General features: G+C 46.4%; 3 protein-coding genes and 1 pseudogene across 6 annotated transcripts; 2 read left to right on the top strand and 2 right to left on the bottom strand.

Moving 5' to 3' along the window:
- Positions 1-43,392: 43,392 nt before the first annotated feature.
- CAMK1G (calcium/calmodulin dependent protein kinase IG) lies at positions 43,393-72,070 on the top strand. 2 transcript variants are annotated; one of them, XM_036867131.1, is made up of 13 exons: positions 43,393-43,444; positions 52,158-52,278; positions 57,847-57,975; positions 61,642-61,716; positions 63,804-63,942; positions 64,578-64,701; positions 66,073-66,148; positions 67,219-67,331; positions 68,093-68,171; positions 69,628-69,715; positions 69,952-70,376; positions 70,953-71,080; positions 71,216-72,070. In XM_036867131.1, the coding sequence occupies exons 2-12, from the start codon at positions 52,187-52,189 to the stop codon at positions 71,041-71,043; spliced, it is 1,431 nt and encodes a 476-aa protein (XP_036723026.1). In that variant the 5' UTR covers positions 43,393-43,444; positions 52,158-52,186; the 3' UTR covers positions 71,044-71,080; positions 71,216-72,070. The 2 variants fall into 2 exon arrangements, with proteins under 2 accessions (XP_036723026.1, XP_036722938.1); XM_036867043.1 differs by lacking the exons at positions 43,393-43,444; positions 52,158-52,278 and having other exon boundaries at positions 57,487-57,975.
- On the bottom strand, positions 57,044-57,467 carry LOC118902641 (annotated as a pseudogene).
- Positions 72,071-73,039: 969 nt separating the features above from the next.
- LAMB3 (laminin subunit beta 3) lies at positions 73,040-140,777 on the bottom strand. Of its 3 annotated transcripts, XM_036871009.1 has the most exons (27): positions 140,691-140,777; positions 123,960-124,188; positions 119,717-119,905; positions 113,705-114,133; positions 112,722-112,761; positions 111,701-111,765; positions 110,738-110,892; positions 99,585-99,699; positions 98,987-99,060; positions 92,467-92,658; positions 91,345-91,408; positions 90,802-90,995; positions 88,828-88,948; positions 87,866-88,054; positions 86,758-86,913; positions 86,196-86,392; positions 85,777-85,888; positions 84,656-85,034; positions 83,303-83,463; positions 82,982-83,202; positions 82,503-82,700; positions 82,039-82,183; positions 78,183-78,390; positions 77,638-77,779; positions 77,051-77,227; positions 76,187-76,340; positions 73,040-73,580 (listed from the first exon to the last, which is right to left on the bottom strand). In XM_036871009.1, exons 6-27 carry the CDS (start codon positions 111,726-111,728, stop codon positions 73,444-73,446), a joined length of 3,519 nt encoding a protein of 1,172 aa, XP_036726904.1. In that variant the 5' UTR covers positions 111,729-111,765; positions 112,722-112,761; positions 113,705-114,133; positions 119,717-119,905; positions 123,960-124,188; positions 140,691-140,777; the 3' UTR covers positions 73,040-73,443. The 3 variants fall into 3 exon arrangements, with proteins under 3 accessions (XP_036726904.1, XP_036726913.1, XP_036726895.1); XM_036871000.1 differs by lacking the exon at positions 112,722-112,761 and having other exon boundaries at positions 73,071-73,580; XM_036871018.1 differs by lacking the exons at positions 112,722-112,761; positions 113,705-114,133.
- Positions 140,434-141,463, top strand: G0S2 (G0/G1 switch 2). The gene is made up of 2 exons (XM_036871029.1): positions 140,434-140,609; positions 140,784-141,463. Exon 2 carries the CDS (start codon positions 140,815-140,817, stop codon positions 141,124-141,126), a length of 312 nt encoding a protein of 103 aa, XP_036726924.1. The 5' UTR covers positions 140,434-140,609; positions 140,784-140,814; the 3' UTR covers positions 141,127-141,463.
- Positions 141,464-142,883: the final 1,420 nt, after the last annotated feature.

The raw sequence follows: 142,883 nt of genomic DNA, 5'->3' as shown, positions 1-142,883 counted from the left end.
GAGGCTGGCACATGGAAATATAGTGCCACTCATCAGTTCTAATTAATTAGCTTAGTAACTCAAGTCCCTGTAGGACCTGATCTAACCCTACTGCCTGGGGACCCTGCTGGTCTACATGCTTTTACTGGCTCTGTATCTTAAGACTGTTACCTGGCTCCATGACTCAGCCCACAGGCTGGTACCTTGCTCTTTTTAAAGAGGCTGCAGGTGAGGGCTATCCTCCTGCCTATCTCTGGAGTGTTCCAAACATCAGCCATTCCAGATTCCCTAGACCTTCCCATCTGTTGGGACCCTGTCACTCACTGGGTGCCAGTGGGCTCTGGAATCATGCTGAGAGTTCTGTGCCCCTTGGACATGGGCTCATCCGGACAGCTCCATTTGTTAGTGTGAGAGGAGGAACTGGACTCTGGAATCTGGCCTGTCCCTGTAGATGGACTCATTCTAGATCCCAAGACTTCTCTGATCCCCCCCCTCCTGCCAGAGCTCTGACTAGGGTGAGGCAAGGAAGGCACCTAGGAAGCACTCACTCCCAGGGTCAGGCAAGTGCAGGGTGGGCACCTGAGAGTAAGTGCCTTCTTACATTTTGCACCCTAGACTCCTCACTCACTCTGGTCCCAGCCCTGCCTCCCCCAGCTTGCCATGACTGTGCCAGGCAGGCTCCTATGGAAGACTAAAAGTAAAATACTATCAATCCCAAGGCCCCCAAGAAGACACTCAGCCAGTATTTATTATACACCCCTAGGTTACAAACACAAAGAAAGCAGAGTCCCTGCCTATAAGGAATTCACAGCATGGTGGGGAAGGAAAACATGTAAACAAGAAATGAGAACACAAAGTTGGCTGGCACAGGTGCTCAACAGAGGTATATGTGGAAGGGCAGAAGAGCCTGGGATGAATTACGATGAGAGACAGAAAAGAAGGCTTCAAGAAGAAGGCAATAGTTTTTTATGAGCTTGGAAAATGTACAGACTCATCTAAAGGGAGAAAGTGGGAAGCTGACAGCAGATAAAAACAGCATGAGTCAAGATGTGGTGTGTTCTGAGACTAGCAGGTGGTCAGCGTCATTAGAGGGTTAGAGACTTGGAAAGAATGATAGGAGATGAGGTGGGAGAGGAAGAGGGCCAGATTGTAGAGAGCCTTGAAGAGCCTGTTAAGGAGTGCTGAGCCTCCATCTATGGAACATGGGGCATCTTGGAAGATTTTGAGGAAGGGGAGGAAAGTAACTGGATTTCAGCATCACAAATAAAGACTCAGAGGCTGGGGGCAGTGAACAAGATCATCAATGGGGGAACCAGTTAGGAGAATGTTAATGACAACTGCCAAGTAGTCCATTACTGGATGATTTTCTACATCAAGGCATCAAATTCTTGAGGGTCTGTGGGCTGGAGACATGGGCAGCACCAGGGAGCCAGTCTTAATAGGCACCCATCAATTCCCAAGCATCTGCCAAAGCACTGACCTCTGCAGAAAGAGAACTTAGTGCCAGGCCCAGATGTTCTGGGGGACAGCAGCCTCCAGAGCCACCTGTTAGAGATGCAGGCAAGACTGGCTTAATGGATTTTGTAGCCTGTCCCCAGGAGGCACTCAAGCTGCTGCTGCTTTGACAAACCTCCCTGAGGAAGAAAATCTCCTCTCTCCAGCCCAGGAAGCAAAGAACCTACCTGTTGTAAAATTCTTCAGGTTTGGGATCAAACAGTTCATTCTATCAGAAGCTTTAAAGAAGAATGCCCAGATAACTTCCAAGCTACCTTCCTGCCCTCTCAGTCTGTGGTTTGAGGATTCTATGACTATCAGATGCAAAAGCTGAAGACTTTGGTTCTTGTAGCGTTCTCTGCTAAAATGATTCTGTGTCTGTAATAGATGTAATCATATCGATGGTTGCCTTCTCTCCATCCACCCTGGGAACACCCAAGCCCAGCCACTGGCTTCTCTCAACTGATCACTGTTAGAACCTTCTGTGTGGTCTTTCTGCTTTTAGTTTTGCCTCCACTTCTTATTCCATTTTCCATGAAGAAGCCAGAAGAGAATTTCTAAAGCACGTCAATCTGCTCAAGGCATGTTCCTGCATAAAATCCTTCCTGTTGCCTTCAGTGATGCTTTTTTTTTTTTTTTTTTTTTTTTTTTTGGCTGCACCTCGGGGCATTCAGGATCTTAGTTCCCCAACCAGGGACCAAACCCGTGCCCCCTGCAGTGGAAGCACAGGGTCTTAAACACTGGACTGCCAGGGAAGTGCCTTTCAGTGATGCTTTTAAGGGGCTCACTGGACCCTTCATGTTGCCACCCCACGACCTCTCCCGTTCTCACCAGCTGAGCAATGAGAAATCTCTTCCAGTTCTCCAAACCCCTTGAATCTCTGCACAGACCACAGAACCTCTGAGCCTCTGCACAGACCATTCTTGTTGCCTAGAGCAGCTGTGGCCAGTAGAAAAACGCCAGAAGAACTCAAGCCACTTATGCCATCTTAAATTTTCTAGTAGCCACATTGAAATAAAAGTAGAAAGAGACAGGTGATCTTATCATCAATGATATATTTTGTTTAATTCAGTCTATGCAAAATGTTATCATTTAACATGTAATTAGGATAATAAAATATTGAGATAATTTACATTCTTTTTCATACTAAGTCTTCAAAACCTGGTGTGTATTTTACACCTATAGCACATGCCAGTTTTAACTCGTCACGTTTTCAAGCGCTCAACAGCTACATATGGCTAGTGGCTACCATAAAATGGACAGCACCGCCCAGACCATTCTGCTTCTACTCCACCAGGACGCTGTGCCCACTCTTCAGGTCTCAGCAGGAAGGGCACTGCCTCTAGCTGCGTCCAGGTGCCCCTCTCTGTGCTCCCACAGTCCCTAACAACCCCTGTGGTAACTCACACAGAAGTGCTAAAGCCTGTGTTCTAATCTGAATCCAAAACCATAGGCTCCATGAGGACAAGGACCACGTTCTTCTGGTTTATCATTGAATTCCAACGCTGAGCCCAGCAGCAAACGTATACTGTATGTACAAATCATTATCTGTTGAAGGAAGTAGAATAATCTCATGTGTCCTCATTCATTACTGGGTGATACTAAGATGCTTTAAGATTTCTTTAAAGATTCCCTACCAGCCGCATAGCACAGGGAGATCAGCTCGGTGCTTTGTGACCACCTAGAGGGGTGGGATAGGGAGGGTGGGAGGGAGACGTAAGAGGGAGAGGATATGGGGATATATGTATACATATAGCTGATTCACTTTGTTATACAGCAGAAACTAACACAACATTGTAAAGCAATTATACTCCAATAAAGATGTTTAAATAAATAAATAAATATTCCCTTTTGCCTCACCCTCCCTTTCTACACCATCTGCATGTACACAAACACACACTCATCACACATTCTCACAAACCTTCACACTTACAAACACCCTTGCACTGAAATACACATACCCTCACATACTCCCATACACACACACAAACACACGCACGCATGCCATATGTTCTCAAACTCTCTCACACAAACTCACACTCACACACACATCCACACACTCACACTCATACACTCACCTACATTGCATACTTACACTCACACATACTTACACCCACACATATTGCAGAGGTTGGTGGGAGGTCCAGAGAGGTGTTTTACTTGCTCCAGGTCACACAGCACAACTGGGACAGGCATGGAACCATATCCCAAGGTGACCATCCCCATTCGGGCAACCATGCTGCTTCTCGCTGGACAAGTGTATCTGGGTGCATCAAAAATGATTCCTGTTTGCTGCCTGCCAGCGACTAATGCCAGAACCCATCATCAATTAGGTACATTCTTGGACTTTTATTCTGTTAGGACAGATCTCCCTGGATGCACTGCCTCTGAGAGAAACGCTACTGATTCCCAGGGCAAGCAGGGCTTTGCTGACACAACACTGAGCAGTCAGGGAATTAGGGTAGACTTGCCAAGACCTGGCATCTTATCATCCTAGCAGAGCAAGGGGCTGGACATCTCAACAGAAAATCAGATCACTCCCATTCTCCTAGAAGGAAAGCAGGACTCGTAGCCGGGGTGAGGGGAGTTATAGGTGATGTCTTAGAAAAGCAGTCTTAAAATTGGGGCACACAGTTGTGCTGTGTGACCTAAAGCAAATAAAAGACCTCTCTGGGCCTAGTACCAATCTCTGTAATGTGTGTGAGTGTAGGTGTGTGCAGATGTGTGTGGGTATGTAAGGCAGTGAGTGAGTGACCATGAGTGTGTATGGATGTTTCCGTGTGTGTGAGTCTGTGAGTCTATATGTGTACAAGTGCAAGAGTGTATAAGTGTGAAGGTGTGTGAAAGTGTGTTTGGGAGTATACAGTGGATGTAAGCTTGTAAGGGTGTGTGTGTGTGTTTGTGGTTGGTGGAGAAGAACATTCCATACATGAGGACTTTCCAAGGGGTCTGCAGATGTGGCTAATTCTATCAATTTCAGGTACTCAAATTCTACATACACTACTCCCTGGTGTCACGTGGGTTCCCTTTTTTCACTCCCCCCCCTTTTTAATCACACTTCTCCAAATTTACAGAAGACAGGTGTTTCCTTCACCCATTCCCAGGCCTATTATGGTGTACTCTCCAGGATGTAAAATCCTTCAGGGCACCAAACAAAAAGGAAAATTAAAAATATTATTTTGGGGTGGGTCTCCTTATTGATGAATTAAGGCACAATAACCCCTTCTTAAAACTTCCATTCCTTCCCTGTTTCATCCATTCTTTAGGTAAGAGAAAGCCACATCCTAGGTAATGGACCCTTGTAGAAGTGGCCTTTAATCAGATGTATTATAGAGTATGGGCGGTGGGTGTGTTGGCATTTTGGGGTAAGGACAGCAGCTTTGCACTCCTCAAGTCTTGTCAAAGAATGCATTGCTTTTGACAGGGTCTGGGGAGAATGAAGAAAAGACAACATTGTAAGGAATAATGAAAACTAAAAATGGCTTTCCTTCTCCCTCCATATCAAAGAAGAACAATTCTTTTCAACTATTCTCAATATTCAATCCTAGGATAAGCCAAAACCCAAACAGCAAAAAACAACAAAACCTTTGAACAGCCGCACAAGCAGAGGTTTGTAACACTGATTCTTTTAAACACAACTGAGACGTTCTCAGGGGCTACTAAAGTTGCTAAGTTGTACTGGATATAACCCACAGATAAAGTTTTATGTGATTTCTTTTGAATGCAGTGTGCATTATTCAGTAGGTTGTTAAAATCTATTTTATCAAGTAATATAGTGAGATATGTATTCCAATTACAATCAATCCTGAGACTACTTCATCTTATAAAATGTTTAAATATTTTCCCTCCTACACCTCCTATTAATCAAGAAAGAAAATTCAATGCTAGCTGCTGGACAAACTCATTTTAAGCAATGTATACCTTTCTCCCTCATTAAAGTGTTAGAGAATTTATCTCAATGTCTAAAGAAATTAAAGGAGTTACTTCTGTGTTTTCATAAAAGATTCTTATTTAATTTTTCCCAAAAGCTAATTCCAAAGTTCAGTACATACACATTTACTCAAAAAATGCCACACCTTTTATCATGCTTTTTGTTTCATAAATAACTTCACTTTGAGCACATAACATTGAATTATGACAAACTGATGAAAAACAGCATATAGATTTATTCCTGTTTCCACAACTTTTCATGAAATAGATTAATTATATTATATTCTTCATGATCTTCATCTTGCTTTTAGTAACCTTTTTTTACAAGATTAGAAGTAATCCTTCACACGGTGGGTTTCATAATATTCTCCAAAATGTATTGTAATGTTGATTTGAATTAAAAATTTGTCACACTTTTTCATAGAGAAAATCTGTTTTGCAGACTGGCTTGACAAGAAAAACAGGCTTTGCTAAATAGATTATGCATTTTCCATAAAATGAAAGGACTAAATCAGAACTCTAAGGTTTTAACCAAAAGGTACTTAAGCATGTAATAAAATAAAAGCATTTTATTTCTTAAAATTGCATTGGGAAAAGTGGATTAAAATTAACAATGTTTTAATTTTCCAATCTTTTTTAAATAAATTGAAAGAGACAAGGTGAAAAAAATAACAGATGTACTTAATAGTCATTGAATAAATTTTAGAAAATCTTGGATATTCCCAGAAATTGAGAAAGTGAATGGTTCTAATTATGGATAACAAATCCCTTACAAAGCTTTTTCTCTTTCAACAAAATTGAAGGAGAAAATAATTTTTGACGATGGGTCACTGTGTGATTTAGGGCGTTTAACCCCAAAAGATCTCAAATAATTAATGAAGTTAACAAAATAAAACATCTCCTGTTCCTATCAACTTATTCATGTTAGCAAGATTTGCCAGTGTTCACATCTATAAAAAAAAAAAAAATCATTTTCAAAAAAGAATAGATTGGACGAAGAACTCTTTGCCACTCTAAAAATAAGTAATATTTGTTATCCAATTGGGAAAATCCCATTAACCTCATTAAGAAATGTATTCACAATAAATTTTTACTCTTTAATTTAGTATTGACAAAATTTATGTTATATTTATTTTGTTTTGATTATTTGTACACTGATAATAATTATAATGATCACACATTCAAGAAGTAATTTTAACATTTAGAACTTTATGAAATATTTTAATATTAAAAACTCTTATGTATAACAATCTGTGTACACTTAACACTACTTAAAAAAGGTTAAGATGATAAATTTTATGGGGTTTTTTTGAATTTTTGAATTCTATTTTATTTTTTTATACAGCAGGTTCTTATTAGCCATCCATTTTATACATATTACTGTATACATGTCTATCCCAATCGCCCAATTCATCCAACCACCACCCCACCCCCACGCTTTCCCCCCTTGGTGTCCATACTTTTGTTCTCTACATCTGTGTCTAAGTTTCTGCCCTGCAAACCGGTTCACCTGTACCATTTTTCTAGGTTCCACATATATGCGTTAGTATACGATATTTGTTTTTCTCTTTCTGACTTACTTCACTCTGTATGACAGTCTCTGGATTCATCCATGTCTCAACAAATGACCCAATTTCGTTCCTTTTTATGGCTGAGTAATATTCCATTGTATATATGTACCACATCTTTTTTATCTATTCGTCTGTTGATGGGCATTTAGGTTGCTTCCATGACCTGCCTATTGTAAATAGTGCTGCAATGAACATTGGGGTGCATGTGTCTTTTTGAATCATGGTTTTCTCAGGGTATATGCCCAGTAGTGGGATTGCTGGGTCATATGGTAATTCTATTTTTAGTTTTCTAAGGAACCTCCATACTGTTCTCCATAGTGGCTGTATCAATTTACATTCCCACCAACAGTGCAAGAGGGTTCCCTCTTCTCCACACCCTCTCCAGCATTTGTTGTTTGTAGATTTTCTGAAGATGTCCATTCTAACTGGTGTGAGGTGATACCTCATTGTAGTTTTGATTTGCATTTCTCTAATAATTAGAGATGTTGAGCAGCTTTTCATGTGCTTCTTGCCCATCTGTATGTATTCTTTGGAGAAATGTCTATTTAGGTCTTCTGCACATTTTTGGATTGGGTTGTTTTTTTTTTAATATTGAGCTGCATGAGCTGTTTATATATTTTGGAGATTAATCCTTTGTCCATCGATTCATTTGCAAATATTTTCTCCCATTCTGAGGGTTGTCTGTTCGTCGTGTTTGTAGTTTCCTTTGCTTTGCAAAAGCTTTTAAGTTTCATTAGCTCCCATTTGTTTATTTTTGCTTTTATTTTCATTACTCTAGGAGGTGGATCAAAAGAGATACTACTGTGATTTATGTCAAAGAGTGTTCTGCTTATGTTTTCCTCTAAGAGTTTTATAGTGTCCGGTCTTACATTTAGGTCTCGAATCCATTTTGAGTTTATTTCTGTGTATGGTGTTAGGGAGTGTTCTAATTTCATTCTTTTACATGTAGCTGTCCAGTTTTCCCAGCACCACTTATTGAAGAGACTGTCTTTTCTGCATTGTATATCCTTGTCTTCTTTGTCATAGATTAGTTGACCATAGGTGCGTGGGTTTATCTCTGGGCTTTCTTTCCTGTTCCATTGATCTATATTTCTGTATTTGTGCCAGTACCATATTGTCTTGATTACTGTAGCTTTGTAGTATAGTCCAAAGTCCAGGAGCCTGATTCCTCCAGCTCCGTTTTAGTCTCTTAAGACCGCTTTGGTTATTTGGGGTCTTTTGTGTCTCCATACAACTTTTAAGATTTTTTATTCTAGTTCTGTAAAAAGTGCCATTGGTAATTTGATAGGGATTGCATTGAATCTGTAGATTGCTTTGGGTAGTATAGTCATTTTCACAACATTGATTCTTCCAATCCAAGAACATGGTATATCTCTCCATCTGTTTGTGTCATCTTTAATTTCTTTCATCAGTGTCTTATAGTTTTCTGCATACAGGTGTTTTGTCACCCTAGGTATGTTTATTCCTAGGTGTTTTATTCTTTTTTTTGTAATGGTAAATGGGAGTGTTTCCTTAATTTCTCTTTCAGATATTTCATCATTAGTGTATAGGAATGCAAGAGATTTCTGTGCATTAATTTTGTATCCTGCAACTTTACCAAATTCATTGATTAGCTCTAGTAGTTTTCTGGTGGCATCTTGAGGATTCTCTGCGTATAGTATCATGTCATCCACAAACAGTGACAGTTTTACCTCTTCTTTTCTAATTTGTATTCCTTTTATTTCTTTTTCTTCTCTGATTGCCGTGGCTAGGACTTCCAAAACTATGTTGAATAATAGTGGTGAGAGTGGACATCCTTGCCTTGTTCCTGATCTGAGAGAAAAGGCTTTCAGTTTTTCACCACTGAGAATGATGTTTGCTGTGGGTTTGTCATATATTGCCTTTATTATGTTGAGGTAGTTTCCCTCTATGTCCACTTTCTGGAGAGTTTTTATCATAAATGGGTGTTGAATTTTGTCAAAAGCTTTTTCTGCATCTATTGAGATGATCATATGGTTTTTATTCTTCAATTTGTTAATATGGTGTACCACATTGATTGATTTGCATATACTGAAGAATCCTTGCATCCCTGGGATAAATCCCACTTGATCATGGTGTATGTTCCTTTTAATGTGTTGTTGGATTCTGTTTGCTAGTATTTTATTGAGGATTTTTGCATCTATATTCATCAGTGATATTGGTCTGTAATTTTCTTTTTTTGTAGTGTCTTTGTCTGGTTTTGGTATCAGGGTGATGGTGGCCTCATAGAATGAGTTTGGCAGTGTTCCTTCCTCTGCAATTTTTTGGAAGAGTCTGAGAAGGATGGGTGTTAGCTCGTCTCTAAATGTTTGATAGAATTCACCTGTGAAGCCATCTGGTCCTGGACTTTTGTTTGTTGGAAGATATTTAAGCACAGTTTCAATTTCATTACTTGTGATTGGTCTGTTCATATTTTCTATTTCTTCCTGGTTCAGGCTTGGAAGATTATACCTTTCTAAGAATTTGTCCATGTCTTCCAGGTTGTCCATTTTATTGGCATAGAGTTGCTCATAGTAGTCTCTTAGGATGTTTTGTATTTCTGCGGTGTCTGTTGTAACTTCTCCTTTTTCATTTCTAATTTTATTGATTTGAGTCCTCTGTCTCTTTTTCTTGATGAGTCTGGCTAATGGTTTATCAATTTTGTTTATCTTCTTAAAGAACCAGCTTTTAGTTTTATTAATCTTTGCTATTGTTTTCTTTGTTTCTATTTCATTTATTTCTTCTCACATCTTTATGATTTCTTTCCTTCTGCTAACTTTGTGTTTTGTTTGTTCTTCTTTCTCTTGTTCCTTTAGTTGTAAGGTTAGATTGTTTATTTGAGATTTTTCTTGTTTCTTGAGGTAGGCTTGTATAGCTATAAACTTCCCTCTTAGAACTGCTTTTGCTGCATCCCATAGGTTTTGGATCATCATGTTTTCATTGTCATTTGTCTCTAGGTATTTTTTGATTTCCTCTTTGATTTCTTTTTTTTTTTTTATTTTTCAATTTATTATTTATTTATTATTTTTTTTTTATTTTTGGCTGTGTTGGGTCTTCGTTTCTGTGTGAGGGCTCTCTCCAGTTGCGGCGAGTGGGGGCCACTCTTCATCGCGGTGCGTGGGCCTCTCACCATTGCGGCCTCTCTTGTTGCGGAGCAGAGGCTCCAGACACTCAGGCTCAGCAGTTGTGGCTCACAGGCCCAGTTGCTCCGCGGCACGTGGGATCCTCCTAGACCAGGGCTCGAACCCGTGTCCCCCGCATTGGCAGGCAGACGCCCAACCACTGCGCCACCAGGGAAGCCCCCTCTTTGATTTCTGTAGTGATCTCTTGGTTATTTAGTAACGTATTGTTTAGCCTCCATGTATTTGTGTTTTTTATGTTTTTTTCCCTGTAATTGATTTTTAATCTCATAGTGTTGCGGTCAGAAAAGATGCTTGATATGATTTCAATTTTCTTAAATTTACTGAGGCTTGATATGGACCCAAGATGTGATCTATCCTGGAGAATGTTCCATGCACACTTGAGAAGAAAGTGTAATTTGCTGTTTTTGGATGGAATGTCCTATAAATATCAATTAAATCTGTCTGGTCTATTGTGTTCTTTAAGCTTGTGTTTCCTTATTAATTTTCATTTTGGATTATCTGTCCATTAGTGTAAGTGAGGTGTTAAAGTCTCCCACTATTATTGTGTTACTGTCAATTTCCTCTTTTATTTGCCTTATGTATTGAGGTGCTCCTATGTTGGGTGCATATATATTCATGATAGTTATTTCTTCCTCTTGGATTGACCCCTTGATCATTATGTAGTGTCCTTCCTTGTCTCTTGTAACATTCTTTATTTTAAAGTCTATTTTGTCTGATATGGGTATTGCTGCTCCAGCTTTCTTTTGATTTCCATTGGCATGGAATACCTTTTTCCATCCCCTCACTTTCAGTCTTTATCTGTCCCTAGGTCTGAAGTGGGTCTCTTGTAGACAGCATATATATGGGTCCTGTTTTTGTATCCATTCAGCAAGCCTGTGTCTTTTGGTTGGAGCATTTAATCCAGTCACGTTTAAGGTAATTATCGATATGTATGTTCCTATGACCATTTTCTTAATTGTTTTGGGTTTGTTTTTGTAGATCCTTTTCTTCTCTTGTGTTTCTCACTTAGAGAAGTTCCTTTAGCATTTGTTGTAGAGCTGGTTTGGTGGTGCTGAATTCTCTTAGCTTTTGCTTGTCTGTAAAGCTTTTGATTTCTCCATCGAATCTGAATGAGATCCTTGCCAGGTAGAGTAATCTTGATTGTAGGTTCTTCCCTTTCATCACTTTAAGTATATCATGCCACTCCCTTCTTGCCTGTAGAGTTTCTGCTGAGAAATCAACTGTTAACCTTATGGGAGTTCCCTTGTATGTTATTTGTCATTTTTCCCTTGCTGCTTTCAGTAATTTTTCTTTGTCTTTACTTTTTGCCAATTTGATTACTATGTGTCTCAGCGTGTTTCTCCTTGGGTTTATCCTGTATGGGACTCTCTGCACTTTCTGGACTTGGGTGTCTCTTTCCTTTCCCATGTTAGGGAAGTTTTCGACTATAATCTCTTCAAATATTTTCTCTTGTCCTTTCTCTCTCTCTTCTCTTCCTGCGACCCCTATAATGCGAATGTTGTTGCGTTTAATGTTGTCCCAGAGGTCTCTTAGGCTGTCTTCATTTCTTTTCATTCTTTTTTCTTTATTCTGTTCCACAGCCGTGAATTCCACCATTCTGTCTTCCAGGTCACTTATCCATTCTTCTGCCTCAGTTATTCTGCTATTGATTACTTCTAGTGTATTTTTCATTTCAGTTATTGTATTGTTCATCTCTGTTTGTTCTTTAATTCTCCTAGGTCTTTGTTAAACACTTCTTGCATCTTCTTGATCTTTGCTTCCATTCTTTCTCTGAGGTCCTGGATCATCTTCACTATCATTATTCTGAATTCTTTTTCTGGAAAGTTGCCTATCTCTACTTCATTTAGTTGTTTTTCTGGGGTTTTATCTTGTTCCTTCATCTGGTACATAGCCCTCTGCCTTTTCATCTTGTCTATCTTTCTGTGAATGTGGTTTTTGTTCCACAGGCTGCAGGATTGTAGTTCTTCTTGCTTCTGCTGTCTGCCCTGTGGTGGATGTGGCTATCTAAGAGGCTTGTGCAAGTGTCCTTATGGGAGGGACTGGTGGCGGGTAGAGCTGGCTGTTGCTTTGGTGGGCAGAGCTCAGTAAAACTTTAATCCCCTTGTCTGCTGATGTGGGGTTGTGGTTTCCCTCCCTGTTGGTTGTTTGGCCTGAGGCGACCCAACACTGGAGCCTACCCGGACTCTTTGGTGGGGCTAGTGCTGACTCTGAGATGGCTCACGTTAGGAGTACTTCCCAGAACTTCTGCTGCCAGTGTCCTTGTCCTCATGGTGAGACACAGCCACTCCCCACTTCTGCAGGAGGCCCTCCAACACTAGCAGATAGGTTTGGTTCAGTCTCCTATGGTGTCACTGCTCCTTCCCCTGGGTCCCGATGTGCATACTACTTTGTGTGTGCCCTCCAAGAGTGGAGTTTCTGTTCTCCAAGTCCTGTCAAAGTCCTGCAATCAAAACCCGCTAAGCTTCTAAGTCTGATTCTCTAGGAATTCCTCCTCCCATTGCCGGACCCCCAAGTTGGGAAGTCTGATGTGGGGCTCAGAACCTTCACTCCAGTGGGTGGATTTCTGTGGCATAAGTGTTCTCCAGTTTTTGAGTCACCCACCCAGCAGTTAGGGGATTTGATATTATTGTGATTGTGCCCCTCCTTCCATCTCATTGTGCTTCTCCTTTGTCTTTGGATGTGGGGTATCTTTTTTGGTGAGTTCCAGTGTCTTCCTGTCAATGATTGTTCAGCAGTTAGCTGTGATTCTGGTGTTCTCCCAGAGGGAGGGAGTGAGAGCATGTCCTTCTCTTGTTTTCTCTTTCTGAATGAAGCAGATTGGTCTAAAACATCATATTTTCATGTCACTGGAAGTTGCCAGGTAACATTGGGTTTGCAGTAGAGATAACACCCAGCTGAGTTGCTAGATTCCTACAAACTGCATTTCAAGAAAGTTTAGTTCTTGATGAAGGTGCTTCCAGGTTCCAGAGCAGAGCAAGTATGATCTTATTTGTTTTTTAACCAGAATTTAAAATAATTTTTTAAAATTTCTGATACATACATTTTACATAATACATACATAATATTATTTCAGAAATGCATATTCAGTGGTCAATAAAGGATTATCAAACATAAAAATATACTACATTAGAATAAATTTCTGTGAGAAACAAAATAGAAAGCCAAGTTTAAGAAAAAGAATGAAATAAAAGTTTTCAGTGTTAAAGAAACAGTTTGCTCACAGGCTTTTCAAATGGACGATGATGGATATCAAATCACTATGGTATTTAGATTCCACTGAATACATTTAATGAGTGATGATAGTTTCTTTTTAAAGAGTTTCATAGTTTCATATCCTCTGGAATGATTTCAACGTATGTAGAAAATTGTAAATAATTACTTAAGGATGTTTGAGGTGCTACATAGATTTTAGGATACATTGGAAGGCACATGAGCAAAATGGAAGGGCACTGTCTTTGAGCCTGGAAGTGAGGAGGGGTTCTGGCAGCAGAGACCAGTTCCGGGCTTCCTGTAGAGTCGTGATTTCCTAACTTTTCCTTCTACCTGATCCCTTAAGGGCCATTCTTTCTCCTAGAGAAAGCAGTGACCCTGTGGACCAGAGCTATCAAAGGCTTGGGACCCTCTCCATCTCTGTCCACTCAATGTTACAACAGCCTTTCTGTTCAACAGGAAACCCAGTTGGGCCAGGTTTTTAATGCATAGTCTGGTTCATTCGTTTAGGAAGGAGAGAATGTGGGGAACATTTATTTATTGAACATCTGCCATGTGCCAGATACTGTGCAGGATGCTTTACATACATAATCTCATTTATTAATAAAAACAAGGTTATGATATATAATTATTTTTACTATGCTGAATACTTACTATGTACTAGATACTAAGCTATAACTTTATATGAATGATGGTAATCAGTCCTTACAATAATCCTATGAGGTAAGAATTATGATCATTCCCATTTTACAGATGAGAAAAATAAGGCTCAAAGAAATCTTTCAAAGTTAAACAACTAGTAAGTGAGAAAGCCTAATTATGATGCCAAAGTCCACACTTTTTATCTCAAGTGTTGTTATGCCCGCTTAAAATGAAGCTCTGAGATGTTAAACAACTTGGGAAGATTGAAATTGGTAAGTCCCAGGTAAGTCTGATTGATTGATTCCTTATTTTGTTCCAGAAGAGCATCCAAGCACTTCCTGATAACTATAGATATTCATATTTTCCTAGAATTCTCCAAATACATTATTCACCATGCTTCTTTGTCAATTTCATAAAGCAGACAGAATTGATTTTATTATAATAATTCTTTTATTATAATTGATTTTTTAAATTATCATAATTATATAATTACTATCCTTCACTTTTTTTATTTTAAATGAGAAAACTAAAATGTCCAGAATCTTTCCTGAGACTTGCCCCTCCCCATCAGCATTTTACAGACTCCTGATCAGAGCATGTCTGACAGCTGTGAAAACTAAGCCAAGGCAGCTGATGCAACACCGGGGCCCCCAAAACACGCAGGGCTCGCACAGCTGAGCCTGGGTAGGAAGCCTTTCACGCTCTTCATGCTCTTGGATATCAATGCAGGCGAGGGCTCCAAACTGACACGTCCCATCAGGAGGGACCTGTCTGTCCACAGTCTCACTCTCAGTTTTAATCGGGAAGTCTTTGGGCCCAGGGCCAGGAGTAGACACGAAGGGCGGGCCTACAGGTCTTCGGAAAAGAGAGGTGTGTGGAGTTCACTCCTCACTGCAACTCCCTGAATAGGGGTACTTGGTTTATTGCTTCAGAAAGGAAGGGTATTCACTGGACTTTGCAAAAGGGCCTTTTTCCACTAATTATGCCCAAGGCAATGGCTGGGGGGGGTGGGGGGTGAGAGGGGCATTTAAACCTAATATAACACATGCAAAAATCCAAACAGTGATTTGATCCTGAGGGAGCCTGAGCCATGGAGCAGCATGCTAACATCGACAGAAAGGAAGCAAGACTAGACTCCTCTGTGGTTTGCCTGCTGTTACTCCCAGAATCCTCCTGCCTACCCCATTCCACTGCTCCCAGGAATGGTGCATCACAGGGAGAAATAAATGGTCTCATACTGGTGCTTTTTTTTTTTTTTTTTTTAAGGATTAGAAGAGAAGAAATAGCTTTTGTTTTCTTTTTCCCCAGTTGGCTAACCATGACATTCGACCTACAGGCTTAGAAAACAACTTGACTAGCAGTGTGAGTGATTAGATAAGACAACAGCCTGGGGTATTCTCTTATGGAAGGTGGGAAGCCCAGGCTGTCTTTTCTTCTAAAATGTGTGGCAATCATCAGAAAAGAGCAGCTGTCAAACTCGCCTCCTGCCCCAGTGGGGCTGCCAGGCTGCTGCAGTCTTTATTTAATTGGTTTATTAATCTTATAAGGCAATACAAGCCTCTGTCTCTCTGTTTCCCTAGTTGGCCAAGCCTGGATTTTGTAAATATGTTTAATTAAGCTCCAAAAGCCACAAGCCTTCTCTCCTCTTGGTTACACTCTCCCACCAGGCCAGACCCCATCCAGAACTGAAATAAATAAATGGCTCTGCCTCCCAGTCCATCTGCTTCCTCTGGGGGGTGGTGATGCGCGGGCAGGACATTCAGAGGAAAGAAATGTCCTTCACCTCAGCACAGGTTTGCTGCACTCTTTGATGGGAGGGCTGCTGTTCTGTGCAGAAACATAAATTAAGAACTCTAGAGGGAAAGGAGAGAAAAGGAAACCATTCAAACTTTTATGTATAAATCGCTCCTTCTTCCAGACACACATACTTGTTGGGAAGGAGAGCTAGCTAACAAAGGAGCAGCCCTTCTCTAGGACTCTGTGAATTCCTGAAGACAATTTCCCACTATAGAGAGGAGGGGAAGTGTGAGGCCAGGGGGAGAAGGTGGGCTTGTCCAGAGATGGATCTGGGGGAAAAGGTGCATGCTTTACCACTGTGTGTTAACAGCTGTGTGCACATCTGTCTCACCCAGTACATTGTGAGTCCTAGCAGGTAAGGACTAGTACCAAGCACAGTGCAAGGCACATAGTTTTGAAGGAGGAAAATAAGGAAGGAAGGCAGGAAGGAGGAAGGGAGGGAGGAAAGAAAAGCAGGTTGGGTAGGTGAGGAAGTGGGTGGCTGGATGGATGGACAGATGGATGGCTAGATGGATGAAAGGAAGGATGAATGGGTAGATGAGTAGATGGGTGGATGGACGGATGATGTGATAAGGATTTGGATGAGGGACTCCACTCATTATTACACAGTCCCCTTGGCTCCAGAAAACTGAGCCATGGTGTTTCTTCCTCAGACTGTTCTTCTACTGGAAGAATCTCTTTTCTAGAAAGGTCCCCAGAGAGCATGGTCAGAGACAGCTTATGTGACGTCTGCACAGCACACCACCCAAACAATGCCAGCAGAAAGAAAAAATCCCCATCTGTCTACCAGTGATTTTGAAAACAAGATGCTAAACAACTCACTGCTTGGGTTATAGAGGTTATCTTTATTTATTCATCTATTTCTTTTTACTGAATTGTGTCCACAGGGCTCCAAGCACCCAGAATAAGCAAAACTGTAAAAATTAAATCTACCATCTGGACATTTCTAAACATTTGGATATTTGGCATCTCGTTGACCCCAACTGATTGTCTTATGGCCATGGAGTTATAGCCCAGAGCAGCAGTAGAGCAAAGGAGAAAGTATAAATAAGGGTGGTTAGAGTGATCATACATTCTAGAATGCTCATAAATGTCCAGATTTCAAATACTCTGAACCATTGTCAGACTATATTTTGGCTTTCAATTTGAAAAATATGGTTGTGCTAGACACAGGGGTAAAAGACAGAGTTTGAGGGAGAAGGGAGAGAAAGAGGAAAGAAAGGACAGCGAAGGAAAGACAGCAAATAAGGAAAGGAGCTTGTTGGGGGCACATCTCTGAGCAGTGAGACAGGGCAGCTGGAGACAGCACACTGTACCACGTGGTGTTCCTGAGCGGGTGCTTTTTAGATTGAGACTAGCTTAGGCTGTTGTTCCCCCCCTCATAGGAGCAACAAGATCCAGATGGAAATAGCCAGAGCACCAGATACTCCTGGAGTTTATCTTACACCAGTTTTAGTCACAACCCTGCTCCCTTCCTCTGTCCAGCAATGTGGGCCTCCCCATTCTACAGGGAAGAAAACTGAGGCTCAGGAGGAAACAGAATCTATCCAGTGATGAGCTTAAAGACAGAGATAAGGGGAAGCTCCTTGCCTCCATGGTACCTTTAGCAGAGACAGGAGTACAGAGAAGACTTCCCTGAAGTTATCTTTTCCCACTGCCCACATATGCATCAAAAAAGAGGCTGGACAAGGGGTAAGCTGGAGACTGCTTAGAAGTCTGGAAAAGATTGACACCACTTTAGACATGGCCCCCCAAACACACACACACACACACACACACACACACATATGCACACACGCATGCACACACATATGCCAAATGCCCTTAAGATTCATTTTATTTAAAACCCATCAAGAGAAAAATATCCTCTCCATAGGGACCCCTCCCTGCCTGCCAGCCTTGCATCTCTTCTTAGCCATTCCCGGCTTGCTGTGGTGTGTTTTTGATTTCTGTCCAAGGTGATTGATTACAGAAGAGCAAATTAGCTCACACCGCTTTTAGCTTACTTTCTTTTTTAAAATTTTATTTAATTTATTTTTTTATACAGCAGGTTCTTATTAGTCATCCATTTTATACACATCAGTATATACATGTCAATCCCAATCGCCCAATTCATACCACCACCACCACCCCCAACTTTCCCCCCCTTGGTGTCCATACGTTTGTTCTCTACATCTGTGTCTCAGTTTCTGCCCTGCAAACCGGTTCACCTGTACCATTTTTCTAGGTTCCACATATATGCGTTAATATACGATATTTGTTTTTCTCTTTCTGACTTACTTCACTCTGTATGACAGTCTCTAGATCCATCCACGTCTCAACAAATGACCCAATTTCGTTCCTTTTTATGACTGAGCAATATTCCATTGTATATATGTACCACATCCTCTTTAACCATTCGGCTGTTGATAGACACTTAGGTTGCTTCCATGACCTGCCTATTGTAAATAGTGCTGCAATGAACATTGGGGTGCATGTGTCTTTTTGAATTACGGTTTTCTCTGGGTATATGCCCAGTAGTGGGATTGCTGGGTCATATGGTAATTCTATTTTTAGTTTTTTAAGGAACCTCCATATTGTTCTCCATAGTGGCTGTATCAATTTACATTCCCACCAACAGTGCAAGAGGGTTCCCCTTTCTCCACACCCTCTCCAGCATTTGTTGTTTGTAGATTTTCTGATGACGCCCTTCTAAATGGTGTGAGGTGGTACCTCATTGTAGTTTTGATTTGCATTTCTCTAATAATTAGTGATGTTGAGCAGCTTTTCCTGTGCTTCTTGGCCATCTGTATGTCTTCTTTGAAGAAACGTCTATTTAGGTCTTCTGCCCATTTTTGGATTGGGTTGTTTGTTTTTTTAATATGGAGCTGCATGTGGTGGGAATGTAAATTGATACAGCCACTATGGAGAACAGTATGGAGGTTCCTTAAAAAACTGAAAATAGAACTACCATATGACACAGCAATCCCACTACTGGGCATATACCCTGAGAAAACCATGATTCAAATAGAGTCATGTACCAAAATGTTCACTGCAGCTCTATTCACAATAGCCAGGTCATGGAAGCAACCTAAGTGTCCATCAACAGACGAATAGATAAAGAAGATGTGGTACATATATCCAATGGAATATTACTCAGCCATAAAAAGGAACGAAATTGGGTCATTTTTTGAGATGTGGATGGATCTAGAGACTGTCATACAGAGTGAAGTAAGCCAGAAAGAGAAAAACAAATATTGTATATTAACGCATATATGTGGAACCTAGAAAAATGGTACAGATGAACCGGTTTGCAGGGCAGAAATTGAGACACAGATGTAGAGAACAAACGTATGGACATCAAGGGGGGAAAGCAGCGGTGGGTGGGGGTGGTGAGGTGATGAATTGGGAGATTGGGATTAACATGTATATACTGATGTGTATAAAATGGATGACTAATAAGAACCTGCTGTATAAAAAAATAAATAAAATAAAATTCAAAAAGAAATGTAAACTAAAAGCAGTGGGAGCTAATTTGCTCTTCTGTAATCAATCACCCTGGATGGAAATCAAAAACACCACAGCAAGCCAGGAATGACTATTCCATATATAATGGTTTCCATATATATGGAATCTAAAAAAGAAAAAAAAAATGGTCATGAAGAACCTAGGGGTAAGACGGGAATAAAGACACAGACCTACTAGAGAATGGACTTGAGGATACGGGGAGGGAGGAAGGGTAAGCTTGGACAAAGTGAGAGAGTGGCCTGGACATATATACACTACCAAATGTAAAAAAGATAGCTAGTGAGAAGCAGCCGCATAGCACAGAGAGATCAGCTCGGTGCTTTGTGACCACCTAGAGGGGTGGGATAGGGAGGGTGGGAGGGAGGGAGATGCAAGAGGGAAGAGATATTGGGGACATATGTATATGTATAACTGATTCACTTTGTTGTAAAGCAGAAACTAACACACCATTATAAAGCAATTATACTCCAATAAAGATGTTTAAAAACAAACAAACAAACAAAACATATATTGAGCTGCATGAGCTGTTTATATATTTTGGAGCTTAATCCTTTGTCCGTTGATTCATTTACAAATATTTTCTCCCATTCTGAGGGTTGTCTGTTCGTCGTGTTTGTTGTTTCCTTTGCTTTGCAAAAGCTTTTAAGTTTCATTAGCTCCCATTTGTTTATTTTTCTTTTTATTTCCATTACTCTAGGAGGTGGATCATAAAAGATCTTGCTGTGATTTATGTCAAAGAGTGTTCTTCCTATGTTTTCCTCTCAGAGTTTTATAGTGTCCGGTCTTACATTTAGGTCTCGAATCCATTTTGAGTTTATTTTTGTGTATGGTGTTAGGGAGTGTTCTAATTTCATTCTTTTACATGTAGCTGTCCAGTTTTCCCAGCACCACTTATTGAAGAGACTGTCTTTTCTCCATTGTATATCTTTGCCTCCTTTGTCATAGATTAGTTGACCATAGGTGCGTAGGTTAATCTCTGGGCTTTCTATCTTGTTCCATTGATCTATGTTTCTATATTTGTGCCAGTACCATATTGTCTTGATTACTGTGGCTTTGTAGTATAGTCTGAAGTCAGGGAGTCTGATTCCTCCAGCTCCGTTTTTTTCCCTCAAGACTGCTTTGGCTATTCGGGGTCTTTTGTGTCTCCATACAAATTTTAAGATTTTTTGTTCTAGTTCTGTAAAAAATGCCATTGGTAATTTGATAGAGATTGCATTGAATCTGTAGATTGCTTTGGGTAGTATAGTCATTTTCACAATATTGATTCTTCCAATCCAAGAGCATGGTTTATCTCTCCATCTGTCTGTTTCATCTTTGATTTCTTTCACCAGTGTCTTATAGTTTTCTGCATACAGGTCTTTTGTCTCCCTAGGTATGTTTATTCCTAGGTATTTTATTCTTTTTGTTGCAATGGTAAATGGGAGTGTTTCCTTAATTTCTTTCAGATATTTCATCATTAGTGTATAGGAATGCAAGAGATTTCTGTGCATTAATTTTGTATCCTGCAACTTTACCAAATTCTTTGATTAGCTCTAGTAGTTTTCTGGTGGCATTTTTAGGATTCTCTGCATATAATATCATGTCATCCACAAACACTGACAGTTTTACTTCTTCTTTTCCAATTTGTATTCCTTTTATTTCTTTTTTTTCTCTGATTGCCGTGGCTAGGACTTCCAAAACTATGTTGAATAATAGTGGTGAGAGTGGACATCCTTGTTTGTTCCTGATCTTAGAGGAAAGGCTTTCAGTTTTTCAGCATTGAGAATGATGTTTGCTGTGGGTTTGTCATATATCGCCTTTATTATGTTGAGGTAGTTTCCCTCTATGTCCACTTTCTGGAGAGTTTTTATCATAAATGGGTGTTGAATTTTGTCAAAAGCTTTTTCTGCATCTATTGAGATGATCTTATGGTTTTTATTCTTTAATTTGTTAATATGGTGTATCACATTGATTGATTTGCGTATACTGAAGAATCCTTGCATCACCAGGATAAATCCCACTTGATCATGGTGTATGGTTCTTTTAATGTGTTATTGGATTCTGTTTGCTAGTATTTTGTTGAGGAGTTTTGCATTGATATTCATCAGTGATATTGGTCTGTAATTTTCTTTTTTTGTAGTATCTTTGTCTGGTTTTGGTATCACAGTGATGGTGGCCTCATAGAATGAGTTTGGGAGTGTTACTTCCTCTGCAATTTTTTGGAAGAGTATGAGAAGGATAGGTGTTAGCTCTTCTCTAAATGTTTGGTAGAATTCATCTATGAAGCTATCTGGTACTGGACTTTTGTTTGTTGGAAGATTTTTTTTTTTTTAGCACCTTTAATTGTTATTTATTTATTTATTTATTTATTTGGCTGTGTTGGGTCTTCATTTCTGTGCAAGGGCTTCCTCTAGCTGCGGCAAGCGGGGGCCGCTCTTCATCACGGTGCGCAGGCCTCTCACTATTGAGGCCTCTCTTGTTGCGGAGCACAGGCTCCAGACGTGCAGGCTCAGTAGTTGTGGCTCACGGGCCTAGTTGCTCCACGGCATGTGGGATCTTCCCAGACCAGGGCTCGAACCCATGTCCCCTGCATTAGCAGGCAGATTCTCAACCACGGCGCCACCACGGAAGCCCTGTTGGAAGATTTTTAATCACAGGTTCAATTTCATTACTTGTGATTGGTGTTCATATTTTCTATTTCTTTCTGGTTCAGTCTCGGAAGGTTATACCTTTCTAAGAATTTGTCCATTTCTTCCAGGTTGTCCATTTTATTGGCATAGTGTTGTTTGTAGTAGTCTCTTAGGATGCTTTGTATTTCTGTGGTGTCTTCTGTAACTTCTCCTTTTTCATTTCTAATTTTATTGATTTGAGTCCCCTCCCTCTTTTTCTTGATGAGTCTGGCTAATGGCTTATCAACTATGTTTATCTTCTCAAAGAACAAACATTTAGTTTTATTGATGTTTGCTATTGTTTTCTTTGTTTCTATTTCATTATTTCTACTCTGATCTTGATGAATTCTTTCCTTCTGCTAACTTTGGGTTTTGTTTGTTCTTCTTGCTCTAGTTCCTTTAGGTGTAAGGTTAGATTGTTTGAGATTTTTCTTGTTTCTTGAGGTAGGCTTGTAGAGCTATAAAATTCCCTCTTAGAACTGCTTTTGCTGCATCCCATAGGTTTTGGATCGTCATGTGTTCATTGTCATTTGTAACTAGGTATTTTTTTATTTCCTCTTTGATTTCTTCAGTGATCTCTTGGTTATTTAGTAACGTATTGTTTAACCTCCATGTGTTTGTGTTTTTTACGTGTTTTTCTCTGTAATTCATTTCTAATCTCATAGCGTTGTGGTCAGAAAAGATGCTTGATATGATTTCAATTTTCTTAAATTTACTGAGGCTTGATTTGTGACCCAAGATGTGACCTATCCTGGAGAATGTTCCGTGCCCACTTGAGAAGTGTAATCTGCTGTTTTTGGATGGAATGTCCTATAAATATCAATTAAATCTATCGGATCTATTGTGTCATTTAAAGCTTCTGTTTCCTTATTTATTTTCATTTTGGATGATCTGTCCATTGGTGTGAGGTGTTAAAGTCCCCCACTATTTTTGTGTTACTGTCGATTTCCTCTTTTATAGCTGTTAGCAGTTGCCTTATGTATTGAGGTGCTCCTATGTTGGGTACATATATATTTATATTTGTTATATCTTCTTCTTAGATTGATCCTTTGATCATTATGTAGTGTCCTTCCTTGTCTCTTGTAACATTCTTTATTTTAAAGTCTATTTTGTCTGATATGAGTATTGCTACTCCAGCTTTCTTTTGATTTCCATTTGCATGGAATATCTTTTTCCATCCTCTCACTTTCAGTCTGTATGTGTCCCTAGATCTGAAGTGGGTCTCTTGTAGACAGCATATATATGGGTCTTGTTTTTGTATCCATTCAGCAAGCCTGTCTTTTGGTTGCAACACTTAATCCATTCACGTTTAAGGTAATTATCAATATGTATGTTCCTATGACCATTTTCTTAATTGTTTTGGGTTTGTTTTTGTAGGTCCTTTTCTTCTCTGTGTTTCCCACTTAGAGAAGTTCCTTTAGCATTTGTTGTAGAGCTGGTTTGGTGGTGCTGAATTCTCTTCGCTTTTGCTTGTCTGTAAAGCTTTTGATTTCTCCATCGAATCTGAATGAGATCCTTGCCAGGTAGAGTAATCTTGATTGTAGGTTCTTCCCTTTCATCACTTTAAGTATATCCTGCCACTCCCTTCTGGCTTGTAGAGTTTCTGCTGAGAAATCAACTGTTAACCTTATGGGAGTTCCCTTGTATGTTATTTGTCATTTTTCCCTTGCTGCTTTCAATAATTTGTCTTTAATTTTTGCCAATTTGATTACTATGTGTCTCGGCGTGTTTCTCCTTGGGTTTATCCTGTATGGGACTCTCTGCGCTTCCTGGACTTGGGTAGCTATTTCCTTTCCCATGTTAGGGAAGTTTTCGACTATAATCTCTTCAAATATTTTCTCTTGTCCTTTCTCTCTCTCTTCTCTTCCTGCAACCCCTATAATGCGAATGTTGTTGCGTTTAATGTTGTCCCAGAGGTCTCTTAAGCTGTCTTCATTTCTTTTCATTCTTTTTTCTTTATTTTATTCCTCAGAAGTGAATTCCACCATTCTGTCTTCCAGGACACTTATCCATTCTTCTGCCTCAGTTATTCTGCTATTGATTCCTTCGAGTGTAGTTTTCATTTCAGTTATTGTACTGTTCATCTCTGTTTGTTTGTTCTTTAATTCTTCTAGGTCTTTGTTAAATAATTCTTGCATCTTCTTGATCTTTGCTTCCATTCTTTCTCTGAAGTCCTGGATCATCTTCACTATCATTATTCTGAATTCTTTTTCTGGAAGCTTGCCTATCTCTACTTCATTTAGTTGTTTCCTGGGGTTTTATCTTGTTCCTTCATCTGGTACTTAGCCCTCTGCCTTTTCATCTTGTCTATCTTCCTGTGAATGTGGTTTTTGTTCCACAGGCTGCAGGATTGTAGTTCTTCTTGCTTCTGCTGTCTGCCCTCTGGTGGATGCGGCTAAGAGGCTTGTCCAGTTTTCCTGATAGGAAGGACTGGTGGTGGGTAGTGCTGACTGTTGCTCTGGTGGGCAGAGCTCAGTAAAACTTTAATCTGCTTGACTGCTGATGGGTGGGGCTGGATTCCCTCCCTGTTGGTTGTTTGGCCTGAGACAACCCAACACTGGAGCCTACCTGGGCTCTTTGGAGGAGCTAATGTCGGACTCTGGGAGGGCTCACACCAAGGAGTACTTCCCAGAACTTCTGCTGCCAGTGTCCTTGTCCCCATGGTGAGCCACAGCCATCCCCTGCCTCTGCTGGAGACCCTCCAACACTAGCAGGTAGGTCTGGTTCAGTGTCCCCTGGGGTCACTGCTCCTTCCCCTGTGTCCCGATGCACACACTACTCTGTGTGTGCCCTCCGAGAGTGGAGTCTCTTGTTTCTCCCAGTCCTGTTGAAGTCCTGCAATCAAATCCCACTAGCCTTCAAAGTCTGATTCTCTATGAATTCCTCCTCCTGTTGCCGGACCCCCAGGTTGGGAAGCCTGAAGTGGGGCTCATAACCTTCACTCCAGTGGGTGGACTTCTGTGGTATAAGTTTTCTCCAGTCTGTGAGTCACCCACCCAGCAGATATGGGGTTTGATATTACTGTGATTGCGCCCCTCCTACCATCTCATTGTGGCTTCTCCTTTGTCTTTGGATGTGGGGTATCTTTTTTGGTGAGTTCCAGTGTCCTCCTGTCGATGATTGTCCAGCAGCTAGCTGTGATTCTGGTGTTCTCGCAAGAGGGAGTGAGAGCACGTCCTTCTACTCCACCATCTTGGTTCAGGGCCCCCACTCCCACTGCTTTTAAGATGCATTTTCTCTCTTAAAGAGAAGATCATGTAAGCATCACTTCTCTCTCCCCTCTGCCTGCCTGACTGTTGGCTGCAGTCAGTGCAACTTTAGGAAGGCATTCTCGGAAGGGAGGATGGGCACAGGCTCTTGTAGAGTCAACAGCCCACCCTGGTGTGACCCAGTCTCCTCCTCTTAGCCCCAGGGCATCATGCTGGTTACTCCAGGGTACTTTTACTCCCCTCTGTGCCTATATGTGAATCCAGCTGCCTAGCACAGAGTGGACACTGTTGAGTCAACAAATAAATGATGAATGAAGTATAAACACTAAGATCTCAACTTAATAAGTGTTCTCTCTCCCCCTCCCTTGCTATAGGCCTTGCTACTCAAAGGGCCGTCCCTGCATCAGAAGCATCGGCAGTCACCTGGGAGCAATTTTTCCGGGATCCCAGGTGATCTAGACCCAGATTCGACTCTGAAAAGTTCTGCTATGTGGTCCTAAGTGGCGGCGGAATAGTAGACAAGATGACCTCTTAAAGACCCTCATAGCTTTACTTGTGTCTCAAATCAACATGGCCTATATTAGATTGCTATGATCATGGAAGGCTTAGCTCAGGGTCATTACAGCTAGAGCACTAGCCTAAGAGGGGGAAGGTGGAATTTCATCTCTTCCTTTCTGTCTAGCCCTTCCTGCTGTTCTGCTTCTTTGAGGGTCCCAGCTGACAGATCCGAAGCACAGCATGGCTTTGCACTAACTAATTGCCAACAGTTGGATCTAGCTACATTGGTTATTCAAAGAGGCTCATTAATCTCCTAATGCTAGTGCAGCCGCGGCTGCTAATGGTGCCTCTCACCTCCCAGCACCCAGTTCCCAGGGGGCATCCTGGTTCCTTCTGGCAGCAGAGCAGTATGAAACAGCGTCCTTCTCAGAAGTCTCAGCTAGTGCCTGGGGACGGGGAGCTAGGCTGATTTGGAACCTGGCTAAGCCCTGCCTCTGGCTAGAGTGGTCCTAGGAGGCCTGACCTAATTCTAGGTCACACATGGGTCACAGAGCCTTGGAATGATACAGGTGGGCCTAAGAATGGATTATAGCAATACTAGGGGGAGGGGTATCTGCAACCTCTTGGATGAGTTCAGATGCCCTCTCATAGCCATATTAAGGAATCTGTCCCTTTTTCCTTTGGATATAGGGATGAGCTCTACCTTGGAAGACCTTGCAGGATGTGTGGAGATATAGAAGAGGTGCATTCTCGAAAGCTCATGATGAAGAAGTCCTGAAGAAGTTCAGAGCCTCTTTCCAAGGTCTGAGTCCAAGGCTCAAACTTGTGTTTTTCCTGTGGCTCAGAGAACATAATTTAAATGTTCTCCTGCCTTTCTCCTCGAAGTTCTGCTTCTGTGGGTTTGTCTTGCCAAGACTGTAAATTCTTAAGGGAAGGGATCTGTTGTGTCTTTCACATCTACCCCCTTGGTCCCAGTACCTGGCCTTGTTAACTCATCAGCCATCCACCTAGACTCACACCAGGGGTAAAGGAGAGAGTGTGAGGGAGAAAGGAGAGAAAGAGGAAGAAAAGACAGGGAAAGAAAGAGAGCAAGGGAGCTCTTGGGGGCAGGTCTCTGAGCAGCGAGAATATGATGAATATTAAGAATAAGATGCTTAATAAATATTGATACCAACGCACACATCCAGTGGCTGTGGAACTGGTCCAGATGGGTGAGCTACTCACTAGCCCTAGGACTGAGGTGGCACAGCTTAGAGCTTTATCCTCTTTCTTCTTCTAACATTTTAATATGAAAATTTTCAGAGAGAAAATTTGAATTATATAGGAAATGCTAATCGTCTAATAATATGGTAGGTATATAGGTGTCCTTTTTTTTTTTTGGCTGTTTTTGTTCTTTAAGTGGACCAGACCCTCTGGCCTCTGTCAATTCCATCAGTATTGCCAGCCAAAGCATCCTGCTCCCCACAAAGTGGTTGTTAAAACAATACTGCCCTCTGCTGACCACAGGCTCTCACTTCTCTGGAACAGCTCTTCTGCAAAGGGCTCAGAAAGGGCTGGATCAGATTGTCCCTCTTGTGTCTGCCCTTTGCCAAGATGCCTCCTTAGTGCTGTTGGGACCCACCCAGGCACAGGGGTGAGTACCAGGACTGAGATGCAGCTGAGCTCAGACAATTAAGCAATGTATTAGGCCAGCTAATGTCCTTATATCTTCATTATTCTACAGTCGTTTGCTGAGTACCTGCTTGCGTGAGGCCAAGCACCAGGGCTGTAGTGCAAAGCTATGGCTCTGTGCCATGGATAAATGACCACTCAGAGCCTCATTTTCCTCCTAGGTGAAATGGGGACCATCAGACTGTCTTCCCTGGGAAAAAGAGGAGTTATAGAGCAGAGAGTGAGAAAGAGAGCAATAAACCCTTGTGGTTTCAGACACACCTAAAAGAACTAGAAAGCATTAGCCTTCTTAAAGCAACCATGAATCCATTTCCAAGTGATTTTTTGACTTCAAGTAAAAACACTGGGCCTTGATCTGTTTGATGTTAACTATTCTAAGACAGCTGATGCTTAAATATCTCAACCAACGGGAAGGGGTAAAGCAGGATGGATCATCCCAAACTGTGGCCACCTATGGGGTCAAAGTCCCTGGGTAACTGGGAGCTGAGAGAATAAGATCTCTCCCTGGCCTTTGTCACCTGTTTTATTCAAGATAATGTCACCTGTTTTATTCAAGATAAGTTAGAGCAGTGGTTCTCAAACTTGACCTGTGTCATATTCACCTGAGGCAGTTGTTAAAACCCAGATTGCTGGTCCCACCCTCAGTCTCTGATTCAGTATGTGTGGGGTGGAACCTGAGAATTTGCATTTCTAACATGATCCCAGATAAGCAGACGGGACAGAACTCCTGGGCCAGGCTGTGCTGCAGTAATAACTCCTGAATCTCAGTGGCTTCACACCATAAGAGGTTACTTCTTGTTCATGCTGCATATGGAATAAGAGTAGTGCATCTCTGTTACATGCGGTCACTGGAGGACCCAGGTCAACAGATGACCCATCATCTTACAGCTGCAATTTCTAGAACATCTGACCTTCTTAAGCTGCTGTGACAAAGGAAAAGATAGTGAAGAATCACGTTTGGGCTTTTAACTGTCTCAGCCCAGAAGTGATGGCACTAATCATATCCATTCACATTTCACCTACCACAACTACTCGCACGGCCCTGCCCACATTCCAGGTAGAAGCCTTCCATGTCCCTAGGAGAGAGAGGTGAACTAGATGTTGGAGCACTTGTACTGTAACCCTGCCACCCAAGCATATCTCTTCTCACTCACAGGAACAAGTGCAACCAAGTCAAAATGGAATGGTGGTTATGGGAGACACACGTTCAGCCTCTTACATATTGGTCATAGAGCAATGATGATGGTGGTGATGATGGTGATGATGATGATGATAGGCAATAACCACTGAGTGCTTACTATGTGCCAGGAACTGTTCTAAGTGCTTTCTGTGTATTAACTCATTTATCTCTCATGATAACCCTAATGGTAAGTACCATTTACATTCCCATTTTACAAATGAGGAAACTGAAGCAATGTGTGGTTATGCAGTTTTCCCAGGTCACACAGGTAGTGAGAGACACAGCTGGGATTATAATCTAGCCAGTCCAACACTAGAGTCCATGTTCTCAACCACTGTTCTGCTCAATCATTGTGCAATTAATTTTATTTTTGAAGAGAGAGTAGAGGAGACTGTAGTGGGAAGGCCTGGTTTCTGGATAAGCTGGTAGTTCAGACCTAGTTATTCTAAATATAAACAGTTCTACAGAGAGCAACCCTACACCAATAACTCTACTGATTTATGAAGGAATCAGTTCAAGCCAGATATTTAAAATGGGATCCAGTTCCAGCAGAGGGTCTCTAAGGCCCCTCACTGATGCCCCGCAATGACCAGAAGGTCATGCAGGTAGTGTCCATGCCTCTAAGAAAGAACACAATCTTCGTAGTAGTTGATCAGCAATCGGGAGGATGGGACAAGACATTTCTCGACTTTTCTTATAGAATTGCTTCCCAGATCTTACGGGTCCTCCTTAAATGGGGACCCAGGAATCTCCTTAAGCTCACTCCCTCCATCTTCCCCCCCCAACCCCTCCCCTTGACCCTACTGCATCTGGAGGAACATGTCCAGCTGCAGTGCCTCCACCTGATATCTCGGCACCTCCTCTCACTACTGGTGAGCTACTGCCAGGTTCTTATCTGACAATGTCATAGGAACAGGTTTTAAGTCTTAGCATGACTGAGGGGCCGCCCAGTGCGTAGTGACTAAAACACCTCTTGAGGTTAGGGCACCTACATGAAAAATAAGCCTTTCTCCCACTGATAGTAATAGACTCTCAAAATGTCCATGGGTGATGCTAATGAAAACTGTTCCTTTACTGTGTCTTATCAAAGACCCACACTCTACAAGAAATTAGGAAAGGAGGAGCTAGAAAAAAATACAGTTGGGAGACGGAAATCCAACGAGTTTGTTTTTTCCGTCATCAGCGGGAATGGGCAGGACTTAGCTACGGAAAGGGCCTCTGGCTGATCCAAAATGGCCAGCAGAGGGCGCTAGTCTAGTGCCTTAGAGAGCTTCAAATTATGAGCTTTGGTGTGTTATCTCTCTGGTCATTCCGTGATATTTCTGGAGGAATGTTACATCATCAAGAGGGATTTGTTTAACCAGAAACACAGGATATTCAATGATCCTTGTTAGTGCATCAAAGGGAGTCAGTCTTTGGTCTCAAAATTTCAGATTTCTTCCCTGGGGTTTACAATTCTCTCTTTTCCTGTTTTTCTTGATAAAAGTTCAAAATCTCCCTGGCAATGATTTTGAAACAGTACAGTTTTCAAGGCAATCTAAAAATACTGGTTATTTTGTTTAGACAGCTATCAAAGATCCAAGGTCAGTTATTCCATCCATTTGTCTCTCTTTCTCTCTCTCTCTCTGTCTCTCTCTCTCTCTCACACACACACACACACACACAGAGAGAGAGAGAGAGAGAGAGAGAGAGACAGAAGAGAGAGAGAGAGAGATACACACCCACATATTCACTCAACAGTCACAATTTCTGCTGACAATTCAAACCTTTGTCTGCAACCTGGGGTCTGACTGAGAAGACAAATGACTGGGAATTAACTAAGTGCTCAGATTTGTTATTCTGTATTGAAGGTCTGTATTGTGAAGGGTCTCAGCTTGCCCAGGGGTGTAGTTGGCATTCACAAGGCACAGTGCTGTCGAGCAGTGACTAAAGCAATTCTTTCTGACCAAGTCTACAGGTGGTCATAGACATGGAAACATGTCTTTCCTTTCTTGCAGGAGTCAGATGGACCAGCAGTGGGAATTGTGCTGTGAAAAACAAGCAATAACCACTCACTTGTCAGCTAATTTTGACATGGGATCTTCCATAGCTCTCATTCCAGCCTGTGTGTGAGAGGCAAGCTGATCCCAGCACTTCCTTACTGCAGCACTGCCCAGCTGCACAAGGTTCCTATCCCCAGTTCAGTCCTATCCATCTCTGTGAAGGTGTATTAGTTTGCTAGGGCTGCTGTAACAAACTACCACAAACTGGGGGGCGTAAACAACAGGAGTGTACTGTCTCACAGTTCTGGAGGCTATATGTTCAAAATCATGGTGTCAGAAGTGTTGATCCCTTCTGGGAACCATGAGGGAGAGTCCATTCCATGACTTTCTCCTACTTTCCACTGGTTTGCCAACAATCTTTAGTGTTCCTTGTCTTATAAAGGCATCCTCCCAATCTCTGCCTTCATCTTCACTTTCTGTGTACATATCTGTATCCAAATTTCCCCTTTTTATAAAGGCACCAGTCATATTGGATTAGTGCCCACCCTAATGACTTCATCTTGACTAATTACATTGGCAATGACTCTATTTCTGAATAAGATCACATTCTGAGTTACTGGGGGGTTAGGACTTCACCACATGAATTTGAGGGAAATGCAATTCAACCTATAACAGGAGGGTATACCCTCTCACAACCACCAACCCATCTGCCAGGCCAGATGGGGATGCCAATGTCCAGGGTATAAAGAGAAAAAGAAATAATTCATTAACTAGATTCTAGAGTTAATTTCTTCAGCTTTCTAGCCTATCAGTATAGATTGAAAATCTCAATGAGTAATAACCCAAATGTCCCTATCTCTTCCACCCCACCCCTTGAATTCACATCAAACCTAGAGCCTTCTGCAAAGTTGCCCCAAGTATTATTGTAAATCCTCAGGGGCTGTTTCATGTCTGCCCTTGAGCAAGTCTCTCTGCTGCTACCCTGAGATCCCTCGGGATTCTCCACCTGCCACTCTGATCTCACCTGCTTTTCTCTGGAGCCGTGCAGTTCTTCCCTGATGACCGTCACTGATCCATCATGCGCTACCACCAATGTCCTGACCTTCTCACTACCTATACTGTTGCGCGTGGCCAGTTTGAGAATGAAGTAGAGACAGGTGGAAATGTCTTTTTCCCCTTCATGGAACACTGTTAAGAGGCTATTTGTGCCCTAATGCTTTACAGGGTTTCCTGAAGCAACACTTTCTTGTTTTAGTTAGAATCACTTTTTCTCCTGGAGAGAACGTATTAGCACTGAGCCAAAGGTGATTTCAAGTAACTGCCACCAAGCTCTACCCCTCCCATCTAACAGGTAGTGTCTTCCCCAGGAACAGGTTCATCTTGCCTCAGAATGACTTCTCCCACAGTGTTCCTTGGATCCCCTGCACACTGGTTTCTATAGAACACTCCTGGTTTCCTAAGACTTGGCCTCTTGTATCTAAACCCCATCAGCAGACATATATTGAGGTTCTTTCCCAGAGTCTACTCAACATCCATGCAAATAGACTTCTGGCAGGTCCACCTCCTCAGTTTCCTAGATGAGCCCAGAAGAATCTTTCTCACACTCAGCATTTCTTAAGAATCTACTAAGTTCTAATCATGAACTGAGTAAGAATTAAGGCTACAAAGATGAATATGACACAGTTTCTGTTCTCAAAGGATTTGCAGTCTAGCTGAGGAGACAGTCGTTAAGAAAATATTTTCAACACAAAATTATGTACTGAGTGATAAAAGTACATAAATAGAGTGATAGGGTGTCACAGGACTTTTTTTGCTCAACCCAAAGAAGGCTTCTCAAGCAGTTGAAGTCTTAGATGGCTTTTAAAGGTGAAGAAATACAAGATGGTATTCCTAAGCAAAAGGAGAGCACCAGCATGAAAAAGCCCATGAAGCATGAAACGAGGTGTATGCAGGGAGTTTAGCCAGATCTATACTGTGCCATATAGCTTGGATTTGATCCTGCAAGCAAGGGAGGCCCTGGGCAGATTTTAAATGAGTGATATGTTCAGATTTGCATTACAGATCAATCATTTTAGCCAGGCTAGTGAAGAATGGGGATGGGAGAGAGACAAAACTAGAGGAAATAAGACCAATTTAGAGCTCTTATTATAATCCAGGCAAGAGATGATGAAGTCAAACCATGAAGGAATGAAGAAGAAGGGGCAAGTTCAAGAAATATTTAGGAAATTAAATCAGTAAGACTACGAGATTTGCTGGATGTGGAAGGGTGAAGGAGGTTGAGGGGTCACGAGTGACTCAGGCTTCCAGGTTGGATGACACAGGATACAGATGGAGGATCCAGTATGGGGAGAACATGTCATGTTCAGTTTTCTGGCTCCACCTCACCCCTGACCCTTCCTACTCCCAACTTCACATTAGATATGCTGAACTTGAGGGGACTCTAGGATCCCTGGAGGAGGTCTTCATTCCTGTCCTCAAAGAATTCACATTCTAATAGAGAAAATAGACATGCATGATCTAAATATGCCTAGACTCGACTACCTACAATTCCACAACCCTTTATCTACAATTCCAAAATCCAAAAAGCCCAGAAAATCCAAAAGAAAAAAATGTTTTAATAAATTTGAAGTAAGTTCATTTGACAACAAAACTAAACAGAGCTCACCTTTGACCCATCAACTGTGGCCAAGGGTAGGTTCTACATAGACATGATGGTTCCCATTGGAGCCATGTGACAAGAAAATGAGTATTTCCCGGCAGAAAAGGGGTGGAAGCATGTACCCAGAAAGGGGAAAGAGGGCTGTGTAGACCCCACAGGAGTTATCCACTATGCTTATAAGAACCCAAATGCAGTCAAGATTACTTACTTACAAATACTTACTTACAAGATTACTTACAATAATTGCAAGATTATTCCTCCATCATAGAGTTGAAAAAACTGAGGCTCAGATTTATCTGAAGTCACCCCAGAAGGACTCAAATCTAGAATGAAAACCTCTTCTATGAGATGAGAATTTGCAAAGGGCTGCTAGGACCTGAACTGTCATTATTCTAAGACCTAAGATTACTTGACTTTTGCACTTCACTTTCTGGTTGTTTTCATGATGATTGAACACCCCCCATAGACATGTTTATCATACCTAAGCTGTAACCCACCCTTCTCCAATCCATGGGTTAGAAAAAGGTTCTCTCCCAGGAGGCTTTCCTGGAGTGAGAAGCCGTGTGATGCTCCCCATGGGAAGAGAAAAGCCACAGAACTGTTCTTGAATTTTAAAACTAGAAGTAGGCTCTGTGGAAGACATGGACAGGTAGTACGTGCATGGATGGTGCATCTGCATCTCTGCAAGTTTCGTTTCCACATTTTGCACAGAGCGTGTCTAATATCTAATGGTGGCATGAGGCTGATTCTCTGGAGATCCCATCAGGTGTGCTAGGGCTGCCTGCTCTGCCCTTTGTGGAGAAGAGAGGACAAAGCAATGGTCCAGGTCTCTGGCTTCTTGCCTTGTTGATGCATGGCATCATCAGTCCTCCAACTACAACAGAGACCCCTTCAACCCTGTGCCCCCAGCTGCAGACTCAGCCCCATTCCAGCATGGACATCAGGACTGCCTTCCATTAAGGAGCCTAGAAGACCCTTTTGCTCAATGTTCCTGAGACTTGGTCAGCATCTAGCCTTTCTCAGGGTGAATATTCAACTCTGTGACTGAGTCTACACCTTATTCCTGAAATGAATTGTCCTCGCTGAATCCCATTTCCAACCTGGATTCCTCTGCTGGGATCCCTTCATTAAAACTCCACCCAGTCCCCAATTCCTCTGGGACAAGGACACTTCCTTGCCTTTGTTTCTACACTAACTTTGAGTTTGGGGTTTCACCCTGATATACCCCCCACCAAATCTCACCCCCATGCTACCCACCAGCCTGCCTCCCTGAATCCTAATTTATATTTCTTGAATTAATAAATTACTAGCTGCTATATGCGAGGCACTTAAAGACCAAGTATCTACTCTAAGGGCTCAGTATTTCGCAAAATACATTAATTTAATAATTTAAAATTTTGAAAATGATGGCAAAATGAATAAGATATTGCCAGACACTGTGGAGGGAGTGAATCACCTTGTCACGGAGGATTTCGTAGAGGGGTAAGATGTGAGCTATTTTTAAAGCACAGTGAGTAATCTTATAAGAAAAGGAGAGGACACTCCGGGCAGGGGAGGCGGCCCACGCGAAGGCATATGGCAGGACAGTCTCAGAATACTGCCTTCTCCAGGACCCCCCACTGCGGTTTCCTGCACGGTTGTTGCGATGACCCCATTACTTCTTGCGGAATATGATGTACCAGCTATTACCCATCAGCCCTCTCTCCAGATACTGAGCTCCGTCTGGCCCTTAATCTTTCCATTCTCAGCCAGTTACAGGCTCCCATAAAGTCAACCTTACCTTACAGAGAAATGTCCAGAATGACTGACCTGATACTTCCAAAGCTTCCTAAGGTTGGAAAAGGAACAGGGTCTGCCTTTGGTGCTGCTCTTTCCTTCTGTCCCTGGTATCTGCTATGCCCTCGTCCAGGAGGAGAATAGAAGAAATACCTCCTCCCCCTTGCTCTCCCTTAAACACACCATCTTGCAGGTCTGAGCTCCAAACATGACCCTTTCAGTAGTCTCATCTAGGACCTCTGCACCCCAAGGTCAGTCAATGATTTTCTAGTGCTACCGAGTACACTGGCCTTGCCAGCACTGCAAGAAGATAATCTCTGGTTCTCTTGATAATCTTTTAGCTTGGTTGCTTTCCCCAGGGTTCTGAAAAGCCTCGACAGACCATTTTCTCTCTGCTTCCTCCCACCTTTTGGGGGAGGTAGCAATGCTGAAAGCTGAGATCAAAACAATGCATAACCTGAAGTGTCAATGCCAGCTTGCTTCCCATCCCGGTGCTGCAGACTCGCCTCCAATACAAGGTACAGGAACTAGCCTTGGACGTGGAGTGTATTGTGTCTGTTCCCAGTGCAGGCCATTGTTCTCAGCCCACAGACCTGGCCCTGGAGGCCTCGTGCCTGCATTCTCTCCCTCCACAAGGTTCTTTCAATGCATCTCCCAAGGTCAAATTTGGACCACAGCACTGCGAACTGTCAGACAGGAGATCTGGTAACTAAATCAAGCAGTTGTTTTCTTCCTCAGGAGTAAATGATTTCTGCTGATTTCTACTTATCATCAGTTCTATTATTTAAATGTTCTATCTCAGGAACAATTGGACATGAGACCATTTTGGTGGTGATGCTACCAGCAGCCTCAGGAGCCCTCCTCGTCCTGGAAACTTGGATGGCAGGGGAGGGGTTCACCTGCCCTCAGCAGGGGTGGAGGGAGGGCCACTGGAAGGAGGGGTGGTGGGAGGGTCACTGTGGCTACTTTCCCCAGGGGCACCAGAGGTGGATGTGTCCCCAGAATACTGTCTAGCTCTTAGTTCCTAACATTTCTGTTGCTCAGGAGTCCTGGTTTTCACTCTCCCTAACCCATTATTAAGGAAAGGTTGAGTCCTTTCACTGCCCTCCCCCTACTTGTGACTAAGTCCATAACCAGGGCGTGCACTTGACTTGCCTGGGTACTAGAGTGCTCTGGAGCTCCGCACTGCTCCTCTTCCTGGAAAAGAGAGTTATCCCAAGAGAGGAGAGGACCTGTCACTGCTACACCTTAGGATCTTAAGCTGAGACCTCACTGTACATGGAAATCCTCTATCCCAGACATCACTTGCAGGCATGCACACACGTACCCACACTCCCCATCCATGTGGACACTGCCCCTTCCCCGGCCCCATCTGCTGCCTCCACCCCTCCATCTAGCTCTCTGGAGCTGCCTTACTCTCTGTATTGTTCCCTGCCGTGTCTCAAACTGAGTCACACCCCCAAAGGGTCCACTTCCTGAGTGCAGATCGTTTCTCAAGCACTTCACGTACATCATCTCATTTAATTCTTAGGACCCTCTTGTTGAGGAAGATGTTCCCTTAGGCCCATTTTACGTATGAGAAACAGACTCAGAAATGTTAAGAAACTTGCCTAGGATCACACCGCTAGTAATAGAACACCCCAAATTCAATCCTAAGTCTGCTCTCCTGTCTGATTCCTAAACTCTTCACTATGACTCTCAAAGAGATGTATACATATTACAGAATTTCAGCATCTATCAGGGGAGGCACTTCTGAAGGTCAAGTATGCATTCAGTAGACAAATTCTTCAATAGGTGGATCCTTCCAGAATGTCTTTCTGCGCTGGGCACCGTGGGAACAGAGATAATTAGCAGGCTGTCTCTGTGGTCCTGTCGGGTCCTTTCAGTGTTGGGGGGTGAGGGGACAGGGTGGGAGGCTCAGTTATCATCGCTGGAAAGTTTCCAGAAGGTTGACATCCTGCGGATGACTGGTGTGAGATCTTCTCCTCCTGAGACAGATGAGTCAGCGGGGGCGGGGAGGAGGGTCCCCTCCATGCCTGGCACACTTCCCACCCACCATAGTAGACCCCTGACAAATATTTGTTAGTTCTTAGCATAGTATAAAAAACAGCAGCACTCACCACCTATAGCACGAATATGGAGAATTTCGAGGCCAGGCTTTTTTGAGGAAGGGTTGGTCAGAAACAGTCCTGCCAGAAAGAAGGTCTGTTCTCCCCATCAGCCAGAGGGGTGGACGCAGGCACCAGGTCTGGGCAGAAGGCTGTCACTAGAGGGCAGTGGCAGCTCCCTCTTGGGACTGAGGAATCCCTGCTAGCCTATTTTCTATCCGGAGAAACTAAGAACAGTCCTGAGCATTGTAACTCTGCCTGAGGCGGGGGCAGGACCGGGTGCCAGACACATGATTTCAACCGGGAATAAATGCAACATTACTGTTTATGTTTCATACACATCCTTTCATGTCATTTGGCCCCAGTAGACTTGTGGGGTAGACTGACATTGTTAGCCCAATTTGACAGAGCAGAACAGGAAGATCCTTGAGGTTTCGACTCATCCCAGTTTGTTTAGATAGAAAAAATGTTATGGGGACAAACGCTAGGGCACCTAAACCCCTGTCTGGGGAGAATATGTTTGTAAACATGGTGATGTGGGCTAAATTCTTTAGTGAAATTCTCACCATCATAATTTTTCCTTTATAGGCCAGTCTCTTTATTTGTTCATTCCCTGGAGGGTTAGGAAGAAACAGAAAAAGGAGATTAAAATCAAATTGGACAATCAGGTACTTTGTAAGTAGCCTTAACAAAAGTTTGGATCAGGCAAGTGATACTCATGAGCACCCACCCAACACCTTTGCCCCCCCCACTGTCTTTCAAGGTCATACTGGTGACCTTGGAGAGTCATGACTGATTCCGCCAGCTATGGATACAGAAATACATGCAGATAATGATGGACACGGAGGAGAAAGGTACAGCAATCTCTGCCGAGGACCAGAAGCAGGTTCCCACATAGAAACTGACTACGTCATCAGCCAAAAATCCAAAGCCCAGGGTGATAGGCTTATTCTGCCCCCTGTTTCTTCCTGGAACATGGCATATACCAAGACTGGGCTCATTTGGGAATGTGACTCAAGGCAACAAAGGTGACATATTCTCCTAGCCATAGAAACACAGCAAACAAACACAAGAGGAGGGGATCAGGTGAAATTCTACTCACCTTGTAGGGCATCCAACCTGCAGGATCCAATGCCACTCCCGGTCCCACCCAGAGTAGAGCTGGATATAGCTGAATGCTTGCTGAACCTTGGCAGAGACTGAGTAGGATAGGAAGATGTGCAGGAAGGGTATATAGGATGAATCATGGGAAAGAAGAGAAGAAAGAGAAAGTTCAGGTGTCATGGGCTGATACCTTCCTCCCTAGGTGGAGGGGCCATGGGGAAGCAGCCAGAGAAGCTGACTGAATGGCCCACCCAACACGCAACTCTGCAGACTCTAAAGAAGTTGGAAGATGCAACGCAAACCAGAAGAAGTGAACTCTTTTATATATTCTTCTTGATTCTCTGGGGGGAGGGGTAGCCCATGGTAGCCTGTTACTAATGGACTGAATTCCTGCTCCTACCGTTAATGGTGTCAAACTCAGGACACACCAGAAAACTCTCCTTTTAGGTTTTATTCAGGACTTTGATTTTGCAAACCTTTGTGGAACATGCTCTCTGCCAGGCAATATGGTGGTTATAGAGGTAATTGAGGTATGGTTTGTACCCTTAGAGAACTTGTCACTTATGGGCAACCTTGACATGCATCAGACCAATTTCCATCTGAGTGGAGCAGGGTGGACGCCATTGTAGAGACGGGCTTTGGGAGAAGAGAGGGTGGTCCGTTTTGCCTGTGGACCCAGGGAAGGGTGCTTAGGAGAGGAGACTCTTTACAGGTTCACTTCAAATAAAAAGATGAGTACATCACAGGCTGCAGGAACAATGCAGACCATGCTTATTCCTGGAAGCACTAGAAATCTGGTGCCTTATTTTTAAAACAAATACTAAAGTAGCAAGTATCACATTGTGCCGGCCTGTCTCTGCTATCTTGTCATTTTCATTCTCTCCCTCCATCCTCACTCCCTGTGCCCATTCCATTCTCTATTAACCAACTTCAGTGGGAAACGTGTTATGACAACAGTGGGATTTGTTCCTTGGTGGCCCCTCCCCCTCTCATTATCTTTCCCATGATACTTTGAAGGCCTTGCATGATTTTCTCCTTTTCCTGCTTCACCAGCAGCAATTGGGGTTCCTCTCTCTCCTGCTCCCACTGCCCAGCCACAATGCACTTCTCTGTCTTTCCAATAGGTATGGCTCCTTTCCACCCCAGGGCCTTTACAGTTGCTGTTCTTTGGTGTCTCCAACTGTTCTTGTAGCTAATTCTCCTTTCTTCTGATTCCAGTTTGAAAGTCACTTCCTTGGGGCTAGTAAGATCTCCCTATCATATACTTTCTTAATGCCCTAAACTGTACATAGTATTTATCACAATTGTAATGATCTGTATTTGTTTAAAATCTGACAATACTGCTAGAACACAACACTCACCAGGACAGAGACAGTGCCTATTGTGTTTACTACTGTGTGCTCAGAGCCCAGCTTACTGCCCAGCACACAGTAGGTGCTCACAAATATTTGTTGCATGAATGAACTAATGGATATTGTTTTCCCTTCCCTTTTCCACCCTGGCACCTCATTATGTCTTGTCATTTCCTATCCAGAAAGCTCAATTTGAGATCTAATTAAATGTAAAAGACAGCACAGACCAAGGGGAGGTAAGAATGTGCTCTTTGACAGACAAAGGATTGCTCTGTCCTCATAAGCGCACCTCCCTTTTCTCCTCCTTACCCCAACCACAGGAAGACCCCTTATTTTGTTTATTTGGGGGATAAGTATGACCACACGGGAGCAGCAGAGGGGAGGACCTGGTGAATACACTTAGCCACTTCTCCTTTTGCCAGCATCACCTGTGAACTAAATAATAGCTTGATAAGCTCAGACCCACACCAATCATTTTGGGGTGAAAGGAGGAAGCTGATGGGCAATGGCACCCCCTTCAGGCCACTCCCTTCTTCTCTCCACTCCTGCTCCCTCTTAGTTCCAGCCAGCCCTCACCCCCTCAGGTCTCGGTGACTGCAAGGTTGTCTGCTGATTTTCCAGTCTCCAACTTTCCCAGCGTCAGGCACATCACCACTGGGTTCCCATCAACATCCTTGCTTAAGAACCTGCAATGACACTCTACTGTCTTTGCAGGCAAGTCCAAAGCCCTTCGCTGCTTCAACACTAGACACTCTAATCTCTCACTGCATTGCAGGTCGTCGTATCCAGCACACATCTTGTATGTTCCAAGCTCTGTGTTTTTCCTAATCCCATCACACCCACCACACCTCCCAAATCTGGTCCTACTCATCCTTAAGGCTCAGGCTGACTCCCATGAAACTTTTCCATGAAACCTTTCCTGACATCTCCAGCCCACAGCCGGCTCCACATGGCCTCATCTCTGATGACAACATGAGTTAATAGCATCCTATTTAGCTATTGATTGATCTCCGATTGTTCTCTGTGTTTTAGTTTATGTGTAATAAATATTTGGTTGAATTGTTGATTGGGGAAAACATAGCGATACGGCCATTACAAGAATCTGAACCAAGCCAAAATGCAAGCACAGGGGTGCATGTGAGCACGCATGTGTGTGCATGAGTGTGCATGTGTTATCAAGCCAAAAGCTCTCTTCCAGCTCCTTGGGAAACATTTTCTAGTCACCTGTATCAATACCGGAGCAGTGGCTGCTCCCCGCTCCGGCCTCTGATGTCTGGCGTATGACCCAGTCAGTACCTGCAAAAACATCCGCCTTCTGAATTCAGCATAAAGAGGCAACACTTTCTCCCATGCCACCCAACATCTGCTGAACCTACTTCTGTTTCCACAGCTGAGAATTCATTCTCTGCACTGTGGCTCGCCAGGACCAGCAGTGTGCCGGTGGATGGGAGGGAAGGGGAAGGAGGGAAGAGGATGCTGGTGGGTTGGTGCTCACAGACAGTTCCTTGCCCAATTCAAACTTGTAACAGAATACAAAGTACTCTGCATCACAAAGTAACACATTCTGAGTTACAGAGTACAGAACTGACTTATTCCTTGCACTTGGACAGTAGAAGTTCTATGAGTGTTGAGTCTGAGCCTGGCTTCTATCCTCAACCCCTAGTACATAGTCAGTGCTTGATAAATATTTAAGGAATGAGTGTACATACACATGTGTTGGGGGCGACTTCAGAGAGGTGGAATTCAGCTCCCTATGGAGATAAACTCTCTAACATTTGTTGACGTCCATGAGCCATGCACCAGAATGGAGGACAGCTGCTCGTCAGGTCAGGGATGCTATACCCAGAGAATCTAAGCAATAAACAAGATGTTAGACCCATAACAATAATATGTTATTATTCTTGTTATCAATACTAATGAGTTAGCATTTATTGAGTAGTTACTATGTATACCAACCATGAGCAAATCATTTCTTATTTATTGGACTCTCAGAGGCCCTTCCACTTCTGGTGGAACCTATCTGGTTCATCACTAAACATTGGCTGAGTGCCTACCCTGTGCTGGACACAGGAGGAAGATTAGGGAAAGGAAGACAAGAGGGCAGGAAGAGAGGCGAAAATCACTGCCTTAAGAACTCTCAATTCAAGAAGGGAGACAGCAGTGGAAACACAAACTAGAATTCAAGGCAGAAAAAGATTAAGAACTGAGGAGAGTTGTAGACAGAGAGTTTTGAGAACAGCACAGAGGAAGGAGTGATTATTTCTAATGGGGCAAAGAAATCATGGAAGGCTTCATGGATGAGATGGTATTTGATGTGAACTTTTAAAACCTATAGTATTTCCATAGGCAGAGAATGAGGAAAAGGTATTCTACACTGATAGATCAGCATAAGCAAAGGTCAGGAGCTTTGGAAATAAGTGGCATGTTGGAAATCAGTGCCTCCTGTGATATGGCTGGAATGTCAGCTGGGTGGATGGAGGGACTCAGGGGAGGGAGGATACTTTTGTACCAGATCCTGTAATGCCTTCAATGATGGGATGAAGTGTTTGGATTTTATTCTGTAGGGAATGGATATTTTTGAGGTGGAGGCAATTTTCTTATTGCGATAATTCTAGCAAAAATGAAAGTTGGAGAGAGAATAATAGTAGCTCACATTTACTGACTACCTACCAAGTGCCAGTCATTGTTCTAAGCAATTTGCCTTCTGTCTCACTCCACCCCACTAGTGTGTGAAATAAATTCAGTGATTATCCCATTGGACAGATTGAGAAAACTGAGGCACAAAGAGGTTAAGCCACTTGTCCAAGGCCACACACCCAGTTAAAAGACAGCCCAGGAGTCCAGCCTAGAAGTCTTCTCCAAAGCCTCACTTAACTATCCCAGAGGACTACCTCACCCAGGAACCAATTAGAGTCTAGTCTAGTCTATTACAATAGTACCCAAGAGAAGAGAAGAGGGGCCTGAATTAAGATTGTAGAGATGAAAATATAAACGAGGCAGCATTTACTTACTGTCTTTTGTGTAAGAAAGGGGGCCAGGGAATATATATATTATTTTGTTTGTTTCTGTGTGAAATACTGGAGAGGTACACAAGAAACTAATAAAAGTGGCCACCTGTAGAGGGCAGGGTAGGGGGAAGGGGTGGGTGCGGAGTGGATGGAGTGAGACACCTCTATGTATGGCTTTCAATAGAGTTCTGATTTCTGACCCACATGAATGTGTTGTTTATTCAAAAAAACACAAACGATAAAAAATGGAAAGGCACAATTTAAAAGCTAAGAGTTTCCAGAAGGAGGGGAATGGTCTCCTGGGGTCCAATGGGTTAGAACTGAGAAAAGGATGGTAGATTTGGGGATCAGAATGCTTTGCTTCTAGAAACAGGTTAGAGGGGTGAAACCATGTAGCATTGGGCCCCCCGAGGGACATCCAAGTGCTTCTCCCATTTTATAAGACACTGAGGGTTTTGTAGTCTCTACTTTCAGCCAGTATAGATATCCTATTGCTCAGGAAGGTATTTTAAACAACATACACCAGCATCTGAGTGGTTAAGAGGGAAACGGAGGCAGGCAGTCTCTGATTTTCTATCATCACCCCATTCAGGCCAATGGAAACCTTTAATTTGATGTTTTGTTTTTGCCCTTTATGTTTTCCCTCTCTCCATCACACACCTCCATGCAAATACAATCACACACACACGCACACACACACAAACACACACACACAGCATAAAAAGGCCCCTTTGCAAAAGGATTTTTCTGGATCTGCTCAGAGGGAAGGAAAGGCAGAGGAAAGGAAGGAGAGATGCAAGCCGCCCTAGCTACTTTTCCTCCCCTTTAAGGCTGCCTGGTTACAGTCCTAGGAAAGAAAACCCCTGCATTCCTCCCCTTTAATTCAGCTTATTGTTGAAGTGCTGGAGCAGCTAATCCTCACAGACCTGTAGGAGCTGGAGTGGCAGGACCACGAGCACCGTTCTCTCGGATTCCCTGGGTAAGACGAACCTGCTTCTTTATTTGGTTTGGGGAGGTTTCTTTGTTTAGCGGGAGGCTCCTGGCACCAAGAGAGTGGGTTTGAAGAGCCACTCTTGCAAGCAACTTGGGTGTTTATTTCAGCCCCAGTTCCTGTCTTGCCTGACTCTCGAGGTATCAAGGGGAAGTTGCAGCTGCCTTGGAAGATAAGTCTGAATGGGTGTCCGGGTGGGACTTCTGCGGGGATTATCTGGCCATCCCTTCAGGGTTGGCTTGAGTGGGAACCTTTCACACTCCTGGGCAAAGAAAAGGGAGCAAAATATCTGTATGTGCCCCTCCTGCCATGCCTGCTTGCATTTAGGGACAGCCCTCTGGGCTCTGTACCTGGGAGGGGCTGTCCATCTGCAGGGTGTCAGGACCTCCAGCGCCCTTGCACCCCTCCCTCCTGCTCAGCCTTCATCTCTTAACCTCTCAGACCCCATCTGTCAAATGGGGCAATGCTCTGTTTTGGTTCTGCCTACCTGTCTAGGTTGTTGTGAAGATTAGGAGAGTCAGTGGGCAAAAAGGAGGTTTGTAAGCAGTCAGTGGCTCTGCAGACCCAAGGCAGGCAGACCAGCCTCAGTCCTTCCTGGCAGGGTCCATGGCCCAGCTCCCGCTCCTGTCCCCCACCGCGTTAGGATGCAGAACTCAGCAGGGACACCGCTGTCAGTCACGAGGCCCCCTCCTTCACCTTCCCCAGGGGCAGGTCTCTCTCCCTTCTGTCTTTAAACTTCCCTAGTTCAGTTCTCAGGTAAAAATGGTAAAAGGAGGTCTGAACTCATCACCACCCCCATCCGCACTGTGGCCCCTTCTTTCCACGTAACTTTGACGCACAAACATTAACCCTGAGGCTCCCGGGGACGGCTGCCAGGGCTCTCGCTGCTGTTCTGGCAGCAGTGCGTGGCTGGCCAGCGGCTTGTTCTGGAACCAGATCAATTGATGAGGAGGAAAATCTCTGAGAAGGGTCAAGAAAGTCAAGCAGGTTCCATCTTGGGTGAGGAGATGATCTTTCCCAGATCAGAGGCTGGAGGCAGCCTGACCCCTGGCAGTCCTACTGACTTAAGCTTAACTAGGGCCAAAGACAAGACCCAATAGGCCATAACACAAAGTGCTTAGTAATACCTGATATGGGAACCACACTCTACAGTGAGTAATGTGCTTTTAATTAATCATCTTTAAGACAAGCCCATTGGGCTGGTGGGGCAAATAGTGGTTCCACTGAGACTCCACAAGGCAAAGCTGGATACTGGCGAAATCCATTTGATGACAATAGCATTTGAACCCAGATCTTCTGACATAATCGGTGACCTTTCCATGATACTACAGATAGCTATGGTGCAGGTGTGAGTGTGGGTGTTTTTATGTGTATTAAGAGCACTCTTTAGAAAGATAGGGCAAAACTTTGGGAAAGAAGCTCAAGGTTAGAGTGAGAAAAGGTTTGAGCTGGAGCCAGGAGCCACTTAGGCAAGAGACAGATGGCCAGCCCCAGACTCAATGTTGAGAAATCTGAGTGTTCCCGGGATCCAGCCTTTCCCAGATCATCCGAGCCAGCCACGCGTTCCAGGGGGAATCAGTTTGTTGGTGGGATTACAGGAGAGCATCCTAAGGATGAGGGCGGAGGTAAGTGAAATCCCAAAAACCACCCCCAGGAAAGAGGCAACAGGTTACATGGTGGGGGTCAGGGAGACTGCTGTTGGGGTCTGATGGGCTGGGGCTCATGTCCGGCTCTGTCACTTACTATCTGTTTGATTTGGGGCATTTTTCTTAATCTTTCTACCCATCAGTACTTCAACTATAAAATGGGGTTAACAATACCTGATACTTACCTTCAAAGACATTAAACGAGATAATGGCAGGTAAAGCGCCCAGCACAGGGATCACCCAGGTGATCAGTCTGAGGCAGCGAATACCTTAGGGTCTGGGAGCAATTCTGCAATTCTGGCTGCGACTACAAAGAATCCCCTTCCAAGAGACCAGCACCTCCCTGACTCCCTGTGCCCCACTCACGCATGCACACGCGGCCAGAACTAAGCTGCCATCCCTGAGTGACAGGGCCCAGCCGCAGCCTGTCAGAGGCAGCGGAGTGAATGGGCTGCAGCATGAATTGGGGGGGGGGCAGTGGGCAGCTGTCTGCAAACGGGCTGCGAGCCAGCCCTACAAGTGCTGGTGCATGGCCATGGTCAAGGGCGAGGGGACTGGGGGTGAGCAGCTACCCCCGTGGAAAGCAAGCTGGTGATGGTGCCGGGGAGCTGCACGGGTTGTGGATGACTGTCACACCGGTGTCCTGGAGCAGGGGGAGGAGGAGGGCTGGGCACTCAGAGCTTCTTGCCACAGCCATTCTGAGCTCAGCCTGTCCTTCCTCCTGCTCCCTCTCCCCAGGTGGAGGTCCCTCCTCTCACCTTCCAAGGGGCGCAGTACAGTGAGCCTCTTGCGTGGGAGTGGGTCTTAAAGGCAGCGTGTGGCGGACACACAGTTAAACCTATGACTCTTGAACCCTGCTTAGAAAGGTACCCCAGTGGAGACCAGCCCATGGAGAAACCCAACCCAGGCAGTGTTAACTCTGTGCTCCAACAGATCTCTGCCTTCTTGGTTGAATAGCACATAAAGTAGTTGGTTTGCATTTCAGGGCTACATGTATGAAAAATTATACGTCTTCAAACACTTTAGAATCAGAGTGAGATGCGGGTCACACTTGAGAGGCATGTGGCACACACTTGAGAGCCGAGACCAGCTGAGGAAACAGCAGATTCACATCTCCTGCTGTGTGCTCACCCCTATTTAAACTGTTTGTTTCCCCTCTCTCTGCCCAGTGTTTAATCCATGTGCCTATGAAGTGGGCTCACTGCACAGCACTTTAGAGGTTACAGAATGCTTTCATGCCTGTTGATGTATTGGAAGCCCACAGGAATCCTGGGAAATAGACAGAGCAGGGATCATTAGTCCCATTCAGCAGATGAGGAAAATGAGCGCATTAAGAATAATTAACACACCCAGCTCTCTCCAGTGACTCTTATGTGTCGACCCCTCAGCCACCAAACAAAGCAGCACAGAATTCTGGCTTGTCACTGCAGCAGGGTTTGATTAAACTTAAATGTGGGTTTGAGCCTGAAATAAACTGCAGGAGGCAATTGAAAAACGACCTTCCTCAGTGATTTTGGGAACAGAAACTGGCATGCAGAGTTGGCCTTGGAGATGCCAGACTAGGGGGGAGGGCCGGGGATGGAGCCGGTATTCCTGGGAGGGTCTGTCCAGCCAGAAGTCTCCAGGAACCTTTCAGGTCCAGGGCCCGAGCTCTGGCAAGCTGACCAGCCACTTCAGCTGCAGCCTATGAATTGGAAATAGGTTCTGATGGCACACACAGACCCAGCCACGTGCCTGTGCACCAGGAGGAGAGCAGGGCTGTGAGTGATGACAGCAGGCTGCTGGAAATTTCATCTATTGCTCATTTATACAATCACACAACATCAGAGCTGGCCTAGTCCCCACTTTCCCCAGTAGGCTCTGAGCAACCATAGATCCTCTGGATGCTAGTAGGTGTCGCAAAAGGAAAGAATTTACAGTTACAGTCTAGTAAAGTTGAGGGACACTAGGTTAAAGAGCATTAAGCAGGTGTCTTTAGCAGCCCCCAGAGCCTTTAATACGCTAACACGGAACATGAATCTCCAAGAAGGGGCAGTTAGCAAATCTGCTTTGCTTACAGAGAGTCTCCTAAGACTAATATTCTAAAAAACAAATGTCAAGGAACCCTAATCTAGTCCATTTTCCTCTTTTCACTAAGGAGAAAGGTGGAAGCCCAGAGATGTACGGTGATCTGCCTGGGGCTGCACACTTCTTGGTGCCGAGCCAAGACTGGAGCCAGAATTTGACCTCTTTCAAGTGTGCCTCTCAATCCAGAGGATGATGAGAAGTCCAGTACAGGCCAGAGTCCAGGAAACTGTGGGACCCAGGAAAGAAAATGTCCCAGCTTTAGTCTTTAGGCCCCTTTATAACCAAACAATTTATATATTGCCATGATTCTGTGTGTCCCAACCTGGAGACAGGGAGCACGTTCTTATGTGCTTATAAGACAACTGATAACCTCCCTCCCAAGACCCACAGCCCTTTCTGAGTCATGCTCTCAAGGAATGGAGAACCCCAGATGTGGTCTTAGGGTGGGCTAATTCCTCTGGGGTCAGTAAAGGAGCCACACCTGGTCCCGCAGGAAGGCTCTGAGGCTTGCCCACCATGCCTCCAAATCATTCATGCCTCCTTGCTCAGAAGCCTCAAGTGAGAGCACTGGAGAAGGCTCTTCCCATAGGCAGGGTTGAGAGCCGTTATCTGGAGTTGTAGGCTGCAGGGATGCTACTCGAAGATTCTCCCCTTCCATGTGTCCATCTCCTCTAGTTTACTCGTATCCAGCTTAGGAATCTACTGTGGGTTTGGGAAACATACATTGGATTGGACTGAATTGAACGCCTCTGGATTCAAACATGGTGCCCCTGAGATTCTGGGACGTCTCTTCAGGTGGGGTGACACTCTGAAGCAATTAGCCCTGCTGATTAATTTTTTAAAAGCACCTCAGAGCAGAGTCTTAAGTGGCTATGACTCAAGATAGTAAACTTTGGCTAAAGAGGCCATGTGGACCAGGGCAGGCAGGAGTGAGTGTCCAGAGAGAGGGTCCTGGGCAGGGTGTGGTCATAACATGACTTGGTACCTACGTAATATGGTGATGGCAATGAGGAGGGCCCTGAAGATACATGTCACGTGCCTTCGGGTTCTGCCTGGGGCTAATTGCTGCCCCTGTGACCAGTTGGAGCCTGGGAAGGAGAGAAGGACAGCAACGCTCCGTGAAAGAAGAATGTGAAGCGTGCCTGCCTCCTGGGCTCACAGCCTGAGCATCTCTCCCCAGCAAGTCATAAACAGGCAGGCTGGATGCCACCCGCCTATTTCCAGAAGCTCAGAAAGCGCCACACTCAGGGGTAGCGTCCACCTCAAGGCTGTGCAGCCTGCCCTTTAGGAATAACTTTTCCCGCTGTAGTCTCCTCCCCAGCTATGAAATTTTTTCCCAAGAGATCAGGCAGGCCATCTGTCATATGGAAGACCACACAACAGAGCAGGAACTAGGAGCCTGGTGTTGCCCTGTGGGGATTACTTTAGAACCAAGTGAGAGCAATACTGGAGTTTCAACCTTCTCGGAATTTTTCTTTTTCTCTGAAAGGGCCTCAGTTACAGAAGTCGAGAGAGGAGAGGGAGGATTTTCAGGGAAAGAAGCCAGGCTGCAGCAATAGAACACCCCCGCCCCCCACCTCAGAGCCCACAGTTAGACCTCTAGCACACAGGGCACCGGGGCCCTGAGGTTTCTCCAAGGTCAAGGAGGGGTGGGAATGAAGTGGAGTTTCAGATCAGGGTCCCTGAGCTTTCCATGCGGCTCTGAAGATGGAACTAAATTGTTAGGGCTGAGTGTATGGGAGGAGGGGTGGGCGGGAAAGATGTTTTCTTATAGCCGAGCTTGGGCTAAGAATACTATGTTTTTAAGCTATTTAAGAGCAATGGGAAAGAAGGAACAGTGAGTACAGATCTGCTAATGAGGTGGTGATGCTTCCTGGAAAGTGGACCCATCATTCCGCAGGGGCTTCAGAAGGGGGAGTGATGCATGCCCCACTGATGGGCCTGTGCTGGAAAGAAGGCCCTTGATTGGCTCTTTACTTGGAAAATGGGCATCTACAGCCCAGTTGTTCTGTGGAGGGGAGAGACAGAGAGGGCGTCACTCAAACTAATCCTGTTGATAGGCTCCTTTTAAGGTCCAGCCCCTGGCCCTCATCCCCTACATCCTTCAAGACTTCTCAGCTGTCCTGTGTCTATATAGTAAGAAGCAATTGGTCCAAGCACAGCTCTGATAAGTGGAAGCTGCTAGATTTGGGGCTAAGAATCTGCAGAATAGTATCTGGCTAAAGATAGCCCTCTGTTCTAATATTTCATCTTCCCCAAAGCAATCTCTGCCAGTCAGGGTTCATTTGTCTCCACCTTGTAGACTGTGCCCTCGAAGTTCAAGATCAGCCCACCATTGCATGCCTGGCGAGTCCTCCTCTGGCCGGTGCCTGGGCCCTGAACTGCTGTGGTCCCTCTGGGCTGCCATCCTGCCAAAAGGAACAAATCAACAAATGGGCCTGAAGATACAAGAGTACACCAGATCTACATTCAGCTGTATCGAATGCTGAAGAATGCTTAACATTTCCCACATGTGCTTTTCATAATAATAACCACCAATTATTATATAGCCAGGTTGCACATTTACACACTAGACTAAAATGTACAAAGAAGATGTAGCTTCTTTATTTCCTGTAAAATCTTCCCCATGAATTCCCACCCTACCAGGCAGCAAAAAGGGTACAAAGGGCAACTTTACATTTGAACTTGTCCATTATAGCATCTCAGGTTTAATAAAGAGTCTCATTTGGCTGATCCAGTATCTTTCAGGAAAACACAGCCTTGAGATGGTCTTTTCTCCTCCTGTTCCATTTTCAAGGTAGCCTTTTATGTTATAAGGTACTTACTTGACCTGTTTGTGGCAGAGGAGAAGGGGGCCCCCTACTATCAGGGACCTCAGATCCCAGTTCTCTGAGAACTCACAGAGGCTGACTAGCGACCTCTGAGGTGTGCCTGGTCCCATCTGGCCCCTGGGGCATCAGGCCGACATCCTCCACTAAAGGCCTGACCCCAGACATTTGCTTCCACGTGAGAAGCCCTGATCGTAGCCGTCTCTTCTTCTGGACCGTGGTTGACAGGAGCCCTAGCAACCCTATATCCCCTCACCAGGGCCGTGGGCAGAGGTGAGCTGGTAAACGTTTAACGTCTGGTTCTTGGGGGATGGGGTGAGGAGTGGAGGAGAAGCCCTGATGGTAGCATTTGCCTGTTCCCATGGTGTAAATACACCCACTGTTGTCAATTCCAAGCTAACAACATGAGGCCACTGAGCATGGAGTTTGGTCAGCCGTGGGTCCAGCCCCCACAGGCCCTGAGGAACTTCTGGACTCCCTGCAGGTCATGTGACACTGACTCATTCACCTCCCCCATCTGGGCCTGTCCCGTGATGACTGTTAAATGTGTTGAAGTCAGAGTTCCTCCAAGGCTTAGGGTCTCCCACCAGGAGAGTCCTGGGGAGCCCATCCATCCATGTCACCGATCTCCCCCATTCCTAGATGGATGTTTACTACAAGAGGGTGAAAGCAAGATGTGTGTTTCTGACAACTACACCATCTGTCTCCCCATCTCCTTCTCAGGATCCACTTGGGCCAAAATCGTCAGTCTTTCCACACCTCTTCCTCCTAGCAAGGACCATCCTTGTGTCACATTCTTCTTATTTCCAGGGTCTTAAGCCTCACAGTTGTCACTTAAAGGCAGAAAAGGTTTCCCCCTGTATCACAGAACCTATTTTATGATGTGAGTCCTCCCCTGACCTTCATCTAAATAAGACCCTTCCTGATTATCCCTCTAACAAGCTCGGGTTTTGTTCTTTTATGATCTACCCACACTTTGTCACTGTATACATGTTAGCTGACTTGTTCGCTTACTGACCCCTCCAGACTCCTGGACCTAGGAAGGCAGAGCCATCACCTGTGCTCTTCACCTGACCGCCGGGTTATACACTAAGTACCATAAGCAATTTTACCTTGCAATGAAATGTAACAGGAACTCATTTGTCTAAAAATGTATTGAAAAACATTAATTAAGACACTAGAACTAGGTGTCAGGAGGCTAGAATGCAGTGTGATACAGTGAGGGATGCATAGCTTCTGTTCCTAGTCTTGACTAAGAAATCTAGACTGTAAACAATTAGCTCTATAACCTTGGCTAGATTATCTGATCTTCAGATAATCATTCTGAATCATCCTTATAAAAGATTTGAGATCTGCTCTATCTACCTCACTAGAAGCTAAGACCACTTTTCTGGTTCCCCATTTCTCATTACATCAATCAGGGTCCCAACAGGAAGCAGATGACATACATCGATCAACAAGGAGAGTATACCGAAGGTATTATTTAGAGGGATACAGTCAGGGTACATACAGCCCCTGGCACATCATAGGTGTTGACTGTTGAATAAATATGGTATTGAGAGAACTCATACAAGCTCAGGACACAATTCAATTCAGATTTTAACGATTAACTGTTTTTCCAGCACTGTGCTAAATGTCATGGGAGTTGCAAAGGAAACACAATGCTCATTCATCTAATATTCATTCATTTAACCCGTAAGTTAAGAACAGTAATGACTGGAGGTGGCGTCAGAGCTGTGATAATAGAAAGAAGGGCGGCTGACCCAGTAGTCTGAATAAATACCTGGGCGATCACTTGGTATCTTAAGAAACAGCCCAGATGCCTTCAAGGTGGATAGTCCCATGTTAATCATTCGTGTATGTCTTATTGCCCTTACGTACGTTTGTACAAAGCGGATTTTCCACTACTAGACTCTAAACTCCATGAGCATGGGGCAAGCACAATGGACATGCAGTAGACGGTCAATAAAATTTGTCATGGTAGTTTCAAAAGCAAGTGGAGAGAATAAGTCTTATTTTTGCCAATTACCCAGGTTTTGCTCCCAGTCTTTCCTTCCAGTTGTTACATGCAGGATGTATTTTAGATTCTTTTTACAACTTGTTCTCATCCTATTGGAGGAATTATCTGATCAGACCCTTTCTTTCCTTCCTCAAACCAAGCATCCCCAGAAGCTTCAACTCTGGAGGCAATGGGTCGGAAGGAAGAAGATGACTGCAGTTCCTGGAAGAAACAGACCACCAACATCCGGAAAACGTTCATCTTCATGGAAGTGCTGGGATCGTGAGTCCTGGGGCTGAGGATAGGGTGGCTGGACTGCCTGCTGTGGGGAGTCGGAAAAGAGTCATCCTGGACCAGCAGAGAATGATAAACTGGGCTGAGGCTGCTGTAACACTATCTCAATAGCTCTCAGGGAATAGAGTAGGGGCTTCAGGGGGCAGATTAGGGAAAGGCACCTTGGGGTAATACAGAGAACAATCCAGCCCTTTCCCCAGGGCTCTGCCTCCTTACTCCCAGAGGCCCCCGCCCTGCTTCCAGATCTGTGACAACTTGTGAGTCCTGCCCTGGTTGCAGGAAAGAGGAGTTCTGGAGCATCTCTGGAGACGCAGTGACCCTAGAACCTTCCTGGGCCTCCTCACCCAGCTTCCTCATTTCCCCCCTGCAGCGAACAGGTCAAACCCACTGTCTGCTATAGACAGAAAAAGGAGCTTCTGAGGCTTGGAGCGTGGATGGGTTACACACACCTGAATCAGATCCTACCACCACCATCCTCTCTGCTCCATATTTAAGTATCATGTTGGAAAAATAAAGTCACGCTGTAGCCAAACTCCTACCTGCCTCTGGGGTGTCTGTTCCTTCCCCCTTGACAATGATTACATGGCTGGTGGAGCAGAGACAGCTTGTCTGGAACTGACTCTCCACTTAGTCCTACCCCCTCCTCCGAGAGGTCACAGCCTCTGACGCAGGCTGGCACCCACTCCAGGCCACCGGTTCCCAGGGCCTCAGAACCCAAGCTGGTCAGCTAATTAGTCTGGGCTAATTGGGCCGGGGACATGAGCGGCCCTTAGTGGGCTGTCCACTGAAGCCAGCTTTCCCTTTAGCCAAACTGGCTAAGTTTAGCCCCCTCCGCCTGGCTAGGAGGCAGTGACCTCAGGCAGCGACAGCTGCCTACACTCTCGCTGCAGCCGTAAAGGAGCCGGCTCAGCCCTGATAGGAGGCATCTGAGCCCTCCCATCCCAGACGAGGGTGACACTCAGCACGCAGGAGGATCTCAGCGGCCGCCCTGGTCATCAGAGCCTCCACCCTCCATGGAGGGCCATTGCCAAGACGGGGTTGGCTAGAGAGGGGGTTTTGGGCAGGAGAGAGAGACAACGCTCATGAGTGAATCCGAAATGATTTGCTAAGCAGCCCAAAAATCCAGAGAAAGAGAGAGAAATAAGCCCAGGTTGACAAGAACGTATTCACCCTCTGCTCAGATTTGTGCTATAGGATTGTGAGAGGCAGCACATGCCACCCTTACAGAGTTCAGTGAGGTCTGCCAAGCAGCTTCTAAACCCAGGAGGACATCGGAGCCACCTGGGGAGCTTATGCCTCTAACTTTTAGCTGTGAAAATATCTAAGTAAAGAAAAGGTGAAATAATAGTACAGTGAACTCCGATATACCCACCACCTAAATTCCATAGTGGTTAACATTTTACTAATTTGTTTTATATACACACACACACACACACACACTGCATTGAACAATTTGTAAACAACTTGCGAACATCATGACACAACACCTCTGAGTCACCTGTCGGCCCTGCCTAAGAATGAGGGCATTTTCTTCTATGTTCACAAATATCATTGTCACACTCAAGAAAATGAATAATTCTCTAAAATCATTTTAGTCTAGGGAATTTTTGAGAAATACAGGTTCCTGTTCCCAGACTATTAAGCTGGAATTTAAGGGGCTAGGACCCAGTGGCCAGGCATCTATGTATATATTTTTTAAATTATCTATTTATTTATTTTTGGCTGTATTGTGTCTTTGTTGCTGCGTGCGGGCTTTCTCTAGTTGCGGTGAGCAGGGGCTACTCTTCGTTGCGGTGTGCATGCTTCTTATTACAGTGGCTTCTCTTATTGCGGAGCACGGGCTCTAGGTGTGTGGGCTTCAGTAGTTGTGGAACATGGGCTCAGTAGTTGTGGCTTGTGGGCTTAGTTGCTCTGCGGTATATGGGATCTTCCTGGACCAGGGATCGAACCTGTGTCCCCTGCATTGGCAGGTGGATTCTTAACCACTGTGCCACCAGGGAAGTCCCAGGCATCTATATTTTAAGTGTTGCTGGTGACTCTGATGTACCCAGCCCAGCACTAATTTGAGGGAAGCAGGTGGACAAGACAGGGCAAGTCACAGCTGTTGCAGCAGCTAAGGCTGAACAAAAGCTAAGAAGAAGTCACCTCTGTGGTGCTCAGGATGGGGACAGGCAGCCCCAGGCTGCAGACTCCACAGAGTTCCCCAGGTGAGGTGCTCTCCACAGAGGGGGCAGCTAGACAGAGCTGATTCCCCTGCTCAGGAAGCGCCAGAATCCCATGACAAAGGCCCCTTTCCTCTAGTCCTCAGCTCCTCTGGAACAACCCACCAGGGAAAACAGGCTTTTGTGAAATCTGCCCAGATTCCACCCACAATTCCAGGGCCCTGGGCAGCTGTAGGGACACTGGGCAAAACTCGTCCATTACAGAGGGTGCATCACCCAAGTCCCAGGCCTCCTCCTTTCACTGCCAAGGAAGAGATTTTTCTTCTTGGTTCCTCCCTTCCTCCTCCATCACCCAGGCTCCCAGCAAGAGCAGAGAGCTATTCAGAGCAGGAAACACAAATCAAGATCTATTGCAGCAAGCACTTGCTCCTGGCTCTGAAGCCTCTGCCCATCTTGCCTTCTGACCCAAGCAACCTTGGCCACTCAAAACTAGCTCTCTGCTCCCCAGTCTGACAGATGGCACAATTAAGTCCTCTAATCCCTCTCCCCTGCCCCTGCCACACACACACACACACCACCTCCCACCTCCTCACACACACGCACAATGCGTAAGGCAGCCTGAGCCAAAAGAGCAGTAATTACCACAGCATTGCACAACCCTAGGAGATACCACACACTGCAGGATCCCCCAGGAATGTTTGATCTCATTTTACAAGTGGACCCAGAGTGGGTGTCAGCTTTGAAATCAGGGGACCATCCATGTGTGGTTCTAAAGATACAGGTGAAAAGGGAGAAATCTGAAGGTGGACCCAAGAACATCATAGGCGGAAGGAAACTTTAAGGCCATGTGGTTCAACTCTCCTTTTACAATAAGGAAAGTGGGGTCTCAGGATGAGTAGAACACACAGATAATCCCAGTCCAAACGTCCTACCCATCCATCCACCCGTCCACCCATCCACCCATCCATCCATCACACAAACACTGACTATTTTCCGTATGCTGCCAGGCACAGGACCTGGTGCCCATCCACATTTTCTTCCCTCATTCCCTGCCCCACACTCTAGCAAAAGAGGCTGGATTACCTGAGGCAGCCCTGCCTCTCCCTGCTGTTTTGCACCTCTAGGCTTTTTCTCATGCTTCTTCCCCACCCCCACCTGAAACATCACTTCCAACTTGTTTTTTTCCTAGGCTAACTCTCATTGATCCCTTAAAACTGAGCTCAGTGTGTTCTTAAGTCAGAGGGCCACAAATGATGTGCTTCTCCGCCATCCCAAAGTGGTCAGTTTGGACACATTAGGGAAAAGCGCCCTTTTCTCTAGCTTGCTGTCCAGAGCAAAAATGTTCTTATAATTATTGTATGAAAAGGCACAGTGGCTCCAAGGTGATGGCATCTGCTGGAATTGTACAGTGTGTAACCCGCCCAACCATAGCAGAGGCCCTGTCTTAAGCGTCCATTTTCTGTGGTCTCATAATATTTCCCACTGATCTGTGTCTCTCACACTAGATTCTAAGCTAGACCAAAACTAATCCCAGTGCCTAACACGTAGAGGTTCTGTCAGCTCAACAAGCATTCATGTAATGCCTAATAACATTTTTCAAAGTGAATGTTAATTGCTCATTTGTCTGCACTCTTCACTAATTTACAGGCTCCTTGAGAGCAGAAACACTTCCCTTTTTATCTCTAGTGTCTAAGATTCAGTAGGTGCTCAATAAATCTTGATTAGAGGGACGACTGAATGAATGAATGAATGAAGAGAGCAAGCTCTGAAGGCTCTAATTAACTCAGTTCCAAGTGCAGCTGGGGGAAACAGGAAACACCAAGTATTTTCTAATGCAGATTCTGAATGTCCTTACACAAGCTTGATTGCTATTGGGGCTTCATGCTAGAATCCCCAGATGGCAGGGGAGAGGATGGCTCAGCTATTTCCTCACCTAAACTCTATCACCTCTTGTTACGATCAGGTGTTCTCCCTACTGGTATTCAAATAATAATAGTACTAATAAGAATAATAGTATCTAGCACATGTAGTTTACTAGATCTCAGGAAAACTTTTATGCACTTATATCTATAACTCAGGTACTCTTCTAAACAACCCTATGAATCAGATACTATTGACATTCTCACTTTTCAGATGAAGAAACTGTGCATATGGAAGTTAAGTGACTTGTTACCCAAAAAGCTGAGGTTCTAACTTGGGCCATCAGGCTCCAGCATCACCTATTTGCTAACTGCTGTTATGGCCTTGTCTCCAGAGGACCCCCTTGAACCAAGAAGCCTGCAATTTGGAATCCTACCCTGTGTTCCCATTGGGTTCCATCCTTTCTGTCTTCAGACAGCCTGCCCAGAGCTGCTGAGTTCCGTTTTGTCCTCACAGATCCTACTGAGCGAGAGGATGTTCACCTCCCTTGCCGCTAATCATTGGTTCAGGGCAATCATCACTATCTAAAACAGATACAAGAGTCTTTTTCTCTCACTGTCAGAGCCCTGTCTCCCAGTTCTACTTCCAACTGCCACACAGTGACCACACAGAACACCACGTTAGGAGAAGCCAAGTAAATTGACTCTGCAGTGGCCTCTCTTTTTTTTTTTATTTAATAAAATTTTATTTTTCAAAATGTACAGTTGGTGGGACCTGTTCATGCATCTTCACCAGCAGCTGGGGTATCTCAACCCTTGGTATTTCTGGTGTAAATTACTTGAGCTCTATGCTTTGAAACCAGCTTTAAAATCCTTTACTAAGGAGCTCCTGAAGGGCTGCCCTGGCCAGGGATCCAGGAAGCTTCAGTCTCTCAGAGACCACAGCTGGGCTTATAAGCTTCCAGTTGGGAACTTCTTTACAGAGTTTGTCATGTGTCGCTTTGTCAGACAAGACTAGGTTATTGAGCTTGTCCCGAACTTTGCCTTTGGACCACTTCTTCTTTTTGGCCTTGCCCCCAGATTTGTTCACTGGGCCTCTGTCTTTCCTGGCCAACTTTCCAGCATCTTTCTTCTGTTTGTCATCCTTGGGCAGCATGGGGAAGCCGGGAGAGCAAGTGCTATCACTGCCGCCTCGCTAAGATCAGCAGTGGCCTCTCTTTAATGGGTTTGCCAAGTGGAGAAATCTTCAGAGCTAAAGCAGTTTCTGGGAATCATTCCCAAATTATGGAACTAGGCAAGAGCAGCCACCTAGACCCTGAGTCTGTAATAGAATCTTTTCTTTCCCACGTGATAGGTGAAAGAAAGCACACAAGGGCATGTCAGGTGGGGTCTGCCATGGATATGGCTCCTCGGGGTGCCCACAATGACAATGAAACGAATTACCCGTCACACCTTCTTTCATCTACCCATTTTGCCTCCAGCAATGTTCTGTACCGGCCAGTACTAATTTCTATCTCTTGGTGTCTTCTACTCAGAGGAGCTTTTTCAGAAGTTTTCCTGGTGAAGCAAAGGGTAACTGGGAAGCTCTTTGCCCTGAAGTGCATCAAAAAGTCGCCTGCCTTCCGGGACAGCAGCCTGGAGAATGAGATCGCTGTGTTGAAAAAGTGAGTGGGTCCTAGGGTTGGTCGAGTGCAGCTGTGGGATCACAACATTTCCTTCAAAAATTACCTTCGAGAAGGACTGGGGCTCAATTTCCACACCCAAAGGTATTACTCCCTTTGATTGAGCTAATGGGTCAGTTTGATTCATCAGCTATATTAGCCAGACAGCTGTCTTGGCTGATTTTCTTTTTTTTTTTTTTTTTTTCAGCAAATTAACTAGTGATCAACTGATAGCAGAGTTGGTTTGTGTACATAAACCACAGGGTAATTAGCTCAAAGGACCAAAAATCAATTGAGGGCCAACACCAGGAAGAATCAATAATTCAGGAAGCAGCACAAGATTTGGAAATGCGCCTCAGTTTCTTCCAAAGCAAATGCAGGTTCAGCACCCCAACTATCATGAGGGAGCTGACACTAACAAATCATCAAATGTTTAGAGCGGGACTCATAAAACAAACCCTTGTGGAACCCCTGTGGTGAGCCAAAAGTTTATTAGGCATCAAGACCACAAGGATGAAACCAATAAAATTCCTTACCCTCAGGAGCTCGCATTTTGTGAACAGAGTCAAAGGTGCCCATAAGTAGCACCAGTCCCATTGGATGTGAGCCACACAGCAAAAGGCAGAGTTCAGAGGAGACAGAGATTCAGGTTGCCTATATGTGTGTTTTCACTAGTATGTGTTTTAGGTACATTTTCAAAGACAGACCTTAATGGATGAGTAGAATTTTGTGGAGGCAGGAGGGGCAGTACAGAAAGGGAAGTCCAGCCAAGAGTAGCATAAACTTTAACATAGAATCATGGACGGGCAAGGGATGTTAGGGGATAGTTAGAATTGGAAGCCCCTGAACTGAGAGTGAGTACCGTCAAGGGACAGGAGATGAAACTAAAATGGTCAAGTGGAATCTGATAATAAAGGGTCTTAGATGCCATGATAAAGAATGTTGACTTTATTCTGTGGGCAAAGAAAAGTCATCAAAGGATTTTAAGTCAAAAGTCCCATGATCAGATTTATATTTTAGAGCCATCCCTCTTAAGCATGGTGGTGGAGGATGGATTGGAGGATTCCAGCCTAGAGGACAGGAGACCAATTGCCAGACTTTCTCAATAATCAAGGCAAGGGATGAGGATGCAAGCAAAGGTAATGGCGAGATCACATGGTGGCAAGAAGACTGGGTTCAAGAAATGTTTCAGAGAGAGAAGTGATTAGGTTTGGGGGTTGGCTGGTAGGAGTGTAAAAAAGAAAAGCATTAAAAAGACCCTGAGAAAGTAGGATCTCAAAGAGATATTTGTACACCCACGTTCATAGCAGCATTATTCATAATAACTAAACCATGGAAGCAACTCAAGTGTCCAGCAGTGGATGGACGGATAAGAAAATGTGGATATACATGCAATGGAATATTGTTCAGTCTTAAAAAGGAAGGAGATTCTGCAGTATGTTTGCAACATGGATGAACCTTGGGGACATTATGCTAAATGAAATTAGCCAGTCAGAAAAAGAGACATACTGTATGATCCCACTTATATGAGGTACTTAGAATAGTCAAAATCATAAAGACAGAAAGTAGACTGGTGGTTACCAGGGGCTGGGGGCAAGGAATAATGGGGAGTTATTGTTTAATGGGCATAGAGCTTCAGTTTCACAAGATGAAAACAGTTATGGGGATGGACAGAGGTGATTTTTGCACAACAATGTGAACGTATTTGATACTGCTGAACTGTACACTTAAAAAATGGTTAAGATGGGGAAAAAATTGTTTATCATGAAATATATCAAAGTGTAAATAAAATACATATGTATAATTTAAAAAAATAAGTCCCTGAGATTGAGCTGTTATGTGTACAGTCATATCATTGCTTGGGATAGCAAATGAAAAGGATGTGTAGGCTGAGAGGAAATAGAAATTGGTTGCAGTATATTGAATATAAATATCCACCTACCTCTACATATATTGAATAAATATCCACCTATCTCTACATAGAGGTAGGTGTCTGGTAGGATGTTAGAGATGTAGGTCTGGGCTTCAGGGAGATTAGGGTAGAGACTGTAAACTCATTGAGAGCAAGGACTAAGATGGTCTTTCTTATCATTGCATTGTATCAACAGTCCCTAACAGCATAGGTGCTCAATAAATATTTGTTCAGTGAGTAAATCATCGATAAATTACTGTTAGCATCGTCAGATTATAAATGTAGTTGAATCCATCATGTAGCCACTGCATGGGGTCTGTATTTTTTTTAAATATCTTAAAGATGTTAGCTACTATTGATTATGTGTCTTCTATTTCCCTAGACACTGTACTAAGCATTTTACACGTCTTATCTCTTTTCATCCCGATATAATTCTATGGGAAAGACGTACTTTACAGACAAGGAAAGCGAGGCTTAGAAGATTTGAGTAAACCAGCCAAGGTTACCCAGCTAGTAAGTGCCTGAGTCAGACCTGAACTCAGGTCCAACTGACTCCGAGTCTAAGTTAACTCTTGTGCTGCACAGCCTTGAGTAAAACTTCTTAGAGACTTTTCTCCTGGATGGGCATGCACAGAGATGCTGCCTAGAAACCAACCCCATAGCTAGTATGATTATTCTGCTTGCCTCAGCCTCTGAGTAATCCCAGGCAAAGGTAATCTAGGGCAGGGTTTCTTGACCTCAGTGCTATTGACATTTTTTTTTTAATATCTTTATTGGAGTATAATTGCTTTTCAATGTTGTGTTAGTTTCCTCTGTACAACAAAGTGAATCAGCTATATGTATACATATATCCCCATATCCCCTCCCTCTTGCGTCTCCCTCCCACCCTCCCTATCCCACACCTCTAGGTGGTCACAAAGCTTCGAGCTGATCTCCCTGTGCTATGCAGCTGCTTCCCACTAGCCATCCATTTTACATTTGGTAGTGTATATATGTCAGTGCTACTCTCTTACTTTGCTCGACATGTTAAACCAGCTAATCTTTGTTGTGTTGAGGGCTCTCCTGAGCATTGTAGGATGTTTAGCAACATTCCTGTCTCTACCCACTAAATGCCAGGAGCACTTCCCCCCTCCCCAATCGTGACAATCAAAAATGTCACTAGATATTGTCAAAGATCCCCTTAGGGACAAAAGAGCCCCTGCTTAAGAATCACTGATCTAAGGCATCCCACTGAACTGACCCTCAAAATGGGCATCTGTCTTACTTCTCACAATATCCTGGAACAATAATTTTGCAGCACTTCCTCCGTGGTTACCCATGAGGAGGCTTAGCTAACCAAAATCCCACCCGTTGAGGGATCACACTTCATGCGATGTTTCTGAAGGAGACCTGCATACCCATTTTGTAGAATAACCTCGTGATCGATGCTCCCCTAGCCTCCCTCAGTTCTTTTAACTTTCTCTTTTGGTAAAGTTTAAAGAGATTCCTGGAGTAACAATGAATTATTTGTTCCCTGAAGGCACGAGGATCAATTACCCATTCAAAAATATGAACTGAACACCATTCTGGGAATCTTTTCTCTGGAATTTCTTTGTGACTGCCTACTTATTAGGAAGGCTTCACAAGGACCTTATCTTCCTAAACATTGTCAGCAATAGTCTCTGAAAGAAATAAAAGTCCAGCTGGGCTAGATCTGCATTCTTTGTCTGGACAACCTGAACCATATACCTTTCTCCATTACCCTTACTCTTCCTCAGGATCAAGCATGAAAACATCGTGACCTTGGAGGACATTTATGAGAGCACCACTCACTACTACCTGGTCATGCAGCTGTAAGTAGAAGGTGACCTGCTTCTCCACACATGTCTTGCGGGGCCTTAGGGGACTAGAAGAGGTTGGTCGGTGATGAGGGAAGGATGGTGGTTAAAAGACAAATCAAGAATTAGTGCAAGAGACCCTGAAATGCCAAGAGTTCCTTCTGGTCATGGATGTGTTCTGAGTGGGCCGAGGGGTAAAACTAGGCCTGATGATTGAGTTGGTATGTACCAATGTAACCTTACCACTGGTTAAAATATTTCCTACTGGTCAGCAAATAGCTGTGGCCCTAACCTGTCCATCCTACCCTGCTTCCCTATACCCCAAACTTTCTGGACCTCCCCACAACCCTACAATTGAAGGAGTAATGCCTGACATAGCAGGAGGCCTCCAGAACCCTTCTCTGCACCATAGCTTGAGTCCATTTTGACCAGTCAGTCTATGTCCTCTTAACCGGGCATTAAATATTTTAACATCCTCCAGGGTAAAATTACCATGGGAGGAGAAGCCAGAGGTAGAGCAATATCAATTCAATAGAAAGAAGACTTTCTCAAAAGAGAGGCACCCAATATTAAAAATAAGCTGATATTGTGTGTGTACCCACGTGTAGGACAGATATGGTACCCCATTAGAAAGCTGTCCATGTCACTGTCATATCCAAATCAGAGCGATGCCTGAGAGTGACTGCTGTAGGGCTGGTCAGTGCTCCTGAGGGCTCAGCCTTAGGCTCAGAGATGCTTCTGTGTATAAAGTACACACACACACACTCACACGCACATCACCCGGCAATCTCAGCACAGCTGGATGCAATGTTTTTGACTGATAGGCTGATTCCTCAGAAATTTTAATGAGCTAACTCAGGCTATTAACTCCTGGGCTCACCTGAGGCCCAGTGAATAGTGGTAGCAAGCAGTCAAGGGAGTGAGCTTGGAGGGGCCCAGAGCAGCACTAACAAGTAAGCAGGGACCATGTGTCACCTTAATGAGGCCAAGTCAACAGAATTAGCACACAGTCATCCAGGTAGGAAGGTGGGCAGGTTTCGATGTCACCAAAGTACGTCAAGCCTCCTAGAGCACCAGCACCAGGACCCAGGCCAGTCTGAGTCAGGAATTCATACCTGTGTACAAAGAGTATCTTTCTCATAGGCCTCTAGCTCCCATAGCAGAGCCCAGAGCTTCAGGACAGAAACAAAAGGAGTAGGATGGTGTGCATTTTGATTAGAGAAATTCTACTTCCTTATTGCTGCATGGTGCTGTCATGTGTGCATATTCACAACCAGTGTCACTTGCAGAAACTACAGGGAATCAGGTTGCATCATAATATATGGAAATAGTAAGAAAGTGACAAAAAATAAAAGTCTGTTTTAGGAGGGAGTGAGTTCTCTGCCACTGATGTGTTCCAGTACTGTCTAGAAAACTTGGCAAAAATAGTGGAGAGAACATTCAGGACATGGGGGTTGGACCTGACCTTAAAGCTCCCCTGAATCCTCAGATACCATACCATGTGAGCCTAAAAACACTATTACTATCAGAGTCACTATATGACTCCACCTCATAATTTCAGCTTTAGGTAGCTCAACTTTCCAAAATGAGGAAAGAAATCCTGGCATAAGGCCAGTTAGCCTCATCTGCACTTCCTTCTCTTTCCTACTTTGTCTGATTTTAGCTTCACCTCTCCCTTGCATCATGGCTTCCTGTGTCCTAGGCCAGGAAAGAAAGCAGCTAAGAAATGTGTCCACAGGAAGCAATCATTGGCTTCCTTTTTTTTTTTTTTTTTTGACATATAGTTGACTTACAATGTTGTGTTAGTTGATTATTGGCTTCTTGCAAAACCCTAACCAGAGGCATTTTGCATTTTACAAAAGAGTTCCCAGGGAGAAGTCAATGGTTGGCCCAAATAAATGACTCCCTAGTGACATCATTCCAGGTACCCAAAGAATGTGTTCTGAGGTCGGAGTAGTTCTCCCTGCACCCCTTGAATCACAGTCTGTGGGCACTTGCCTGTTCCACCACAGCTGTGTCCCCAGGGCTACAGAACAAATGAATTCATGTCCCTTTGACCTGAAATAAGTACTGGATTCCTGCACTTGCCCCTGTGCCCACAGTGTTTCTGGTGGGGAGCTCTTTGACCGGATTCTGGAACGGGGTGTCTACACAGAGAAGGATGCCAGCCTGGTGATCCAGCAGGTGTTGTCAGCAGTGAAATACCTCCACGAGAATGGCATCGTCCACAGAGACTTAAAGGTGCCAAGGCGGGGCCCTCAGTGGGAAACAGGGAATGACCCTTTAGGAAGCTGCATGAGTCATGGGAAGTCTAAGCTCTGTAAAATGAGAGGGTTAGACTAGCTCATCCCTCAGATTCTAAAACAAATCTTGGGTGACTGAACAATCATTGTTCATTTGCACCTCAGCCTTTTCCTGAACTTTTTACTAAGCCTCACCCTACTAGGATACCAAAATAATCCACACATTTCTTGAATTTAGCCACAGTCAAATTTAATAAATACTTATTGAAAGTCAACATTGCAACAGACACCTACCAGACTTTAGAGAGATCAGAGAAAATAAACTAAGGGTTGGTTTCCTCAACAAGCAAAACAGTCTTAGGGTAGTTAAGGATGAGAAGAGGGAAGGGTTAGTACATTAATAGTTATAAAGCTAATCAAAGTCAGGGCCAAAACCAAAACTCAAGGTGCTGGGTTAGAGGGGTTGAAGGTCCGGTAGGAAGAAGGAAGGAAGAATGGAGGGAGATTAGTCTGGCTTTGAAGTCAAGAGCACAGGATGCAGCTTCCTAAGAAATTATATATCAGGGGAAGGAAAGAGATGCTTGTTTCAGGTGACTATATCCTGCATTACATGATATTTCTCTTCTCCCATAGCCTGAAAACCTGCTGTACCTCACCCCTGAGGAGAATTCTAAGATCATGATCACAGACTTTGGTCTCTCCAAGATGGAGCAGAATGGTGTCATGTCCACTGCCTGTGGGACCCCAGGCTACGTGGGTGAGTCTAGGAACAGGAGGGAGGTTGACCAGTTGGCTACATTCCACCACATGGATGTTATTCATGAAGAAGGATTGTTGTAAAGAGACAGGGTTCAATTTCAGGGGTGATCCTGGTAGTACAGTCACTTATGAGGTTTAGGGCCAGCCAATCCATCTGGAACTACCCCTCCTGCTCACAAATCCTACATCTTCAAAGACATCCTACCCCTGAGCCTTCCCACTCCTCCTGTCTATACTTTTGTTCTCACTTTTGCAGACAGATTTCCTGCCTTTATCTAGACCAGGGACAGAGAAAGGATCACAAACCCAGAGATCAGTAAATTGCTGAGAGGTTGGCCACTAGACCTCCTTCTACTTTCTCCCAGTCTGGAGAAGACCTCAGCCCCCCAACTGGTGGTATCCTGGAGGCAGAGAGTTGTGTTTGAATGTGAGGATCTCAAATATGGGTCCCCAAATATACACCCAAGAAAATACCCTAGGAAACTGGCAGAAGTGGGGCCTCCTGCCTAATAGCCCTATAGGCTTCCAGGGCCCCCCAAAAGGTGAGAGCAGTCAGGGTACCAGGAGAGAACATTCATGGGATCTAGGAGGGAGAAAGCCAAAACTCAGAGCATCCACTACTGCCCCTTCCCTCTTAGCCACTCATCACCTGGTTGGGGCTGGGAGTGGGAAGCAGAACCCTGACTCAACAGAGGGAATCTTCTCTCTCCACAAAAGAGAGGTTAGTCACTTACCAGCACGTATTGAGTCCATTGGATACAAATCCCTGGTATCTGGGATAAATGCAGACGGCAGCTCACTACTGCCCTAGAGCTCCCAATCAGAGGAAGACATGGCCCATTCCCTCACGGAGCTCTTGATCTGATGAGGTAGACTAAGCCCTGCCCTCAGAAGGTAACAGTGACTGATGGGACAGTTACTACTCAATGGAAGTCCTCAATTAATGGAACTTCTGCTTTCAGGGAGATCCCAATCTAGTGGGAGAGACAGCCTTCACCTTGCAGATTTCCCTGTCTGAAAGGAGGCATAAGGCCCCTGTACTGGGGGTCCCCCATCTGAGTGGGGAGATATAAGCCCTGCCTCCAGAGAGTACTCAGTCTAATGGGGAAAACCTAGCCCTGGAGATCCCCAGTCTGATGGGGGAGTCATAGGCCCTGTCATGGGAACTTTCAGTCTGATGGAGGAAGATTTAGTCTGCTGGGAAAGACACAGTCCCTGCCCTAGGGGAATTTTCAGTCTTAAAAAACAACACTATCCCAGGCGCTACCCTAGTCCTCTTCGCTAAGCTGCTTCCTGACATTTTTCCCTCACTCCTCAGCCTTTTCTCTTGCCCCTGCTCAGCCTTGACTCTGCCTTTGGTTTGCTGCAGCTCCGGAAGTGCTGGCCCAGAAACCCTACAGCAAGGCTGTGGATTGCTGGTCCATTGGCGTCATCACTTACATACTGTGAGTAGATGCTGGCATTGGCTCAGTTCCTGAGGAACCTCAGAGCCTGCTCACCCTTTCTTCTTTCCTCCCCATCTCAGCTCCTTGAGCAGCATCCACCTCCAAAGCACGTGCATGTACACATGCACGCACACACACGCGCACACACACACACACTTACGCACACAGCTCCAAAGGCTCTTGTCCTGATCTCCACCAGGTTATAAAAACAGAGCTCAGTGTGAACCCACTGTTCAGCCACGTGGCACTCCCTCTTTAAGCAACCCACCCCCATTTACTGTATATAAATGTATTGAGTCCCACTCTGTGGAATGAGCAATAAAAGAGGGAGAAGCCAAGCTAAGCTTAGAAGCCAAGTGGGCAAAATGTTCACATCTCAGATTTCTCTCCTGGCAACATCAGCCCAAGGCAAAATGATGGCCTGGATGAACCCGACCCTTGTCACCGCTCCTCTCCACACATTCTCAGGCTCTCCCTTCCAAACCTGCTCACCGCCTCTTCCCCAGCATCCCTTCTCACCTATAGCAAACTTTGCTCTTAGGAAAATAACCTGCGATTAGTCATTTATGCCTTAGTGTGGATGCATTTCTCTATTTCCTCAGCTTATGTTGAATAATGCTTCTCTTCATTCATCTACTCAACAAATATTCATTGACTGTCTGCTGTGCCAATCAGTGGTTTAGGTACTGAAGAATGACGAACAAAGGAGCCTAAAACATCCCTCACGAAACTTACATTCAAGTGGACATTTCTACCATCCTTCTTAAAAATATTTTATATGTCATCTGAGAGTCAGGGGAAGTATGTGGAGAGGTGGTGAGGATTTGGGGGAGATAATGTCCAAAGAGGCCTTTCAGGGTGGCCTGTTCCAAGTTTTGACTCCTGCATAAACACTTGAAAGAACCTGCATCATTCCTGAATCAGAGGCAGACCCATGTCCTGGTCACACTGCTGGTGGGGACCTTTATATTGCCTGCCTGTGTATATAGTGGGAGGCTGGACAGAGGGGAGAGGTTGGCCCAGGGAGGATGGGGTCATTCAGCAGCATGTACCTTCCTATTCCACTGCAGGCTGTGTGGGTATCCCCCCTTCTATGAAGACACTGAGTCTAAGCTTTTTGAGAAAATCAAGGAGGGCTACTATGAGTTTGAGTCTCCGTTCTGGGATGACATTTCTGAGTCAGGTAAGACCAGCCAGTGTGAAGGACAAAATAACAGGCTCAAGGCAGAGGCTGCCAAGAGACAAGAGCTTAACAAAGGATGACAGTCCTGGCTCTTGACAGTCCCTGGGGAATCTAACAGAACAGCCTCCAAGGAAAGTGGAGAAATCTTCATCTGGGTCAAAGGCCAAGGAAGTGATTCGCATCTCAGGTTCATGCTTTTGTTTTCCTGGAGGCAGAACCGCAGTATGTCTGGTAAAAGCTGGGGAGGTGGCTCAGATGAGGGGCCAGGAGGGCAGAGCCAGGCACAGGGGAGTGTTCCAGGCAGGAGTGGCAAAACCAAGGCCAAGTTTTGCCTTTCACATATCAAGATCAGGAGTCTGCAATGTCTGTGTGTGGGAAGGTTATCAGTGTTTGTTGTTGGGTCCATTAAGTGGGGATCAGAGCTGGGATAAGCTAGCATTCACATGTGTGCCCATGTGCGGTGCTGGTCCCTGACTGGTGCAAATGTGCACCCACATGGCATCAGGCACATTGGTGCCTCGTGCCCAGAGATGTATCTACAGTGTTGGGTGGGTGACACGGCTGCATAGAGCCTTTCTGGTGGTTTGTGGTGGGTTGTTGTCAGGTGGTTTGGTTTTTTTCTCTCTTTCAAGGCTCTTAAAATTGCCTCTTTGGAAGATGAGCTAAAGGTGCTTTCAGTGCCACCCACCAGCCTGGAAGTGAATTTCCATCAGTCATGAAATCTGGTCCTTATCTGTTGTATCTTTGATTGCTCCCCCTAGCCAAGGATTTTATTTGCCACTTGCTGGAGAAGGACCCGAATGAGCGGTACACCTGTGAGAAGGCCTTGAGGCACCCCTGGTGAGTGAGGAATGGGGTATGGGCTCTAGACCCTCACCTGTCGTTCCACAAACACCATGCTGACTCGTTCACAGAGTGTTTCCCTGGAGTCTGCTTGCCCTAGCTGTTTACTGTGTGACATCCAAAGGGCACAGAACAGACCCAGCTAGAGAAGAAAATATCATTTAATTAAGTGGATTCTGACCCAATGGTGGCAGCTGGGCCATCTAGTCAAGTTCAGGAGGCAGATGCAGCTAGACAGGTAACTTTACCCTGTCTTTAAGAGCATCATTTTACCCTGGGGTCAAAGTCTGTTCCATGCAAGGTGCTTTGAGAACAATCCCAAAGCAACCAATTGGTAATGCAGGTAAATAAAATCTTGAAACACTTCGTTTTTCATGCTACACCCCTGCTGGAAAATTTACAAGCTCCCCAATTCCCACCACAGCAAGCCTAGGTTTTCCCTAATCTGGCCTTACCCATTACCTCCAACTTCATTTCTCAGGATTCCCAGCGTACCTTCTGTATTCCAGAAAGGCCTAATAGCTATATTTCTCTCCCTGCCCTCCCCCGCTTTCTAAACCAAGTTTTTCCCAAATTACACCTTGGGTCATACCATTCTCACCACATTGAATGCCCTGCATTAGATGTAGCATTCTTCAGGATCCAGAGCAGCTTTTGTCCTTCTCTAAAGCCCTGCCTCCTGCAATCTAGACAGACCTCCCATCTTTCCTTATCCATTACACAGCTCACCATGAATTACTCTAGTTCATGGCATGAAACAAGGCTTCAAACCTACAGTGTAAGCCCCTAGTGATCAGGACCACGTCTGTTACTTCTCTGGGTCCCTTAGTACCTAGAAAGTACTGTGTATGTGGCAAGTGTCTGAGGGACACTTAGAGATGGATGAATAACAGGCTGAGGGGACAAGAAAAGGGCAGCCTGTATTGGGTGGCCTTACTGAGGAAAGTTTGCAGGAGAATGTGGGTTCTGAGCAAAGTTTTGAGCCAAAGGATGGTGACAGCCCAAACGCCCTCTGACATGGGGTGGGGGGATAGGGTCAGTAAACTTTTTTTCTGTAAAGTGCCAGATAGTAAATATTTTAGGCTTTGCTGGCCATATCGTCTCCATGGCAACTACTCAATCCTCCCATTGCAGCTCGGAAGCAGCATAGCCCATAGCTGAATGAATGGGCGCGTCTGTGTCCCAGCAAGATCTTATTTACAAAAGCAGGCAATGAGTAGATTTGGTCCACAGGCTATAGGTTGCCCACCCAGCTCTAAAGCAAGTTTCTAAAGCATAGGCCCCCTATGACCTGCCCGGCGGAAAGAGGAGCCCTGGCTCCAGCCCTTTCCTAGCTCCGGGTGCCCTTGTCCTGAGGCAGTCCACTCAGTTTACCCTATGCCCAGCCCCCTGCCCAACCCCTGGCTGAGTCCCTGTAACCACCACTAGCCAGGGGTCCCCTCCACGTCCACAGGATTAATGGAAACACAGCCCTCCACCGGGACATCTACCCATCAGTCAGCCTCCAGATCCAGAAGAACTTTGCCAAGAGCAAGTGGAGGGTGAGTTGTCCTCTCCCGGAGGCGGGCAGGCTGTCTAGGCCCTGGAGGCTGGGCTGGGGCAGCTGGGGTAGGGGCTTTCCTTGGGGTCTCCCAGCAGACCCTGGAGTTCCCTGAACCCTCTCTGAAATGAGAAGTGCACACGTCGGTTTCAAGAGGTTGCAGGGCAAAGGGAAAGCTTAAGCCTCACGGCCCTCTGAGGATGGAGACGGCCAGAGACTGGTCTCCTATCTCCTCAGCAAGCCTTCAACGCGGCAGCCGTGGTCCACCACATGAGGAAGCTGCACATGAACCTGCACAGCCCAGGTGTCCGCCCGGAGGTGGAGCACAGGCCACCCATCACTCAAGCCTCTGAAGCCTCAAGACCCAGCTCCCCTGAGATCACCATCACCGAGGCACCCGCCCTGGACCAGAGTGTGGCCCTCCCTGCCCTGACCCGGCTGCCCTGCCAGCATGGCCCCCTGCCCACTGCCCCTGGGGGCAGGTCCCTCAACTGCCTGATCCACGGCTCCCTCCGCATCAGCAGCAGCCTCGTGCCCATGCAGCAGGGGCCCCTGGCCGTCGGGCCCTGCGGCTGCTGTTCCAGCTGCCTGAGCGTCGGGACCAAAGGGAAGTCCTCCTACTGCTCTGAGCCCACGCTCCTCAAAAGGGCCAACAGAAAACAGTACGTATTTTCAGCCAAAGCCCAAGGCCTAGCCCTGCTCAGCCTGGGTCTGAAAGAACTCAGGCAATGGAGCTGAAAGAAACTGACCAGAGAGCCTCTCCCATTTGGGGGCAGCTCTGTAGGGTGGAAGAGCTCTGGATGCGGGAGGAGGAGGGGGTCAAGGGAAACACCTCCAGTCCTGTCCCCACCCCTCACCAGCTGTGTGGCCACTGTCATTTCAATCCATATCTCTGTTTCTAGTTTGCTCATCTGTAAAATGGGTTGATTGGATCATACCTGCTCAGCCTGCCCCCACAGAGGTACTGTCAAAGTTTAGTGAGGCAACAGGGATTATAAATGCCTGCAGAAAGCTGGGTAGGTGTGAGTGGTGGGCGTTAGATCCCTTGAGTTTCCAGGGCCTCTGTGTTTTGGGGGGACATTGGGGGCTTGGTTATCTCATTCATCTTTTCTATAAAGGCTCGTACTTTCTGAAGCTCATAAAGGGAGTGCTGAGCGGCAGCCGCGGGCACAGAGAATTATCCCGGCTCTCCTTCCTCCTCAAATACTCTATAGCCTGCTACTCCACTTCCTTTCCAGGAACTTCAAATCAGAGGTCATGGTGCCAGTTAAAGCCAGCGGCAGCTCCCACTGCCGGGTGGGGCAGACGGGAGTCTGTCTCATTATGTGATCCCTGGGGCCTGAGTCTGTGTCACTACAATCTTCAGGTGAGGGAACTAGAGGGAGGAGGGCCAGGGCCGTGGGCTCAGGGGGAAATCGCAGTCACAGAGTCTCAGTGATGGGGTCCGAGGGGTACCAGAGGCGACAGCACCCCCTCAACCCTGAACCCCCTTCTTCTGCAGGAGAGATAGCTATTCACCTCTTCTCTGCCTTTCCAAACCTGGAGTCTACGCTGCAGTGGGAAGAAGGGAGAGCCAGCCGAGCAAGGCCTGATCAGAAGCAGCAGGCAGCTGCCACCTGGGGCAGACCCTCCCAGAAGGCCCAGGAGTGAGTCTCCAAGCGTGGAGGCCTCACCGAAGCTGTGGGCGGGAGGAGCGGCATCCGAGGCTTCCAGGTCTCCCTGGCCTGCCCGCTCCGTGCCCCCAACCCTACGTGCCGTGGCTCTGCACAGTGTCCGTAGATAGCTGTCACCCAGGTCTGTGTCGTTTGTCGTGAAAAGCTTAATGGGTTGGCCAAGCTGCGTCACCATCTCCGAGCAAAGCCATATGGAGCATCTACCCAGACTCCCCGCTCAGCACACACGCTGGATCTTGCCTCTCCAGCCTCCGTCCTCACAGCCAGAACGGGCTCGTTAATGGAGTGGCCTGCGCATCTGCATGAATGACAGGCAGCTTCGTGGTCTGCTTGTGAGCTCTCCAAGCTCAAAGCCTAACTCTGGGATTAGCTCCAAACCCGGCCAGCCTACGCCCAGCACTCTTCTGATCACCTCCCTCCCTGCCCGCATCCAAAAGCAGGACCACACCCTCCAAGATGAAAAAGAAAGAAACCCGAGGCAAGGTACCCTAAGGAATTATTATCCTGGCCGGATGCCCTCTACACACACACTCAGTTAAGTAAAAATTGGAAGTTGACTGTTCGTTCAGCCAGTGATTCAAATCCAGGTTCTGCTCCCCTTTCCCTCCCTGAAATATCAGGCACATTGTTCTTCTCCCTTCCCAGTTTTCTTGTCTCCCGCTCCCTCCAGCTTCATGCTCTGTGTTGTGCTGAATAAAATGAACATATTTTTTTCTATGAGGCTTCCTTTGGTTCTTCTCTAAGTCAGAAGCAGCTCAGGGGCTTCTGGGCTTTCTGGAGTGGAAAATGCACAGAGAGCTTGAGGTCAGGTAGGACCTAGCGACGGTAGGAGTGGTCGGGGGACACACAGTGGGCCAGGCACCTGGTGACATGAGCTACACACATCAACTCATTTCCTTCTCAGAACAACTCCTTGGGGGAGGTGCCCCGGAACCCAGACAGCCCAGCCCAAGCAGCCATCCTCCTAATGCCTGTAATAGATGAACTTGGGTTTGAGGCCTAGCTCTGCCCTGCCTGCCACATCTGTGACCTTGGGGGAGTCACTTAACCTTTTGTGCCTTGGTTTCCTCACTTGGGAACAACAGTGCCACCTACATCATGAGATAATGCAGATGATGTATCTAGCATAGAGCTCAATAAATAATTACTATGATCAATAAAGACCAAGAAGTTCATGTAGATAAAATGCTAGCAGTGTCCGGGCCACAGTTAGCACACAAACGTTCGTGCCATTTCCATATCTGTCGGCACACACATTCACACACACACACACACACACACATCCATTTACAGCTTCTTTTTGAGATCTCTAGAGACACAGAGTCTGGTTTTAGTTCTGCCTCTAGGAGCTGTGTGATTTTGAACAGCTTGCTTCCCATCTCTGGATTTCTACATTTTCTTCTGTAAACGAGAAACTGTATAGTTGTTCAGAGGTGAAAACACCTCCTCTGGTCTCTCAAGGATAGAATCCATCAATTCCTGGAGCAAAGGGGCCCCATCTCCCTAAGTCTGGGTGATGAGTCGCTAGACTGAGCAGAGCGGGGGCAGCCTATTCTTCACCCACCACCAGGCCTCGGGCTTGAGCAGAGGAGCACCCAGGAACCCCAGATGGGAGACAGAAACAAATGAGAAATGTTTACTTCACAGGGAGACAGACTATTTCCCCTCTTTGAAAGTCCAGGCTCCTTTCTATAGATTTTTCTTGGGCTTTTCACTTGTACATCATTTTTAGTTATGTTTCTGTGTTGGTCCAGGATTCAGCCTCAAAGGAGAATGAAGGGCAAGGACACTGCCCAGCCAAGCGCCCTCCACTTGAGAGCTCCTGGTTACAATGATGTGGCCCGCCTCCACCATCTCTGTCCCTCAAGGGTAGTTGTCCCACCAGCCCAGGCTCAGCTGCAGCCCAGAGTAATCCTAACAACTGCACACCAGGGTGGTCCAGGCTGTGCTTTAGGCTGCATAAAATTTTCCTGGAGCTGGAAAGTATTCCAAGCCAGTCTGGCCCCCAGAAGCAAAGAGGGCAGACGAGCAGGGCCACAGGCTGGACGCTGGCGCATCACTTGCAGGTGGCGTAGTAGAGCACGCGCCCATTGATATGGTTGCGGATCTGCTCCACGTGCTTCTCCAGCCCCGTCAGGTCCGCCGAGCGAAGCATGATGGCCTGGCTCCCCCGAAGCAGCTCCGACTCCATGTCTGAGGGCAGATGGAACAGCAGGGGGAGGAAGAGGAGCTGGGGAGAAGACTCCCAACCTGAAGACTCCCAACCCTTCCTTCTCCTCCCACCCACCTGGGCGCAGCGTCTGCGGGAGAAATCACCTCCACCTTGAGGGAGTCTGGCCCCTGGAGGCAGCTCTCTCCAGCCTCAGGCCTCTCCAGCCCCCATCCCACTCTTAGAGAAACATGGCAGGGGCCAGACCCAGGAAGGCCTTACCCCAAGGATCCTCTGCCCCTACTCTTCTCCTCTGCTCTAGGCAGAGTTGTCCCAGGCTGATGAGGGAGGCCACGGGCACCAAGATTAGAAACCCACTATGTTGGACCCAGACAGCTGTCATCCCACCAATGATTCCTCAGGTGGGCACAAGGGCAAAAGAGCTGGGTGGCCAGAATTCCTCCCCATTGTCTCTCCCCAAAAATGCCACTCCAGATAAATCTATTCCTCCCCCTCCGGTCCATTCCGCATACCGCCACCAGATTATGTGTGGAGGATGTGAAGGACTCCAAAGTGATCTAATCTAGCCTGTCCCCCCTGTCATCCTAAGCAGGAGCCCCCTGTACCACATTCATGAGAGCTGGTACCCAGCCTCAGCCTGAACTTTCCAGGAATAGGGCCAGGGGGCACTGTCTCACAAGGCTCCAACTTTAGGCAGCTCTGCTTGCTAAAAAGTCTTCTCATTAAGCCAGAATCTGAGCACATCTTGCTGCCACCCAATTGTCCCAGGTCTGTCTCCTGGGGTGTAGGAATCTATTCTTTCTGTTTCCTACATGGCAGTCCTTCACATGTGTGAGGCCCCATCTTCCCAAGATGAAACCGCCCTAGTTCCTTCATCCACTCTTCATCTGATATAATCACCAGGCCGTCCCTACATCCCAACCCTGGCCACCCTCCCTCTCAAGTGTGTGGGTTCATCAATATCCTTTTTGAAGATGTAGTAGCCTCCATTGAACTCGATCTCACCTGGGAGATCAGCAGAGTGTAACAGGGTTATTAACACTGCCATTCAGCCAGTGGGTACCCACATGGACCTATGGGTTAATAAAATACTGAAATTTTTACAATTGCTGTTCTGTTCCCCAACCCCCATCCCCAGAGGCTCCTTCAGCATGCTCCTCCCCATAACCCTGCAATTAAAGGTAAATTCCTGCAAGCAGGTAAATGCTTGCTCCAATGCTACAACCTGAGCCTTTCTGGGTGGTAGGTGCAGGACACACCAGTTACTAAATATTTTTAATATCATCCTTGAGCAATTACTGCCCTTGTCTTGGCTGCTTTGCATTTATTAGCTCTTTTGGCAGGAGCAAGGCACTTCTGACTTATATCAAGCTTACAGTTATTCAAAACTCTTGGGTCTTTTTCGGGTGAGTAGCAACTCATACGTGTTTATCACTAACTGGTTATAAAGTGTTTAGCTACATTATCCACTGAGAAGCCAGACGTCACCTGAGCTACACTTGTGAGTTGAGGTCCAAACAAGGCCAGAGTGAGAGAGAATTTTTCTCCTTACTTAATTTTATCCTGTTAGTTTCAGCCCATCCTTTCAGACTTCTGAGACGGCCTTAGAATGCTAGTTCTGTTATCTAGTGTATTAACTACCTGTCATCCTCAGATTTGATTAGCAAATTCTTAAACTTCATACAAGACACTGATGGACAGGGCCAGGGCGTGCACTGACCCAGCCCTGGGCTCCTCTATCTAGGTCAGCTCTTCTCGCCTCCCCCTTCAGTTGTGGCTGGCCACAGCCACTGTCAACTTGCCAGCCCACCTTTCTCCATAGTGTCCATCTAGCTAGCCAAACAGATTTTTGTCAAAAGCTTTCTCTAAAATTCAGAGACTCTGGTTTTGTCATTCACAGGGCAGTGACCCCATCATCACATCTCAGAGACTAAGCCTGGAAATCTCTGTTCTCCTTTCCGAGGAACCTCAGAACCCTTTTGAAAGCTTCTTTCATTATGGTTTGCCATATTCAAAACCCTTGGATGGTTTCCTACTGCCTCCAGGGCTGAGTCTACCCACCTCCTCCTGGCATCAGGGCCGGCCACGTGGACCAGCCACACTGGCTCCATGCTACTTCTCTCCCACCTGTTCTCTCCTCATCAACCCTCCTCTCCAGTTGGGTGGTCCCGCCTCCATCCTCAGAACATGTCTTGATGTCTCTCCTCCTCCGCACAGCCTCTTCCAGGCTTATACATCCTCCCAGGCCCACCTCAAATCTTATCTTTTTTGAACATTACCTTCTCTGAACATTTCTCTCTGACGTTATTTATCCTCTGAGCCCCTAGAGCTCCTATCATTCGGGCTTTTATCACAGTCCTCCTTGTGCTATTAAATACAGTTTCATGAAGCTGGTGGCCAGTAGGAAAAATGGATTGCGAGCCTCTTGAGGGCAGGCCTAGTCTTTGTGAACATGTCCACACGCCTCAAAGCCACATCATATGCCTTGTACTTAGTAGGTGCTCAGGAAATCCCAATTGATCTCACTGCCTTAGCACTGCTAGCTCCAAACTTTAGGCCTCAGAAACCCTGGGTTGGGAGCAGCCTTCAGGGATGCCCTGAAGTCCAAGCCCCTGGACCACTCCCTCACCTTTCATCCTGTCCATCATCTCCATGGTTTCCCCAAACAGTTCCTCCGCCTCTGTCTTGATGCTCAGGATCCGGCTGCCCTGCTCTCCCAGCATGGGGCTCCGACCCAGCCGGTCCTTCAACTCGGCATATTTTTGCTTTATTCTCTCAAATCCCTGAAAAAGGAAGAACAGTCTCCACATCATCATCATCCAAAGTCCTGAAGACCTTTGGCTAAAGGACTTGATGTAACCCAAATCAGCACACAGAGATGAGGTGCCTCCTAATATCCCCAATGGGTTGATTCTGCCTATAAAAGCCCCTGGGCCACAAGCCATACCTTAACTTCTGTATTTCCCTCCCTTCATCTGCAGTGCCAGCACAGGGCCAGGTACACAGCTGTCACTTAATAGTATGCTTGGCAGCTTGGCCACTGTACCGGGACCACCAGTACCCTGGAGACACTGAAACTGGCTCTTCAACCTTCTCTCTGATCTAATTCTGACAGTGATGGGCTCAGGTTGGGCTAAGTCAAGAGTTTCTGTCTGGGCTGGATAACCATGACAGGGGACAAGCTCTGGATCAGGTGTCAAGAGACCTCCTTTGTAGATGAGCTTTAGGTCTGGACAGAGTCACCACTTCATCTGTGAAAGGAGAGGGATTGGACTGGCTCTTTCCAGCATCCCTGAACCAGCTCCACCAAAGGCAGCCAGAGGGAGAATTCAGATGCCTGGCCAGGTGTGCCTTAATCCTGAAGCCCCCACTGGATATTTCAGAATAACTGTTACTCGAAGTGCTTTGCAGCCCATGGTCTTATAAAGTGTACAGAGTCCTCTCCTGCTCCCGCTGGCCATGCTTGCTTGGGCTGACTCTGCCCTCGAGGTACCTCCTGGGCACTCAGTGCCTGCTCACTGGCTTCCTCTGCCAACTGCTGGGCCTGGGCTGCCTGCGCCCGCTGCTGCCTGGTCCGGCGGCTGAGCTCCTCCATCCGTGCTCGGAAGCCACCCAGCTGCTCCATCATGCCGGTCACCAGTCTTTCCGCTGGCCCCAGCACCTGCTGAACCTTTGTGGAAAAAGAGACCCGGAGTTTGGGGTGGGTCTCATAGGCAGTGACCTTCATTCTTCTCTCCTCCAACTCATCAGGCCGCAAAAACTCTCTACAACCAGGACATCACTATCACCACCATCCCAATCCTCTATCTGCCCCCTGGCATCCAGGCCTCTCCCCCTTCTCCAGCTCAGCTGACCACCTCCCCGCCCACTCCTGCAGCAGCTCAGAGCCCACCTTGGCTTCCGCACCGGACACGAGAGCAGAAAACCAAAGGCTCGAAGCCAGGCCCAAGGCTCATAGGCTCCCTTCTTTAGGGCCCCAGATCAGTTTCCACCCAGGTCACTTCCTGGCATCCTCTATGCCTTGTGCCTGAGTCTGAATGTTCATTCCCACAAGTGGGGGAAGGAAGCCGTAATGCCTACCTCAGCAACCCTGTCTTGGATAAGCTGAAGGGAGCGGCGGGTGCCTTGCATGGTGTCCCGGGCCTCCTGCAGTGCCAGCGTGCCCTGTCGCAGGTTCCCCAGCACGTCCTCCACCTGGCCCTCCACTGTGTGGGCTCGGCTCCTGGGGCCAGGGGAATGGAAGGGGGGGGTGGAATGGGTGCGCAGTGAATGAAGAGATGTGGGTCCAACTCACTCCCCAGGCCAGAGAATATCCTTTCCAGCCAAGATAAGAAGCCGAGTATTAACTCAGTAGCTTTTCCATCCCAGGACCCCACCAAGCAGGTTGCCTGAGGCAGCCTTTGGGGACGGTTTCCAATAAGGAAGACGGGGCCGTGCCGAGTAAAGTTTAAGCTGGATGCTGTGTATCACTTCACCATCCCCCCGCCACAGTAAGCGCCTCCTCCTGTCTCCCAGCCCTCCGCACCCCTCTGACTTGCAGACGTTCCTTTCTTGCTTCCAGCAACAGAGTTGGGGGGCAAAACCACAGCCCGATCCTGGGAGAAGTTCAGGGCCCAGGGCCACACCTGGCCTGCTCAGCCTCAGCCTGGAGCCTGCGAGCCCGAGCAATGTCCTGCTTGGTCTGAGAAAGCACCAGCTCCACGTTGGGGAGCCTGGCTGCGATGGCCTGGATCTCATTCATCTTCTGCAGGACGGTGGCAGAGTCTGTGGGCAGCCACAGGGCCAGCACGGCCTCACTGACCTCCTGGATGGTGGCTGTGTCGGTGTCGGGGTCTGGAAGACAAACCATCCATCGGAATGGGGGAGCTCAGCCACCTCCCCGAAGATCAGAGGCCTCTCCAGGCTGAGCAGCCCCCGTGGGCAGCACCTCCATGCCACCTCTGCCCAGGCTGCCCAAGGAGCTGCCGCTCCCTCCCAGGCACACTCAGGCGCCCTGCTCTGAGAATTTCCGGGCTCGCTGCCGCGGGAGGATGGCTGCCCGCACAGCTGTGGCAACTAAGTGGCACCACAGGAAGCTGCAGGCTGGGGAGGAGGAGGTGGTACCAGGCAGCTGGTACTGAACAATGCCTGGAGCACAGATATAATCAGCCCTAAAGTGGGGAGACCAGCCAGGAACTGCAACTGCTTCCTTGGCAATAAGACCCCTTCCACGTGCCCCTCCTCTGGGGCAGAGTGCTCGCTTTTGCAAAGGCAGATCAAGATTACCTGGGCTTTGCTCACGTGTCACCTTCTGAGAGAGGCCAGCCCAGGCCATCCAATCTAGGATCGCAACCTCCACCCTCTGCCAACACTCCTTATCCTCCTTCTCAGCTTTATCTTTCTCCCTAACATTTATCACCACCCACGTGCTGAACACTTAACTCATTTATTGGGTTTTCTGTCATATCCTCACTAGGATGTAAACAACGTGAGGACAGGGACTGGCTTTCATCCACAGCTATAGCCCAGCCCTTAGCACAGTGCGTGGCACTTGGAGGCACTCTGCTTGTACATTGAATGAATGATTGAGGGGCTCCAGTCTCAGGCCTCCTCTTTATTATTCAAGCAAACTGGGACAAGTCAACTGGCTTCGTTGAGCTCAGTTTCCTGATCTGTGAAATGGGAATCACGATGCCCAAACTCAAGGGATGATATGACACAATCAATTTAGCAGGAATTTCACAATCCAACTCTGGGTCAGAGAGTAAGGTCAGAAGTACAGAGATGGCATCTCCTCCCCATGGTCACTTTTGCAGATTCCACTGGTACTGACATGGTAGGGAAGGGGACACTCGCCCACCCAGATAGTTTGCCCTGGGACTTAACTCCTCTGGGGCCCACCCAGCCTTACTCTGCAATCAAAGATTTCCTCACCAGCTGGCTACACAGGTCCTAGACCCAGTCCCCTCCCCATGCCAGGTGGAAGGACATTCCTGGAAGGTGGAAACCATGCCTCTTTATTGCTATGTCCTTTGGGGGCCAGAGCAGCACACCGCAGGAGCGCAAGGCATAATTGCGGCTGAGTTGAATGAAGTGGGCTTTTCCCTAATTACAAGCTTTCACAAGGACCTCCCCATAGAGACCACCAACCTCTCACCTAACCCAGAGTCCTACTCTCAACACGGCTTGTATGTGCCTTCCCTAGAAAGCCTCTTACGGCAAGCACACCCTCACCTAGCGCCTGCCCTTCCTTTGTTCTGCTTCACTTCAGCTGCACCCGTGGGCTTGGTCTGAGTTACACTCAGTGGTGGGCTCAGCAAACATTCACTGTTCTGAGCAGCAGGATGTGGGGAGCTGAGACTGCAAGTCAGATTGGACTTGGTCCTTGCCCTCATGGAGCTTGAAATCTAGTGCGACAAGGAAGCACAACCCTGAGTGACGGGGGTAAGCTCAGGGTGCTAGGACGGCTGTTACAGGGGCACCTAACCCAGTCTGACAGGTCCAGGAAAGCTTCCTGGAGAATGAGATACCCAGGGGATCCTTAGAGGGTGTGTAGGAATTAGCCAGGTCGGGAGGGGTGGGGCAGGGCAGGGGAGACAATGCAGGGAGAGGACAAACATTAGCGAAGGCAAAGAAGCAAGATGGGTGGTGGGGTGCTGGGAGGTGGTCCATCTCATAACGCAATAATCTAGAGTGTGGACTCCGGAGTGAGGTGAACCCTACCCGTACTTCCTCCAAGCTGGATGCTTTTAGGCAGGTTTCTTAACCTCCCTGTATCTGGAGTCCTCACAGGCAAAGTGGTAGGCAGTCGGGATTAAATAATGTGAAGCACTTAGAACAGTGCCTGGCACTTAGTAAGAACTCAGTAAACCTGACCTATTATTTTTGTCACTTCCCTTGATGACCTGAGAAAGATGGTGTCTCCTCCCTCCTCCACTGGGCTTCCACTCTCCCGCCCTCTCTGTGACCCTGCGTGCCCACAGCAGCTGGTACCCATGCCTCCTGCAGCAGGATTCCGGACATCAGAATCCACAGCCATGGAGACTGTAAGAATTGTCCCAGGTCCCTCCCAGGGGCCAGGTCTCTCTCAGGCCCTGCTCCTTCTCTCTGCCCCTCATCCTGTCCAAGGACTCAACCTGAGACACAAGCATAACTGAGGGGACAGCAGGGACCCCGCAGCCCGTCCACTCCCTGCCCATTCATTGGAGCCCGGACTGCACCACAAGGACAGGCTTCCTATCCCACCAACCCCTGGCTGGGATTGATGCAGGATGGGGGGCCACCTAGCCTGCCTTAGTCGGCTTCCCTCAGGGAAAGTCTTCCTTATTTGTGAGTCCCATCACCAAACTCTGGCCTGTCTCTGCTTCTCTCCAACCTGCCACCGGCACCCAGGAGGGGGCTCTGGCCTCTTGAAGCAAAGGCACCGCAATAGTAGAAGGAAGAACGGCTGTCATTACACCAGGCCCTCAGCTCATGTTAACTGGGCTCCCAGCCAAGCAAATTCCCTGGCAGGGACCAGAAATTTAATAATATCAGTTCATATTCCTGAGGCATCTTTAATTTTTCAAAACACATTTTACATCAGTTGCTTGACGTCCGGAATAAACTTGTAAAATACTATCATCCCCGTTGGCAGAAGCGAAAGATGAGGCAAAGAGGAAAACAACTTGCCCAAAGTCCCACAGATTTCCTGAGTCCTGTCCAGGGACCTTCCCACTCCCCAGGTGGCAAGGGAGGAGATCGGGTTCATTTATTCATTCAATCAACAGTGGGTGCTTTTCTGGGCCTGGACTTATGCTAAGTGCCAGGGACACAGTGAATAAGACAGACAGCCATCCCTGCCCTCTTGGAGTTTAGAGTCCAGTGGGGAGACAAACATTACACTTGTAGACAGGTGAGCTCAACAACCACAGGCTCGGAGTAGAGTGAAGGTCAGACTCCAGAGGGGAATACGGGGGAGGGGGATGACCAGATGGAGTGGTCAGAAAAGGCCCCTCGAGGGAGATATTTAAACTCAGACCTGGAGGGCAAGAATCAGCGGCCTTAGAGAGAGCATCCCAGGCAGAGGAACAAACAGCAAGAGCCTCCGAGGCTGGCAAGAGCCTGGCCTGTTCAAAGACAGTTTGTGAGCAAAGTGGAGAGGATACAGGCCATACCCAGGAGGTAACAGAGGCCATGGTAAGGAGCTGAGAGTTTATCCCAAGAACCAGGGAAAGCCAGTGAAGGATTTTAGGCATGAGCAGGATGTGACCCCGCTTACACATTTTTCAAAGATGTTTCAGACTGTTCTGCTGAGAATGGGCTATGAGGGAGCAGGAAGGAGGTGGGGGGTCACCTACAGGCCGTGCAGCCATCCAGGTGAGTGACGGGGGCTGGTCCAGGGGCATGGAGACCAGGGAAGGAAGTAGCTGACTGATGAATGGGATGAGGGACAGGGAATGGGGCACTGAGGACAGGCAGAAGTCAAAACATCAGCCCAGGGAAAGGTGAAGGCCAGCTCACCTGAGAGGAAGTCCCGGACCTGCTGGATGAGGAGCCGCGTGCGTGTGACGTCCTCCTCCATCTGGGAGCGGCTGGTGCTCACCTGCATCTCCAGGCGCTGAGCATCCGACTGCACCTGCGAGGTGGCTTCCTCGGCTGCCCTGATCTGCTGACACACACTATGGGTCAGCAGTGGTTAAAGCCCCAGGAGGGCCTCTCAGCAGCCCCCGAGGGTTCTGTAGGCACCTGCTACCCAAGATCTACCTAGGAAACTCTTGTAACTAGCTCGGTTTGGCCCCGGAAGAAATGATGTAGAAACACTGGCCTCGAACTCCATCTCTCACGTGCTGTAGGGCCACGGGAAAGTCACCTGACATCTCTGGGCTTTCGACTCCTGGCTTCAAAATGGGAGCTCTGCCTTGCTCAGGGGCTCTGTCCCCCCTGCCTCCTCCTACATGGGCCCACTCCACCTCAGCCACACCTACCATCTGCCTGGTCTGCTGGAGCTGGGCGTTGAGGCCCCGCAGCTGCTCGGCCACCTGCCCTGCCGTCCGGAAGGCCCCACCTGCCCTGGGGAGAGCACCACTGCAGTGGGAGCCACAGGCCGTGCCGTTGTCTCGGGGACACAGCTCCCCAGGGCATGCTCCCGGGGTGCAAGCCATCTCCCTGGAGCCCCCACAGAGCTGTGGAGAGATGGGGGCATCAGAGGGGGTCCCCAAGCCTCCTCAGTGATCACTCCCCTCCCACACCTGGGAAACAAGCAGCCAGACATCTCCACGGCAACTTGGGCACCAGAAACTTGTTTCCTTGGTAACTGCTGAACACACTATGTGGGGTCAAGGGTCGGGATGGGCGGGGGTGTGGGAGGTCCACGTGGCCCCAGGAGGGAATGTGGAGCAACAGTTGGTGAGTGACAAGCTGGGGCAGGGGGCCTCTGGAAGCGGGGCTCCATGACAGGAGTCACCTTGTTGACGGTGGGGGTCAGATCAGGCAAGGAAGCCATCTCCAGCCTCAGGGCCGCGAGCTGGGGGCCACCGGCTCCTCCTCCTCCTCCCAGCTTCTGCTCCAGCCTCTCCGCCTCTCTCCGGCTGTCCCTGAGCTGGAACAGCCAGCGGGAGCTGTCCGCGACCTGCTGAGCAGCCTGGGACGACCGCTGGTGGGCCGCGGTCAGCATCCGGAAGACTCCTGTGGGAAGAAGAGAGGGCACCAAGCTGGCCCTGGACCCGGAGGCCTGGAGACGGAGATGAAGCCTGGCCCGGCGTGGCGTCTGTGAACCCCTCCTCACCTGAAGGGTCGGCACTGCTTATTTTTTCAAACCGCTCCCTCTTGCTCTGATACATAACGAGGAGGCGATTGAAGCTTCTGTCCAGATTCTCCAGGTCTCCCGGGAGGGACAAGGTCTCCTCCTCGAGGGGCAGATCCACCTGCAGGCCCTGGAGAGTCTGCCTGAAGTGGGAGAGAAGCTTCCACTAAAATACAGCAGGGGGGCTTCCACCCCAGAGCCAGCCATCCCCTCGGAGAAATCACTACCGAGTCAGGAAAAAGAGAGGCCGTCAGCAAAAGCCACAGAAGGGAGCCTCCACAGGCTGGAGAGGATCCTGCCGGGCAAAAGCTAGCACAACCTCCCTCCACCCCTATGCAGGCAGATCCATAAACATCTCTCCCTCCTTGGCGTGTGTGACCCTAACAGTCCCAGCTTTCCTCCACCTCCCCACGTCGGCTTCCACGAGGAGGATCCCCTGAGCCCCTCCTCCTCCTCCGCTGCCTACGGGCTGACATCAGCCACCACCTGTACCCCAGGCTCCCGAGCCTCTCTTCTGCAGCCCACACTTCCCCACGGAGCTCCCGTAGCTGCTGCCCACTGGTGGTCTCCACCTGAAGAGGGTCACCTGCCCTGACCCACCGCGGCTGAGCTTTCAGACATTCCTCCCTCCCAGGCCCTTTGCAGCTCCACCCACCACCATTTCCTCCACCAGCCTCCCATTCTCCGTGGCCGGGCTTTGCTCAGCACGGACCGTCCTTCCGCAAAGCCCCTCCAGGCCTGCACACCCAGCCCACCAACTGCCTGCGGACTCCCTACGCAGTTCTGAGACCGAGGTCAATGGCACACCTAGGTGGCTCAGGCCCTCACAGTCAGCAAGTGCTCAGGGAAACAAACTCCTACAAACTTCAGAACGAAACCTCACTGAGAAGGCACCTCTGCTAGTAGGAGGGGACTGTGGGTGGGACTGCTCCCGTTCCAAAGGCAAACGCAAGTTATTTTTAGAGCCCTGCCTCTCGGATGCCCTCCACAAGGTTGACTAATGCAGAGCTGACTCTCCCACGGGCGGCACCGGGCACTTGAGAGAACTCAGGACTTGGGCTCGTGCCTGTGCTCCCGGTCCCCCGCTCTGCCCCTCGGTGGCCACGTGACTCCATCACGCCACCTATCTGCGCCTGTTTCCCCATCTGCAAGACGCAAGGAATAACCCCGCCAACCTCCCAGGGCTGTTGTGACAGTGAAAAGAGAGGGGCCTGTGAGAAGCCTTGGTAGACGGTAAAGGGCTGTAACCGATGTAAGGAAGGACCAGTGCGCCCCCATGTGGACGCACGTGGAGTTGTTTTTCTGCCACGTGGCTCGGCAGGGAGGGGGAATGACCTGATGGAGACGATGGCATTGGCCACCTGGGCCACCTCCTGCTCCGTGACCGAGGCGCCGCCGAGGATGGCTTGGATCTGCTCCAGCTTGTTCTTTGTGTCCAGCATCCGGGATGCCAGGCCGCGGTCCTCCAGGCCCGGCCCGGGCCACAGGCTGGTGGTGGCATTGCGGAGGCTGCTGAGGCGGAGGGCCCGCTCCCGGAGGCCAGCGTCGTAGGTCTGGAAGCAGGGGTGGCAGGCCACACACACCGGGTAGCGGTCACAGTAGGCTCGCTGGCACTGGTCGCAGCGTGGCCCGGTCGAGCCAGGGCGGCAGAGACAGCGGCCCGAGGCCTTGTCGCAGCCTGGTCCCTCCGTTCCCCGGAAGTCACAGTCACAGGCTAAGGCGGGAGAAATGATGGTCAGAGGCAGGGGGGGCAGGAAGATCAGGTGTTTGGTGGGGAAAGCCCAAAGAAGAGGTCTGACCTCAGGGTATTTCACACTTAGAATAAGACTGTCAAGGCCAGAATGAAATCATGGTAATGACAGCAAGCCCTTACGTAGCACCTCCAACGTGCCAGGCACTGTTCTGAGCCTCTCACTCACCAGGCACACGCCTACGCTTCTGACCCTCACCACACACTCTGTGGCAGAGTTAACACGCTTGTTTTCCCATCCTCACAGATGAAGCCTCTGAGGCAATGTGCCCCTTCCCCAGATGAGGAAACTGAGGCCTGAAGAGGTGAGCAACTCGTCCCGAGGTCACAGAGCTGAGAACAGACTCAGGTCTGCGTGCCCTTGTCACTACTCGTCAAACTGACCCCCCTCAGGACTCACTTTCTCCATCTATGAAGAGGGAGATGAGGACGTTTCCTGCAGATGGCTTCTGGGAAATGGTTTCTCAGGGAAGTGGGAAGCAAAGCAGCCCTCCTGTCATGCGCACATGGGGACACGGGGACGGCCTGGTGTCAGCCCTGGGCAGCGGTGGGGAGCGAGCGCTCCTATGGGTTGCCAGGGGCCCCCCCAACCCCGTGCACCAGTACGGGATGCCCTCCCACACCACAGACCCACGTGTCCCCACCACGAGCCCACCCGAGCACACAACCCCCCCATGCCCTCCGCGTCCCCACTCAGTGAGCACACCTCGGCATCCCATAGCTGCATCTCCGTAGGTTCTGTCAGGACACTGGCGGACGGCTGCAGTGCTGCAGGTCAGGCCACCAAACCCTTCCTGACAGGGGCACTGCCCTGTGAACTGTGCGGGGAGAGACCGGTCAGGGAGCCGAACTCCCTAGTGCACCCCAAAGCAAGGGCTCCCACGAGGACACAAGCTCTGAGGTCAAAGCCCGGGACGGCCCTGCAGAAGGTGTGCGAATGTGGCATTGCCAAAGGCTGAGAGCCACGGACGGAGGGACATTTGGCAGCCTCCCCAGGGGAAGGCGGACAGAAGCAGCCCAGTCTGACTTTAGAAAGACCCAGAAGGGCAGTGCGGAGGGGAGACAGAGGCCGGTGGGCGGGAGCCCTCCCTTGCTGAGGGGCCCATGGGCCACCCCGCCATGTACCTGGTGGCACTGGGGGCTGAGGGAGTTGTGCAGGTCGCAGGCACATGGCTCGCAGCCCCGGCCACTGGCCAGCTTCCAGTGGTAGCGAGCGCACTGGTCACATTTGGGGCCCACCACGTGGGGCAGACACAGGCAGCGTCCACTCTCCTCATCACACGGCATGTCCCGCCGGGTACCCAGGACGCTGCAGTCACAGCCTGCAAGGGAGGGAGGGCTGCTGAGCCTGGGGGCCGGGCCACCCAAATCTTACCCCCAGAGGATGTGCGTCAGGGAGGGGCACAGCCTGGGAAAAGAACGAGGCGGGGCCGTTCCCTCCAGATAACCTGGCTGACTCATAAGGCCACCACACTTTCCCACCAGTGCCCGCACCTGGCTGCTGGGCCACCTGCCTGCCCTCCTTCGGGAGGGCTCTGTCCCAGCCTCCACCTCAGGCCTGTGCTGTCACCTGCTGGAAGCCAGTGGCAAAGCAGCCGGCACGCAGCTCAGTGAGCAGGACCAGTCACAGACCTGGTGGCCCCAGGCCGCCTGCCCCACGCCACGGCAGGCTGGGCCCCCTACTCACGGTGGCAGCCCTGCGGGTTGGCATAGGTGAGTCCTGTAAATCCCGGCTTGCACAGGTCACAGCGTTCCCCCTGCACTTGCTCCTTGCACACACACTGCCCGGTCACTGGGTCACAGGGCGCTCCTGGCACTGCCCCATCTGGATCACACTCGCAGGCTGAGAGACAAAGGCAGCCACGGCAGGAGGGACAAAGAAGAAAAGCAGAGAGCACATTCTAGAAGCCAGGCTTCCTGGTTCAAATCCTTGTTCCACCACTTCCTGGCTTACAACCTTACCACCTTAGTTGAGTTATTTAATCCCTCTGTGCCTCAGCTTTCTCATCTATAAAATGGGGGTAATTATACAACACTCATAGGCTTCTTACGAGGAATCAATGAGTAAGTGTAAAGCAGGTGGAACAGTGCTTGGCACATGTTAAGTACTATAAAAGTTTTGGTTGGCATTATTGACTGAACAGCTACCCTGTGGCCAGCACGGAGCTGGGCACTCTTGCCTCTCACCTTATGTAATCCTCACGATAACCCTGAGAGGTGAGGATGCTTATCCCTATTGCACAGATGAGGAAACTGAGGCTCAGAGGTGTTCAAAGAACATACGCAAGGTCACACAGCAAGCGAGTGCTGGAAACAGAAGTCAAACTCAAGACTTTCTCACTCTTTCCATAAATAGATAATATCAACAGGAAGTGAACCAACTTTCTCCCACCCCAAAACCCAAGCCCCTTTCATGGCTTTCAAAATGAAGACTCTTCCTTCACCTAGAAAGTCTTACCTCCTGGGTCACTCCTGGGTGACTTACATGTTCATTTAATAAACATTCCTGGAGCATCAATTATTTGTCTGTGGTTTTGCTAGGGCCCAAGGATACAAGAATAACCCCTGCCATGGAGGGGTCCTGAATGTTGGAGGAAGCACAAAAATAAAGAGCAAACCACACTGACTTGCTTAGAAGGGCACAGCTAAGTTGAAAACAATTGCCCACAAGTCCTGACACACAACCAAGTCTTCACGCTTCCTGTGTGTCCTTAGGGACATGTGCTCTGTTGAGCCCAGAACAGATGGGGATTAACAGACAGATGATGGCTTGGCTCCCTGGAGCCCCTACTCACGGAGGCAGGTCTCCTGAATGGGAGCACCAGGACGCCGGTTCCGGAAATAGTGCAGCTGACACCGCTCACAGTTCTTGCCCTCAGTGTGGTGCTGGCAGTTGTCACACACACCTCCATGTGCCCCCTGGCTGGCGGCAAACACGGCTGGGTCGAAGTGACATGTCTCTGAGTGTCCGTTGCAGTCACACCCTGAAAAAGGAGATTACTAGGGCTGACATTTGACCAGCATCGTTGCCATGTACAAAGCACGTTCCACACTAACTCACTGGCATCCCCAGCAACTCTGCAAGATGCTCAGGTCTGGGAAACAGGGAAACTGAGGCCCAGGGAGGCTTTTGTAATTTATTTCAGGTTATATAGCCAGTAAGAAAGGAAAATAGAGAACTCAGGCCTCTTGACTCCCAGCGTGGGGACTAACCCAAGAATAATACCCATGTTGAGCCAAAGAGAGAGCCCTTTGAATGGTCCCATGCCAACCCTCCCCCACTGCCACCTGCTGGGTCTCCTGCTGGGTCACTGCCCTTCTCTGGGCTGGGATCTTTGTTGCCCTCATTTATGCAGGGAAGGGCCCTGCCTCCAGGAATCTAATTCCATGGATTTCTACTCTGGATGCACATCTGAAGTAGAAAGAATGACAACAGGGAACCACGTATGTCCTACACTGGATAGGCCAGAAGTAGGAGGACCTGTGGTTAGCACAAAAGGCACGTGGCATCAGAAGCATGGACCAAATCGTGGTCCCTCCAGGCCTGGCTGAGGAGAAGGGCCAGGAGCTGTGGGAAGATGCGACTCAAATACTTTCTCAAATACCCTCTCCTTCCCCAAAGAGCAAGGAGAGCTTAAATTACAGAATGCAATTAGGTTTAGATTTAAATAATAAAGACTAGATTCTCCTTGTGTCCCTGATGGGCCAGCACCCCACCCAGCTGCTGCAGGGGAGGTGGGTGATCCCAGGCTCATACTTTGGCATTCATGGGGGTCCTGGTCATCTGCGGGTTTCCAGGGCCTGTTGTTGTAGAAGGGTGCACAGCGTTCACAGTTGGAGCCGGCGGTGTTGTGCTGGCAGACGCAGACCTCATGGACCTAGGAGAAGGGTCATAGGACACCATGAATAATTATCACAGGAGCGTCCCAGAGATGGACTTGCCCTCTCCGCTCTGTCCCCAGGGTCCAGCTCAGACCCCAGCTCCTCCAGCCTTCACTCAGCTCCTATGACACTCCCAGATGCCGGCTTGTGTGGTGTGTGGGTGTGTGTGTGTGTGTGCATGCACACACCTGCACTGCTCCTCCAGTTAGGTTCTTAAAAGCTCAGCCCTTGCATTTGGCCATCCCCATGCTGCCCAGTCCAAAGCACCACCTGTAAAGTGCTTAGACAGCCTTGTTGGTAAACTGTGGTTCTAGAAGCTTGTGGGCCCTCTGGAGATTTATATTCCAACAATCTATGACTGCAGTTGTTTGGCTAATGAGACTGCAATGATGAATTGTTACTAGACTCATTAAGGTATAAAAATAGAATAGCAATTGTGTGCTAACTGTTTTCCATATTAAGCTCACCACCCTCAGGCTGGCATCTAGGACTTGTTGTGTTTGCTCCATCCTCATCCCCTACTCACTCCTAACAGCAGGGCTGAGCTGAACTAGTGGCTCCCAGGACAAGCCCTACTTTTCCCCACCTTTTGGCCTGTACTGATGTTTTTCTTCCTGACTAGAAGTCCCCTCACTCTCTATTCACCAGCAAAATCCTGCCAGCTAGACTGGCATGTCCTTCACCAGGCTTGCCTTGTCCCTCTAATTCCATGGATTTCAACTCTGCACGCACTTCAGAATTATCTGGGGAGCTTTTAAAAAAATACCAATGCCCAGGCCCAATTCAATCCAATCTCAGGGACGAGGCCCAGGCATCGGTACTTTAGAAAGTGGTGATTCCATTGTGCAGCCAGATTTGAGAACCACCGGGGCTGGGCAGGCCGTTGCCCTCCTCTACATCCTCATATTCCAGCAATCCTGCTCAGCCTGTGTTCTGGTCTTTTGTTTATGGACCCTAATGGATGACACATCTCTGGCACTGGTCTCCCTCTGCCTTCCTCTGTAGCCTGGGGCAAGCGCTGGCCCAGAAGTGGAAAGGATAAAGCTGCCCAATGCTCATGTCACCTGTATTTCCCTCAAGGGTCACTTTACATGATTTCATCGTGCGCCTCTATCACTGGGGCAAATATCATGGTCCCATCTGTTAATAGAAGAACCGAAACCCCAGAGAAGTGAAATGACAACTCCCTCTGCTTCTTGGTCCTAGGCTCTCTCTCCTCTACTAATGGTTCTCAAGCTTGGTTTCACAGCGAAATCCCCTGGGTTTCTTGTTAAGCTGGAGTTTCTCTCTTCCATGCCTGACGCATCCGACTCAACTGCTCTGGGGTGGACTTAGCATCTGTGTTAGACTCTGTTCTCTCACCTTGCCCCATATCTCACCTCTACATGGGACTTTACAGTCCCCAAACCAGTGACTCTATGGCAGGATGTTAGAATCACCCGGGGCTTTAAATAACAATAATAAAATCGGAGTGTATGAAGGTGTGGGTCTGGGCAATGTTTTTTAGCTCCCCAGGAAATTACAATGTGTAGCCAGTGCTGAAAATCAATGCCTTAAGCTCCCCCACCAACACCCATGCTTATACTTCTACTTATATGTATGCTTATACTTACATATACTTCTATGTTACTGAATAAAAATCATCTCAAACCATAAAGCAGGTCCAAAGAAGTGCTGCAAAATCTGACTTTTGAAATGACAATAATTTAGACTCATTTTCACCATTGCTAAAATATTAAGTACTCGAGTCTTAAATTTAGTGCCCTCCCTCCTTTATAGGAGCCCCAGAGACGTCAGTCTGCCCGGGTCTTGCCCCTCCCCTCTCCTTTCCCCCTCCCTGGGCTGTCACCTGCACAGCGGTGGAGGGGCCGGCAGGGGCTCTGGAATTGGGGGCACAGCGGTCAGCATGGCCGTGACAGAAGCAGCTCCCCTGCAGACGCAGCTGGGAAACAGCATAGTAGGCGCTGGGAGGGTGATAGCCCCTCTGGGGCACAGGGGCCAGCCTGGTGAAGTTGACTCTCAAGTTTGTGATCTCCCCCAGCTCTGAGGGGGACAAACAACAAGGAGGGAGGGGGTAGAGATGGGAAAATAAAGAACAGGAAGTTAGAGGCAAATAGAGACTCCTAGGGCAGGATGATAAGGAAAGGAATTCTGGTCGCACCATTCCATCTTCCTCAAACTTCCCCCAACAGAAAAGACCCATTCCACCCTGGCTTAGGCCTTTTGAGTCTCTGGGGCCACCACAATACCCCTATGGGCTGAGCAGGGCAAGTGTTCAATCCAACCGTGTTGACAGAGGTAGGAAAGACTAGGAAATGTCCATGATCTGGGTTGCAACCATGTTTTGCTCCCCATCCACAGTCCCACAGGCTAGAGGAGTAGCCACACTGACCTTGAATTTTTTGACTTTGAGTTGCTGGGATCCCAGAGGCTAAATCCATAAGGTTAAGTTGGACCTGCAGAGAGAGGGGAAATGGAAGACCTGAGGTAGAGGTGAACTGTGGCCCAAGCCCAGAGGTCCTCCTTTCCATTCAATGCCCTGACCTTCTCATACTAAGGTCTTTCTTACCTGGAGCCTGAGATGACCATGGATGTGAGGTCTGCCAATCACTCTGGGGGAGGGAGATGATCACTGAGCCTTAGATGAGTGTGTGTGTGTGTGTATGTGTGTGTGTGTGTGTGTGTGTGTGTGTGTGTGTGTACAACCTCTCCTCTCCAGTTGAAAATATAGCTATCCCAAGAATTTCCTGATTTCCTTGGGTCAGAAGTTATAGTAAGATATATAATAGACATATGAGGGTTTAGGGGATACTAATTTTCCAAAGACCCAGGATGAGTGAGAGGGTCCAGAGCCAAGGATGCATGGACGTGCTGACCACCACACTCTAGACAACCCCAATTTCAACTATGCTGTTCTTACTTGATAAAAAAAAAAAACACTCATTGGATGTAACTTCAGCTGCATATCCCAGGAAGAGTTTTCACATCAACCTTCCACAAATCAGGGAAAAGTCCCATGTTCTGATGTGTGGTCTGGGGCATGTGGCTAACGTGGATCTAGATACGGCAATAACCAAGGAGGAGTCGTTGCAGGGAAGGAAAGAGACGCACTGCCTACAGGAAAGACAGCGCTCCGAGCAGCTCTGAGGGCTCCCCTGAACCTCAGCCAGAGAAAGGAGACAAAATACAGCCCCCGTGGGTGGGAGCGAGGGGGCAGTGATGAAAGAAATGAAAGGATTTGACCCCAGGTGGGAAGATTCAAGGAGAGAGCAGGGTTGGGTTATGCAATACACTCAGTGTGTTTCTGAAATATCCTTCCTGGGCAGCAAAGAGGATGTGCAGCAAAGACGTGCCCAGAGGGATCATTATTGGGGAGCTCAGGAAAGACAGCAGGGCTCACTGCCTGGGGAAGGGGGTGGTTCTCCTAGATTCTCCAAAGCCTGGTGACCATGTGAGCAATGGGATGGGAGAGACCTCTCCCCGTGCCTACATTTTCAGGGTCCCCTCTGCCTACCTTGGCCCCATCCAGGCGCCTGTTAGGCCTCTGGGGCAGAGGCTGGCACCGAGCATCCTGCCAGCTCTGAGGCTGGCCCTGGCGGACCCGGGGGAAGGCAGACGTGCAGTCGGCAGCTAGGTATTGGTACACCTGCCAGGTCTTGCCGAAGTCCGAGGAGCGCTCGATCAGCATGCCAGCAGGCATGGGCCCCTGCAGAGACACACACAGGGTTGGGGCCTGAGTGACCCCGCAGTGGGGACGCAACCACAGAAAGAGGCTCTTAAAGAGGTGCTGGTGGCCCCTGAGAACCACAGTGAGGAGGGAGAAAGGGGGCTGCATGGGACAAGTGGGCTCAGGGGTACCCGGGTCCAATTCTCCTGACAAACCACTGGCCCCAGCGGGTTTTCCGCAGGGGAGCCGTGGAAAGTGATAGAAGGCAGATCTGCGTTCCAGAAGGCATGATCCCTAGTTCAGCCCACCACCCAGGTGGCCAGGCCAGAAAATTCTCCCACTGCACTTCCCACAGCCAACCATTTTTTAACACCACTAGCTCGCAATTCTGTCCCTCTTTTTCTCGCATGGCCGTGGCCATAGTGCAGGTCCCAGTTGCACTGAGTCTGGGTTCCTGCAACAGCCTGGAACTCAAGCCCAGCCTTTGTCCAGGCTCTCCAAGCCACGCTCCCCACTTCACCTACAGGGTTATCTGATCACGTCCCTCCCTGCATGAGACCCTTCCATGGGTCTGCGTTGGCCTAAAGATAAAATGCGAGCCCCTTAGCATGACATACTGTCATGTCCCTACTTCTTCTCTCAGTGATTTCATCCATTTCTCATGGCTTTAAATGTTGTCTTTATGCTGACAGGTCCCAGCTTGGAACACTTCCTTGGGTTCATAAACCAACCTCTACACAGAGAGAACTTTCTTTCTAAAATGTAAAGTGAGCCATGACTCCCCTCTGCTAAAAACCTTCCAGTGGCTTTCCACTATTTTTTTTTCCCAGCTTTATTGAGATATTATGAACCTATCACATATGTAAGTTTAAGGGATATCAAATGTGATGACTTGATACACATATATATTACAAAATGATTACTGCAATAAGGTTAGCTAATACTTCTATCCGCTTACATAATGACCTTTTTGTGTGTCATTTAACAGCTTTCAGGTGTCTAGTACAGTATTATTAATTATAGTCACCACGCCGTACATTAGATCTGTAGAACTTATTCATCTTATAAACCTGGAAGTTTATATCCTTTGATCAACATCCACCCATTACCCCCACCCTCCAGCCCCTGGCAACCACCAACCTTTTCTCTATGTTGATGAGTTCAGCTTTTTAAGATTGTGTATATAAGTGAAGACATGCAGTATTTGTATTTCTGTCTGTCTCATTTCACTTAGCAGAATGCCCTCAAAGTCCATTCATGTTGACCCAAAAGGCAGGATTTCCTTCTTTTTTCATGGCTGAATATTCCTCTGTGTGTGTGTGTGTGTGTGTGTGACATCTTCTTTATCCATTCATCCACTGATTGACACTTAGGTTGTTTTCATATCTTGGCTATTGTGAATAACATTGCAATGAACACGGGAGTTAAAAATATCTCTTTGAAAAAGTGACTTCATTTCCTTCCAATATATACCTAGAAGTAGGATTGCTGGATCATACGGTAGATTTATTTTTTTAACTTTCTGAGGAAACTTCATACTGTTTTCCATAGTGGCTGCACCAATTTACATTCCCTCTAATGGTGCACAAGTGTTCTCTTTTCTCCACACCCTCACCAACACTTATGTCTTATCTTTTTTCTTTTGGCTGCACCACGGGACTTGCAAGATGTTCCCCAACCAGGGATTGAAACCAGGCCACAGCAGTGAAAGCCCAAAATCCTAACCACTAGGCTACCAGGGAATTCCTTATCTTTTTGATGATGGCTATTCTGACAGGTGTGAAATGACATCTCATTGTGGTTTTGATTTGCATTTCCTTGATGGTTAATGATGTTGAGCATCTGTTCATGTACCTGTTGGCCCTTTGTATGTCTTCTTTGGAGAATTACCTATTCAAGTCCTCTGCCCACTATTTTTTTTTTAAATAGATCTTTACTGGAGTATAATTGCTTCACAATACTGTGTTAGTTTCTGTTGTACACCAAAGTGAATCAGCTATATATATATATATATATTTCCCCATATCCCCTCCCTCTTGAACCTCCCTCCCATCCTCCCTAACCTACCCCTCTAGGTCATCGCAAAGCAGCGAGCTGATCTCCCTGTGCTATGCTGCTGCTTCCCACTAGCTAAATGTTTTACATTCGGTAGCGTATATATGTCGATGCTACTCTCACTTCGCCCCAGCTTCCCCCTCCCACCCCGTGTCCTCAAGTCCATTCTCTATGTCTACATCTTTATTCCTGCCCTGCAACTAGGTTCATCAGTACCATTGTTTTTTTGTTTTTTTTTTAGATTCCATATATATGCGTTAGCATATGGTATTTATTTTTTCTCTTTCTGACTTACTTCACTCTGTATGACAGTCTCTAGGTCCATCCACCTCACTACAAATAACTCAGTTTCATTTCTTTTTATGGCTGAGTAATATTCCATTGTATATATGTGCCACATCTTCTTTATCCATTCATCTGTCGATGGACACTTAGGTTGCTTCCATGTCCTGACTATTGTAAATAGTGCTGCAATGAACATTGTGGTATGTGTCTCTTTTTGAATTATGGTTTTCTCAGGGTATATGCCCAGTAGTGGGATTGCTGGGTCGTGTGGTAGTTCTATTTTTAGTTTTCTAAGGAACCCCCATACTGTTTTCCATAGTGGCTGTATCAATTTACATTCTCACCAACAGTGCAAGAGGGTTCCCTTTTCACCACACCCTTTGCAGCATTTATTGTTTCTAGATTTTTTGATAATGGCCTTTCTGATCAGCATGAGGTGATACCTCATTGTAGCTTTGATTTGCATTTCTCTAATGATTAATGATGTTGAGCATCCTTTCATGTGTTTGTTGGCAATCTTTATATCTTCTTTGGAGAAATGTCTTTTTAGGTCTTCCACCCATTTTTTAATTGGATTGTATTTTTTTTGATATTGAACTCCATGAGCTGTTTATATATTTTGCAGATTAATCCTTTGTCTGTTGTTTCATTTGCAAATATTTTCTCCCATTCTGAGGGTTGTCTTTTTGTCCTGTTTATGGTCTCCTTTGTTGTGCAAAAGCTTTTAAGTTTAATTAAGTCCTATTTATTTATTTTTGTTTTTATTTCCATTACTCTAGGAGGTGGGTCAAAAAAGATCTTGCTGTAGTTTATGTCAGAGTGTTTTTCCTATGTTTTCCTCTAAGAGTTTTATAGTGTCTGGTCTTACATTTAGGTCTTTAATCCATTTGGAGTTTATTTTTGTGTATGGTGTTAGGTAGTGTTCTAATTTCATTCTTTTACATGTAGCTGTCCAGTTTTCCCAGCACCACTTATTGAAGAGGCTGTCTTTTCTCTTTTGTATGTTCTTGCCTCCTTTGTCGTAAATTAGGTGACTATATGTATGTGTGTTTATCTCTGGGCATTCCATCCTATACCATTGATCTATATTTCTGTTTTTGTGCCAGTACCATACTGTCTTGATTACTGTTGCTTTGTGGTATAGTTGGAAGTCGGGGAGCCTGATTCCTCCAACTCCATTTTTCTTTCTCAAGATTGCTTTGGCTATTAGGGGTCTTTTGTGTTTCCAAACAAACTGTAAGATTTTTTGTTCTAATTCTGTGAAAAATGCCATTGGTAGTTTGATGATAGGGATTGCATTGAATCTGTAGATTGCTTTGGGTAGTACAGTCATTTTCACAATATTGATTCTTCCAATCCAAGAACATGGTACCTCTCTCCATCTGTCTGTGTCATCTTTGATTTCTTTCATCAGTGTTTTATAGACTTCTGAGTACAAGTCTTTCATCTCCTTAGGCAGGTTTATTCCTAGGTATTTTATTCCTTTTGTTGCAGTGGTAAATGGGAGTATTTCCTCAACAGATGCAGAAAAAGCTTTTGACAAAATTCAACACCTATTTATGATAAAAACTCTCCAGATAATGGTCATAGAGGGAACCTACCTCAACATAATAAGGGCCATATATGACAAACCCACTGCAAGCATAATACTCAATGGTGACAAGCTGAAAGCATTTCCTCTAAGATCAGGAACAAGACAAGGATGTCCACTCTCACAACTCTTATTCAACATAGTTTTGGAAGTCCTAGCCACCAAAATCAGAGAAGAAAAAGAAATAAAAAGAATGCAAATTGGAAAAGAAGAAGTAAAACTGTCATTGTTTGCAGATGACATGATACTATACGTAGATAATCCTAAAGGTGCCACCAGAAAACTACTAGAACTAATCAATGAATTTGGTAAGGTTGCAGGATACAAAATTTCTGCCCACTATTCTTGAATAAATCTGAACTGCTGACCATGGCTGAAGAGGCCATGCTCTTGGGCCCTGCTCCCTCACCCCGTCTCATGCCACTGTGCACCTCCATCTCCTCAAGCCCTCAGTCACATTCCCTCTTCAGAGCCTTTGTTCACGTTGTTTCTTCTGCTTGGAATGCTCCTCCCCCTCGTGGGTTCCTTCACATCTTTTGTTCTCAGCTTAAATGTCACTTCCTCACAGAGATCTTTTTATACCTATCTAATGTGCATTCTTCTGCCCACACTCTGCCCACCCCACTCCATCATTTCCTATTCCAGGATCTCATTTGTTTCCTTCGTAAATGTCACACAATTTCCAATTATTTATTTGTTGGTTTCCTGCTTTTTATTTTCCACCTACCAGACCAGGGTTTCCCAAACTTGACACTGTTAATATTTGGAGGTGAATAATTCCTTGCCATGGGGTCAGTCCTGGTCATTTTAGGATGCTTAGCAGCAACCCTGGCCTCTTCTCACTAGATGTCAATAGCATACTGACAGTTGTGACAACCAAAAATTTGTCTATGAACTGCCAAATATCCCCTGCTTGAGAAGCACTACAGTAAACCATAGACCCCCTTGTCTATCTGTTTTGTTTTTTTTTTTCTTGGCCATACTGCACGGCTTGCGGGATCTTAGTTCCCCAACCAGGGATTGAACATGTGCCCTCTTCAGTGGTGCAGCGGAAGCACAGAGTCCTAACTACTGGACCACCAGGGAATTCCCCCACCTTGTCTATCTTGTTCATAGTGTACCCCCAGCATCTAGCACATAGTAGGCAGTTAGTACATCTGTTGAATGAATAGATGAATCTTTCACCTACTTTCCTCCCTCCCCATTTACATCTGTAAACTCATCTCTCATCAGTTTGTAACCTTCCACATCCCTACCTCTCACTACCGTATACACATTTGCCCCACCAGACCCTACGTGAATTCATTTGCCCCCTCCCCCAATTATATACCTTCTTGCCTCTTGCCTCCTGGCCTTTGCACTTTGCTGTTCTCTTTGCCTGGAATGAACTTAACCTTCACCTGGATATTACTGGCCTAGGCAGTTTCATCTTCCCCGGGTGTATTCTCTGATCCACTCCCCCAAAGACAGATCAAGCTGGATGTCCCTTTCCTGGGCTCCCCAGCACCTCTTATTACCAACATCAGAGCACACAACCCACTGTCTTGCTACTGGTTCTTTGACTTCCCTACATATACCAAAGCAACTTGAGGATCGTGATCTAGTTCTAGTCATCTTTTTTAACAGCATATAATCAATGTTCAATATGTGTGTAGCAAGAATGGACAAATAAATGAATGGGTGAGTGATGACAAAGCAATGAGACTACCAGTATCCATCCAAATGAATGTTGCCCTTAGAAGTTGTCACTGTTAGAGACTGGGCATTTGTTCAAGTGGCACTAGAATGTCTCAAAATACTTTTGACCTATTCTTGAGGCAAGGTTCTTAGAGCAACTTCCTCAGTCACATAGGATATTAGGAAAAGGAAAAGGAAAAAAAAAAAGACCCGTCAGTAATGAATGAAAATGTTCCCTCCAAAAGGCATACCTCCAAAGGCTAGTCTAAAAGCAGAGTCTGAGAAGTAATAGCACTGAATGAGCAGATTGCTCCAAAAGCACATCTTACACGTGGATGGGCCAGTTCTTGGCTGTTTGTTAAACTCAATTTCATCAGCAAAGTTATTAAAACAGAGTATACCAAGAAAACACAACTGTATAATAAGTGGCCAGGCTTTGTACAATTGGTCTTGGCAGAGCTGAATAAATTAGATGGGCTAAGGGTGGGGGATGCAAAGAGGGAGAGGATATATAAACACTACACAGCCAAGACAGGGAACGTGGAGGCACCACTGTTCTCCCGTAAGTGGTACCTCTGCTGTCACCATGCTACAGGCTCAGGGTAAGTGTCGTCCCAGCCTGGGGAAGGGAGGCCCACCCAGCATGTGGTACCATCACCTCCAGCCTGAGGAGACAAGGACCTTGTGCTCCCCATGAGTCCACGCCCACATAGCCCAGAGTCCCCCTCTCCTAACCACTGCCATGCCCAGGAAGCACACCTTAAAATCCATCATGAGGTCTTGAAGCTGGAATTTCCTGTCTAGGTCCAGCTGCAGAGAGACAGGGCTCACATCTGGAAAGACAAAACGTAGAAACTTTAGAGCAGAGTATTTCTACCTTTCCAGGCTCTAGGAAATCAGAAACTCTCTAACCTTGATTTTCCAATTTCCCTCTCAGAGAGGAGTGGTACCAGTATGTTTCTACTTACTATCACCTATTCAAGATTCTATCTCTTCTTGGCCAAATTTCCTTCCCACCATCACTTGATGCCCCTAAAACCTTAAAGAGTTTCAACTCCTCTGTTCAACACAAATCTGTTCCCAAAGCTCAGTTCCTTCAGCAAGCCCACTGTGACTAAGTAGAATGAAATTAAGGCATTTCTCTCTCTTCTGACCCTTTCATTAACCTCCAATAAATTCTTCTACCTACAGCATCTGAAAGACCTCAAATACAAAGAGAGAAGGTTCTGCTTGTCAACCACCCACATCCCACTACCATAAGAAAGCCCTGGGAACCCCAAAGGGTTCCCGGGCACCCTCCCCATCCTGTGGGAGCCTCCATATGTTTGGGTCCCTGGAGGCTGTGGCAGGTCCTTACCATTCTGTGACTGCCACCAGCGCATGGGGCCCGAGGACGAGACCACATTCTCCACTCGGTGACTGTTGTAATTGTGAGGCAACCTTGAGTCACACTTGCAGCATTTCATCTGCCACTGTGGGACAAGGAGATGCCAGAGACTCAGTGGTGGGACCAGTGAGAATTCCCCCCTTGTATCCTGAGAGCCCAGAACATTCTCTCCATGGAAATGCTACCCTTGGGGATCCATTGATTTCATTAATACACTTGGAAGGATCAACCTCTCAAAACAAGGTTACTGTTCATCTTTTCATTTAAGTCCTTTGGGTCCCCCCCTTAACACATAGCTAAGTAAATAGTAAATAGAGGTTGTGATTGGGAAAGTGGTATGAGGTGGTAGAGAAAAACTAATTTTCGTATGTGACATTGCTCCAAAGAGAAATTTGAAAAGGGTGCTAAGAGCAAAAAGAAGAAAGAAAGAGAAGCTCACATTAATTTAACATCTGCTATGTGCTATGTGTAGGCTAGAGAGTTTTATAGCTCATCTCACTTAATTCTGGCAGCCTGGGGAAAGTCAAGTTTCTAAGGGTTAGGAAGAGGGGACAGGAAAAATGAACAAGGGAATTTGGGGTTCCAGTCCTAGCTCTCCTCTGTAAATTGAGTGGAGATTTAAGTAGAGTCATTCAATCATTCAACAAATATTTATTGAGCACATACTACATGCTGGACCCTGCTCTGGGTTGAGTTATAATAGTGAACAAAACAAAGACCCAGCCATCAGGAAGCCAACATTCTAGTAACGTTAGATGACCTCAAAGGCCTTCCAGCACTGACATCAGGGACTTGAGGATCTTTCCCAGGTTTGGCATCCCCTACCCACAGGAGAGAAGCCTAGGGTCTCCAAACAGATGGATCTCTGTAGGTAGGTGTCCCAAGGCCAAGAAGACATAGGGCAGAGGAAGTCTGCAGTCCTGGGGCTGAAGGTAGAGGCTCTTCCCCATGAAGATCTGGGTCAAAGTGGGCAGCCAAGAAGGAAACAGCCTCACTGGGGAAGTCTCCTCGAAATCTCACCTTCCCTGGCCTGCCCATGCTCTGGAGGGAGACAAGAGACAGAACTGAACCCCATGGGCTCCAGAGCAGGGCAGAGATGACCAAGAAAAAGAACACAACCAGAGAACATGGCCCTTGTTCTTTCAGTTTGTACATATGTGCGCAAATGTGTGTGCACGTGCGCACACGCGCACACCTCACAGAGACACCATGACCTTACCCCAGGTCCCTCATGCAACACACATGAAACCTATTTTCTCTGAGTAACCATGGTCCCAAACCTTGTGCCCAGGAGAAAGAACACTGTTCAGAGGGCTCCTAATTGACCCACATGTAAAAGCAAGGCTTGGACGAGAACCTCCCTGACCTGTGAGTTCCTTTGGGTAGGGACCAGTGTACCTCCCCACACCTCCTGCCTCTGCTTTCCCCTAAGCCTCCACCCACCAGAGCCAGGGGAAAGCTCAGGCAGCCTTCTCTGAGGCCTTCTAGCCCCTGAACCTCTGCCCTGTCCAGGGAAGCCACTAAGCTAAGGAAGCCGATGTTCAGAACGAGTGATGTCTGCTGAACTGGTGAAGTTGACAGCTCAGTCCCAGAGGGATTAAGTTAACACGCTGAGTCTGTGCCTTGAGTTATAGAAACTCCTCACTCAACACCGCTCTTCCCCCTGCACCGTTGACAAAGCCTGGAACAGTGGAGGAGGCGAGAGGGGAGTCAGGAGTCCTGGCTCTGTGAGCCTCTGCTTCCCACCCCACTTTGCAGCTCCCACCTCCAATCTGCAAAACAAGAGGATTGTCACCCTTCCTGGTACTTGGAGGTGTCCTCATCATGTCCCAAAGTGCTTTATTAAACAATAATTTTTGGTATGATACAAATGAACTTACTTACGAAACAGAAACAGACTCAGACATAGAAAATAAACTTATGGTTACCGGAGAGGAAGGAGGGGAAGGGATAAATTAGGAGTTTGGGATTAGCAGATACAAACTACTCTATATAAAATAGATAAACAACAAGGTTCTGCTGTACAGCACAGGGAACTATAGTCAATCTCTTGTAAAAATAAAATATAATAAACTATAATGGAAAAGAATACAAAAAAGAATTAAAAATGATTATGAAATATAAAAAAACAATATTGGGGGGATGTTCAATGCTCTTATAATGGCTGGCACATATGCTTTATATAAAACAGCACCCACTGTCCATCCCTTGCCTTGCTACATTTTTCTTCATAGTACTATCTCCACTTGACATATTGTTCATTTACTGTCAATTTATTTGCTCACAGTGTTTGTTTACTGTCTGCCTCCCCCTGTGAGAATGTAGACTCCATGAGGGCAGAACTTACTTTCCTTTATGCTGTATCCCAGTGCTTAGCAAAGTGCCCAGCACTTAGTAGGCCCTCTATAAATACTTTTTGAATGAATAGTAAATGCTCAGTAAATGCTAGCATTTTCATTTACATTATTACTAGACTCTCCCTTCCTGGGAGTTTAAAAGGAGGGATGAGGGAGTGAGGAGGTGACAAACATCAGTATTAAGTGATTGAGCACTTACCATGTTCCAGGTACTGTATCAGAAGTTTCTGTGCAATAACCTATTTAAGCCTCACAACCACCCTACGTGGTAATATTATTCCCATTTCACATGTGAGAAAGCTGAGGCTCCAAGAGGCTATGTGACTTTCCTGTTGATTGATAGCCAGTGCCAGCACCAGCACCAGACAGGATCCCTCCTTACTTCTTTCTCTTCTTCTCCTCCTCCCTTCCCATCCCCACCCCTTCCTTACTCTTCTCTTTCTCTCTCCCTCCCTCCTTCTCTGTCATCCTCTCATTTCCACTAGGAAACCACCTGGGTGCACAGACATTGTGGGAAACATGGTAAAGAGTGACAATCTCTGTCTCACCCAAAGGGCTTGGTCTGACCCTGAGGCTGACCATGGCCTAGCCTCAGACAGAGAAAGCACTCTGGGAAGCAAGCTGGCTTGTCAGGCTAACCTAGTTCAGTTAACTCGGAGACTGCAGATGTGTCAGTGGCTAAAATAAATACCTGAGCACTTAAAATAATCCTGTCTGGGCAAAAGACGCCTCTTGCTGGAATCTGAGTCTCCTCCAGAATCCTATTTTGGTCCCTGGCAGCAAGCATGCCCTTCTCCCCATTCTGGCCAGCCTCTCAGAGGCAAACTTTTCCACTCCCCAACCTCCATCTGCACTCAGCACATGTCCTGCAGATTGACAAGGGCCAGCTGCCTTCTGGCGACCTGTCACCAGAGACCCCCCTGCTCTGTTGGGAACTGATCCCAGCCTGTTCCCTGGCCAGGAGAATGCCAGAAACAAGGCTCTTTTTTTCCCCCTGGGCCATGGGACATAGGAGCTGGAACAACTCAACCTGGGACTGGGGAAATGCCGTTGATATTCCCAAATGATGCAATATTATATACCATTAAAAAGACTGTTGAAAGAAAGATTTTCATTGCATGGGGGAAATGCTTACATTATAATGTTTTATGAAAAAAATTATCATGTTCTCTGAAAAAAAGTTGGGCATAAGCTTGTATACATGTCATGATCACAAATATATATTCCTGAAGGAATAGAAAATATGTGGAAGGAAATACACCAATATATTAGGTTGAACCAAATGAAATGGTTGATATTCAGCCATCTTGACCAACAAAAATGGCAACTGCATACAGTTTAACCTAATATCTCTGGGAAATGGCATTACGGGTAACTTTTTTTCTTTGTTCTTTTTTAATAAAAAATTTTAAACTTTGATGCCTTGGATATATACTAACTTTTATATTCAGGCATTATTGTAAAGCAAAACAAACTAAAAAGGCACAGGGTACTCAGCATGGGCTTGTTACCCTGCCTCCACCCTGTCTTCACAGTCAGTCTGGGGTACCCCACGCCTTCTCCACCTGCCTTCCACGTGCACAGACAATGATGGAGGGATCAGATGGCCTCATGAGCTTAACATCTACGTGCCGCTTATCACAGTAACATAGCTAAAGGAGGGATTATCTCAATCCTCAGAGACAGGCTAAGCCATAAGGCTTGGGACAGGTATTTTAAGTAGCTCTGCTTGTCAATCAGCTAGAGGGATGGAGGCCTGAAATAGTGCGGCTTATGGCAGAAGCCCACATGAAGGCAAGTTGCCAATTTCTTCCCTCTCTTCTCTGGGCCTCAGTTTCCCTTCCTATTTTATTCTTGTATGTCTATAGGTAGTATGTGTATAAGAGTGTGTGTGTGTGTGTGTGTGTGTGTGTGTGTGTGTGTGTTTCTCAACATGAGGCTCCTCCTTTCATATGTGTTACATTCCTCTGTCTCTCCCAGCTGCAGCTGCCTCTCTCTCTGGGGTCATTTGGCCAGCATCCCCCTGGCTGTGCTACTTCAGAGACACAGCATTATTATCCATTCAGCCTGTCAGGCTTCCAGCCAGTTTGGCTGCTGCTCCCCTCAGTCTGGAAAGACTGGGCCTTTTCCCTTATCCTGGAGCTTTCTAGAAGCTCAGCGGTCTGGCCGGAAGACAAACCCTCCCAGAGAGCAATGGGGGAGGCAAAGGAGAGAGCAAGAGCCAGTGGGAGCCTGAATCACAGTGGAGAGGGTGGAAAAAGGAAAGCAATGCAAATCAAAGCTCTGTGCCTTTGCAGAACATGGAGCTAATTCTGGGGGAAAATAGGAAAACAGGCTCTGGTTATACGTGGTCCAACTCCCTCCCACAAGCAAGTCAGAGACTGCCTGTGTCTATCTAAGGAGCTGTAGTCAGGGTCATGGCTGCCAGCCAGGGCCAAAAGAAAGCCAGCACCAAAAAAAAAAAAAAAAAAAAAATGCAGCTGCCTACAAGAAAGACATTCCCTCCACTTCACCTTCCTCATTGGTAAAATGCAGGGGTGGGATGAGATAATAAAGTTCCTTCTTGTTTTAACATGCTATTACAATTCTCCCCCACTCCAGCTTATCTGCTCAGAGGTTAAAGACACTCCAAACAACAATGCAAAAGAAGCAAGAGAAAAATAAGACATTGGCCAAACACTGTACTAAAGAAACACGCTTCCCAGCAAAGTGGGCAGGGGAAGAGGGGACCCTCAGACCTTGGTCAGCAAGGCCTCCATTAGACCGCACTATGATCCACAAGCCTTCCCATTTCTATGTCAATGGATACTGCCAGCAAATTTTAAAAATCGAGACCTGTTGTGGTGCCAGGTGGGAGGAGGTCCCCAGTGCTAGGAGGCACTGTCATGAAGTAACATCTTGACCAAAGCCTTAACTCAGCAGAGCCCTTATCTCCATCTAAACTAAATTTAGATAGCTCAATTCTAAAGCTGATGACAGAGATGATGAATACCACACACCCCAAAATTACACTGCACCAGGCTCTGTCCTGAGCACGATACATACCTTATCTCATTTTATGCTTCCAAAATCTCTGAGGTAGGTATATTATATTAAATGGTGGGTATCCTCATTTGACAGATTAGGAAAGCAAGTCTTAGAGAAGCTAAGAAATGTGTCCAAATCCACAGGGCTAGGAAGAGAAGAAGGAGGGATTCCTCTACCAGGCTCTCTGCCTCCAAACCTTCTCATCGTACTCTGCTTCAAGGGACACAGCAGTCACGTGGCAACCATGGGAAATTACAGGGACTAGAGTTGGTTTTCAGGATGTTCCCTCTCTTCTCCCCTAGTAAGGGCAGCCTCACCCTCAGCCCAGACTTCTACAGAAACAGAATTATCCCCCTAGACCTGATTGCAGAGAGTTGGTTTGCATTCCTGGACCTCTGAAAGCTCTACGAGTGACAATGATTCCTATAGCCCCTGAGAGCAAAGAAGCAAGGTAGGTCTGCAAGACACTGCCCAGAGAGCTTCTAGGGACCTGACCCAAGGAGCAAGGTGGTGAGAAGCCAGGCCAGCAAAGTCGTGAGGCCACCCAGATTTGTGTCCAGGTTTCCATCTCACTTTTCCACTCTCTTCCCTCCTTTTAACCCCACAAGCCACAATCCCCAACCCATAACAACCAGGACCCAAAAATCTCACATTCCACACCCCATGTTTTGCTCCCCTCTGATAGCAACTCTTTCTCTAAGTGTCCCTTTTCATTTTCTTCTATCCCCTCAAAACGTACTCATTCTGGGTCTTATTCTCTTAGGGCCCTTTGCAAAAGCCACAGCTAATTTTCTGATAAGCAAACCCTTCCTGAAATATACATGATGATAGATTAACAAGATGCCTTTCCCAAGGGTGTCTGCATTTTAAACAAAGAGCTCAATGATGCTTCATCCAAAAGAATAAATCCCCAATGGTAGGAGCTTTGAAAGTTTCATACATGCTAAGAACTTCTGGGAAATAGGAGGGCAGATATTTTGGTCAGAGACAGGCTCAAAGTCCTCTGTGAGCGGAGGACAAGGACCTCAGGATGGATATGAATGCATCCTCACATCCTCACATCCTCTGCCTACACATTAGCCATGCAAAACGTCAAGAAAACAGATGACTTTCAAACACAGAAAGGCAGTGGTTGTCGGGGTGTGTGCCTGTGGGTGTGAGTGTGCTTCTGTGCATGTGTGTGTGTGTGTCTGTGTGTGTGTGTGTGGAGGAGGGGACGTCAACTGGCTACTGCTCCTTAGCTTGTTTCCAAGAGATAAAAATGACAGCTGTTTGGTTTACACAGCTAATTAACCTGAGGAATGCACTGTGTAAGACTGTTATTAAGGCAGCTGGGTAATTAAGTTTTTCCCCCAGAAAGGGAGGGACTGGGGGATAAATAAAGCATTTAAGGGAACAGACACAACATTGGAGAAGACATTGTCAGGAGCAGAAATCAGGGCTGGAAAACTTCCAGGTGAAACCCACTGGTTCCCAAGGAGCGTGCACCAGCCCAGAGATGACTGAAGGTCATGGCTCAGCCCCTGCCAGCACCCACCTGACAGAGACGATGGCCAACCCTCAGGGTCACATACAGCCCAGCCAGAAGTTGCCAGAGATGTTAGAGCTGTACAAACAAAGGCTGACTAACCCAACTCCTTCATTTCATGAATGGGGAAATGATGGTCTAGACAGAAACCATGACCTTCTTGAGGTCATGTTCCTATTCTAAGTGTCAGAGCCAGGACCAGACCTAGAGAGTCTTCACCCCCAGTCGGGTGACTTCATTAACCACGACGACTTCCAGATTTCCCAGCAGCCCACTGCAAATCAGCTGGGCAGCGGTCGCCTTGGAAGCAGAAAGTGGGCTGGCCCAAGGGCAGTTTGATTTCAATAAGTATGCGAGTGTGTGTCCTGATCCAGGAAGAAACACTCAGGAGCATGATTCACAGATGCAGAGGCCCCTGCGTGCAGACACAGGTCCCCGGGAGGTGGGGAGAGGGGGATGGGACATTTAGCATCTTCCAGACACCAGCCCAGTGGTCACTTGGCTCCTTCCTTTATACAGTCCTCACAACAACTGTTGGAAGTGGGTGCTGTCATTACTCTTATTTTTCAAATGAAGAACTAAGGCTCAGAGGAAGCACAGACGAGAATGAGGGCAGGGAGACATCACAGACATTTTCATCCATGCCTTGGGTTTTAGGGAAAAATGGTGCAGTGAGTTTACTCCGAGGTTACCTAGGAGCTGGAAGAGAGAGAGCCAGGGGACACGGTGGGACTGCAGCCTCGGGCCATTTTGGTAAAGATCAGCCTGGGTTCAAGCCTGGACAGTTAACGAGTAGTCAAGGCAGGTAGGCCCAGAAGGGCAAAGCTGGGTTGGGGTGGGCGCACAAGGCAAAGCTGGCTGAGTCGTATGTCCATTGTAAAGGCTGCAATATGGACCCAAAACCCATAGAAGCCAGGCCTCAAGGACAATAGGATTGAGCCGGTGAGACAAAATTAGGCAGAAGAGGTGACATGCTAACAGGCTAAGATTGACCCACAAGAAAGGAGCCGCACTCTGAGATCAGGAGCTGGGAGAGACAATTTTTGAACAGGAAGGAGTCCCCACTGCTCCTGAGTTTCTTCAGGGTTGGCAGGGGGCAGCGAGCAATGCTAAAATGTCCCAGAGTCATAAATCCCTAAAGCACTTACATTCATGCCATACCAGTAGACAGGCAGGCAGCAGGTGCTGGGTGATTTTTACTGGGCTCAGGGCTCACCATGTCACCTCTGCATGAAAATAGAACAGAGGCAGTAACCAGAGGCTATGACTTAAGGAAGGTATGTATATGGAGGTGGGAGCCGGTAGAGAGGGATGCAGGGGGATGGAAGGGGCAGGCCCTAGGAATGCACCTCTGCACCATGCCACCTTCCCTTCCAGCTGGGGCTGGCCATTGCACCTCCATCTCTAACTACTCAGAAAACTCAATACCTATGTGTTTCCATCAGAAGTTTGGGAGTCCCAGCACACACCCAAACTTTCCCAATAGCTCACGGGGATAATAAGAGCCACCTCATGGAGTATTGTGAAAATTAATTGAGATAATTTATATAAAACTCTTAGTATAGTGCCTGATACATATAATATGTGCTTAATAAGTTATAGTTACTATAATATCATTTAATAATAAAATAAACTTAAAAACTGAAATTGGAACTCATCAGAGTTAAATCTGGATTCCTAATTTTCATCACACAGCTGCCCCTGCACCAAGTGAGGGTTCAGGGTACACCTGTATAGAGGAGTATCTGTGCCTTTAGCGTGTATCTTCACTGCTGGCAACCAGTGGCCTCTAGGTGGTTAGGTAGGGAAGGGAGAAGGAAAGAGAAATCAGAAAAGGCAGAGAGGAGACAGGTGGGGGAGAGAAGTTGGTTCTCAGCAGGCAGCTCATTCCCAAAGAAAATTGGAGCAAAGAGCAACCCTAAAGACCATTTCTCTAACACTCATTCATGGAAGAGGAAAGCAAGACTTAGAGAGGGGTAATATTTTGCCCACGATCGCACCACAAGTTAGTGGCAGACCTGGGGCTACACACTGCACTCAAGATGCCCTATCCTCCACTCTTGCAAGAGGTTACATGGATTTATTCCCCCTTATAGAAAAAGGAAAAAAAGAACCAATGCTTCTCAACTTTCACAGCACCAAAATAACTGAGATTTATCCATCCCCATGCTTGCAAAAGTCTAGACTTCTCTTTTGCAAGCACCCAGTTTTTCTCTCAAGGGGCTGCTTAAGAGCAAGGGAAGCAATTGGCTCCCTGGGGCATTTGAGAGAGGCAGAGGGCAGGTCAGGATGAAGCCAAAAGCCCAGCCTAGAGGGAAAGAGGCTGTCCAGACAGGGCTGTGGCCGAGGAACATCCCAACACAGGGGCCTACGATCTCTCCTTGCTTCCCATCCCAGAATACGGATCAGCCCAAGGAAGGGAATCAGCAGAGGACTCCCTGAAAATTTTAGACATGGCTCAGTGGCACAAGATTGGAGGATGTGTGGGAAGGCAGCAACTAAAACCATTCTGTTGCCTAGAAAGCTCAATACTGCCAGGTCCCCTGATGCTTGTGGAGTAATCTGGGCTCACAGGGAGGACTCGCCTGATGCTGGCCATCTTACCCAACACTGTCAAATGGGCTTTCCCACATCCAAGTGGGTGAGATGCAGAAACCACAGCCATCTCTGCTCAGCACCTCCAAAGCCACTATACAGTACCACCTATGATTAAAAAGTGGCCAAAAGAACACTGGGGACTGGAAAGGCAGTGAGGCCAGAGATGGGATCAGATACCATCTCCATGGTCCTGAAGACAAGGACCACCCAGAAAGAGGAAACCACAGACAACCCAAGCCTCCTTCATGGCCATTAATCTCTCTCACTCCCTTTCTCTCTCTGTCTTTTTACCCCAAGAGATGCAGAGGCTCAAGGGAAAACCACTCCCTCACTCTTCCCTTTGTCCAAACCTGTGTTTTGAGGGCAGAAAAATGGCCAAATGAGACAGGCAGCTGGGAAACAAGAAAACACTGAGTGATTTCCACCTTGGTAAACACAAGGAGCAAGGAAAGACCTCAACCTTGTTGAAGGGAAAAGAAAAGAAAACCAAAGTTCCTACCAGAAAGGTCCAGAGGCAAAGTAGAAGAAAAATCACAAAGGCTCTTTGAAAAAAATCAGTTACCTAAATAGGTGATGATAATTGACGTAGGTCAAAGAGTTCCAGTGCCTGGATTTGCTCAGCTCGTTTCCTTATCAGCTGAGCCACTGAACCTCCTTGCTAACCTCAAGTCACTTCCTCTTTTGTCTCACTGATCTGTGTCCTTTAACAGCAATTTGAATATTTCCCCGGGAGGAGGGATAAATTAGGAGGTTGGGATTAACAGATACACACTGCTATATATAAAATAGATAACCAACAAGGACCTACTGTATAACACAAGGAACTATGTTCAATGTCTTATAATAACCTATAATGGAAAAGAATCTAAAAAAGAATGTAACTCAATCACTTTGCTATACACCTGAAACTAATACAACATTGTAAGTCAACGATACTTCAAAAAAAAATTTTTTTAATTAAAAAAAATTCTGCAAAAAAAAATGTCTCCCACTTCTTCCAGAGTGGTAAAACATGTGGCCCAAACATGCAGAGGCTGAGAGGTAAGTCATACGTGACGACTGCAAAACATAGAAGGATAAACTCCAGCCTATAATCATTTGGTAGCTCCAGCCACACCCTTTCCCCAACACTAGCCAAAGAGATGGCAGCAAGAGAGGGGCCATGGCACAGCTCGGTTCCCCCCTCAGCAAGAACACAAGCCTTGCACACGTCCCAGCATCTGTGCTCCACCAGCCTTGACGCTGTCCACCAGAGATGGCGCCTTACACTCCACACAACTAAAGGATCCCTATCTATCCGATTGCTTATTCCCAAGACTTGGAAAACTGTCCTGCCCAGGCCCAAGGGCTGAGAAAAACTCCAGCTTTATCAAGCAAAAGACAGAAGGGAGCTATTTTGCTAGTTCTGAGTACGTTTTCTCTTGCCCAACAAAGGTGAAAATTCCTTAGAGGCAGAGATCCGGTCATACACTTTTCTTGCACTCCCCACAGCGCATGGATCTAAGCCGATAGCAAGTCCACTCTAAGTATTCAGTGAACAGATGGCAGGCTTCCCCACCCCCACCCCAGCTCGCCTTCTTCCAGCCCCCGGAGGCCATGGAGGAAGAGCCTACCTCGCCATACTGGGCGCAGTAGGTCTCCGGCTTGGCCAGGCCACAGGTAGATGAAGCTCGGAGAAACCGGGTCCTCCCAATGAGCAGGTCCCCAACGGGTGGATAGCAGGCCCCACGGGAGCAGGCTTGCTGGGCACACAGGACGCTGGGCAGGACTGAAATCACAGGGGGTACAGGGGTGCAGCCTAGAGAGAAGAGGGTCTAACCGGCCAGCCCAGCGTGCCCAGGGAAGCCGACGTCGATCGGCAAGACTAGACCCTCTTCTCCATCTTCTTCATGCTCCCACCTGCTGGTTGTGGGAATAATCGCAATCCTGATGCTGTTTGCTAAAAAAGCTGATTTTATAGTCTGTAGCCCCCAATCTAAAAAGAAAGGAGGAGAAACACCGGCAGCTAAAAAGCCCGGATGATCCTGAAACGTAGCATCCATATGTGGCTTTTTAGAACAGAGCTGCAGACACACGCTCAGCCACCAGGACACGGCCCACAGCTCTCCTCACCTGCAGCGTGGCCTCTGTCAACAGCCCAGAGTAGCGCCGGCTGCTGGCTGTTTGTGGGACACTGGGAGATACCTGCATTCTGTCTGCTCCTTTATCTGTAAAGGTGACCCTGCCACACTTTGGGAGTACCCAGCTGCAATTCACTGAACATCGAGAACTCAAGCCATGATGGCTCTGGGACCAGCTTGAGAGTGAGAGGACGGGAAATAAACCATGCAGGGCACTGGGGGAGCCACAAACCACCCTCAGGTAGGAAGAAGACATTTGGGAGCCTCTCAAGATCATCTTCTTCAAAGGCCCCCAGGACAGAGAAACCTCATGGACATCCCAGTAGACATGTGTCCCAAACTTAAAGACCCCAGGGTGACTGGTGATGCTCACACTTTGGTAGACTGTCCTCCTACCCACGGCTGTCCCCTCCCTGGTACATGACAGGGCCTGGAAGGATGGGAAGGGATACTTACCAAAATACAGGAGAAGGAGCAGCCTCATCTTCAGCCAGTGGGATGATTCCCACCCAGGACCTCACCTGGGACAGAACAAAGCAGCCTGGGTGAAACCATGCAAACTCCTAGGGTGCACCAGCCCTTTTCTGTTTCTGAACTCATGTTTTCTCAGAAGGCTTTGCCTAGGGTCTTGACCTAGGACACTTCGGAGAAGCAGGTGCATCTGTAGCCAAAAACTTTGAAAATGCCAGAGACCTGGCCCCCTGTCCCAGCTGGCATGTGACTCCCAGGGTGCCCTGGGATAACGCCACCCACTCCCTGACTCCAGCTTCCCCCTCTGAAATAGAGGGGAGGAGGATCGACACTGCCCTACCCCACATGGTCAGAAGGACAACGTGGGGAGCAGGAAAGGGCTGGACCCTTTGCAGGAGAAGTCCAGGGCCTTGATGCCTCCCCAGGAAAGAGGAGTGTCCTTTCTCAGGGCCTGGCCCACCTACAGGCGCAACGATGAGTGGGTCAAAGGGGCTGAGGACCTGGAGCTGAACCCTCTCCTGCTATTGGCATGGTCTTCAGTACCACACAGAGCCACCCCGAGAGTGAGGCTGTGGTGGCCACATCTCTGGGCTGAGCAGGTAGTGGAATATGATGGAAAGAGAGGCAGGCCTAGCAGTCTTTAAAACTGAGTAAACAGAGGAATGGATAAAGATGTGGCACATATCTACAATGGAATATTACTCAGCCATAAAAGGGAACAAAATTGGGTCATTTGTAGAGATGTGGATGGACCTAGAGACTGTCATACAGAGTGAAGTAAGTCAGAAAGCAAAAAACAAATATCGTATATTAACGCATATATGTGCAATCTGAAAAAACTGGTATAGACGATTTATTTACAAAGCAGAAATAGAGACACAGACGTAGAGAACAAACGTATGGATACCAAGGGGAAAGGGGTGCGGTGGGATGAACTGGGAGATTGGGATTGACATATATACACTATTGAGACTATGTATAAAATAGATAACTAATGAGAACCTACTGTATAGCAGAGGGAACTCTACTCAGTGCTCTGTGAGGACCTAAATGGGAAGGAAATCCAAAAAAGAGGAGATATATGTATATGGATAGCTGATTCACTTTGCTCTACAGTAGAAAGTAACACAACATTATAAAGTAACTATACTCTAATAAAGTCTTTAAAAAAGAAAATTAAAAAAAAAAAAAGTGAGTGAGGATTTCATCTGAACTGGAAGCAATCCAAAATGTCTCCAGTGATGGGCTGGGGCTGTACAGGAGACATGGGGGTTGGGAGGCCACAGAGCAAGGATTCTGAAGGAGGCTAGGGGTGGATACTCGAAGGGTCCTAGAGGCAAATGCTCCACCCTGTTCATGCAGTGCCCACCTCTGCCTTGGATCAGTTGCTCACTCTGCTCCAATGACGGCCACAAACTCCTTTGGCCGGGATGGAAGGATGGGGGGTTGGCAAGGCAGGGGCAGGGGGCGACCAGGAACACTCCTACAACTTTAAATCCTACATCCTAATGCTTCAAAATCTTTCCTTCCAATCCCCCACCAGAGGAGTCAGGGGCCCAGGGAAGAGACAGGTGGCCTGAGGTCACACAGCCAATTGTGGCCTAAGAGGGAGACCCGTCCTCTGGCTTCCTCCAGCGCTATCTCTGCTCTCCCATCCTGGGGCTGGAACCAAACCCACACCCGGAACTAGGCATTCTGGGCAGCCCTTAGAAGAGCTCTAGCCGGGCCAGCCCACCCTCTCTTCGTCTCTTTGTGTTCAGCCCCAGCTCTGAACCTGCTTTCTTCTAAGTCACTGAGATGCTTATCAGATGTGAAAAAGAAATCCAAACAGTGGCAGACATTAAACCTAGCCTTTGGATCTTAGCTGGCTCAGCTGAGCTCCCAGGAAGAGGAATGAATCAGGCCCTGCAACCAGGCCCCAGACACCCAGATACACAACCCTTGTCCCGCATCCAGCCCCCACCAGGCAGGTGAAGGCAGGTAACATACCTCACTCTGTGCTGCCGCGGTTCTTTCTCCAGATCGCCTCTCTGAGAGCGCGCCTTGAATGTGGGAGTCCCCTCTCCTGGCTCCTAGGTTTTAAACAACGGCCTCACCTCTGGAGCCGCCCTGGCTGGGCGTCACCCCCTGCAGGGCGGGACTCAGGAATCTGGCACACCCATCTGTAGTCACTGCACCCTCACCCTCACCCCCAGACAAGACTGGGCAGGTGGGTCGGTCCCAGAGCCCTCACAGCAAACTCAGCAGTGCCCGCCTGCCTGTGGGTGCCTTGTGGGGGGAATGTTAGTGATCTTTGGAGACCAGGATTCCTGGCAGGGGGGTGGTGGGGGGAAGGACACTGGCATTTGTGACAGGCACTGCGCTTGGTACTTTCCCAAGGCCCATAGAGGTCAGCCTCCTCTGGTGTCCTGGACCACCCTGGACAGAAGACCAAGCAGAGAACACAAGGGTCAGGGCTTCTATATAAGTTGTTATAGCCCCAGACCAGTCACTGAGCTGGAAGGGGAGAAGATGCAAACATCCAGGACCCTGGAAAGCACCAGACCCCTCCCAAGGGAAAACAAAAAAATGGAAAATCCCTGTTTCTTGGGGGATTAAAACGCTATGGTTCATCAGGAAGGGGTCAAAGCCCAACTCACCCAAGAAAAGCTTAAGAGGAATAAACAGGAATGAACTCTAAATGTCTCCCCTCAGGCTCCCTCGCAGCCTTGGCAGGGAGCCCAAGGACAGGTAATTACCTGTGAGTCATGGCTCTCAGCTCGGGAAGGGCTGCTCTCCTAGCCCCTCCCACCCCGGGCAAGAATGCCTGCCTGGAGGGCCAGAAAACAGACCTGACCCTAAGGGATGGAAAGGAAGGCTGAGGCATAACTGGACCAACTTCCCCTGGCCTCCTGCCAGGCCTGAGAACACAGCTTTCTTTGTAGGACCCTGGGCAGGCTCCTGGCTTAGGGCTTTGGGCTGAGAGCTTCTGTTGGAGGACAGTCTTCCCCCCAGGTTAGGGTCAGAGGGCTTTTAGAGAGATCTGGAAGGTCACCCAGTTCAGATCTTGGCCCCAGAGAGCCTACACTGGCCTTGTTTGGACATTATTGTCTCAAAGTTTCTATTTAAAGGAGACTCTTAAGGAGCCAGTCCAGCCTGTCAGTGTCTCCTCAGCAGGATATTCTCTACAATTGGAGGGTTAAGTCCAAGAAACTGGTTTGAGAATGCTTAAGGGGAAAATGTAGGATTTTGTGGATTAAACGGTAACCTGGGCATTTCTAACCCTCAGATTCTAATGTAGCCCAAGAAGTTTAGATGGGCAGGAAAAATACTATAATTAGAAAATGGGCAATAAGTTGTTTGGATGCAAACAGACATTCCAATAAATGTTAGTGTCTTGACCCCTGTAAACATTCCAGTGAAATCTGGCTTAATGAACCCGGATCAGTAGTTGGCCGTCCTGGGCCCTGCCTCTGCAATAAGAACACAGAGACACACCCCCTCCAGTCCCCGACAGGGAAAGGTTACTGCTCACACCCGCAAGCTTTGAGCCCACCCACCTATTCTCTTTCTCTCCAACTCTCCAACTCCCTGAACCCAAGGCTTCCAGGAAGCTTGCCCCTCATGGAGCTGTCCATCCTCTGCCCACCACCAGGAAGAGGATGTGACAAAGAACTCATGAATAGTTAACTCAGCAGAAGAAGCAGCCGTTGCAATGCCATATCCTCAGACCGGTGGGGCGGGAGTGCGATGGGAGGCTGGGCCCTTTAAATCCCCCTCCTCCTCTCCCATTATGAGGCCAGGAGCCCAGGTAAATAGCTATCTCAGACTTCACAGGCTGGGGCAGGTCCCAGAGCAGTTTGGCTTCACAGAGGGGAAAGGCAATTGCTCTGTGTGGGCTCCTCACCCCACCCCCACGTTCCCAGCCAAGTCCAGGATGTTGTTTCTGCAGACCCCAAGGAGGGCCCAGCCAGCCCACTCCTCAGGGACACTAAGCACTCCCCAGTGGGAATCTAGTCCCCCCAGGACTGCAGGGCCCCAGGCACAGGGTTTGAACTTCAGAACCCAGTTTTTTCAGACACAAGAAGCCTAATCTAGAGACAGAAGCTAGGGTAGGACCTGGCCAGGGCTAAAGGCAAGGTGGGAGCATTGCTCCAACACCATCCCCTCTGCGTCCCCTTCCTCTCCCGCTGCCCGCCATCCTGCTCCAGAGCTCTCCACTCTCATTTCCCTCAGAGCCTTGGCTTGTTAGAACAAGGAAAATGGTGCTCAGGAAAGTGGTCATCCTTGACCCCCGTTCCTCTCACACCTACATCAATCCATCTGGCAATTCTGTTAGCTCCCTTTTCCAAAGGCAACCTGAATCCACTTCCATCCTCCTGGCCTGAGCCCGTCTACCCCAGGCTTCTGCCACAGCCCCCTAACTCCTAACTGTTTAGTCCCACAACCAGGTCTTGTCACTCCCCTGCTCAGAACCCTACACCAGCTCCCATTTCAGTCAGAATCATGAGGCCCCATGTGATCTGACACTGCCCGTTCCTTCTCCACCTCTATCACTACTCTCCCCCCTGAATCCTCTCCCTCCAGCCACACAGCCTCCTTGTTCTGCCTGCAAATTACCAGGTTGCTTCTGAGTTAGGGCTTTTGCCCCAGCTGCTCTCTCTGCCTGGAACACTCTTCCCCCACGTTGGCAAGGCTACTTCTCTTACCTCTTTGAACTCTTTTTTCAAATGCTACCCTCTCAAGGAGGCCCACTCTGACCACCCTATTTAAAACGACAACAAACTTCCCTGCCCCGTCCTTGTCCCCCACCCCTAGCATTCCCAACCCCACCTACCCTACATTATGGATGAGTTGTTTTGCTTTGCAATACTTACCAATTTCTAACCAACTATACAATCTATCTATTTATCATGTTTATTTTCTCTCCCCCCACTGGAATGTAATGTCCAAGAAGGCAGAGATTTTTGTCCATTTTGTTCACTACTGTTTTCCGAGTACCTAGAAATAGTGTCCGGCTCATAGGAGGTGCTCAATACTTGTGGAATGAATGGATTCACGCACTGTGGAAATCATTGATATAATTTAAAGAGTTCCTCATGCCCTGTAGGTATAGTTGCATTCTCAAAGGGGACGGTCTGGGCTTTTGCTCACCAGAATGGATGACTAATAGTGGAAATTCCTGCATCAGTCAGCTGCAGAGGGCGTGGTGGGGAAGGTCTCTTTGGAGACACCTACCCCCAGATTACAGGAATGGCACCATGTCAGTGCAGGCAGTCTCCCTCTCTGCCTGCTTGTCCGTTGTCCCTCACAGTATCTCTGACGGGGGGAGGAGGGGTGGCCTGAGAAGCTACCATCTCCATTACCCATCTCTCAGGCTCAAACCATCCATGTTGCCAGGGAAATCAGCCAAGATCTGACCAACGAGAGATCAAGGGATAGGGAGAAAAGAAAGGAGGGAAGGAGGGTGGAAAGGACGAAAGAGGTTGAGAAGTTATGATAAGAGAACCTGGTCCAGGCTGTGGATGCCAAATCCCAGGTGTTTTGGAGGAAGGGGCGCCAGGTGACTAAGGCTTGGGCACCACCCGGATCCAGTGAGTCATGGCTGAGTCCTCGTCTGTGGGACTGGGTGGGTTCCAGGAAGGGTCCTGGGGATTTGTCACGTGACTAAAGCTGGCGCGTCTCTCCTTCAGCACAACCGCTCGGCTGCCCAGACAAGCGGTCACTCTTCGTGCACCTCTCCAAGAACCAGAGAGAGAAGGTGGGGCTTTATGAGCTCAGGCAGGAGCCCTGCCTCGGGTGGGGGCCAGGAGAAAGACAACGGGAGCCTGGGCTGCCATCATGGGGTGACTCTATTGCATAGAGTCCGTCTCCCCCCACCTTCCCCTTCCCATCCTGAATGTCCATCCAACTGACAGCAGTGCACATCAGCCTGGGCCTGAGGTCTGGTAGAAATCAGGCAGTCAGCCTAAACTAATCACAGCTAACATTCTCTGGAGAGCTCGCAGTGTGCCAGGCACTGTTCTAAGATCTTTATACATATTACCTCATTTAATACTCACTACATCTCTGTGCAGTAGACACTTAATTATCCTTCCTTTGCAGATTAGGAAAATGAGGCACATTTTCAAGAACTTGGTCCCAGCTAATAAGTGGTCATTTGAACCCAGACCAGTTTGCTTGGCACTTATGTTCTTAACCATTACTTTGGGCCTAAGATGGCCTAAACTCCCTGCCTCCACCCTTGGTAATCCTTGACCAGAGTCCACCAGACTCTGAACTTTACGTTTCCCAAACCTAATCAAGACCCAATAACTGAAAAAGTGTGTTTTTGGAGCACGAATGTCGACTGGAGACTCCTGGGGAGACACTGATGCTATAGAAACTTCCAGAACAGACACCATTAGGTGCCTTCCTGTTTGTTTTCCATGTAGACAACCTCTTTTGTGTGGGCACAGATGGAGACGGTGCTGGCCTCCAGATGCCCCTTCTCAGAGACTCCAGCACATACATACCAGCAGGGTTTCCCCTTCATACCAACAGGAAGCTGCTCTGAGTGAGGATGTGAGCAACCTACAAGGGGTGGGAAGACAGGGGAGGTGACCAGACAAACACCACGGAGAGCTGACAAGATTAAACAAAAAAGATTGAACATGATGACAGGATGACACAACTTCCCCCTCACTGAAGGAAGGGGATCCCCTCCCCAGAGGTCAGACTTCTGGGTCAGGGGCCCCAATTTCTTCTGTTCCATCTCCTAGGTCCTAGGGTGCACCTCCAAATGTCACCACCCTCCTGAGGGGAACAAATGCTGGCTCGTGGCTCCCCAGAAAAGAGGGAGGAATATCTTGACCACTCTGCTACTTTCCCTGCCCTCCCAAATTCCCGACCTTCCTGGGGGGGCAGGCTGGCTCAGACCACACCCGCTCTCTACCATTGCCTCTGGGAACTAGCTTCTTGGGACCTAAGTCCAACCTCTGTAACCTTTGGCCACAGATTCGCCATGTGGAGCTGGCCATGTGGCTTGAGAGGAGAGAGGCACACACCTGAAGGGGGTAACTTGTGGCCACAGGTGAGGTCAGGAGCTTCTGGGAATGCCTGAGAGGGACCTGGCGGCGGAGGTCGGGGGTGGGTGGTCTGCTCCCCTTGCTAGCGGAGGGCTGCCTCACGGGACTTTAAACTTCCAAATAGCATCCCTAAAAGGGCCACTCGAGAGACAAACTCAATTTCTTAATGTTCAAATTGGCATTTGAGGGCTGAGTATGGAGAAATGAGCCTCCTGTGGTTTGAGGGAGAAGAAGCATGGGTGAGTCTGGCTTCTTGTCTGGAATCAACCCCACCTAACGGCTTGGAATCAGCACCTCCCTGCAATGTTTGTGGCCACATAGGGCCTCTATGGACTTGAACAGCTCTGAAATCCCAGACCTAGCTCCAGCTTTCTTTCTCAATAGAAGCATGAACTTAGGAGAACCCCCCTCTGAGCCTCAGTTTCATCATTTGTAAATAAAGGTGTTGGATTTTACTGGTTCTCAACCCAAGCTGCCCTCAGAATTACTTGCAGAACTTATAGTATCTTAGGTCAGGTCCCAGCCAGAGATTTAATTGGATGGCAGAAGGGCAGGGACATTGAAAATGCTTTTAAAGCTCCCCTGAAGCCCCCTCCAGCTTTAGGATGCTCTGCTCTCAGGGTGGGGTGGTTTAGGACAGCAGTTAAAAGCCTAGACTTTAGAGTGAGGGAGATGAAGGTCCAAGTCTTGGTTCTGTACTCACCAGCCGCATGACTTTGCACAGCCAAAGCTACTTGCATCCAATGGGAGTAATAACAGTCTACCTCACGGATCCATGTAAAGATCAAAGGGGACAATGCATATATAACTCTCAGCAAAGTACCTGGATAGAAACGTGCTCTATGAAACGTCTGTCACCACATGTGCATGACACACACAGGTGTTGGGGTATGAGCAGCAGTCTTTGCAGCTGTGCTTAACAGAAAGCAAATACCATTCCATCCAGCTCACTTACCAGGCAGTGGGCCAACCTGGGCTGCCCCCCTCCATCTCCCCCAGGGAGGCTCCAGGTCCCACATTCCAATCAGTTCCTTAGGGCTGCAAATTCCTGAAGAGCAGTGATCTGGACCAGAAGGGAAGAGGGGGCACTCGGCGGGCCAGACAAGCTAAGCTCCTTGAGAGCAGCGTGGTGCTTCCGGCCTACCTGGACAGGGAAAGACAGGGTGTGGAGTGTTTACAGAGGACAGAGGGGAGAGGAGCAAGCTGAAGCATGACAGACGTATTGTTTTATGGCCTCCAAGAGTTAACAAAACCAAGAGTCCAACCCCTGATAAAGAAAGGAGTCAAAGCTGGTCTGGACAGCAGTTTGTTACTTACCTCGGGGCAATTGCCCAGCAAGTCTGAGGGCTATAGAGAAAAGGCACTTTCTTTCCCAGGGGCTTCTGCTTACACGGATTAAATTCTGGTCTATATTCTATCAGACAAGGGTGATGAGACCTTATCTAATCTAATTCCTTCCCTTTAAAACGTCATTCAAAATTGACCCTCTTCTGATCTAAAATACTGATAAAGAGGTTTTAATAGCCTGGGCAAATGTTTATGAGATATGGTTTTCTCGGGGCAAAAAATAAGAAAACAAACGTGCATAAAACCTACTTAACTCTAAAGACAAAATAATACTCGTGTCCATCAAGAGATGAATGGATAAAGAAGACGTCATATGTATATACAATGGAATATTACTCAGCCATAGAAAAAAGAATGAAATATTGCCATTTGCAGCAACGTGGATGGACTCGGAGATTATCATACTAAGTGAAGTAAGTCAGACAGAGAAAGACAAATATTATAGGATATCACTCATATGTGGAATCTAAAAAATAGTACAAATGAATTTATTTACAAAACAGAAACAGACTCACAGACATAGAAAACAAACTTATGGTTACCAAAGGGGAAGGAAGGGGGAGGGATAATTTGGGAGTATGGGATTAACAGATGCCCACTACTATATATAAAATAGAAAAACAACAAGAATTTACTTAATAGCACAGGGAACTATATTCAATATCTTGTAATAAACTATAATGGAAAAGAGTCAAAAAAAGAATATAAATATATACGTATATATATAGGTATGTATATATATGTATATACACTTTGCTGTACACCAGAAACTAACACAATATTGTAAATCAATTATACTTCAATTTAAAAAAAAAGAAAAAATAATACTCAAAGAGAGGACAGGGAGAGAATATCCAAAATGTTACATTTCCCATCTCTTTATATTCCTCTGTGTGCTCTCATCTTCCACAATGAGGATATTTTACCAGAATAATCAGTACAAATAAAGCAAAAAGTTTCAGGAGGAGGAGAGTGATTTTTGTCCACTTACAAGTGATTAATCCTTCCTCTCTTTGCTCCCTCCTTTACCCTGAACCTGTCCACTAAACCCACAGACTGCCCCAGAGTTCTACAAGTTTTCTACATCATTGTAGATTTTGTAAGGTGTGGTTTCCCCATCTTAAGAAGTATTGCTTATTGGGGCTGTTAGATTTATGTCAAGAAAGCACTTAACACAGTTCCTCAGTAAATGTGTAAGAAAGTAAGGCATCACTCTAAACACCACATCTACAATATCTCATTTAAGCATCACAGCAGCCCTTTAAGGTGGCTCTTTGAAAGGACTTATTATTATAACTTTTTTGCAGCCTCAGCATTATTTGATAGCTTGTTCAAGGTTTCCGAGTGTTATCGACTGAATATGGACCCCCAGAAATTCATATGTTGAAGCCCTAATACCCAATGTGATGGTCTTAGGAGGTGGGGGCCTTGAGAGATAATCAGGTTTAGATGAGGTCATGTAGGTAGGACCCTCATAATGGAATTAGTGCCCTTATAAGAAGAGGAAGAGACACCAGGACTCTGTCTCCATCATGTGAGAACGCAGCCAGAAGGCAGTGATCTGCAAGCCAGGAAGCCAGTTCTCACCAGGAGCCCAAACTACTGGCACCTTGATCTTGGAATTCTAGCCTTCAGAGCTGTGAAAATGAATGTCTTGTTGCTTAAGCCACCCAACCATGGTATTTTGTTAGAGCAGCCTGAAGTGATGAAGACACAGAACTAGCGTTTTAGTCAAGTTAGGCTAGGCTATGCTGCAGTAAAAAACTAACTGCAAAATCTCAGCAGCGTAACACAACCGACAAATGCTTATTTGTTGCTTCTACAGAGTACTATGCAGAACAACGGTGAGGGAAGAGGTCCTCTGTTCCACACAGTCACGCAGGGACTTCTGCCATCCTGCATCTGCACCAGCCAGGACACATGGTCTTAGTGGCCTCGGCAGCAAGGTTATAGGGGCACGGAGGAACTCTCTCCAGTTACTCCAGGGTTCACAGTCATGCTGCTTACAACCTACTGGGCAGATCTACTCAGAGGGCTCCTAAGTGACCTTCCTACGTGCCCAAAAGAGGAAAATGAAGTAGGACTTTGTGAACACATAGCATTGTCCACCACAACTAGTATATGGTGAAACCAGAATCCAACAGCAGATCTTTAAGCTTCCAAAATCTATGCTCTTTCCACTACAACATTTGGCCTCCCAAAATTGAGAGAATTTGTTTTTCATTAAAAAAAAATTTCATGATAGGATAATGTGTAGAATATGACTGCTCAAGGATACTGGTAGGAAAAATGCCCATAGTGAATATTTTAAATTTGCAAAGCCTAAAGCACCACAAGATTGCCTCATGGAAAACCTTAAACACAGTGAGATCTCTGCAAGTTGTACCCAGAGGGTAAATATCTATGAGACATATACACCACTCCAGTCTTTAAGAGAAAAACCACTGGTGGTGAGAGCAAATCTTCAAGGAGAAGATTCTGGTATGTTGTAAGGTGACCAACCAGCTTAGTTCACTGGGGCTCTTCTTGCTTTAGCCCTGCAAGTTCCACTTCCCAGGACACTCTTCAGTCCCAGACAGATACTTGGTCACCTGGTTGTACATCGATACTTTTTCACCCGGACAACTTTTGAAGGTGTCATCTCAAGTGGCTCAGTAAACTTTGAGTGCAGATGCACAGTGATCTGAGAAAGTGAAGTTGGCCCTGAGCCCAAGAAAAACCTGGGTGGAAATAGCACATGAGAATAAAACTCTCTCACAGGAAAGAGCTCAGGAAGCTCCTGTATGGATATTGGCTCACCTCAGCAAAGTAGTCCTCTTCGAGGACTTGGGGGAAGAAAAGAGTATGACTCTGCTCCTACTGCTGCAGCCTGATGTGCAGGAGGCTTTTCCCAGACAAATCACATCAAGGACTCATACTGAGTTTATAGATACATTAACACCTCTATCTTTTTCAAGTCAAATGCCATTAAAATAGGTTGGTGGCGTCCTGAATTTGTGCTGTTCTTGACATGCATGTACACACAAATGCACACACACATGCACACACACAGAAGGACACACATGTCTTTGCACTTTTTCCTATTGCATTTCATCTTGTAAATTTTGGCTTAGCACTCCATTTGCAAAGTTGGATTTGGCAAGTACTTTGACCTATACACTCTGCATCATCTCCAGGTTAAAGTCCAGAGTCCACAGCCAGGCTCTTGGAGTCCTGCTGGAAAAAAAAGCTGCCTTTTTTGGCCCTAATTCACACAGCCCCCGCTTCATACAAGTGCTCTGATCCTGTCATTTCATTCCCTTGACCACACTTAAGCTTGATTCATCTGGCTCTGACTGTCTACACCGCCCTTTCCACCCTTGTGTACTTGGCCAAATGCTAAATCCAAGACTCAGATCAGATTCCTGGATAGGTGATGGCTTCTCTGTTATTTTCTGTAAATTCTTCCCAAACTCCATCAGCAGACCTTACCGATACAATTCAAGTAGCAACCAGTTCTGTTCTGTCTTGTAGATCCCTTCTACCTCAAATTTACATACTTACAGCTATTCAACATTTAGTTATTTTGTGATTTGCTCCCAAACCTGGATTGCAAACTCCTTGAGGACAGTGGCAACCCTTGGCCACTCTTTTTATCTGCTAATGAGTGCATCACCCACTGTCTGCACATAGTTAAGTGCTCAATAAACACATATTGATTTATTAGTATGAATCCTTGGGGCAAGGAGAAATCTACCAAAAAGTGTTCAAAGCATACGATGCCATGAGTTGATACTATACAACCATGAGTTGATACCTATAACTCCCTCTCAAGACAACATAGACAGAAAATCATCCAGAAAAAGAAATACCTTTTATTTCCCTTAAGAATTAGAGCCTGAGAAAATTCATGATGAGTTGATCCACTGATGAGCCAACTTCCAAGGCTGTGCTCCCGGTTCCATCCACAGTGGCTGGTACTTGGGGACAGAAAGGCCAGGAATCAAACTGGCTGTACTTCTGGTGTTTGGAACTGAAATACTTCTGTGGTCAGTCACGGATCCAGGTCCTCAAGACGTTCAAGCCCCAGCTTTTAGAAGCCTGAGAGGTGAGGAAAGGGGTAAATGTGGGTCCAGGAGAGAGGAGGGCACAAATGGAGAGAGAGTCTTGGGAAGCAAGAATTCCTAAACATGCTCAAGGATTCTTGGTCACTCTCAGATAATCGGGAGACGTGTAGCAAAAGGTCTGTCGGTCCTTGCCTGTCCTTGTGCTGCCAATGAAAATGTGTCCTGCTAGGAGTTTCAGGCCCACCCCAACCCTTGGCCAATGAGGGCCAAGCCTGGCACACTAAGAACCCTCCCTACAGCCAAATGGGTCTAGGTGTATCTGCTTGTCTAAGTCCATTCATTAGGCATCAGCAGTGTCCCAGGAGCTGGCACAAGCACTGAGAGGGGCTTCTCTCATTTATACCCCTCTGTGTATCTGGTCTGCTGCTTTTCTGGCCTTTCTGCCTGGGCCTCTGACAGGACCTGTTCACCCTCCAGTTGTCCTTGAGGCCCGAGCTTAGGTCTGAATCCTCCCAGCAAATCAGCCTGCACATTGACACCCCTCCACCCACAGCTTCTGCCTGGTCCTCATCCTCAGAGCCTGGGCTTTTTTTCCAGTTTCTCCTCACATCTCAGCAAACCTTCTGACTTCTGACCAAGAAACTCAAAAACATCCCAAACCGTTCATTCACAAAATAAATATTTACTGAGCACCCACCCAATGCCAGGCGTCCAGTGACCCAGTAGTAAACAAGTCAGACATGTTCCTGTCCAGAGGGAGACTACTGTCTCATGGAACACAGACATTAAACACATAATTGCCAAATAATTCATTAATTATGCAACCAGAGTGACCTCAACTTCTTTAGCCATCCAAGTCACTCTTTCCTCTATTATGTGAATAACCCTAATTCTGAGAATTCTAAGGAGATGCTAACAGATAATGCAAATTCATTCTAGTAGTTGCTTGTCCTCAGACAATCCTAGCTTCCTTTTTACCATTTCTCCATGCTGCCCCTGATCTCTCCAGCCTATTTTGGCCCCAAACACAAATGTATGATCCTTTCTCCATTCTCCTAAGAACAAAAGACATAACTGCTGAGCTTGAGAAATTTTACTGAAAATTTGAAGATGACACAGGGAAATTACAACCTAACAAAAACTACTAGCTTCTGCTGTCTCCAGAATCTGTCCAGCATCATAGCCTGTTCCTGCTGCCATCTCCCTCCTTAGCTCTAAGCCTTCCCCAGGTTGCTGGAACCAGGGTCCTCCCTCCTGGGGAGCAGTCAGGAGAACTCCCTTTCTGTGAACTCACTTCTCCCATCTCACCCCATGAAGATAGCCATTTACAGGGTAACAACCCAAGATGGCCCATCTACCTTACAATTAATCTACTCACTGCTACTTGCCATACATCAGCCTGCATTCATTCATTCTTTCATTTCAGAAATAATTCCTGAACATATATTTTATACCAGGCATTGTGCTAGGTTAGGACCAAAAAATACAGCAGCAAACAAAACAGACTAGATAGACCCTGCCTTTATGGAGGAGACAAACAACAAAGAAGTAAACTAGAAACTAACTCTGACAATTACAGCTTTCAATGATTTTTATGAAATATTTTTAAAAACCAGGATGACATGATAGATGGGGGTCTCAGGATGTTGGGAGTACCACTTTAGAAAGGATGGGTAAGAGAATTCTCTCTGAGGAGGTGACCCTTGGGATGAGCCTGAGAGATTTAGGGCTGAACATTACAAGGCAGCCTAAACATGTATTTAAGGCACCAGCAAAGGAGAGGCAACAAAATTTCTTCTGAAAAATTTTGTATCTAATATATTTTAAAAGACATGGCAATAGACATCTTGGGTAGAATTAGAATGTTGTATGTCTCCCTTACACATATTTTAAAGTTTAATACCGTTTTTATTTTGATTTACTAGGGCAGATTAGAGCATTCAATCTTTTTTTAATAAACTTTTATTGAGTATGGTTGCTTTACAATGTTGTGTTAGCCTCCATTGCACAATAAAATGAATCAGCCATACACATACAGATATCCCCTCCCTTTTGGACTTCCCTCCCATTTAGGTTACCACAGGGCACTAGGTGAGTTCCCTGTGCTATACAGCATGTTCCCATCAGTGGTCCATTTTATACATAGTATCAATAATATATATGTGTCAATCTCAGTCTGCCAATTTCTCCCACCCCACTCCTTTCCCCCTTGGTATCCATACATTTGTTCTCTACATCTGTGTCTCTATTTCTGCTTTGCAACTAAGATCATCTATACATTTTTCTAGATTCCACATATACATGTTATTATATGATATTTGCTTTTCTCTTTCTGACTTACTTCACTCTGTATGACACTCTCTAGGTCCATCCACGTCTCTAAAAATGATCCAATTTCATTCTTTTTTATGGCTGAGTAATATTCCATTGTATATATATACCACATCTTCTTTATCCATTCCTCTGTCGATGGACATTTAGGTTGCTTCCATGTCCTGGCTATTGTAAATAATGCTGCTATGAACATTGGGGTGCATGTTTTTTTTTGTATTATGGTTTTCTCTGGGTATATGTTCAGTAATGGGATTGTTGGGTTATATGGTAGTTCTATTTTTAGTTTTTTAAGGAACCTCCATACTATTCTCCATAGTGGCTGTTCAATTTACATTCCCACCCAGAGTGCAAGAGGGTTCCCTTTTCTCCACCCCCTCTCCAGCATTTATTTTTTGTAGATTTTTTGATGATGGCCATTCTGACAGGTGTGAGGTGGTACCTCATTATAGTTTTGATTTGCATTTCTCTAATAATTAGTGATATTGAGCATCTTTTTATGTGTTTGTTGGCCATCTGTATGTCTTCTTTGGAGAAACGTCTATTTAGGTTTTCTGCCCATTTTTGGATTGGGTTGTTTGTTTTTTCTGATATTGAGCTGTATGAGCTGCTTGTATATTTTGGAGTTTAATCCTTTGTCAGTTGCTTCATTTGCAAATATTTTCTCACATTCTGAGGGTTGTCTTTTCGTCTTATGGTCTCCTTTGCTGTGCAAAAGCTTTTAAGTTTCATTAGCTCCCATTTGTTTATTTTTGTTTTTGTTTCCATTACTCTAGGAGGTGGGTCAAAAAAGATGTTGCTGTGGTTTATGTCCAAGAGTGTTCTGCCTATGTTTTCCTCTGAGAGTTTTATAGTGTCTGGTCTTACATTTAGGTCTTTAATCCACTTTGAGTTTATTTTTGTGTATGGTATTAGGGAGTGTTCTAATTTCATTCTTTTACATGTAGCTGTCCAGTTTTCCCAGCATCACTTATTGAAGAGGCTGTCTTTTCTCCATTGTATATTTTTGCCTCCTTTGTCATAGATTAGGTGACCATAGGTGTGTGGGTTTATCTCTGGGATTTCTATCTTGTTCCATTGATCTATATTTCTGGTTTTTGTGCCAGTACCATACTGTCTTGATTACTGTCACTTTGTAGTATAGCCTGAAGTCAGGGAGCCTGATTCCTCCAGCTCCTTTTTTCTTTCTCAAGATTGCTTTGGCTATTCAGGGTCTTTTGTGCTTCCATAAATATTGTAAAAATTTTGTTCTAGTTCTGTGAAAAATGCCATTGGTAGTTTGATAGGGATTGCGTTGAATCTGTAGATTGCTTTGGGTCATATAGTCACTTTCACAATATTTATTCTTCCAATCCAAGAACATGGTATATCTCTCCATCTGTTTATGTAATCTTTGATTTCTTTCATCAGTGTTTTGTAGTTTTCTGAGTACAGGTCTTTTGCCTCCTTAGATAGGTTTATTCCTAGGTATTTTATTCTTTTTGTTGCAATGGTAAGTGGAATTTTTTCCTTAATTTCTCTTTCTGTCCTTTCTTTGTTAATATATAGGAATGCAAGAGATTTCTGTGTATTAATTTCGTATCCTGTAACTTTACCAAATTCATTTATTAGCTCTAGTAGTTTCCGGTGGCATCTTTAGGATTCTCTATGTATAGTATCATGTCATCTGCAAACAGTGACAGTTTTACTTCTTCTTTTCCAATTTGGATTCCTTTTATTTCTTTTTCTTCTTTGATTGCCATGGCTAGGACTTCCAAAACTATGTTGAATAAGAGTGTGAGAGTGGTCACCCTTGTCTTGTTCCTGATCTTAGAGGAAATGCTTTCAGTTTTTCACCACTGAGAATAATGTGTGCTGTGGGTTTGTCATATATGCTGAGGTAAGTTCCCTTATGCTGAGGTAAGTCCCCTTAGGTAAACTTACCTTATGCTGAGGTAAGTTCCCTCTATGCCCACTTTCTGGAGAGTTTTTATCATAAATTGGTGTTGAATTTTGTCAAAAGCTTTTTCTGCATCTACTGAGATGATCAGATGGTTTTTATTCTTTAATTTATTAGTATGGTGTATCACATTAATTGGTTTGCGTATATTGAAGAATCCTTGCATCCCTGGAATAAATCCCACTTGATCATGGTGTATGTTCCTTTTAATGTGTTGTTGGATTCTGTTTGCTAGTATTTTGTTGAGGATTTTTGCGTCTATGTTCGTCAGTGACATTGGCCTGTAATTTTCTTTTTTTTGTGATATCTTTGTCTGGTTTTGGTATCAGGGTGATGGTAGCCTCGTAGAATGAGTCTGGGAGTATTCCACCCTCTGCAATTTTTTGGAAGAGTTTGAGAAGGATAGGTGTTTGCTCTCCTCTAAATGTTTGATAGAATTCACCTATGAAACCATCTGGTCATGGACTTTTGTTTGTTGGAAGATTTTTAATCACAGTTTCAATTTCATTACTTGTGATTGGTCTGTTCATATTTTCTATTTCTTCTTGGTTCAGTCTTGGAAGGTTGTACTTTTCTAAGAATTTGTCCATTTCATCCAGGTTGTCCATTTTATTGGCATATAGTTGCTTGTAGTAGTCTCTTATGATCCTTTGTATTTTTATGATGTCAGTTGTAACTTCTTTGTTCTAATTTCTAATTTTACTGATTTGAGTCCTCTCCCTTTTTTTCTTGATGAGTCTGGCTAAAGTTTTATCAATTTTGTTTATCTTCTCAAAGAATCAGCTTTTCATTTTATTGATCTTTGCTATTGTTTTCTTCATTTCTACTTCATTTATTTCTGCTCTGATCTTTATGATTTAGAGCATTCAATATTTTCAGGGATTAGAAACTCTGAAGTCTTACTCAAGTCCTAGGGGATACGTGAAAAGGGTGTTCCAGGCAAAGAATGAGCAAGTGCAAAGGTCCTGTGTCAGGAAAGAGCTTAGCTTCTTCTAGAGGTAGGAAGAAGGGACAGGAACAGTATGATTGAGGTGGGAGCTGAAATGGGTGGGACATGTGGGCAAGGGCCTGGTCTCAGACAGGGAGTGGTTTTAAACACTGGTTATGCGGGAGGATTCCCTGATTTTTTTTTAAATTTCTGATGCCCAGGCCTGACCCCAAGAGAATTAACTGGTCTGAGGTGGGGTTGTGAAACTGGTATTTTTTAAAGTTCCTTGGATGATTCCAACTTGTAGCCAGGATGAAGAACCACTGACATGGGGCCTTATAGACAGTCAGAGAGACAGAAAAGTGAATGGTGAAGAATATGGGCCCTAGAATCAGACAATCTAGTTTTGAATCCCATTTCTGCCACTGACTAGCTGTGTGATCCAAAGCACATTACTTAAGCAAAATGGGGACAGTAGTTTACCCACTCTGTAGAGTTATTTGTAGGATTAACAAGCTAATACATACAACGGTCTTAGAAAGCATGTATTAAGGATGCAATGACTTCTAGCTTTGACTGCTCTATGTGAGCGATAATGACAGCTTGGCCCAGGTTGAAGGCTCTGGAGGTGAAAAGACAGACTCAAATTATATATTTGGAAGTAGAACAAATGGGACTTGCTGAAAATTGGCTGACAAAGATGAGGAAAAGAAGGGAATAAAGGATGGTTTCCATGTTTGGGACTTTAGCAATTGAAGTGGTAACATTTTACCAAGATTGGGAAGACAAGGAGAAGAACAAATTTTGAAGAAGAAAATCAGGAATTTAATCTTTATGTATTAAGTTAAAGACACTCTATTAAATATCCAAGAAGAAATACCTATTAGACAGCTTAATATGTAATCCTGGAGCTTAGGAGAGAGGAATAAATTTCAGAGTCATTAACATATAGTGCTGTGCTGTCCAATATGCTAGACATTAGCCACACTTAAAAGGTTATTTAATTTAAATTTAGATTAATTAAAATTAAATAAAATTAAACATTCAGTTTATTAGACACTTTAGTCACATTTCAAGTGCTCAACAGCCATAAGAAGCTAGTGGCTACCATCTTGGACAGTGCAGATACAGAACATTTCCATCATTGCAGAAAGTTCTATAGGAAAGCACTGAGTCTCAATCCATGGAACTATAGGAAATCATATATGAAGTGGTTCACAATTCTGGCTATACTTTAGAATCACCCCAGGAATTCAGAATCAATTCGTCTTGGGAACTCCCAGGCAATGGTAGTTTTTAAAAGTTCCCAGGATGATTCTAAAGTGGAGCCAGAGCTGAGAACCACTGATCTAAGAAAATAATGTTGGTAGGGCCATAGGGTACCCCGATATTAAAGGCAGTGATTCTCAATCTTGGCTGAACATTGGAATCACCTTTAGAGCTTTAAATATTACTAATGCCTGGGTCCTGCTTGGAGAGATTTCTGATTTAATTGGTCTAGAGTGCAGCCTGGTTTTCAGAAATGTTAAAAGCTCCCATTTATTCTAATGGACATTCAAGGCTGAGAACCACTGATTGATAGAGGAGAAAGGTGTAACGAATAAGAGCTAAGAAGAATAAAATAATGCAGTACGATGAAAAACAAGAGAGTTCAGTGTGCCGGAAGCAAAAAGAAAAAAAGTGTTTCTAGAAGGAAGAAATGGTTCTATCTGTTGAATACTAAAATTCAGTTCATTTAATAAGCATCCCATTGGATTTTGTTGGGGTGGTGCTAATGGGATCCAGATGGGAGTGGGTAAAAGAACGAATGGTTAATGAAGAAATAAATACAGTGATTGTAGACAACTGTTAATAAACAGTTTCAGTTATGAAGAGGAGCAAAGAATGCTGGCAGCAGCGGGATAGTGATTTGGGGTCATGGACTAGGTTTTTTAAGACACAGATATTAGAGTATGTTTGTATGCTGAGGGATACTATAATAAAGGAGAAAATGATTATTCAGGAAAGAGGAAGGATCTGGCAGGAAGTTGACTTCCTATCCAAAATCCCTACCCTCCTTCCTCCTTGCTTAAAGATCCCCAGTGTTTTTCAAGTCTTCAGGGCTGTTGTCCTTTCCCCAGTTCAAAGATTAGCCTTAGCCAGTGGTTCTCAAACTTTAGCATGTGTCAGAATGACCTACAGGACTTTTAAAAACACAGCTAGTCCTGCATCCAGAATTTCTGATTCAGTAGGTTTGGAGTAGGGCTCAAGAATCTGCTTTTCTCACAAGTTCTCAGGTAATGTTACTGCTCTGGTCCCAGGAAGAATCTTTGAGAACCACCAGTCCAAGTTCATGAAGGTTATCCTTTACTTCATAAGTAGTCTTAGGGATGGGCATTTAATGCAGTTCTGGCCAATGAAAGGAATTCTCTAGGAAGATTCTAGGAAAGGTTTCTTTGCTGATAAAAGAAAAACAAAAAACAAAAAACAAGCAGTCTCTCTCCTTTCACTAGATGTTATCATATTGAATGCAATGCCTAGAACAGTGGCAGCTATCTTAGAAACATATGTGAGCCAGACTGTGGCAATCTCCACAAGATGCTGAAGATATCAGACTAGAAAGATGGAAAGAACCAGGTTTTTTTTTTTAATAATGTTACACTACTGAATTAATCCTGGAAACCCTGTCTTGTGAAATAATATACTTGCCTTATTGTTAAATCATTTTGAATTAGATTCTCACTTGCAACCCAAAGCAACCTAAGTTTTGTGTAGATTCCCAAGACCTTAAATAGATGAATCAGGATGAGATATAGGGGCACCTCTATATAGAAAGAACGGAGGATGCTTCCTCCCTGGTAACGTGACAGAAGGTAGAGAGTGTGGGTACTGATGCAGATAGATTTGGTGGTTGAAAAATGAAGTAGCTCCCAGCTGATTCCTTCTATCTTACCAGGGCAGGAGGTATCAGGGAAGAAGAGGATATAGCCTGTTTAAGAAGTGGGGAGAAAGTGTGGAAAAGTCTTTTTAGAGAATAATAAAAATAATTGCCTGGGAAAACATAAGTTATAGCTAACTGCTCATTTGAGATTTGTGATCTTAAATTTATAGAAAATAAGCAGTCAGCCTAGTTTGACAAATTTCTCCAATTTCTTGGGTGTAGATTGATATAGAGCAGATAGCTGACTCTACCACGGTTAAGTCTTTCTGGGTAAACATGAAAGAAACAGAGAAGGACAAGGTGTCTTCAAAGAAGTGCTTATGAGGATGGACCATAGAATCAAAGCCAGATTCTCCTCATCCCAGGGAGTCTTCCCCAATCCTCATCAAGTTTTGATTGGGTTTTCTCCTGGCATCCCAGCAGGAGCTCCTAGCATACTGCTTGTATTAGTTGTCTATTATTGCATAGCAAATTACCACAAACTTAGTAGCTTAAAACAATATTCAATTATAAGCTTTCACTTCTGTAAGTCAGAAGTCTGGGCACAGCAGCTCAGGGTCTCCCAAGGCTAATATGCAGGGGGCTACATTCTCATCTGGAGCTCAGGGTCTTCTTTCAAGTTGACGTAGTTGCAGGATAATTCAGTTCCTTATGGTTGTAGGACAGACATCTCATTTTCTCACTGGCTGATAGCTGGGAGCCACTCTGGGAGACCACCCACATTTCTTGCCACATTGCCTCCTCCATCTTCAAAGCTAACAAGGGAGATTCTCCCTCACTTTGAATCTCTCTCACACTTTGAATTTCTTCTTTAGGAAAAGCCCAATTCCTTTTAAGGGCTCACATGATAGATCAGGTCCATCTGGATAATCTCCCTTTCTTAAAATTAGCTGTGCCATGTAACATAACCTAATCATGGGAGTGACTATCCAATCATATTCACAGGCCTTGGAGATTTTACAGGGCTTGTTCACCAGGGGAAGGAATCTTTGGGTCATCTTAGAATTCTGCCTACCACACTACAAAAGAGTCCTTTTAAATGGGATAGAACAGACAAACCTGACAGAAGAATCCCAAATAATGTAGATACTCTCCCCTCCAGGAGGTGGAACATAACTCTCTGCCCCTGAAATGTGAGCCATGCACAGAGACTTCCTTTTAACAAGTACACTGGAGAAACCTGACAATCACTACCTGGGCCTGAAGGTCAATGTCAACAGTGATAAGTCACATTGATGTCATGTACCCTTGATATGCTGTGATGGGAATGTCACCTTACCTTTGTGATCTTCCTCCCCCAAACCCATAACCCTAGTCTAGCCATGAGAAAAACATCAGACAAACCTAAATTGAAGGACATTCTACAAAATACCTGCCCAGTACTCTCAACACTGTCAAGGTCAATGGAAACAAGGAAAGTTTGAGGAACTCTCACAGTCTAGAGAAGCCTGAAGACATATAATGACTAAATGTATTGTGATATTCTCATGGGACCCTGGAACAGAAAAATGACATTAGGCCAAAACTAAGGAAATGTGAATAAAGTATTGGCTTTACTAAAAAAAAAAAAGAAAGAAAGAAAAAATGAAGGTAGGAAGGAAGGAAAGAAGGAAGAAAGAAAAAAAGAAAGAAAGAAAGAGAAAGAGAGAAAGAAAGAAAGAAAGAAAAGAAAAGAGTACCTTATCACAAGAGGACTTCTGACCTAGATTCTGGATATGAAGGGAGAAAATCAGATTTTGTGATACATACCCCTAGAACTGAACTACTCTGGAAGCTGATTTAGGAAATAAGATCTGAAGTTGTGAAAAACCACAACAGTGTGGCTGGCACCTAGAGAGCAAAGGTTGAGGGAAATTACATATATAATGAAACTGGGAAAATAGACAAGGACAAGATCATGGGTGAGCTTACAAGCCATGCTAAGAATCTGGGACATAATCCAAAGGGCAATGTGGGGATACATTGAAGGGTTTTAAGGAAAAGAGTGACACGTTTTGCTTTTTTTTTTTTTTTAAGATTGCACTGGATTGGACTGGACTGGACTGGATTGGATTGGGTGGGTCAAGACCCAAAGCAGAGAGATCAGCTATGAGACCGCAGTAATAATCCAGGTGAGATGACAGGGGCTTTGACTAGGAGGATGGCAGAGGGGATAGAAAGCAAATAAAATCAAGAGATACTTAAGAGGTAGAATGACAAGTCTTGGTAACTGTTTGCATATAAGAGGTGACAGAGAGAGAGGAGGAAAGGAGGGTTCCCAGGCTTAGGATCTGAGCCACTAGGTAAACAGCAAAGCTTAGACTAAAAAAGATGATGGTGCAAGTTTATGGGGTAGAAATATTGAATTTGGCTTTAGACATGGTAAGTTTGATACCTGCAAGATATCCAAATGGAAATGTAGACTAGGCAGGGAGACACACAAGCCTAGAGCTCAGATTTGTATGTCATCTACATAGAGGCAGTAATGGAAGGCTTGGGAGTAAACTAAATTACCTAAAGAGAGTATGCAGAATAAGAAAAGAGGCTTCGGGACTTAGTCCTCAGAAATGCTGACATTTAGAGGTTAGATAAAAAGCAAAAGTGGGAAAAAGAACTAAGGAGTGTCCATAATAGGATAGCAGGAAAACTAAGAGAATCTGATATCATGGAAGCCAAGGAGAATGTATTTCTAGGAGTGGTCAACAGTTCCTAGGCATGGCATACGTCGTGATCATTTACAGAATTGTTCATTACCTGCCTCCTGCATACTACTTCCTCCTCATTTCCTGCCATTTCCCCAAACCCATCCTTTATGCTCTAACACCAATCTTGCCTAGCTTCCCTTGGACCATGTAATGTATTCTCATGCATCCTCCCCTTTTCATGTGAAGTCCTCTCTCATTCCTGAATCCCCAACCCTGAACCCCTCCTTTCCCTCCCAGAATCAGTGAACACTATCTATCCTTTAATACCCTAAGCTGCTCAGACATTATCCACTCTTAGGCCTTCTTTGACCACCTCCTCCCCAAACTGAATCAATACATGTCTCATTCTATTTGTTTACCTGGTATATAGTTCTATGATTGTGCTTATCCTAGTATTCAATATAGTCATAACTTATTTAATGTTTGTGTTCTCTACTTGACTATGAGCTACTTGAGGGCAAGGAGAACTTTGTATTCTGCTTTTTTCATAGCTATACATGACATAGTATCAGACACACAGCTGGCTTCAACAAAGGCTCTGGACCTTATTGCTGCCTATACCACCTAGGGAATGCAAATGTCTTGGGCTAGGATAAAGGACCACGGGAATTGCTGACATGCAGCAGGAGGCAAAGACAACTGAAGCATAACCAAAGAATAACTGAATCAACTGCTTCATTGGTGCCAGACCACTAAGCCCTTCACAGTGCCCTAGCTCAGGGTTCACCACACCCCTTAGCAGGTGTTAGCATCACCCTCACTTTACAGATGAGGAAATGGAGGCTAGAGAAGTTAAGTCACTCGTCCAAGGTCAGACCCTGGCAAGAGGAGCCAGGACTTGAAGGAACCCAAGTCTGTTTGACTCCAGAGCCCCATACTCTAAAGTCCAGCTAGCACTTGAGCTTGAAGGAAGTTCCTTGCACTGATTCAAACTTGTGAAGGACAGTACTGGGCTTGTGCTATGTGGGCAGCAGGGCGCCACTGCTCCCAGCCTATGCTGCCCGCTCCAGCAGCTAGTGGCTCTGCTTGGCCAGAAGCTGTGAGGGACAAAAGCAAAATGTCTGTGAAGGGTCTATCCCTTGGTATTGATTTGTCAAGGCCCTGGGGTCCCGGGAGCAGGTAGGAGGGATTCCGAAGAGTAAGCCAGTCGTTGCAATGTCAGACACTAAGTTGGGAATGGAAGTAAAAGGTGAGGGAGCCAGAGTGGAGGGGATCGAGCCAAGCTGCCAGGTCTTGGGCAATTTCAAGCCCAAGGCTCTGAGCCAAGCACAAGCCACTGTGCCTAAAATAACCTCCCAAGAGAGTCTTAACTGACCATTTTGTAATCACTATCCCAGTTATGACTTTTAGGTCAATGTAATTAGCATTGATTGGACCCCTATTATACATTAGCACCGTGAAAGGTACAAAGACCGGGTCTTCTGCAGAGACAGGGCAAGCGCACAGGACACAATGAGAGCGCTGTATAAAACAATACATAATGCAGTGCCAACCTGTGCGGTCCCAGCCACAAAGGCAGCTGGAATTCACAGAAAGGAAAGAGCAGAGTGTGCTGGCACAGGCAGTGGGGGCTTCTTGGAGCACATGACCTGAAAGGAGGAAGACAGAGTAGAAGAGAAGAGCTTTTCGGGTAGGAGGAAGAGGGGGAGCAAAGGTGAGGCGGCAGCAATGAGAAGGAATTGTTTCCTGGGCTGTGTGAAACCCATCTGTGGAACAAAGGATTCTTGTTGGAGAAGAATGGGATCTGAAGTTAGATGAGTAGGGAAGATCAGATGATAGAGGTCCTGGATCCAAGAATATTGATCAAGTAAATTTAACATGCAGAATCCAAAAGTTCGTCACGTGGGCAATGAGAAATCATCCAGGCTTTGAAAAAGGCAATTAAGAATAAAAACTTAATTTTAGGAAGATTTATTTGGTGGTAGTGTTTGAGATGGATTAGAGACGAAAAGACTAAAGGCAAAAACAAAAAAAACTGTCCAAAAAAACCAAAACCAAAAACAAATGAACGCTTCTTGGGTATCCACTAAAAGTCTGACTGCATGCAAACTTAATAAACATAGTCTATCCCCTGCCAGTCCAAAGGGGAAGATATTCATTAATCCCATAGTTACCTATTAAGGACCTGCTATGTGCCAAGGATTATACTGGGTCCTGGGGATGCAGTGAAGAATAAGACAAAGCTCTGGCCCTCATAAAGGTTAGCCTCAGGTGGGTGTGGAAGACAACACAAAAGCAAACCAATAATTACATCAATGTAAAGCCAGGTACGAAGTGCTATGAAGGAAAATAAAGCAGGGCATTGGGCAGGGAATGGTGTGATAAAGAGGTCAGGGAAGACCTCTAAAAGAAAATGTCACAATATTTCAAACCCAGAGAACATGCAAAATGGAGATGCCACCGCTAGAAATAAAAATATTGAGAAGGTGACTCAGTTTGGAAGAGTACAGAGAAAGTGGGGAGTCTTGTTTCAAGTGCGGCAGGGTTGTGTTAAAAGCAGGATATCCACACAGAAATGTCAGGATACTAGAACTCTAATGTACAAGATCAGAGGAAGATAAAGGTTAGCCATGTAGATTTTAAAATCATCCATTGTTATTTCAGAGGTAAGAACATTCTCTCCAAAACTAATTTACATGAAATGAAAGTAACTCAAGGAATGAAAAAGTTGGAGTATAAGATACACAAATAGTTTTATCATATCTCCTGTGATGATCCCCAGCCTCCAGCCTCCTGGAACCTCAGGAATTGGGCAGTGACTTTGATAGGCAGCAAGCTAGTAACAAAATAATACTACTAACAATTGAGGCTCATACACAACCAACCATCCAAAAGATGTCTGTCCCCTGTTCCTTCAAACCCCTAAGCACGGTTGTTGGGATGGCTCTATCCCTCTTCTGTACTGACTCCTTGGACCATATGTTGCCCCTTTGTGATTGCTTCTTCTGATAGTTCCGAATGTTTTAATGTTTGGGAGAAAGGGATTTGGCAAGCAAAATAAACAAATTTTAAACTGACCACTCCTGCCTTCCTAGAAATGGCAGGAATTAACGTTGGGATAGACTCATAGGCTCCAGTTTGCCCGGAACGGTTCCAGTTTCGGCACTGTGAGTCCCGTATCTTGGAGAAACCCCTCAGCCCTAGGCAAAGTGGGATGGTTGGTCACCCTACAACTGGTATGACCTTGACTGCTATACCCTATGTCTGACCTGCATGATGCAACACAAGGCTTTACATCTCTGAAGAGACAACAGCGCAGTCAAATCACGTGCTTAGTTTCCCAAGCCTGAGCCAAACTGCTACCCTAGAAGCTGGGTTCTCTTTCCCACCCAGACAGACGAAATGTGTCAGAAATTCCTAGGCATGTGGTGACCCTGGATTCCTCAGCCTTCTATTCCCACCATCTCACACTGAGCTCCAGCTACCACCTAAACAAGGAACACCAAATCCACCAGTGACCCCAATCCATGGCACTGGCCACCCTCTCTGCCCAGCCCTGGCCAGCAAGCTGGTAGGGCCTGGGGGCGGTGGTCAAAGTTGGATTATCAGAGGGGGAAAAAGGGGAACCCATCTGAGACGGTGACGTGCTGTACCACAGCAAATCACAAGAAAGGGGAACCCCAGATAAATTACAGTCTGCTGACGTTGGGAGACGTGCAGTTTGCGTCTTTGAGTTACAGAAATACTAGAATGCTCACTGAACAGTCCATTTCGGAGTTTGGGGTCCAAAGCTCCAAAGGGCTGACTCACCTTCAGAGCAGAAACCACGTGAAAGCCCTGGTATTAAGGTGTACAGCATACGCTCATTCAGAAGCCGTAGTATTTGAAACTCACACAGATCTTGGGAAAGCTCACAGATCATTTCCGCCGGTTATTAGAGGCTTCTCCAAAATTATAAGGAAGATTCAAAGAAAATGCCAAGACTGATATTCATCCCCCCTTATTACAGAATTTTCCTGCCTCACGAGGTGAAAAGAATAATAAGCAGGGGACACAAGCCTCCAGGAATCATCCCTATTTGGCCCTTTGTCACCTTGACTGCTTGTGTACATATTAAAATGTAGAATTTCAAATAAGCTTGTTAGGTATCCTTGCCCAATCTGCACACACAAATCCTACTAACTGAACTACTAATAGCCAAGGTGAAGCGTAGACGTAATTGTTGCCTTTTTAAACTTAATTGTCTAGGAAATTGTCTCAGACCCCAAAGAAAGAGTACTGTGAAAATTTCCAACGACCCAAACACGTGAGCCCTGCAACAGCCGTTTCCTGGTCCCTCCCCACAAGGCTCAGCCTGACTGACTTTGCTGTTGCAAGATTGCATCACTGACTTTTGCAATTTTCTGGCCAGTCCAATTTCCCCCTCCTCTCTTTGCCCTCTCCCTTTCTCTGCTTGAAGCGCTTTTAGCCCAATGTCTCTCCTTTCCCCTACTTGCTAACTAACTCTGGTGTATGGATAACCAAAGCTAAACCAGAACACCCGCCGCAACGGTGATGAAGTTTAATCCTAGTTGAAATCAACCCTACCCTCCTCATGCTTCCTAGAGTACTCTCTACTCTTTAGCTTCTTACCCAAGCTGCCTACTCTCACTCTTCTGCCCCTAAACTGTTTCTATGCTAAGTGGAGCTGGTACGGTGGCGTTGCCCCCCAGATCCAGGGAAGTGGCATATAATTATTGAGGAAAGTATGAAATATTTGCAGTTCAGACCAGCAGACAAACTTTTACCAACGGCCCCCCTTCCATGTTCACCTCTCCCTAGCTCCCAACTTCACTTCTCAAGTGGGAGTGGGGACAATTTGGATTTAATGGCAGTTCCCTGATACACAAAAGTACAGATACAAACACCTACAGGCACAGAGACTGACATCACACACACACACACACGCCCCCATCTGTGCATAAAGGGCACCCTTAATGAATAGTTATCTATCAAGTGACCCTAGAAACGCAAGCACCTATGAATAAAACCAGTCAGACCAGAAATAAACAGTATAAGCACAAACTGCATTATGCAGAGCCTGGAGACCCGTTCTGATCATTACCCGGATTCCTCCCCCTTGCCTTTTACCTCGGATCCCTATACGAGTGAGAAGACGACAAACCTCCTGAATAAAAACTAATGTTTCAGTTAGGTAGAACCCCAGGTGTCCTTATAAGGGGTCCTTCCAGACTGCCCCGGACGAGGGAAGCTGTGACCCACCCACACGATTAAGAAAGAGGTCAGAAATGGACGTGGATACCTCCCTGGGCTCTGGGTGCTCACCCTTGTACATCCAGGCCCGCCCTCCCCCGCACCCCGGGCTCACACAGCCGGGGCGACGTGCACAGCTCGTGGCTGACTCCCCCAAGGTCCTTGCCCCGCCCCTCCCCCTCCCTCCTCTTCCCGCCCCCTCCACTCTCTGGCCGGTGCAGCACGGGCCCCAGCCCAAGGAGCCCAGGAGGCGGGGCTCGGAGAAAAACATATAAGTGGCCCCGGGGCGCTGACCAGGTGTCAGTTGCGGAATCTCCATCCGGAAGACCCGCGGCTACCGAAGAAGGGGAGGAGGAGGAGGAGGCGGAGAAGGAGAAGGAGAACGCAGAGCCGCGGAAGCCACGCACACCGCGATCGCCGACCCGGCTTGCGCTGCCTGCTGCTCGCTCGACGCCCCTAGGTGAGCCCGGCGGGGAAGAGCGCGGCGGGGCGCGGGGTCCCGGGTGGGGTCCCGGGTGGGCTCCCCTCTCTGCAGGCCTACCCCGAGAGAGCCGAGTGAGGGAGGGCTGCTCGGGAAGATGCAAACGTCTTTCGGTGGCTAAAAACCCCCTTTTCTGCTCCGCTTCTCCCGCAGATCACTCCCACCCCGAGAGCCCGGAGCCGAGATGGAAACGGTCCAGGAGCTGATTCCTCTGGCCAAGGAGCTGATGGCGCAGAAGCCCAGCCGGAAGCTGGTGAGGCTGTACGTGCTGGGCGGCGTGCTGGCGCTCTTCGGCGCCGTGCTCGGCCTGATGGAGACCTTGTGCAGCCCCTTCACGGCCGCCGGCCGCCTGCGGGAGCGGGAGGCAGCGGTGGCCGAGCTGCAGGCCGCCCAGGAGCGAAAGGCCATCCGGGAGCGGGCCCTGCTGGAGAAAAGCAAGCAGCTGGAGGCCGTCCAGGGCTGCCGGGCCCAGACCAACCGGCTGCACGCCTCGTAGGAACCCTGGGGGCCGGCGGAGGGAGGGGGAGAGAGACACACAGAGAGAGGAGAGTGAGGCAGAGCGCGAAGGTCAGGCTCGAGTGGGCGTCTTGTGCTGTTTGGGCTTCTGAGAAGCTACTGACTTTAGAACTGAACTACCACGTGGATCCACCAAAAGGGGTTTGGGATTGAGTTTTGCTGCTGTGCAGCACTGCAGGATGACATGTCCAAAACCTTCCAGCTATCTGACTGCATCCAGCATTTTGCCCTAGGGTGAACGGAGGAGAAATGCTTTTTATATTATTATTGTTGTTATTATTATTATTATTACAGTGACCACCATTTTGCATTTTGAAATAAAAAAACGTTTTGTACTATATCTTAGCATCTGATTCCTGAGGGGCACGGTTTTCTGGGGTGGGCAGCAGGGAGGGCGGGCATTTTGGCGGAGGGGGGTCTTAACGTGAGCCCAGTGGAGAGAGCAGTTTCCTGAAGGTCAGGCAACACTTGCTTCAGGGCTCTGGGCTCATATTGATGTTACATGCTTATAAGTCTGTTGAGGATTTGTTTTTGCTTTGTGTTAGGAGTGGCAAGAGAGAAACTTTTCTAAGTCCCACCAGAGTCAGCATTTTAAGATGAGAAGATAAATCAACTTCTGAGCTAGAGTAAGTGAATGAGAGATACTGATTAATTCTAGGGCACAAAGCCTATTTGCCATCTCACACCTGTGCACCAGAGGATCTCATGGTTGATACCTCTTTCTTCCTAACTGTATTTTAGTGGAGGGGTGTGGGGACAGTGAGAGGGAAGAAGGGATGGAGGGAGGGAGGGAGGGAGGAAACTAGCTAGCTGGTAGGAAAAGAGGGAAGGCAGTCTCCCAAGAACATTTAATTGGATGTCTAGCTCTACCAAGCCTTTCTCCTCACAAACTGAATCACAGTAAGAAGTTCTAGGTTAGGAGGGGAAAAGACCGGTTGTCACAGTCCTGAGTCATCTTCCAGGGACAGAACTTGCTCTGTGGTAATAGCTAGTCCAGTGGCTCTATAGGGCTCAGCATAGGGAATTTTAAACAATGGCTCTTAAAGAAGTAGTTAGGGGCATAGGCCTGATGCCACTCCCCTAGTGATTTTAATACATCTCCTGCCCTAACCAGGTACAGACATTGCCCTCTCTCCATCCATGGCTATGCATTTTTGCCAAACATAGCAAGACTCGTGCCATCGCCTCTGACCAGACTCTCTCTCCACCACCACCCTCTTCCCTCACACACACCCTTCCATTTTATTTCTGCCAACTCAAATCCTACCCAGTGTTCCTGGCCCTGATCAAGTGCCATCTCTGATATCTATTCTTATCACTCCAAACAAGAGAGCAGTCAGAATGGGGTGAGATTAATCAAGGGAAAAGACACGTATTTAAAGGAAAAGAAGAATATCAGTGGAACCACTGTTCTCGCAGTTTCCAAAATGGGAAACTTGACCCTATATTAAGGTGACATAACCTCACCTTAAATGTCCAAAAAACTTCTCAGGAATTCACCCCATCTTATTCTTCAGTTTTCCTTCCCAAGTACCTCTCCTATTATGTCTATTATTCTTCCACCCATGAAGCCACCCTCTGGTCCAGCTGTCAGCATCTCAAACCACCTCCTGCACCCTCTAGCACATTCACTCCAAAACATCCACTGCCAGACTGGGGATTGTGACCTTCCGTCATCCTGCTGCTCCTCCCTCAAAAATGTCAGCACCTGAGACTCCTGTCCAGATTTCCCAGTGT

This window comes from Balaenoptera musculus, chromosome 1 (genome assembly GCF_009873245.2).
Source record: "Balaenoptera musculus isolate JJ_BM4_2016_0621 chromosome 1, mBalMus1.pri.v3, whole genome shotgun sequence".
Lineage (NCBI taxonomy): Eukaryota > Metazoa > Chordata > Mammalia > Artiodactyla > Balaenopteridae > Balaenoptera > Balaenoptera musculus.
Note: the sequence above shows the minus strand (reverse complement) of the source record. Positions and strands in the feature narration are given on the sequence as shown.

What these genes read in the sequence shown, in the direction of transcription:
- CAMK1G (XM_036867043.1), top strand. Translation starts at nt 57,533, where the DNA reads ATGGGTTTGCCAAGTGGAGAAATCTTCAGAGCTAAAGCAGTTTCTGGG. An exon ending in TTGCCAAGAGCAAGTGGAGG is followed by an intron (nt 69,716 to 69,951) that starts GTGAGTTGTCCT and finishes CTATCTCCTCAG; the next exon opens with CAAGCCTTCAACGCGGCAGC. An exon ending in AAAAGGGCCAACAGAAAACA is followed by an intron (nt 70,377 to 70,952) that starts GTACGTATTTTC and finishes CTTCCTTTCCAG; the next exon opens with GAACTTCAAATCAGAGGTCA.
- LAMB3 (XM_036871009.1), bottom strand. Translation starts at nt 111,728, where the DNA reads ATGAGGCTGCTCCTTCTCCTGTATTTTG. An exon ending in GCTCCTTCTCCTGTATTTTG is followed by an intron (nt 110,893 to 111,700) that starts GTAAGTATCCCT and finishes CTGTGATTTCAG; the next exon opens with TCCTGCCCAGCGTCCTGTGT. An exon ending in TGACCCCCACCGTCAACAAG is followed by an intron (nt 82,701 to 82,981) that starts GTGACTCCTGTC and finishes ATCTCTCCACAG; the next exon opens with CTCTGTGGGGGCTCCAGGGA.
- G0S2 (XM_036871029.1), top strand. Translation starts at nt 140,815, where the DNA reads ATGGAAACGGTCCAGGAGCTGATTCCTCTGGCCAAGGAGCTGATGGCG.